Here is a 110,701-nt window from a genome sequence, read left to right as displayed (position 1 = left end):
AATAAAATATGCTATTAAATCCATACAAATAATTACAATAAAAATAGCAGGGCACCAGCCCTTTCATCAAAACCATTCCCCCAAACCTGTTTCATTATTATTATTCTTATTATATATATAATATAATATATATATTATATTATATATATATATGTTAATTATTATATTATTAACATCCTTCCGGATGTTTAGTTAGAATCTCCTTTCTTGTAACATGAAGCCATTGATTCGTCCCATCCTCCAGAGCAGGAGAAAACAGGCTCAGTGCCCCATTACAGGGGGTTGGACTTCACTAGATGACCCTGGAGATCCCTTCCAACTCTACTGGTTTTCTGATTCTCTGTCTTAGGCTGCAATCCTAACCCTGCTTACCAGAGAGTAAGTGGTTCCCTCACTGCAAGAAGCCAAGTTACAGGGAACCAGGCAGAGGGCCTTCTCGGTGGTGGCACCCGCCCTGTGGAACGCCCTCCCACCAGATGAATATTGAGAAGCAAAGCAGCTAGTAAGCCTGATCTTTATTGATCTGTTGCAACAGGGTGCTCCCTTCACACACCCTTATATATTTTAAATTGCCCGCCTTGGAGTCCAAGACCACCCCCCAGACACATCATACCTACATCACAGAAAGGGCGATCTACAGCAGAAATCTGAGTGCGTTGTTTATTTCCTGTCTGGCAGGTTACCTGTTAATGGTCACTTGATTGGATACCCTGGGGAGCCTGGCCAGTCTTTTGTAATGATAAATACTTAGTTCCTGAGCCAGGTCACAGGCTCACACCCTATTCAAACTCAGACATACCCTTAAGACAGGATTTGTGAAGGAAAAGACAATGGGGAGGCTTTTCCATTTCCCTTTGACCTTGCAGAGAAAACATTTGCTCAGTTTGGGAGCCAAAATGGCTTCATGGCTGTTTTCGAGTGCTGCTTCAGACATGTGGTTTATATATTTATGTACGTGTTTGCTTGGTACATTTATGAACATTTATTATATATCTAAGACCTTACAGTGGTGCCCCGCAAGACGAATGCCTCGCAAGACGAAAAACTCGCTAGACGAAAGGGTTTTCCGTCTTTTGAGGTGCTTCGCAAGACGAATTTCCCTATGGGCTTTCTTCGCAAGACGAAAACATCTTGCGAGTCTTGCGAGTTTTTTCCCTCCCCCCCCTTTTCTAAGCCGCTAATAGCCGCTAACCCACTAAGCCGCTAATAGCCGCTAATAGCCGCTAATAGCGCTAATCCACTAAGCCGCTAATAGGGGTGCTTCGCAAGATGAAAAAACCGCAAGACGAAGAGACTCGCGGAACGAATTAATTTCGTCTTGCGAGGCACCACTGTATTTTTTATATTTCACAAGGCTCCATTCGCCTTCTGAGGCAAGGTGTGGCAAGCAGCCTCCATTTCTTAGGAGAAAGAGACTGCTTGCTCGCCGCCGCCCCTTGCCAGACTCCACCGTCAGGGCTCCCTTCGCCTTCGCTGGCATGGCCCTCTCAGCTGGGGAGCACAAAGGCTCTCACCCCCTGCCAAGCAAGATCCCTGTCCATTTGCGGTACCCACATGCCGGAGAGACAAGGTTGTATTTGTGCATCTCTTTAAAAAAAAAAAAAAATTATTAGGTTTTTACATTTTATAACAACAAACACACACAAAAAGACAAAAACAAACGAGTACAATTTCATACCCTGATTTTCTTTACCCTCTTTCATTGACTTCCCCCCACCCCCTCTTCTTACATCCCAATTCCAATAATTAATTCAGCAAGTTCTTACCTAACCTCTTAAACATATTAATATTACTTTTAAAACTTCATTCTTTTTGTTTGTCTATATTCAACTTATCCGATTCTCTTATAATCATTAATTTCTTTTTTTTTTAAGGTCGATCTAACTTCCCTTCCACAAATTTTTCCCTTTATTATATTGATTATAGGTCACATTAACCAAATAAGCAAATCGTAACATTTTAAAATTCTATTCTCTCCCCCCTCCCTGCCCCGGTTTCTGTCCCTTCCCAAACAAATGTCCAAAAAAAAATTAAAAAATAGTTCTTAGCCCGGATTCCTCACGTCCGAGGCCTTTAATTCTCTGTTAGTCCCTCTCTGCCAATTATATTGGTAGTCCTTTTTGTTGATCCTGGGACCCCGAAGGAGTTCAGTCAGAGTCACATCAAAAAATCTTCCATCCAGAATGTTTGAAAGTGGTTGCTGCGAAAGGTCGGCTACTTTTCCATACTCAAGAGGGAAGTCCCAATCGTGTTGCTTTATTCTTTTTGGTTTTAATGTTCCAAGTACTCCAGGGACTTCCCTCTTCTTCTTTCTCATCTTTCGCAGATTTGTAATCCAAAGATCTTCTTGCTCATACTCTAACAGTGTGGACTCCTGATTGGTGTTTTCCACTTGTAGTGTCTGCACTCCTTCTTTCCTCTCTGTCAATTCCAAGAGCATCTCTTCCTGCTCAGCTGCAGGTTTTTTATCAGTCATATCCTTTATACATTCAGCAGAGTTGTTTGTTTTAGAATTCAAGGTCGTAAGTGCTTTGTTCATAGCCATACTCTGCTCTTGCAGGATTCCCACGAGAAAGAACATTTTTTCTATCTCCGCCAGTAATTTTCCCTCTGCAGCCATTGTAATGTCACTAATTCCCCCTAGGGGGCTTTCAGTTACTTGGTAGTCCTTTTCCAACAATCTGTTACTTTGTTGTTATCACTACTTTATTTCCAACCACCTCAGTTCAAATGTATCACCTTTAATTCAGAGAGTTATTAAATAGCAAGATTCTTAACTTTGTCCACCCGTTTGACAGCTCCTTTGACAGCTGTCAAACTCCTTTCACTTTTTCCTCCGGCACACAAACAGGACACTCCCGGGTTTTTTTTGGGGGGGGGGATTACACACAAAGTTCCAAAGTTCCTCCCTTTCTCTCCAGCACAAAAACTTCTTCTATCAAATTTATGAAAACTTTTAAGTCATAAAAATAGTAATCTTTCCGCCTTAATTCTCCGTTCCTTGCTTTAAATCGTCTGTAAGTAGAGGGGGTGCGGACTTCCCTTTAGCACATCCCCCGATCGTGCCGAATTCAAAAGGTAAAATTTTTTAAAGTCCAGATTCCACTACTCACGGGTTATTTGTTATCCAGTTCGAATTTTGGGAAGAAAGTCAGCGCTCTCCGGCCATGGCTCGCGGCTTCGCTCCACTGAAGTAGCGGTCTACTCTCAGCACCACGCCACTCTCCGTACCCTCTCCGTAGCCTTTAAAAAGGCTCTTCGTGGGTCGGGGAGGGCGCTTAAGGTGCCCACCGAGTCACCAAGTCTGCAGGCTTCCGCGCCTGCGGTTTCTGAGGGTCCCCGTGTCGCCGGCACGGCAAGACCCGTCTTCAGCGGAGCCGATTCCCTCCGGAGCTCGGAGGGAATCCGCCATTAGCCGTTCGCGCTGACCCGGAAGTCCGTATTTGTGCATCTCAGCTGGGGGGCACAAAGCCCCCTGCTCCCCAGCTGACGAAGCCCCGATCCTTCTCCCGTGTGCATGCTAACAAGAGATGGGGCCGTTCAGCTGGAGAGCGCAAAGCTCGCCCCCCCCCCAGCTGAGGAAGCCCGGATCTTCTTCCTGCTCTCTTGCAAGCAATTGAAATAAAAAATTTAAGGTCTTAGATATATAATAAATGTTCATAAATGTACCAAGCAAACACGTACATAAATATATAAACCACATGTCTGAAGCAGCACAGGAAAACAGCCCAGAAACCGTTTTGACTCCCACACTGACCAAATGTTTTCTCTGCAAGGTCAAGGAAAATGGAGGAGCCTCCCCATTCTCTTTTCCTTCACAAATCCTGTCTTAAGGGTGTTTGAACAGGGTGAGCCTGTGACCTGACTCAGGAACTAAGTACCGTATTTATCATTACAAAAGACTGGCCAGGCTCCCCAGGGTATCCAATCAAGTAAGCATTAACAGGTAACCTGCCAGACAGGAGATAAACCACGACAGGAGATAAACAACGCACTCAGATTTCTGTTGTAGACCGCCCCTTCTGTGATGTATGTATGATGTTTCTGGGGGTGGTCTTGGACTCCAGGGCGGGCAATTTAAAATGTCTATATAAGGGTGGACACACCTTTGTTTGGGGTCCTCCTCCTCCTGCGTGTGAAGGGGGCACCCCGTTGCAACTGTTCAATAAAGATCAGGCTTTGCTTCTCAGTATTCTCTGGTTGGCCTCTGTTATTTTCTCCTACCCATGGAGAACCTGCAAAGGACTCTATAAGGGCTCTTGTGTCCCCCATAAGGGAATAAGGGCAGATTTTCATTTATTACACAGGAGAAGGGTTGGGGCTTCCTCAGATGGGGAGTGGGAGCAGATTAACGGAGCCCCCACCCTGCCCATGGCTCTATGAGCTGGTGGCGGGTTGGGGGCTCCGTAAAACAGCTTGGCTGGGGTGAGGGCAGCCATACGCTCCTCAGCTAAGCAGTTTAAAGAAAAGGAGGGAGGAACAAGCTGTATCGACGACTGGCAAATGCAGCTTGATTCTCCCTCTGCCAGGGCAGAGTGCAATCGCGGTTTTGCCCAGCGGTATATCCCTGCTGAAACCGCAGTGGCTCTGAGTCCCTCTGCCTCCTGCTTCGTTGTTCCTCACTGCGCCAGGCGCTGGAGGGACTCAGGAGCGGCAGCGGTTTCACCAGTGATATAGCGTTTTTTCGCTTCATAAGACGCACCTTTTTCTTCCTAAAAAGTAAGGGGAAATGTCTGTGCCTCTTATGGAGCGAATGTGTGGTCCCTGGAGCTGAATTGCCCAGGGGTGAAAAGCAGATAGTGCTTTTTTTTTTTGAGAAAGAGGGAAGGGGATGTTGAAACAAAGCCGCTGAGCAGCTGCTTGGCAAGCGATCGGGAGGGAGATAAGGGACTCTAGAGATAAAGGAGGCTGCCTGGGAGGGGGGAGGTAAAAGCACATGGATCCTAAGGATTTTTGCATTGAGTCACCCCAAATTCACCATCAGATCACATAGCATGTCCATGGCTACAGCCTACACCAAAAAACCCACGCACCCACTGTTTCGTGGGGCCACAATGATGCAAAAACGTGGTTACAAAGCACGGATCCACATGGATTCTCAGGATTCTTGCATTGGGTCACCCCAAACTCACCGTCAAATCACATTTCATGTCTGTGGCCACAGCATGAACCACAAAAATCATACATCCACTGTTTCATTCAGAATATATTTTCTTACTTGTTTTCCTCCTCTAAAAACTAGGTGCGTCTTATGGACCGAAAAATACTGTACCACTGGGCGAAACCAGCATTGCACTCTGCCCCGGCAGATATACCAGTGAGTGAAAACAGCGTGGACTGCCCCTCGATATATCGATATATCGCCCAGGCCTACCTAGCCCCTAAAAGGTGATCTGGCCTTGATTCTGAAGGACAGCTGCTGTGTCTCAGTCCATGTACTGTTTCATAAAGAGCAAATGTGTTCTGAATGTCTCCAGCGCCCGTCCCTGTGGTTTCGATGCCTTGGGTTTTACAGTGAATTATAATTGAGGTTTTGGAAGAAGCCTGCTGTGTGAGCCCTTTGCTTCTCACACATGTCACAAGCTCCCCGTTCCCAGCCTCTGCATCAATATTAGCTGCGCATCAGAGGGTGGTGCGCACCAGCCAGCAGCGATTGTGCACACAGAATTGTCTGTGCGAGCCCAGATGTCCCCGTGTTTACGTACAGAGTGTGTGGGTGGGTGTTTGTGTCTCTGCAAAGCCCCCCCACCCGGGGATTCCCACGCTAGCTCAAAGCTGCTCTCAGCTCTGGGAGAGCTTCCAAAATCTCCCTGGGTTTGCACCACAGATTTCAATCATAAATGATTATTTAACAGTTCGTTGACAGCACTGGAAAGACTTGGCTTCCATGGATGGCAATGGCAACTGCAGACAAGACTCTGGGACTGCAGCCAGGAATCATAGGATCATAGAGATGGAAAGGATCCCGAGGGTCATCTAGACCAACCCCCTGCAGTGGAGGAGATGAAAGAGAAAGCAACAACCCCAGGCAACAGAATCATAGAATCATAGAATCATAGGGTTGGAAGAGACCACAAGGGCCATCGAGTCCAACCCCCTGCCAAGCAGGAAACACCATCAGAGCACTCCTGACATATGGTTGTCAAGCCTCTGCTTAAAGACCTCCAAAGAAGGAGACTCCACCACACTCCTTGGCAGCAAGTTCCACTGTCGAACAGCTCTTACTGTCAGGAAGTTCTTCCTAATGTTTAGGTGGAATCTTCTTTCTTGTAGTTTGGATCCATTGCTCCGTGTCCGCTTCTCTGGAGCAGCAGAAAACAACCTTTCTCCCTCCTCTATGTGACATCCTTTTATATATTTGAACATGGCTATCATATCACCCCTTAACCTCCTCTTCTCCAGGCTAAACATGCCCAGCTCCCTTAGCCGTTCCTCATAAGGCATCGGTTCCAGGCCTTTGACCTTTTGGTTGCCCTCCTCTGGACACGTTCCAGTTTGTCAGTGTCCTTCTTGAACTGTGGTGCCCAGAACTGGACACAGTACTCCAGGTGAGGTCTGAAATAAGATGACAGGAGAACTAGGGGCGAGGGGTGACCCCAAGAGCATCTGGGCCATATTGCACCAAACCCTTGGAGCTGTAAAAGGGATTTACTGAGAAGCAGTGTGGTATAGAAGTTAGAGTGCTGGACTAGCACCTGGTAGAGACCAGGGTTCAAATCCCCACTCGGACATGAATCATAGAATTATAGAGTTGGGAGGGATCCCAAGGGTCATTTAGTCCAACCCGCTGAAGTTCCCTGGGTGCCCTTGCCTCACAACATCACAGGGTTGTTGTAGGGATTAAGTGAGAGGGGAGGGAGAACCATTTATGCCACCTTTTGCTTTGAGGGTGGGGGGTGAAAGATGGGATACCGGTGCAAGAAATATATAATTAAATTGCAATAAGTTTTGAAAGACTGCTTTTAGATGCATTGGGCACCAAACAGCTGTAGAGTCCTTTTCTGTTTTTGGACTCTGGTTAAACAAAACCCCTGCTTCTCTCAGCCTGGGGCAAGCTGACCTGCATGAAGGACGCTCTGTTGTTGTTTTATGTTGTTCTGGTGTCTCAGTATTAGCCCACTGGGATCATGGAGAATTTCCCCTCCATCCCAGGGCCGCAGGGAGTTGGCTCCTAAGAGTGCATAAACGCAGAAGCAGCCAGATCGTTTCATCAGGCAAGCATAAATGCTTGTGAGGATGGAGCAGTCTGGTTGGCGCTGCATGGAAGCCCTCCCTGTGAGTTTGTGGGAGCGACAAGGCTCCAATTAGCCACGATCCCTGCATTGCAGAGGGCTGGACTAGATGACCCCTGCAGGTCCCTTCCAACTCTGCAATTCTATGATTAACTGCAGAGTCTGCACACCCAGAGAGTGCTGATTCTTTTCAGTACTGGCCCCGACTTGGTGGAACGCTCTGTCCCAAGAGACCAGGGCCCTGCGGGACTTGACATCTTTCCGCAGGGCCTGCAAGACAGAACCTTGGGTTTGGACTCAGTCTGACCCTTATGTTTCCCTCCCCTTACAGTTTTGATCTATGGGCTACTTTTAAAATGAGGCTGCATTTTAAATTGCATTTTAACCTGTATTTCAAATTGGGTCCCGTCCCCGTCCCCGTTATGTTTTTATTTTAATTTTACTGGTGTTAGCCACCCTGAGCCCAGCTCTGGCTGGGGAGGGCAGGGTATAAATAAATTTTATTATTATTATTATTATTATTATTATTATTATTATTATTCTCCTGCGACTCTTGCCTCCCTAATGCTCATCTTCAGAACCACCCCCACCTTGTTAGTCTCTGGTGAGCTAATGAGAAGCAGAAGACCGCTGGGGGGTGGGACATGCTTGTCAGGAATGTTCCCTGTTCCTTTTCCCCACAGATCATTTCCCTTCCAGACAACCCAGAGTTCCCAGAAGTTCTGATTCCCACCAGGACACATGCTGCAACTTTGTCCCATGTTCTGGGCTGTCAGTTGCCAACTCCTCTCCGTGATGAATGAGGAAGACGCTATCCTCATCCAAACAGTGCCCCCCGGGGGCTCTTTCTCTCTCGCTGCCTGCTCAGTCCGCATCTGCCTTCCCACCTCCTTCCCAGTAAGCACCAGTGCCTGCCACAGCTTCTCCCAGTCCAGGATGGCTTTTCTCCTTCCGCCTCTTGGCCATGCAGCCTGCAGGCAGAGGAGGACGCTGCCTGTTTTATGTGTAATGTGTGCCTGAATCTGATTTTAGATTATTGCTCCATTTATCTTTTGTATTGCTACAGAAAATCCTGGGGTGTGGATTTGCTCCGCTGCCCAGCTCTTTGGGGTCCACTCCCCACGGGTCCCTTCGGTCAGCAGAAGAAAGGAGTCTTCAGCAAAGAAAAGAAGCAAATCAGCGGTCGGTAGACCTGATTTTATTTGTTGCAACAAGGTTCACACACACAAAGAATAAGAACTCCCAGCATGGGTTTGCACCTGCCTTTAAGTCCTCTCTTCCAACAGCATCACATCACAAATATGTCACAAAGAGGGAGCGGTCCTCAGGAGGTCACCTGAGTCAACCACTGACCACTGTTAATGTAATAATAATAAATTTTATTTATACCCCGCCCTCCCCAGCCAGAGCCGGGCTCAGGGCGGCTAATACCAATAAAATAAAATCACAGTAGAAACATAATAGGGGGGAAAGAGAGGGGGGGCACAATTTAAAATACAGGTCAAAATGCAATTTAAAATGCAGCCTCATTTTAATAGTAGCCAATAGATCAAGACCATAAGGGGAGGGAAACATAAGGGTCAGACTGAGTCCAAGCCAAAGGCCAGGCGGAACAGCGCCATCTTGCAGGCCCTGCGGAAAGATGTCAAGTCCCGCAGGGCCCTGGTCTCTTGTGACACAGCGTTCCAACCACGTTGGGGCCAGTACTGAAAAGGCCCTGGCCCTAGCTGAGACCAATCTAACCTCCTTGAGGCTCGGGACCTCCAAAGTGTTGTCATTTGTGGACCTTAAGGTCCTCCGCAGGGCATACCAGGAGAGGCAGTCCCATAGGTACGAGGGTCCTAGGCTGCATAGGGCTCTGAAGGTCAAAAGCAGCACCTTAAACCTGACCCTGTACTCCACCGGGAGCCATGGCAGTTAGTAAAGCACTGGATGAATGTGATCCCGCGGCAAGGACTCCGTAAGGAGCCTCGTCACGGCATTCTGCATCCGCTGGAGTTTCTGGGTCAGCTTCAAGGGCAGCCCCACATAGAGCGAGTTACAATAATCAAGCCTGGAGGTGACCGTCACATGGATCACAGTGGCCAGATCAGGGCAAGAAAGGTTATCAACCGTGCTTCCTGTCACCTCCCAAGTACAGTGGTACCTCGCAAGACGAATGCTTCGTAAAACGAAAAACGCGCAAGATGAAAGGGTTTTTCGTTTTTTGAGTTGCTTCGCAAAATGATTTTCCCTATGGGCTTGCTTCGCAAGATGAAAACGTCTTGCAAGTTTGTTTCCTTTTTCTTACGTCCCAGGCACCAGGCGGCTGTGCGGATGGGTCGGCGCTGGCGGGAGCCTCGTTTGTGGGCGCCACCGCCACCTCGTCGCCTCTCCCTTCCAAATCCTGCGCGCAGCGCCCGTACAGGATAGCCAGCACCAGCAGCACCAAGAGCAGCGCGGCCAAGAGCAGCGCCAGCAGCGCGGCGGACATTTTGCCCATGTAGAAGCCCAAGCGCCACTTGACGGTCATGGTGGCCGGTTGAAAGCGAGGGGGGAACCTGAGCGACTGAGGAAGAAATTCAGCACAGGATCTGTGCTTCGCAAGACGCAAAAACTCGCAAGACGAAACAACTCGCGGAACGAATTAATTTCGTCTTGCGAGGCACCACTGTACCTGCTTCTCAAAGCACAAAGGAAACTATAGTTTAAAGTGCTGTCTCTACGGACAATTTTACCATTTCATTCTCTTTGTAAACCACTCTGAAGTTTATTTTGCAATCAAGCGCTGCATAAATTAGACCAATTCAGGGGAGTGGGGGCTCTCGGTGGCTCCTGGCCAGGACGGTTCAGTCCTGTCTCCATGGTCAAGGCAGGGATGCTTCTGAATACCAGAAAACTGCAGGAGGGGAGAGGGCTCTAGTGCTCAGCGTTTGCTTGCAGGCTCCCCTTTGGGGCACTGTGAGAACAGGATACTGGACTGGACGGGCCATTGGCCTCATCCAGGAGACTTATGTTCTGCCCCTTCTCTCTGCAGAGTTTTAAATATCCACTAGATGGTGCCACAGGCACGCTGGTGGTGCTGTGGGTTAAACCACAGAGCCTAGGACTTGACGATTAGAAGGTCGGCGGTTCGAATCCCCACGACTGGGTGAGCTCCCGTTGCTCGGTCCCAGCTCCAGCCAACCTAGCAGTTTGAAAGCACACCAGTGAAAGTAGATAAATAGGTACCTGTGATGGCCTGGGATTCCAATTCAGAGGCTGAACCAGAGGAATCCCAGCCTGCACAGGAGTCCCCGCCTCCAGGGCTGGCTGAACTGGGGCAGAAGCGCCTGCACCTGTGCCGGATCCTCAGGAGCAGGCACCAGGTGATTCCACTCTGGCTCCGGAGGTGGTTGAGGACTCAGTGCCTGCAGGTGAGTCTCCCCCTGGGCCCAGTAACCCTTCAGCCTCTCCTCAATTGCAGAGGCTCAGGGCAGAGAGGTGGAGGGAACTGGTTTCTCCCAGGAGGAGTGCTCGCCTTAAGGCCAGGAGAGGCGGGTCACCTGGGGGCCGGGACCGCCCCTGGCCTCAGAGAAGATAAAGGCCAGTCAGCCCGGTCCCAGGTTGCGGGAGCAACGTCAATGAAGAGCTGTTTTGGCCAGCATCCAGTCCTGTTCCTCCAGTATTCCTGTCCCCTCCCGGCTTCCTGCTTCGGACCTCGCCCCGCTTCTTCGGAACTGTTTCCAGGCTATTGACCCAGGACCGGACTTTGACTACGCCAACGGTAACCTTCCCCCCGGGACCAGCACAGTACCGCTCCGGTGAGAAGGTAAACGGTGTTTCCATGCGCTGCCCTGGTTCGCCAGAAGCGGCTTAGTCCTGCTGGCCACATGACCCGGAAGCTGTATGCCGGCTCCCTCGGCCAGTAAAGCGAGATGAGCACCACAACCCCAGAGTCAGGCACAACTGGACCTGATGGTCAGGGGTCCCTTTACCTTTACCTAGATGGTGCCACACATAGTACTCAGACAGGTGTGTGTTTAAACACACCTTGTACAGGACTTCCTGCCTTGCTGCACCCTCAGAGAAGCCACTGCCAGAAGGTAACCAGGACTGCTAAGAGCTTGTCTGCTGTATGTCTTGGCAACTGGCTTTCCTTTTTAAATAAATAAATAAATAAATAAATAAATAAATAAATAAATAAATAAATAATAATATTTATTAATTTAAATTACACACTTATACAAAAAATTTGCAATCTCATAATACAAAAAGTAAATTAAAGAAAAAAGAAAAAAAAAGAAAATACAGAAAAAAGAAAGAAGAAAAAGCAAATTTACGTACATAAAATAACACTTAATCTTCCTAATTAATACTTAATTAAACACTTAAATAAAAAAGGCTTCTGACAAAACGAGTCTTCCAATCATTCTCATTGTACTGTTTATACTGTCGGGGTTTTTTGCACAGTTTTATATTCTTTAATATTGTTCCCATCTACTCCACAAACGTTATTTGTTGTGTTTACAAGTATCAGTCAAGTTCTGCTAATATGGTGTGATTGGAGATCTCCATTCTCCAAATATTTTCTGGTTCAATCCTCCTCTAACTCTTCCCATCAGTTTTGCTAGTTGTAAATATTCTAACATGGGTACCTGGCTTTCCATGTGCTTTTCTTATGTTTGCACCTGCTACCTTCCATCGCATCCCTTCCCAGGTAGGCCTGGAGGAGACCCTGATATCTTGGAGGGAGCATCTGCCAGAAAGTGTAGGCGATGCGAGTTGCACTCCATACAAGGCAGCTTTCCGTGTTCCTATTCAAATCCTCATATCCCCAGAAAACAATGTTTCAAATGCACATTTCAGTACGTTTCAAAGCTGCCAAAAACATTGTCACAGCCTTTATAGAAGTGCAATTGAGACTGAAATATACTCGGAGTCGAGAGTGGATTTCATGCTCTTTATTCAGCTCATAGTGGTGAGGAGGAATGGAAGTTCCCCCAGAATGTCTGCTTTATATACATTATTTACACAATGGGCCCCACGTGATTGGCTAATTCTGGGATTCTCCTGTAGGCCAATCAGGTTGCGGATTCACTTCCACCTGGAGCTGGATTGGGTGGCTCCTGGGGACCAATCAGACTGCTGCATTCTGGATCCTATTGTTCTAGGACCAATCAGACTGCTGCCTTTTGGATCCAATTCAACTCAGTACATAACAAGGACGTTCCTCCAAAAGTTCTGAATTTAGATTATTTCGTATCTTCATTCTCAAAAAGGGAATCCCTGGAGGATCCTCACTTTTACTTTCCGTGTTGTGTTAATAACTTTCAGAAGTGACTTGTCAGAAGAGACAAAAATGTTTTCTTCACCCCCATTTCCACAATGACATAAAACTGCATTTGGCTGCCTAACGAGAGTTGTGCAAATTGAAATAAATGAGGAAGGAGACAGTTTCTGGAAAGTCAGGATAGCTGTTGCAGCTGCCCAGATTGGGGGGGGGGGACATATAGGAGGACCTCCTTTCTCCCCAGAAGTGATAGATTGTCCTGTGCTTGATTTAGGGTTCCTCCTTATGTGAAACTGCCAGGCATAGATTTGCTTCCTCCAGAGGAGATGGGATGTCAAAGGCAGAGCATAATAATTGTGGCTGTGGGGGCAGCGGGGGTCCCATTACCCAAATGGCTTTCCTAAATGGCTGCTTCCTCCTCTTTCAAAGCCTTCGCATTAGTGACCAATTACCTGTGACTTGTAAATGGATTTGTTCCTTGCTGGGATAATACGGAGGAACATAATTCAAGAAGGCAGAAATGGATCCAAATCGAGGACACACCAGTCAGTCCCTCAGTTTTATTGCACATAGCCAAAGGCTGCCGCAATGTACAGTACAACCATCCAGCAATTAAAAGAAAATATACTGGATTGATACAAAAAACTTAAAACATTTATATTATCAAGACATTACCTACTCTAAACAGAGCTATAAAAGTACCTTAATATACAAGTTAAGACATTAAACAATAAAATTTATAAGCTAAAATTATCACATGGCCACTAATATATTAAAAAATAATGTTAATTAATACAATGTGCAATTATATTCAGAGTTTGATGATAAAAATAGAATATAGCTTGATGTAATGTAACGGTAAAGAAGAAGAAGAGTTTGGATTTGATATCCCGCCTTTCACTCCCCTTCAGGAGTCTCAAAGCAGCTAACATTCTCCTTTCCCTTCCTCCCCCACAACAAACACTCTGTGAGGTGAGTGGGGCTGAGAGACTTCAGAGAAGTGTGACCGGCCCAAGGTCACCCAGCAGCTGCATGGGGAGGAGCGGGGAATCGAACCCGGTTCACCAGACTACGAGACTACCGCTCTTAACCACTACTCCACACTGGCTCTCTGATCTCTGATCCTGCCCAAGAATTGTTAGAGACCAATACTAAGAACTTGTCTAAAATGTATAACTTGTTGCTGAAATGGAATACACAGGATGAAACAGTTAAATCAGCTATGATTAAGTGGGCACAAGATGTTGGTCATGATATTATGTTTGCTGACTGGGAACAGTTATGGACCACAGGCCTTAAATTTACGGTATGTAGTGCCTTGAAAGAAAACATAATGAAAATGATCTATAGATGGTACATGACTCCAGTCAAGCTTGCAAAGATATATCATTTGCCCAGTAATAAATGCTGGAAATGTAACGAATGCGAAGGAACTTTTTATCATCTTTGGTGGACCTGCCCAAGGGTTAAAGCCTACTGGGAAATGATCTATAATGAAATTAAGAAAGTCCTTAAGTGGACATTTGCAAAGAAACCGGAGGCTTTTCTCTTGGGCATGGTCGGCCAATTGGTACCAAAGAAAGATAGGACCTTTTTCATGTACGCAACTACAGCAGCAAGAATTCTCCTGGCAAAGTATTGGAAGATGCAAGAATTACCTACTCTGGAAGAATGGCAGACGAAGGTGACTGAATTCATGGGACTGGCAGAGATGACCGGCAGAATCCGTGATCAGAGGAGGGAGACAGTGGAAGAGGACTGGGAAAAATTTAAATTATATCTTAAGAACTGTTGCAAAATCTCGGACTGATAAAATGTTAAGGGTTAAGAAACAGAGAACTATAGCTGTAAATATTTAAGTTAAGAAAATTTGGAGGGAAATCAAATTTTGAAAAGGAATGAAGGATTGCTAAAAAATTTTTGAAACAGGGGTGCAGTGAAGGGGAGGCATGGGGAAGTCATGTATTGTTTGTTTATTTGTGTGTTTTTTGTTTTATGAAAATTAATAAAAATTATTTTAAAAAAAAACAGATTACGAGTCCACCGCTCTTAACCACTACACCACACTGGGACCCCTGACCATTAGGTCCAGTCGTGGCCGACTCTGGGGTTGCGGTGCTCATCTTGCTTTACTGGCTGAGGGAGCCGGCATACAGCTTCCAGGTCATGTGGCCAGCATGCCTAAGCCGCTGGCAGGAGCAGGGACCGAGCAACGGGAGCTCACCCTGTCACAGGGATTCGAACCGCTGACCTTCTGATCGGCAAGCCCTTGAGGAGATTTCACCCCTCCCATATCCAAGAATCTGCTGATGTTCTCTGCTGATTCTCCAGAGAGGAGGGGCAGTTTTCTGCTCTCTACTTATTTCGCTCCATCCTCACATCAAAGAGAGAGAGACTGAGTGTTAGAGAGAGATCGTGTGTATAGATAAGGTTGCTGCTAAGAGCAGCTGCAGACACTCAGTGCAGCATTCATTTATGCTTAGACCTCATTTAGCTCTGTATATAGTTGTGTATTATAGTTACAGATAGGTAGCTGTGTTGGTCTGCCATAGTCAAAACAAAAAAAAATTCCTTCCAGTAGCACCTTAAAGACCAACTAAGTTAATTCTTGGTATGAGCTTTCGTGTGCATGCACACTTCTTCAGTTGTGTATTATAGTTGTAGATAGAATAAAAGAACATATTCTACAGAGCTTCTCTCCGAGTCGTTTATGCTCTGCTATACTCTGCTGTGCGACGACTGTCTTCTTGTTGGAGTGAATCTGGTGCTCACAACTCTAAGCTGTGAGTCCACAGCACTTTGACCTGTTCCTGTGCAGAAGGTGGTCTCTGGAAGTGCTACCCAGCACGGCTAGCCCAGTCGGGGCTGAAGTGGATGAGTCCAGTTCGTGGCACTGGCTCAAGGGCGATGCTGACAGCCCTAGGCTCTGGTTTAACCCACAACGCCACCCGCTTCCCACTTTGGCTATATAATTTGCTCTAATTTTCCTAGCAGCAGTTGCAAAGAGTGCTAGATGCCAGGTCACATACTTATCTGTGTCTGCGAGGAGATATAAAATCATGTCAGAGGGGTTCTGGCCAGAGAGTTTGCAGAGTAGCTTTTCCTTAGCATTAAGTAACCACAATTCACCCCCCTCCCTCTGGGATTAGGGACTGTGGATTGTAGGCCAAAGGATGTGGCTCAAATCTCTCCCAAAAAGAATTGTGGAGTCCTAGAGCTGGAAGGGGCTTCAATTGGGGCTTCTAGTGCAGCTCCCTGCAATGCATGACCCCATAAAGCAGTGTGCCTGTACAAGGAAGTCTGCAGGCAGACAATGGCTTTGTTTCCAGAGAGATTTCATTTGCCTCAGAAGAGGGATTTGCACAGCTTGGGTTGTGCCCTCCCCACACTTCACCTCTCAGAAACAGGCTTTTACGTGCTGGAGGCATTTTTCTTTCTGCTTCTCAGCTGGGGCAGCAGAACCAAGTGGACCACAGATCTTCCTTTCCATGGAGAGGGGGGCCTTTCTGCAGTTCACCTCAGCCCCCGTCCTCCACCCCAGGCAACCTTCAGCATTCTAATGAAATAAAACATTTTGAAATGGTAGACTGCCTTGAGTGACTTGGCAGAAGGGCGGCTACACATGGAATAATAATAATAATAATAATAATAATAATAATAATAATAATAATTTATTATTCATACGCCACCCATCTGGCTGGGTTTCCTCAGCCACTCTGGGCGGCTTCCAACAAAGTATCAAAATACAGTGGTCTGTTAAACATTAAAAGCTTCCCTGAACAGGCCTGCCACTACCAAGCTACCCTGAACAGGGCACCACCACCGAGAAGGCCCTCTGCCTGGTTCCCTGTAATTTGGCTTCCCGCAGGGAGGGAACCGCCAGAAGGCCCTCGGAGCTGGACCTCAATGTCTGGGTAGAACGATGGAGGTGGAGACGCTCCTTCAGGTATACTGGGCCTTTGAGGCCATTTAGGACTTTAAAGGTCAGCACCAACACTTTGAATTGTGCTCAGGAACATACTCGGAGCCAGTGTAGATCTTTCAATACCCATTGAAAATGTATTTTTACACACTAGCCCCATTTTCAAGCCGTGAGAGACTCAAGAGGTTCTAGGCAGTTAACCAGGTTCTGTTTCCTTGGGTTGAAGATCAGAGCAGACTGTAGTGTATATATACACATATATTCTTATTAGATACTTTTTTCCATTTCAGATCCCAACCATTCTGAGCACAGTTGGCTCACAGCACCAACACCCCGGCAAATCTTGCTTCTCGGTTAATCGCAGCTTTGGATCCAGTACAGAGCAAGCTGGCCTCTGTGTTTCTAGCTTCCAGCTCAGCTCCAACAAAGTGTCTCTGGCTCTTGTTTTCCTACCTAGCAGCCAGGAGAAGGTGGGTCGGTGGGTGGAGGAAGGCTCACCCACTAGCCTGCAGGGCCCAATCCCTTAGCTGTAGCTCTTGCAACCTGGCACATTGTGATGGCCTGGGAATTGGATTTAGAGGCTGAACCTGAGGAATCCCAGCCTGCACAGGAGTCCCCGCCTCCAGAACCAGCTGAGCCGGGGCTGGGGCTTGAGCCTGAAGGGTCCTCAGCTGTGCTGGATCCTCAGGTGCCGGCACCAGCTGAGTCTGCTCTGGCTCCTGAGGTGATGGAGGACCCATTGCCTGCAGGTGCTCCACTCTCAGCTCCGTCAGGGGAAGCTGAGGTTGCCTCTGGGTCCGGTAACCCTCCAGCCTCTCCTGAGCTGCAGAGGCTCAGGGCAGAGAGGCGGAGGGAACTAAGTTCCCGCAGGAGGAGTGCTAGTTCCTGCCTGAACCCTGTCCTGCTCTTCTGCCAGAGTTCCTGACCTCTCCCGACTCCCTGCCTTGGACCCCGCTTCAGCTTTGATGGACAGCCTCCATACCACACCCTCAACCTCAGACTGGACTTGGACCATGCCGCACAGTAACCCCCCGGGACCAGCACACTCATTCTTTTGGGATGCTGATCAGGACACATTCTTTTGGGATGCTGATCAGGAACCCCAGAGTCGGTCACGACTGGCCCTAATGGTCAGGGGTCCCTTTACCTTTAAGGTCTTACAAAAAAGGAACAACACCCTTATCTGTCCAGTTCAGCAAATTCCTGTTGGATTCTCACCCTGCCTATGTGCAGGACCCCAAGAATTGGAAGAGACTTGGGGCATCATCTGGATTGAACCCCCCACACTTGGAAAAATATGCGCACACAAACACACTTCAGTGGCATCTGCCAAGGTGAACAGGACCGGACTGGAACTTCTCGCCATCGCCGCACTAAGGACCAATTTACCTTCTCATTCCATCTTCCTGGGTGGAATAGCATCCCTCCTGCAGATGTTGCGAAGGGACCTATCCTTGCCTCGCGTTGAGCTCGCGTCTTGGGGCAGAGCCCATCTCTATTGACAGAAGCGGGGCTTTGCCAAAAGCGTCCAGGAGCAGCTTTTCTTCTGCTTCCAAAAACTGCCTGGAAAGTGGAAGGAATGAGAAGACGGATCATCTTTTTAAGAAGTGTTTGTTTCTTCTTCTGGGGAAGAGGCCGGAAGTTGGGGGGAGAGGGAGAGCAGGACCAGAGGGTTCCTTGCTCCATCCAGCAAGCCTCCAGAGAGCCCCTGTCCACCCCAAAGCCCTGGCCTGGGCTGCGTGGGAAGAGAACAAACGGATCCATTGCTCAAGAGCTGAGCCGCCGTTGTTTATAGCAGAAGGGTCAGCCATGGCACAGGAGGCGTCTCCTCTGAGCCATAAATCGCAAATGTGATCTGGGTGGGTGGGAATCATTCTCGGTTTGCAATCCCTGATTTAAAACAAATAATCCACTGAAAACTCTTGCAAAATGTGCATTTTGCACACCTCCCATGTCGTCCACAAGTTCTCTGTATTGCAGTAGGAGGGGCACCTTCTTGCCATCACTCCGGAAGGTTTTTAATTTGTGGGGTTTTAAATTTTGGTTCCTCTGTTGTTGTTTTTTATTGGGTTGGGGTTGGTTAAATGTTTAGTTGGGGTTGGCAGTTTTTAAAATTTGGGTATAACTGTAAACTGGTTGTTGTAGCTGTTTTCTATTGATTTATTGCTTTATTTATAGTCTGTATAAGATATTCTGTTCTTTAATGTTCGGTGTTTTATTATGTTTTTAACACTGTAAGCTACCCAGAGTAGCTGGGGAAACCCAGCCAGATGGGCGGGATGTAAAGAATAAAATTATTATCATCATGGAACAATCACTCCCCACACATCATCATCATTTTATTTGCACCCCACCCATCTGGCTGGTTTGCCCCAGCCACATAGCTAAAGAGACAGGGTTTTTTTTTGTCCTATGCAACATTGATTTTCTCTAGCTAAACTTCCCTTCGGTTTGCTCTGCAAAAATATGACAGACTTGGAGTCTGGCATTCAGTGGATGGGAATCTGTGAGAATCCCTTCCAGCTCTTGGGATCCTGTACCCTGGGACCCTACATTTCCCATGCCGATTAACTTGGGGGGAAAGGTGGCACGTTGGGCCGCTCTAGGACAAAATATGGTCTCTTTGGAGAAGCCCCTGTGCATGGCTGCCATACAGAGCCCCAAGGAGAGCAAGACACCAGTGTGTGTGTGTGGGGGGGGGAGAACAGCCCCCTTCCCCCATTTATGCCAAGGTCGGATGGACCCCCAGCTGTGCCCAGCTGCTGCCAGCTGTCCTTCTGCTGTCTGTATGAAAACACAGCAGGCCATGGACTATGCAGCACTGGATAAATTAACAGTAAGGATTCGAAACCTGCAGGATCAGAGATCAGAGAGCCAGTGTGGTGGAGTGGTTAAGAGCGGTGGACTCGTAATCTGGTGAACCGGGTTCGCTTCCCCGCTCCTCCACCTGCAGCTGCTGGGTGAGCTTGGGCCGGTCACACTTCTTTGAAGTCTCTCAGCCCAACTCACCTCACAGAGTGTTTGTTGTGGGTGAAGAAGGGAAAAGGAGATTGTTAGCCGCTTTGAGACTCCTCCGGGTAGTGATAAAGCGGGATATCAAATCCAAACTCTTCTTCTTTACATACCACCTTTTCTTCCAAGGAATTCAAGATAATGTAATCTCACTGTGTAATCTCACTGTATACAAGTTGTACAAGTGACAATAAAGTATTTCGATTTCAATTCAATTTCAAGATGCTTTACATTATTCTCCGCTCCTTGTTTTGTCCCCACAACAATCCTAGGAGGCAGGTCAGGCTGAAAGTGGCAGTGACTGGCCCAAGGTCATTCAGCGAGCTTCGTGGCTGAATAGGGAATTGAACCCTGGTCTACCAGGCCATAGTCCAGCACTCTCGCCACTATTTCACACTCCTTATCAGTCTAATTATTAGTGCATGGGATACATTCCCACTCTGTGCATGTGCAGGAACCGCAGAGCTGGTGCCTGGCTTGCAAGCCAAATCTTGAGCCACGTTTGCCCATCTTTTCTGACTCAAGTGAAGAGTTGAGATGAGGGTCTCTCCTGGCCACCCCTCCCTCATCCCCCACCCACTCTGCTCAGCCCCCACCCCATTGTTAGCCGCTTTGAGACTCCTTCAGGTAGTGATTAAGCGGGATATCAAATCCAAACTCTTCTTCTTCTTCTTCTTCTTCTTCTTAGAAGACTGGAGTAAATATACGAACTATTTGAAAAGCAATTGTAATGAACAGATTACGTTAGTAGGACTGCAAGAGGTTTTGTAAGGTGGATTATTTGAAATATTGCAAGAAAGACTATGAGGAGAACTATTAGTTAATGATAATTAAGAGTAATAGAGAAATTAAGAAATGCAGAGTAAGTGATAAAGAACGGAAAATCGTCAGAGGCGTTGATGGAAGTCTAAAATACTGTATAAGATGAGAAGATATGTTATATGATTGTTGGAGATGATATGTTTAAAAAACTAATAAAAATGTGTATGCATAAAAAAGAAGACACAGCAGGCCATGTGGAGGCCAAGGACGGCTGGGGAGGAGGTCAGGAGCACCTGCCTTGCTTCTGTTTTCCCAGCTGCAGCTTTGGGCTCTCCTCCCCCCAAGGCCAGCCTGACCCCAGAGCTCCGAGGGATGCCTGGGATGGCGTCCATGTGTCTGAAGGCGGAGCAAGCGTCAGCAGGCAGCTGGAACACGGAGAACAGGAAGCCCAAGCTGGACGGATGGGGAAACATGCCCAAATGAAGACAGAGAGCGCAGAAGGGCAAGGAGAAGACCGTCCTTTGCAGAGCAGCCCTCATCCAGACTTGCTGCTGGATCACAGTGTCAGGAGTGCATGCAGGAGCCAGGCCCTGTGACCAATAGGACTTTGCAGGACTGCGGCCTTCGTTAGTTTGTTCTGAGTATAGCATCTAGATCAAGGGAAGTAATAGTGCCACTGTATTCTGCTCTGGTCAGACCTCACCTGGAGTACTGTGTCCAGTTCTGGGCACCACAGTTCAAGAAGGACACTGACAAACTGGAACGTGTCCAGAGGAGGGCAACCAAAATGGTCAAAGGCCTGGAAATGATGCCTTATGAGGAACGGCTAAGGGAGCTGGGCATGTTTAGCCTGGAGAAGAGGAGGTTAAGGGGTGATATGATAGCCATGTTCAAATATATAAAAGGATGTCACATAGAGGAGGGAGAAAGGTTGTCCAAAGGTTGTGGGATTCAGCAGGGCTCAGCTTAGGGGCTTAGTAAAAGGTAAAGGGACCCCGGACCATTAGGTCCAGTCGTGGCCGACTCTGGGGTTGCGGCGCTCATCTTGCTTTATTGGCCAAGGGAGCCAGCGTACAGCTTCTGGGTCATGTGGCCAGCAGGACTAAGCCGCTTCTGGCGAACCAGAGCAGCGCACGGAAACGCCGTTTACCTTCCCGCCAGAGCGGTACCTATTTATCTACTTGCACTTTGACGTGCTTTCAAACTGCTAGGTGGGCAGGAGCAGGGACCGAGCAATGGGAGCTCACCCTGTGGCGGGGATTCGAAGTGCTGACCTTCTGATCAGCAAGTCCCAGGCTCTGTGGTTTAACCCACAATGCCACCCGCGTCCCACATGTGCTTAGTAGTATGGGATAAATCACTATTTTCAACAGAATGCAAGGTCCAAACCATCTCGGAACAGATGGCCCAGCTCAGGAAGCCCCCCACCTGTGTTTCAGAAATATCTTCCCCACTGAAAGGCATATTCAGAGGCTCTCCCCTTGCTTCGCGTCACACGCCCTGATGTCAGCCTCTCCCATAAAAACCTCCCTGTTCCCTCCTTGCCCACCAGCTCATCCCGAGACCCTCCTCTCCCCCTTGACCCCATCCAGCGCTTCCGCTCAGTGACATGATGTCTGGAGAGGCAACCTGAGATACAATGGATGCCCAGAGCGCAGGGGCAGGGGTGACTGGCAAAAAATAATAATAGAATAAGATATAAGAAAGGGGGTTGGTGACTTCTGAGGAGGCTCTCGGGACGGGGCCTCACAAGCTCCTCTGCATCTGTGAATGGGAACTCTGTGCCTCTCCAAAGAAGCTGAAAAGCCATGCAGAGGGTTGCCGTAGGCAGCTGTGCGGAGCAGCAGGGGTGGGGGCTGAGCAGAGTGGGTGGGGGATGAGGGAGGGGTGGCCAGGAGAGACCCTCATCTCAACTCTTCACTTGAGTCAGAAAAGATGGGCAAACGTGGCTCAAGATTTGGCTTGCAAGCCAGGCACCAGCTCTGCGGTTCCTGCACATGCACAGAGTGGGAATGTATCCCATGCACTAATAATTAGAGTGATAAGGAGTGTGGAATAGTGGCGAGAGTGCCTGGTAGACCAGGGTTCGATTCCCTACTCAGCCACGAAGCTCGCTGAATGACCTTGGGCCAGTCACTGCCACTTTCAGCCTGACCTGCCTCCTAGGATTGTTGTGGGGACAAAACAAGGAGCGGAGAATAATGTAAAGCATCTTGAAATTGAAATTGAAATACTTTATTGTCACTTGTACAACTTGTATACAGTGAGATTACACAGTGAGATTACATTATCTTGAGTTCCTTGGAAGAAAAGGTGGTATGTAAAGAAGAAGAGTTTGGATTTGATATCCCGCTTTATCACTACCCGGAGGAGTCTCAAAGCGGCTCACATTCTCCTTTCCCTTCCTCCCCCACAACAAACACTCTGTGAGGTGAGTGAGGCTGAGAGACTTCAGAGAAATGTGACTGGCCCCAGGTCACCCAGCAGCTGCATGTGGAGGAACGGGGAATCGAACCCGGTTCCCAGTGCAATCAAAAAATGAACAATTATGCTTGAGGGTCTTATTCTGGCCACACTTAGCCTGCACCTTCTGAAGTAATAAGTACTGAAATATACATGAACACACACACATGCACACACTTATGGCTAACATGTGTTCAAATGATTTAATGTGCACAAAATGTATTTTGTAAAAACAAAACACATGTGTGAACCTAATGCAAATTTTCATGCAGCTTTTTATTTAAAAAAAATGCTGACAAATGCAGAAAATGATGGAACGTATCTATGAATGAAGATGTAGGAAACTGAAATGAACCAAATATAGATTGATCCATCCATCTCTGCTACTAATGACAATTGCATCCTTATGTGGCCAAAATAACACTGTGCAGGAGAGAGAGAGAGAGAGAGAGAGAGAGAGAATGGGCCAGTTAGGGGAACCCATGGGGGGGGGGAATCTATATGGATATGTGTGTGTGTGTGTGTGTGTGTGTGATAGATAGATGCACACACACACACACACACACACACACACACACACACATACGGATTAACCCCAAAATAACTAAATGAAAACTGAAGCATACCACCCAACATTTCTCTGATGAAATAGGGACATCGCATTCCATAATGATAATTTTACTATTTCTACCCCACACATCTCACTGAGTTGCCCCAGCCACTGTGGGCAGCTTCCAACATATATAAAAACATAGTAAATCATTAAACATTAAAAAAAAACCCCTTCCCTATACAAGATTGCCTTCAGACAGCTCGGGGGTCGGATAACTCCATACCCTCCAACGTTTCTCCAGTGAAAACAGGGATATTCTAAGGAAAAGCGGGACATTCCGGGATCAGATCAGAAACAGGGACGGCTTTTCTAAATCAGGGACGTCCCTGGAAAATAGGGGCACTTGGAGGGTCTGCTGAAGTTTGGAATGAACATAAGAATGGCTTGCTGGATGAGGCCAATGGCCCGTCTAGTCCAGCATCCTGTTCTCACAGGGGCCAGCAGCCAGATGCGTGTCGGAAACCTGCAAACAGGATCCGAGAGCAAGAGCCTCTCCCCGACTCCAGAAGTTTCCAGCAATTGGGACTTGCTGCCTCTGACTGCGGAGTCCTGGCTAGGAGCCATCGACAGCCTCTCCTCCATGAATTCTACACAAGCCCAGTCTTAGAGGCGCAGAAACACCTCTGAGTGCGGCACGAAAGAGGCCTCCGTCTTGGGAAATGTGCATTTGGAAGCAGAAAATAAAATAATTGGGGTGTTGCGTATGGACCGGTGGAGATCTGCATCCTCCTTGATTCCCCATTTCCCACCCTGCTTATTTTGCTCCCCTGAGTTCTTCTGCCTCCAAGAGCTTGGGAAGGGGATGCCGTCACCTCCTTAGAAAGGAAACGGGGGGGGGGAGAGAGGGGGCCCCTTAAGCTTAGCTGCCCCATTGACAGGCCTCTGCGGCTGGCAGGCCCCTTTCAGAGCACAAGGAGAGAAAAGAAACTGCTGCGAGGATTTGGTGAGTGTGTGCGCGCGCGCGCAAAAGGACAGCTGGACAGAAACAAGCCTGGAAGGAGAGCGATGGTTTCGCTGGCCCGTTGACCTGGCGGCTTTGATCCCAGGTGCAAAGGGCCCGTGTGACATCAGGGCTGGATCCTGCACCCCCCAAGCCTTCCTGGGCACCCTGCAGCTGGTTCCAGGCCTGTCTGGCCACGGGGCAGGGCCTCTGCCGCTGGGCACAAAGAGGACCGCTGTTCGTTGGCTCTGGCATTGCTCTGCGAGAGCCTCTCCAGCAACGCCAGCCAGGAAAAGAGAGAGAGAGAGGCAGCTTTTTAAAGCTCAGATGAGCCTCCCCCTCTTTTCTCCTCCTTTCCACTCCTCAATCCCTCCCCCTCGCAGCTAGAGAGAGCGGGTTCCTTTTTCTTTTGCAAGACGCGAAGGATGGGAGAAGTTTGGAGAGGAGCAACCAGTGGCGCTGGACTCTGGCAGGGTTGAGGCTGGAGGGTTGGCAAGCTGGCCTGAGGCCTCCCCGCCGTCTCCTTGGGGGGTGTGGGGCACACCTGGTGGTGCCCCCAACGCAGAAGACAAGCCCAGCAGCCCAGATGGCTGGGAAGGAGCTTGATGCGAGACCCAGACGCAGCAGCAAGGAGTTTGCCAACAAGTGATCCAGGAGGTTTCTTTTGGAGGGGGCGGCGGCGGCGCTGGGACTTGGTGCCCCCCTCGCTTCTCTGCCCCTTCCAGCGTCGCTTCCGAGGGAACCATGGTAATCCGAAGGGCTTCGTTTGTGGCTGTTTAGTTTCTCCCTGGCTCGGCCACAACGCGAGACCACCCTCTTTCGGCTCTCTGTCTTGTGGGGCAGCTAAGATGGGGCAGCAGGGAGGGAGGAGAGGGCTTCTGTTCCAGGCTCTGGGTTTGCTTCTTTAAATAAGTGGGAGGGAGGAGGAATTGGGATCAGTGTAGGATACCGATTGTCCTTGTGGCTGTTCGGCTGTGGAATGGGCTTCCTGGGTAGTCTCTCCTTCAGAAAAGGTAAAGGTAAAGGGACCCCTGACCATTAGGTCCAGTCGTGGCCGACTCTGGGGTTGCGGCGCTCATCTCGCTTTATTGGCCGAGGGAGCCGGCGTACGGCTTCCGGGTCATGTGGCCAGCATGACTAAGCCGCTTATGGCAAACCAGAGCAGCGCACGGAAACACCGTTTACCTTCCCACCAGAGTGGTATCTATTGATCTACTTGCACTTTGACATGCTTTTCAACTGCTAGGATGGCAGGAGCAGGGACCAAACAATGGGAGCTCACCCCGTCGCGGGGATTCGAACCCCCAACCTTCTGATCGACAAGTCCTAGGCTCTGTGGTTTAACCCACAGCGCCACCCGCCTCCCTTTTCTCTCCTTCATAGGAGGTGTTTAAACTGGGGTCGGAGGGCCACCTGTCAGGGACTTTTTAGCTGTGATTCCTACATTCCAGGGGGTTGGGCTAGCTGACCCTTGGGACCCCTTCTGTGATTCTATGACTCGGCATTTGGAATGATCAAGAGGTCCCCTTTCTCTTGATAACCTTTGACTAGATGACCCTCAGGGTCCCTTCCAACTCTACAGTTCTCCGATTCTATGATTCTCTTCTTGTTCTGAGAGCTTTCCAGAGCTGCAGGTGCCTGTCCCATGGAACGAGGCTGCCCTAAATAAGGTTCCTGCAACCACCTGCTCCTTCAAAAGACAGCCGGTCTGGAGCGGTTGGAGGACCTTCTTAGTCAGACGGGGCATTTCATTGGTTTCCCAGCAGCTGTTGGGTGTAGACTTTGCAAAGCCTGTGGACCTTCCGTGGGAATTGACGGAGATGGGAAGCTGATGGTGAGGGAGTTTTTAAGTAGTTGTGTTCATGCTAGCGATGCCCCTGGTGGTTTGGGACAAGAGGTGAGGCCAGCAAGGTCACCTCTGCTCTGCTTCAGCAAAGTGGCATCTGAGATGGGGCCACAGTCAGTAGGTCTTTGGATCCAACACAATTCCTCATGGTTGCTGGGCTGAGTCAAAGCATCATTCCTGAAGCCGTTGGACATCTTTGGGCTTGGGGAGGGGCTCAGTGGCAGGAGGCCCCAGGATCGCTCTTCACCAGCATCTCTGGAAAGGGTTGGGAGATTTCGCTGCCTGAAACCCCGGACAGCTGCTGCCAGTCAGGGTAGACAATACTGAACTGGGTGGAGCAATGGCCTGCCTCAGGATAAGGCAGCCACCTGTCTTCCTTTGTACCTGTCAGGGGTGAAGTGTCAGGAATTCAATCAGTGCAGGAGAAAGTGTGTGATTCCTTGGAGAACCTCTAGTTGCTAGGAATGTCACCCTGGGCAAAGGGTTGGAGGTGCAGGGGTGTCTCACAATGTGCAAACTTTTGGGTGCTTTTGGCGGAGGATTGCCTGACCTCACTTGGCCAGGTAAAGAGACACCTTTGCCTGTTGCACATATTTATGTATTGGTTCAAAAATGTTGATTAGGACCGGGATCTTGCGGACGGAGGGCGTCGGGTATGTTTAGCCTGGACAAGACATGAGAGGTAATGTGACACCCGTCTTCAAATATCTGAAGGTCAGATGGAAGATGGAGCAAGCTTGCTTTCTGCTGCTCCAAGAGGGGAGGGCTCCAGCTAATGGATTCAAATGACAAGGAATGAGATTCTGACTCAGCATTTGGAAGAACATTCTGTTGGTGGGATCAGTCTGACAGTGAAAAGGACCACCTTGGAAGGGGGGTGGAATTTCCTCCATTGAAGGCTCTTAAAGAGAGCTGGCAGGGCCACTAGGTCAGGGATTCTGTGCCTGTGATCCTTGCATTGCAGGGGGTTGGTCTAGATGGCCCTTGGTGTCCCCTTCCGGCTCTACAATTCTATGATTCTCCTGCCCTCCACACATATTGTCCGGCCTCGGTTTGTACCAGTGGAGGTGCCGATGTAGCATTCCTTTGCCGGAGGTTTTTAAACAGAGTTTTGGTGGCGGTCATGTGTCTGGGATTCCTGCTTTGAAAGGGGTTTGACTAGATGAGGTTCCTTCTAGCTACCGTTCTATGAGCCTATGGGCTTATCCACACCTACCTTCCCTATGGGCTTCCCAGGCAGGTCAGTGCTTCAAAGTTCTCTATCCTAGCTCTCATTTTTCGCCCCGGAGCTTTCGCTTCAAAACCCACTCTTTACCATGGAATCGGAGCAAATGGCAATCCGTGGAGAAACGGAATTGTCTTGAGTTGTGCTTCAGCTTTAAAGAGCAGGTTTTTGCCGGGGGGGGGGGGAGGCGTGAAGAGCACTCAGACACAGAGCTTTAAAGCACAGGACCTTTGCCTAGAAAGCACGGGGCAAAATATAAGTGTGGATATTGATTTTATGAGTGCTGCAACCCAACTCTGTGGTACTACATCCTTGCAGACCCTCCCAAGTGCCCCTGTTTTCTAGGGTCAGCCCTGGATTTACAGAAGCTGCCCCAGTTTCTCATTTGATCCTGGAATGTCCCTCTTTTCCTTAAAGGTAAAGAGACCCCTGACCATTATGTCCAGTCGTGGCCAACTCTGGGGTTGCCGCGCTCATCTCGCTTTATTGGTCGAGGAAGCCGGCATACAGCTTCTGGGTCATGTGGCCAGCATGACTAAGCTGCTTCTGGCGAACCAGAGCAGCGCACGGAAAAGTCATTTACCTTCCCGCCGGAGCGGTACCTATTTATCTACTTGCACTTCGACGTGCTTTCAAACTGCTAGGTGGTCAGGAGCAGGGACTGAGCAATGGGAGCTCACCCTGTCGAGGGAATTCGAACCGCCGACCTTCCGATCGGCAAGTCCTAGGCTCTGTGGTTTAACCCACAGCGCCACCTGCGTCCCATCTCTTTTCCTTAGGACATCCCTATTTTCATCAAAGAAATGCTGGAGGGTAGGGAGTTATGCAACCCCCGAGCCAAGGAGATAAATACAAGCTTTAGAAGACATCTGAAGGCACACCTGTATGGGGAAGTTTTTAAATGTCCGATGTTCTTCTATATGTTGGAAGCTCCCTATTTTCATTGGAGAAATGCTGGAGCATATGGCCTTGTGGGCTGTTTCTTCTTTAACAGTTGCTCAGCTCAGTCACTATTGACAAAGCTGTAGCCATTGGAGTAGCTGGAATCTGCTGGAGGGAAAGCTGTTCTTGTGCTCAGGTCTTGCTTGTGGGCTTCCTGTAAGGGGCACCTGGTTGGCTCCTGTGAAAACAGGATTGTGGACTAGATGGGCCATGGGGCTGATCCAGCAGCCCGCTCTCCTTATGTTCTTAGGCCTGCCAACCAGGGCTCCCGCTTCTCAGTTTGCAAGATGAAGCAGGTTCCCTCCTCGTCCTCCTCCTCCTCTCCCTGCCTGGGAAGAGGATCCCCTTTCTCACGCACAGCTTGCCGCTCGGAACAAAAGTTTGGCACCGAGAGAGCGGCTGAGGGATGCAGAGATCATTAGCAGCTGTTTGGAAAGGGAGTGTGTGGGGCTGGGAAGCCGATGCGGTTAGGAAAACCGCCTGGCTCTGCCTCATTGCAGACAGAAGGGATCAGGTCCAGAAAACAGAGGAATTAATAGATCTGCTCTCCCTCAGCGCACCCACCCACCCAGCCAGCCCTTTCCCCTTTCGGCTCCATTGGCACAAGGCTGCCTCTGAGCGACAGTCTGAACACTTGGCTCGATCCTTGCAGCTGGGACCCCTCAGGCGGCCTTGCTCCCTCCCTCCCTCAGATTTAGAGGATTCTCTCTCCCCCTTGCAGAAGAGAAGGAGAGAGATTGGTTTTGATAAGTGGCTTCAGAGGCAGAGCGCAAAGAGAGATGAACTGTGATGACCACCAACCTAGATGGCTTTGAAAGAGGTTTGAGACAAATTCATGCAGAAGGGGGCTATCAGAAGGGGGCTAACCAGGATGGCTCTGCGCTGCCTCCACACTGGAGACAGTAAGTCTTCTGAAACCCAATTTCTGGAAACCTCAGGAGGAGAGAGGACTCTGCCCAGACACTGAGGTCCAGTTCCGAGGGCCTTCTGGCGGTTCCCTCATTGCGAGAAGCCAAGTTACAGGGAACCAGGTAGAGGGCCTTCTCGGTGGTGGCACCCGCCCTGTGGAAAGCCCTCCCATCAGATGTCAAAGAGATAAACAACTACCTGACATTCAGAAGACATCTGAAGGCAGCCCTGTTCAGGGAAGTTTTTAATGTGTGACATTTTAATGTATTTTTAATCTTTGTTGGAAGCCGCCCAGAGTGCCTGGGAAACCCAGCCAGATGAGCGGGGTACTAATAATAATAATAATAATAATAATAATATGCTCAGATCCTGCTTGCAGGCTTCCCTAAGGGGCACCTGGTGGGGCACTGTGACAACAGGAGGCTGGACTAGATGGGCCCTTGGCCTCATCCAGCAAACTCTTTTTAACAGAATAAATTTGGGGGAGAAGCAGGGAGGTTACAGGAGGCTTGCAGGGCCCACAAGTCTTTCTGAGGCAGTGGGAAGCCAAAGAGGAGGCAAAGTCTCAAATCTCTGTGAAATCACAGCAGTAATCCTCACCAAGCCATAAAATGCCTCAAACCGTGTGTTTGAAGTGATGGGGTGGGATCCGGAGCAGTGTTCTTCTCTGCCCCCCATGTCCCACTGCACCAGAAGGTTCTGGGGTTTTAATGGGAAAGGGAAGAGCTTTCAGGGAAGCCCACCTACCCCCAACCCAAGGTCAAAAGTGAGGAAGCAAAGTTCTCCTCTCAAAGACCTTCTAGAATACCTTGTGAGGAGAGAGCAGAATTTTCATTCCGTGAAATGCATGATTCACATTTTGCTTCAAGCGCAAACCTGGTTTGCGAAAATCAACGAGATTTAGCCGTTGAATTCAGTGGGACTCAGATGCACCCTCTGATTTTTCAGCTGTGGTTTTAATGAGACAAAATAATGAATCTAGGCTTATTTGTGGCCCCAAACAACTCGTCAAGTGTCTAAAATCTGAAACAGTTCTCACAGCAGAGATATATTTCTTCCACTCTCTGGCCCCCGCTCCGTCACCTTCTGAATCACATTCCGTTTACAGGTTTAACAGTTTAAACACAATGACCATAATTATAGCACATCGCAATGTAACACAACCACAGGGGTTTGGACAGGATGACACTTCGGGTCTCTTCCAGCTCTACAGATTTCTGGGTCCATGAACCTGACCAGCTCCACTGAAACCTCTGGTGTTTAGATGAGCGCAAAGCATTCCAGCAGGTCAGCTAACAAGACCCAGCCCCGGCAATACTATCCACCGGCACGAAGCATTCCTTCAGCTGCGCAAACGCTTCCCAGAACTTTTCCATAAACAGAACGGGACGGAGAGGAGGTGCAAGTTCCTTCCAATTTAAATCCAGCTCGTCGGCGCAGCTGGGATTTCCACTTGGCCGCCTGATTCCCGAAGCCAGAGCTTTTGGCAGGGAGCGCAGCAAGAGAGCATCACGAGGAGGGTGATAAAATTTCCAGGGCTGGCTGGCAGCGCTGCAGCTTTTGTGGGAGGCAGAGATGTTTTGGGGAGAGCAACAGGCCCCTCTCGCAAGATCTCCCTCTCATCACCCAGGAGCAGCTTCTCCTACTCCTCCTTCTCCTCCTCGGCCATCTGCCAGGAACGCCGAGTCTGGAAAGAGGTCTGGCTTGCAGGATAAATGGGGTGGTCCCTCCAGAGCGTGGGCTGCAAGAACAGAGCTCCGCAAACATCTTTCATGTCGGGCTGAGCGAGAGCAGTTCCCCAGAGGCCACCCCGGGAGCAAGAGGGAGGGTGCTCTTTGGGAGAGCCGACTCGGGTCCCCCAGGCCAGGGGCGTCAGGGTGGGCCAGCGCTCGACTTGCTTACATTGGACGGGTGATCGAGGCACCGCCAAGAGTCCTCTGTGCAAACACAGAGGCCAGGGAGAGATTTCCTGGTCAGAGGTTTCCATCTCAACACAAACAGAGGCTTGCCAGAGGTTGAGATCCAGAAGGGTTGATCTCACGCTGGAACCAGATGAGAGCTTTTCAGACTCTTGTGATTGGAGCCCTTGTTACCCAAGCTGTATACACTGGTACCTTGGGTTACAGACGCTTCGGGTTACGGATGCTTCAGGTTACAGACTCCGCTAACCCAGAAATAGTACCTCGGGTTAAGAACTTTGCTTCAGGATGAGAACAGAAGTCGTGCTCCGGCAGCGCGGCGACAGCAGGAGGCCCCATTAACTAAAGTGGTGCTTCAGGTACAGAACAGTTTCAGGTTAAGAAAGGACATCTGGAACGAATTAAGTACATAACCCGAGGTACCACTCTATTGTTGTTGTTGTTTAGTTGTTTAGTCGTGTCCGCCTCTTCATGACACAATGGACCAGAGCTCACCAGGCCCTCCTGTCTTCCACTGCCTCCTGCAGTTTGGTCAAACTCATGCTGGTAGCTTCGAGAACACTGTGCCACCATATCGTCCTCTGTCGTCCCCTTCTCCTTGTGCCCTCCATCTTTCCCAACATCAGGGTCTTTTCCAGGGAGTCTTCTCTTCTCATGAGGTGGCCAAAGTCTTGGAGCCTCAGCTTCAGGATCTGTCCTTCCAGTGAGCACTCAGGGCTGATTTCCTTAAGAATGGAGAGGTTTGATCTTCTTGCAGTCCATGGGACTCTCAAGAGTCTCCTCCAGCACCATAATTCAAAAGCATCTATTCTTTGATGATCAGCCTTCTTTATGGTCCAGCTCTCACTTCCATACATCACTGCTGGGAAAACCAGAGCTATAACTATACGGACCTTTGTTGGCAAGGTGATGTCTCTGCTTTTTAAGACGCTGTCTAGGTTTGCCATCGCCTTTCTCCCAAGAAGCAGGCGTTTTTTAATTTCGTGACTGCTGTCACCATCTGCAGTGATCATGGAGCCCAAGAAAGTAAAATCTCCCACTGCCTCCATTTCTTCCCCTTCTATTTGCCGGGAGGTGATGCTGTATATAGGTCTACTCATTTCGTCTCCCTTGCTATCACAGAATCATAGAGTTGGAAGGGACACCCCAGGGTCATCTAGTCCAACCCCGTGAAGTGCAGGTGGTTAAACAAGTGTAGAGAGCTAGTGGCAGAGCAGTGGTTGCTAGTTAGAGAGTTGGACAAAGATCTGGGAGAGACCAGGGTTCAAATCCTGCTGCTCACTGGGTGACCTTGTGGGCCGGCCACTGCCTCTCAGCCTCACCTACCTCCCAAGGCTGTTGTTGCATGGATAAAACAATGAGGAGGAGAATTATGGATGCCACCTTGAGCTCCTTGGAGGTAGTAAAAAAGGAAATAAATCAGTGCTGCAGGTTTTGGAGCACAGCAAAACCCTGCTAATGTGTTTGACCAGTGATGATAGTTGGAAATGTGTGTATTAACTGGGTTTTTAAAAAAAAGTTTTGAAAGCTGCCCAGAGAGTTCCAAGACTCAAGGCCTCCAGGCCGAAATATTTGTTGACCAGCACTGTTGTCCTTCATTGTTGTGGGACGTTGGTGGCCACAAGAGAAGCCTACTGAGACAGCCACTGGTGGCACTGGCTTGTAAGCCAGCCTTCGTCTTTGCTGAGGCCTCTGGCCCCCATCCCTGCCCGTCCGCGTCAAGGAGAGCTAAATACGGACTGTGACCTATGAGGCAAATTGCGTCTGCTGTAGGTCGAAGCTGGCAAGGGCAGAGATAAAGCTCTGTGGCCTGTTTGTGCCCTGAAAGCCTAAAGAGGAGTGAGAAACTCAGAGAACCATAGAACTGGAGGGTAGGAAGGGCCACCCAGAAATCATCCAGTCCAACCCTCTGCAATGCAGGAACCAGCACGCAAATGGTGAGATCTGAACTTGAGACTAGGGGGAAATCAAAACGGAGAGAAACCACAATGGACGAGATCTGGTTCTGAGCCAGATGACCCCATGGTCTGACTCAAAACAAGGTGAATTCATATGTGTGTCTGTGTATATGTAATTGATTGTGAACTGCTCTGACTGTTTCCTGTCCCCCTTCCCTTAAAGGACCCCCAATCCCTGGATGTTGCCGTGCAGAACACGCTCTCGGGCCTCTACCCCCCGTTTGACATCACGGCCCCCACTGTCCTCAGCCAGCTCTTCCGCGTCCTGGAGGCCAAATACCACAGCGATGGGCTGTGCTGCCTGCTGGACTTCCTTATCCCTTCCAAGCGCCTTCTGGAACACGTGCGGCAGGCGGCCTGCGTAAGTGCAAGAGGAATTGCCCGGGCTTTGGGTAGCTGCCCTTTAGAGCATCCTTCCCCAACCTGGTGCCCTCCAGGGGTCTTGGACTGCAACTGCCATCAGTCTCTGCCATGGGAGCTATAGTCTTAGAATTACAGAGGTGGAAGGGACCCCAGGGGTCATCTAGTCCAACCCTTGGCAATCCACCACCGTCCATTCCTCTGTCAAAGAGCTCTTACTCTCAGAAAGTCCTTCCTAATGTCGAGTCAGAATCTCCTTCCTTGTCATTTGAACCCACTGGTTCTGAAGCACCAGAAAACAAGCCTGCTCCATCTTCCTTTTTTAAAAAAAGGTTTTTATTTATACTTTTCAAATTTATACATTTCATTCCTTTCACAATCATTTTAACATTTCAGGGTTTGACTTCCTTCCCCCTCTTTCTGCGGTTGTTAATATCTTCTGCATATTCAGTTCATTTAATTTGCTACTTTAATTATCTTAAAGTATAATTTAATTATCTTAAATTTAATTATCATTTAATTTAATTATCTACTTTAAATATAAACTCTTATGAAGCTGCAGGTTATTACAATAATCCTGCCAATGTTTTTATCTGTGTGAAACTTATCTGTAAATATTCACTAAACCATTTCCATTATTTTATAAAAAGCTTGTTATCTTGATTTTTTATTCAAGCTTGCTCCATCTTCCCTGGGACCCAGACAGCCCTTCTGAAATTTGAAGGTGGCGATCATGTCACCTCTCAGCCTCTTCCTTTCCACAAAAGTCCAAAACATCCGTAGAGCACCAGGTTAGAATGGGAAGGGACCCCCTAAGTCAATCTAGTCCAACCCCCTTCAAATGCAGGAATCTCCATTAAAGCATGCATGGCAGATGGAGGTTGGTTGCATTAGAGACAGCGTAGAGAGGACCACATCCTCCCATCATGATCTTGTCTAATGCAGGCCCATGGAATAGTAATAATAATAATAATAATAATAATAATAATAATAATAATAATTTCTTATTTATACCCCACTCATCTGGCTGGGTTTCCCCAGCCACTCTGCGCGGCTTCCAACACAATATTAAAATACAATAGCCTATTAAACATCGAAAGCTTCCCTAAACAGGGCTGCCTTCAGATGTCTTCTAAAAGTCTGGTAGCTGTTCTTCTCTTTGACATCTGGTGGGAGGGCATTCCACAGGGCGGGCGCCACCACCGAGAAGGCCCTCTGCCTGGTTCCCTGTAACTTGGCTTCTCACAGGGAGGGAACCGTCAGAAGGCCCTCGGAGCTGGACCTCAGTGTCTGGGCAGAACGATGGGGGTGGAGACGCTCCTTCAGGTCTACTGGACAGGCTGAGGAAGCAAGGAGACGTTGCATCCCATAATTATAAATAAATAAATATATCCTTTATTAGGCATAGCAAACCACACATTATCAAATAGACACCGTATACAAATTGTGCGAAATATGAGCTCAACCTAACAAGGTTTGTCCCAGTCAGATCTTTAACTCCAGAGAAAATCAATTTGCATAAATAATCCAATACAACATCATCGCATCACCAATCAATTAAGAACCACTAAATCTCTTTATAATGGCCCAGCTTTTCTACATGGACAGCACTCAAAAATTCAGCCACTATTAAAGTAATTTGATCATTCCTGTCCGACAGCAGGTCCTGAACCATTTGTAGCATAGAATTGTGCCTATTGTGTTGTGAGGCCTCTAATAATTGTCTTCTGGCATAAATGCCAAAATCACAAGAAAAGAAAATATGAAAAGAATATAATATATTCTCCTTCTCTCCCCCTTTTTTGTGCCCATCTGCAGGCTCCTTACTCCGGCTGCGTCTTCCTCCACGAAGGGTGGCCCCTGTGCCTTCGCGAGAAAGTGGTCGTCCACCTCGGACCTCTCAACCCCCTTCTTCTTCGCCCGGGGGACTTCTACCTGCAAGCGGAGCCCTGTGGGGAGCAGTCGGCCTGCCTGGTGGTCAAGTGCCTCTCCAGAGACCTCACCACCGTGGAGAAGATCTCCGTCCCCGAAGCGTCCTGCTCCTTGCTGTTCACCAAAGAGTGGCTGGAGGAGGTCAACCGAGACCTGGACCGGCCAACGCTCCACACCTGCCTGGTGGCCACGGGGAATGGGATCGTCCCCCTCCCGTGGAATAAAATAGCCGTCCCGGAATTTGTTGGGGTGCCCAAAACGGAAGGTTTGGTGGAGCAAGAGTCCTCAACCCACCTAGCAAATCCGCGTCCGGACTGCAGTCCTGACTCAGGGAGCTTGCAGTCCTCTCCGGTTAAGTATCCTGGCCTCATCAAAGTTGTAGAAGGAACCTGGAAGAAATCCGCTCTCTTTGCTTTGCCGAGTCTGTGCGACATCATCGGTGACAACCTGGAAGGCGAATACGTGAATCTCCTGGGGTTTTCCGAAGAAGGGAAGCAGGATAATTCTCCTCCCGCCAAGGCAACAGGGTCAGCCCTTGGGGAGCAGCTGCACAGAGATGCACCGTCACCCAAGGTGGAGAAGGACCTCATTTTGGTGAACGGGGACGACGGGGAGATGGCGGGGGGCTGGAGCTGTGGGAAGGGGCAAAACTCAGAGGAAGGGCCCTGCACGCCTTGCCTGAGGCGGCGGCTGGGCCAAGACGCCAAGGTCCATGAGCCAAGGTGCAGGTACCGCGAGTCGTACGTGGCGGCCCTCAAGAACCCCGTCAGCTTCAGCTCTGGGTTGATGGCAGCTATTTTGGAAGAGATAGATACGTCAAAGCAGGTCTCCTCTTCTGCCTTGGAAAGCGCAGGCGTGCAGCCTCTGGAGGGATCGGGCCCGGGGGCTCCCCAAATCCTCTCGGAGCAGCCAAACAAGACTGAGAAAGCAGAGGACGACTCTTCCAAGCCAGGCCACTCGAGACTCCTGAAGCCTCCAGCCGACTGTCCCACTGCCAGCAATAAATTCTCATTCCTGAAAGGCCACCGTCAGCTGGGCTCCTCGGCGGGTGGCCTACTGGGGGCGGAGAAGGCCGGGAAGGGCCAGGAGGGGCACCGGAAAAGGACGTCGGCCGTGTGCTCTCCTCGCACGGCCAGAGCAAAGGCAGCAGCTGGGAAAGGTGAGAGTGGGAATAAAGGGAAGGGTTGGGAGGAAGCAGAGCAGAAGCGTTCTCAGAAGCCTGCGGGGGACGGGCACACTGAAGTCCGCATGATGCGCTGGCATCGCGGGCTCAGGGTTATGTGCAAAAGGTTGCAGCATTGGGGAGAAAGACGGCGCACGACACAGTTATGCACGGCTTGGAGAAAGGGGACAGAGGGAATTTGGAATACACACACCAATTGTAGCCACCAATTTGGAATACACACACACACCTGTATATATGCGCACTGCCAATCTGACTGGGTTCCCCCAGCCACTCTGGGAGGCTTTCAACAAATTAAAAAACAATATGCACAGACTGCCTTCCTGTTCAAATGGTTGTTGTTGTTGTTGTTGTTGTTGTTGTTGTTGTTGTTGTTGTTGTTGTTAATACCCCACCCATCTGGCTGAGTTTCCCCAGCCACTCTGGGCAGCTTAAAAAGGTAAAGCTAAAGGGACCCCTGACCATTGGGTCCAGTCGTGGCTGACTCTGGGGTTGCGGCGCTCATCTCGCTTTATTGGCTGAGGGAGCCGGCGTACAGCTTCCGGGTCATGTGGCCAGCATGACTAAGCCGCTTCTGGCGAACCAGAGCAGCGCACGGAAACGCCGTTTACCTTCCCGCCGGAGCGGTACCTATTTATCTACTTGCACTTTGACGTGCTTTCGAACGGCTAGGTTGGCAGGAGCAGGGACCAAGAAACGGGAGCTCACCCCGTCACGGAGATTTGAACCGCCGACCTTCTGATCTGCAAGTCCTAGGCTCTGTGGTTTAACCCACAGCGCCACCCGCATCCCTCTGGGCAGTTTACAACGTATCTAAAAACATTTTAAAAAATCAATCCTTTAAAATTTCCTTAAAATGGGCTGCATTCAGAAATCTTCTAAAAGTCAGATAGTTGTTTATTTCTTGACATATGATGGGAAGGAGTTCCACAGGGCGGGTGCCACTACCAAGAAGGCCCTCTGCCTGGTTCCCTGTAGCTTTGCTTCTCGCAGGGAGGGAACCACCAGAAGGCCCTCAGCGCTGGACCTCAGTGTCCAGGCAGAACGATGGGGGTGGAGACGCTCCTTCAGGTATACTGGACCAAGGCCATATAGGGCTTTAAAGGTCAGCACCACACTTTGAATTGTGCCTGGAAATGTTCTGGGAGCCAATGTAGGTCTTTCAGGGCAGGAGTTATATGGTCTCAGCGGCCGCTCCCAGTCACCAGTATAGCTGCCGCATTCTGGATTTCATGTAGTTTTTGGGTCACCTTCAAAGGTAGCCCCACGTAGAGCGCATTGCAGTAGTCCAAGCAAGAGATAACTAGAGCATGCACCACTCTGGCGAGACTGTCTGCGGGCAGGGAGGGTCTTAGCCTGCGTACCTGATGGAGCTGGTAAACAGCTGCCCTGGACACAGAATTAACCTGCGCCTCCATGGACAGCTGTGAGTCCAAAATGGGCACGGTTACCGTGTTCAAGACCAGGGAGTCCCCCACACCAACCCATACCCTGTCCCCCCAAAACAGTACAGTGGTACCTCGGGTTAAGTACTTAATTTGTCCCGGAGGTCTGTACTTAACCTGAAACTGTTCTTAACCTGAAGCACCACTTTAGCTAATGGGGCCTCCTGCTGCTGCCGCGCCGCCGGAGCCCGATTTCTGTTCTCATCCTGAAGCACTGTTTCTGGGTTAGGTCTGTAACCTGAAGCGAATGTAACCTGAAGTACCACTGTACTTCTGTCTTGTCAGGATTCAACCTCAATCTGTTAGCCGCCATCCATCCTCCAACTGCCTCCAGACACTCACACAGGACCTTCACCGCCTTCACTGGTTCTGATTTAAAAGAGAGGTAGAGCTGAGTATCATCCACATATTGATGGACACCCAGCCCAAACCCCCTGATGATCCCCTTAAAAGAGGATCAGAGAAATTCATGAAGGAGGGAAGGGCTATTGATGGCTCTGCTTCTGAATGCCCGAGAGCCCTCTCCCCAGCCCTCTCTCTCCCAGCAGCTGGGATTCAGGAGTACTGCTGCCTCCGACTGTGGACTAGACGGGCCTTTGGTCTGATCCAATATATGTCTCTCCCCTGCTCTACCTATGGGACAGCTCCTCTCTGCAATTCTCCAGCTCCAGATGGTAGGACTCGAACCAATGGCTTCAAGTTACAAGAAAGGAGATTCCGACTAAACATTTGAAAAAACTTTCTGACAGTTTGACGGTTGAACAGACTCCTTTGGGAAGTGGTGAACTCTCCTTCCTTGAAGGTTTTTAAGCAGAGGCTGGGTGGCCATCTGTCTATGGATGCTTTAACTGAGATTCCTGCAATGTAGGGGGTTGAACTAGATGACCGTTAGATCCCTTCCCAGTCTAGAATCATAGAATCATAGAATCATAGAATCATAGAGTTGGAAGAGACCACAAGGGCCATCGAGTCCAATCCCCTGCCAAGCAGGAAACACCATCAGAGCACTCCTGACATATGGTTGTCAAGCCTCTGCTTAAAGAAGGAGACTCCACCACACTCCTTGGCAGCAAATTCCACTGTCAAACAGCTCTTACTGTCAGGAAGTTCTTCCTAATGTTTAGGTGGAATCTTCTTTCTTGTAGTTTGGAACCATTGCTCCGTGTCCACTTCTCTGGAGCAGCAGAAAACAACCTTTCTCCCTCCTCTATGTGACATCCTTTTATATATTTGAACATGGCTATCATATCACCCCTTAACCTCCTCTTCTCCAGGCTAAACATGCCCAGCTCCCTTAGCCGTTCCTCATAAGGCATCGTTTCCAGGCCTTTGACCATTTTGGTTGCCCTCCTCTGGACACGTTCTAGTTTGTCAGTGTCCTTCTTGAACTGTGGTGCCCAGAACTGGACACAGTACTCCAGGTGAGGTCTGACCAGAGCAGAATACAGTGGCACTATATAGTCTAGATTCTCTGATTTCAGGGCACACTGTGACCTGATTTGTGGGGTCTTCTTAGGTAGTCCTGATTTGTGATGGGTGTGGGGGTGTCAGCATAGATTACAGCGTTTGGGGACAACTCATCTCTGCCACTCTCTAACTTTCACGTCTTTCTCCTGGCCAGGTGATGTTGTGCTTTCAGAACTTCCAGCTTCCAAGAACGCGGAGAGTGTCGCCATTCTTACGTCCCCCACAGATGTCCTGCTCAGAGAATCGCCTCCTCCGGGATCTGGCCCACAGGATCTGGCCCAGTGGGAGACGCTCAGTCCAGAGCTTTTATCTTCTGGGATTGTATGTCTGCCAGGTACTGCAACAGTGCCGTCACCGTCTTCGCACGCAGCTGACCTCTTGCACAGCTCCCATTTGCACCAAAGACCGCAATGTGCCACTTTAAAAACTAACACATCTCATGGTGATCTGGGCTTTGGGGGAACCACAGCACACTTTGTGCTGCAGCAGACTAATGCACCCCCCTTCAGGAAACTGTTGCATTGGTCTGGAAAGCCTTGCACCTGAGAACTTTCTGGCGGCTCCTGCCCCGAGGCTGCAACCTTTCTAGCTATCCCAAAAGAAAGCAGACCATAATGAATAAATCCACTTTTATGTTTTTCTTCTGTTGAATAAAATAATGGGTGCTGTTAGACCGGGAGGGTTTTGAAAAGCAGGTGTGGAAATGCGAGAGCCAGTGGGGGTTGCAGTGTTGGGAGAGTCCTGGGTTCAAATCCTCCCACTCAGCAACGAAGCTCACTGGGTTTGACCTTGGGGGCAGCCACTGCCTCTCGGCCTGACCCACCTCGCAGGGTTCTTGTGAGGATAAAATGGGGGAGAACCAAGTACACCACATTGAACTCCTTGGAGGAAAAGGTGGGGTATCAATGAACTAAGTCTCTCTCTCTCTCTCTCTCTCTCTCTCTCTCTCTCTCTCTCTCTCTCTCGGCATCTTGTCACATTTATGGTTGCACTGACTTTCCTTCGGCTCCAGGAAACGTGGATAAGCTTGGCAGACCCATCGTCCAGATCTGCAGCGGTGGCCCAGCGTGGCAAGCCCCGTGGTGTTCGGCCAGAGAAGTGGCACGCCTTCTCCTCTTCCTTTGCACCATGTCTAGGTCAGTCCCCCTCCTTCAGCGGCTGTTCCTGTGATGGTCAGGTCTCTTTCCTGTATTCATAGACAAATAACATCATGTTGGAAGGAGCCCCCAGGCTCACCTGCTCTGGTTGTCAGATACAGTGGCGTAGCGTGGGGGTGCAGGGGGGGCCGGCCGCACTGGGCGCAACATCTGGGGGTTAGTTCAGCCCAGTGGTCCACAACCTTTCCCAATCCTCAAACATAATGTTATGCCCAATGTCCTGCGCCCACTTTATCATAGCCGATTTAACCATTTCGTCTTGTGTATTCCATTTTAACAGCAAGTTATACATTCTAGATAGTACCTTAGTCTTTGGTTCTAACAATTCTGTTTCTAACTTCGATTTCTCCACCTGGAACCCTAACTTTTTGTCATTTTTAAAAACTTCTTTAATCTGAGCGTAATGTAACCAGTCTCGCACCTTATCCTTCATTTTCTCCAAACTCTGCAATTTCCAATTGTCTCCATCTTTTTCCAGTATTTCCCAATATTTTGGCCATTTGGCCTCCATATTGGGTCTTTTTCGGGCCTTAGCTTCCAGAGGTGAAAGCCACCTTGGAGTTTTATTCTCCAATAAGTCTTTATATTTTGTCCAGACATTGAACACTGCTTTCCTGACAATATGGTTCTTAAAGGCCTTATTGATCTTAACTTTGTCATACCATAAGTATGCATGCCAACCAAAAGCATTGTTAAAACCTTCCAGATCCAACACGTCAGTGTCTTCGAGAAGTAGCCAGTCTTTTAGCCAGCAGAAAGCTGCGGCTTCATAGTACAACTTTAAGTCTGGCATGGCAAAGCCCCCTCTTTCTTTCGCATCTGTTAATATCTTAAACTTAATTCTGGGCTTTTTGCCCTGCCAGACAAATTTAGATATATCTTTCTGCCACTTCCGGAAGCACTCCGTCTTGTCCACAATCTGTAGTGTTTGAAACAAAAACAACATTTTTGGCAATACATTCATCTTAATAGCAGCAATTCGGCCTAACAAAGAAAGCTTCAGTTTTGTCCAACTGTCCAAGTCTCTCTTAATTTCAGACCAACATTTTTCATAGTTATCCTTAAATAGACTCAGATTTTTTGCTGTTATGTTTACCCCTAGGTACTTTACCTTTTTAACCATAGTTAGTTCTGTTTCTCTCTGAAACCGTTCTGACTCTGTATCTGTCAAATTTTTTCCCAACACCTTGATTTTCTGTTTGTTTAATTTAAATCCCGCCACCCGACCAAAGTCCTGAATCAATTGTAATACTCTTTTCGTACTAGATTCTGGCTCCTGCAGAGTCAAAACTAGGTCATCTGCAAAAGCTTTAAGTTTGTATTGTTTCGCTCCGACCTGAATCCCTTCCACCAACCGGTCCCCTCTGATCATGTTCAAGAGCACCTCCAGAACCGAGATAAATAACAGAGGGGAGATCGGGCAGCCTTGTCGTGTTCCTTTTTCAATTTTGAACTCTTCTGTAACGACATTGTTAACTATCAATTTAGCCTTTTGTTCTGAATATATTGCATCAATCCCATCCCTGGGAATGGGATGTAGGTTTTATTTTATTGGTTTTTTATCTTATATTTTAGAAATGTACATCCAGTTGTTTTTTCCTTTAATTTTTTGGGGGCCCCCAAGAGAGTGGGGCCCTAAGCTAGAGCTTGTTGAACTTATATGTAAATCCGGCACTGCGCAGGCCGCAAAATAGAGGGGGGGTCTGGCCCACTCCTTGAAAAAAATTATTTTTGGGGGGTGGCCCCCTTGGCTCCCCCTCCATAGAGCCAGAATGTGCAACAATGTCTATCTCCCACCATGGAGTAAAAACCACCCTTTCCTCCAGACTCAGTTTTTCTGCATCTCTTTCCATCCTGCAGGAAGCAGTCGAAGGACTCGGGGCTGGCGCTTCTCATCGATGCCAGAAAGGAGATGCCATCGCCTGCCCTCTCTGCCGCCCTCGGATCCGTCCAGGTAATCTCAGGTGGGTGGGAAGAATCCAGGGGGGGGGGGGAGTTTGCAGGGAGCAGCTGGCTTTTTTCACCCTAAGTCACCCTAATGTCACAAACTGCAATGAACGGCTCCTCACGGCCCTCATGTGGTGAAACAGAGGTACAGCAGATATTTTTTTAAATACTATAATGTTAATAATAATGATTAAATGTATTTATATCCTGCCTTTTCCCCCAGACTCAAGGCGGCTTACACAAATTAAAACAGCACAAATAAAATGGAAAAAAGCTAAAAACAGATGAAGGATGATCATTAAAAAGTAATTAAATGGATAGAATTTAAGTAATATAAAAACAGGCATCCTACACAATTGAAAGCAGCACAAATAAAATGGAAAAAGCTAAAAACACATGAAGGACGATTGTTAAAAAGTTATTAAAAGGATATAATTAAAATAATATAAAAAACAGATCTGTTAAGTACAGATAATACAAGCATAACTTTCATGGGATGAGACCTGGGACTGAGTTTCTTCTTCCCTCTGTGAAGGATAATCATTTTGAAGCACTTTTTACGATGAACAATTTCTATAAAACCAGAATGTAAATGCTTGTTTTCCTTCTCCCACACACAAACTATAGGCAAATTGTAGGAGACTGAGGAAGACAATGCAAACCTAATTTTATTTTGGTTTTATTTATCACATTTATACCCCAGCTTTTCCTCCAAAGAGCTGAGTGTGGCCTACGGGGTTCTCTTCCTCCTCATTTAACCCCCACAACAACCCTGGGAGGTAGGCTGGGCTGAGAGGCTGAGCTCCCGGGCTGAGCTGGGATTTGAACTCTGGTCTCTCCCAAGTCCCAGCCCAGCTCTCTCACCGCTGTGCTGCCCTGCCTCTAGAGAAACCAGGGACCATATTCTGTGGGGATAACCGATAAAGGGCTGAATCAAGGTGGCTGGGAAACCCGGTTTGGGAAGCCAGCGAAAGGGAGGCTGGTGTTTGGTGAAATTTCATCCTGGATTCCCGTTTTCCTTGCAGAAGACCCTGCCTGGCTCCATCCACACTGTTTTCCTGCTGGCAGAGAAGGAGGCAGCCTCACATTTGGAGAAGCTACCTGGCGTGCAGGTGAGTCCCAGAGCATCGTGTTATTTCGATGCTGAAATATACTCAGAGTGTGAATTTCATGCTCTTTTCAGCTCCTAGTAGCAATGAATGAAACTTTCCCCAAACGTCTAGTTATTTACACAATGGGCCCTGCGTGATTGGCTAATTCCGGGCTGCTCCTGTAGGCCAATCAGGTTGCGGATCCACCTCCTCCAGAAGCCTGATTGGCTTTTCCTGCAGGCCAATCAGGTCGCTCATTCACTTCTACCTGGAGCTGGATTGGGTGGCTTCTGCAGACCAATCAGACTGCTGCATTCTGGATCCTATTGTTCTAGGATTCAGCTCAGTACATAACAGATGTGCTCTCCTCTCTCCTCCACCCCACACTCCTAACATCATTTCCCCCACAAGAGCGATGGACCTGATCTCCTGGGTTGCTCATTCTGCTTTCTCAGCTGTCCTCTCACACTTTCATGCAGTCAGCCTCATTCGCCGCCTGTTGTATGGCAAGCAAAATTCAAGCTTCACCTGTTCAACTTCTGCCCATCCAAGACTTTGCTGAGTGCACTCCGAGGTCCGTGTAGCCTAGCGTTCTGTCAGGCCCCTAAGGAACCAGATGCAGCCTATGCCTTAAATATTGACTTGTTTCCTGTGCTGTAAGCATCCTACCACTGCTTGTGCAATGGGACGTCCCCATGGCACCCCATTTCCCCCCACCCCAAATCCATCCAGTCTGTGCCCTCCGTTCCGCTCCTGCCCTCTTCCCTCTCCCAGCCCAGATAATGACTCCGATTCTGCTTTGCCCTAATGAGTTCCCGCAGCAAATCCATCTCTCTCTCTCCCAATTATAGCTCCGGAGGCCAGACTTGGGCATTAAAATAATAATTCAGCCCTGGGAGGGTTTCGCTGCTCTTTTATGAATGCTGCTTGGTTTAATTAATGGAATGGGAAATCTCAATGAGCTTGATAAACGGCCTCTGCTGCTAGTGATTGAAATACCCTCGGCTCCCCGTGTGTGTCTAGAAAGGACCCCAGGCAGGCTCCCGTTTCCAGCGTGGCACGGCGATGGATGGCGGGGGCCCCTCTCTGCTCCCTCCCCACCTCCCAGACTCTCACCTGTTTCACGCTAACTAACTGCACAGGCTTTGCCAACCGGCTGAGAATAATGGAAATCCCTTTTTAACGCAGCACATTGTTAAACTGTGGAACTCCCTCCCACCAGAGGCAGCCATGGCCAACAACTGGAGGGCTTTAAAGGAGGATTAGACAAATTTGTGGTGCAGAGGGCTACCAATGGCTACTAGCCAGAAGGGCTATGCTTTGCACATGGAGATGCAGGGCTCTCCTCACGTGCTTTGGGGCCCTCCAGATGTTTTTGAACCACAACTCCCATCAGCCCCTGCTCACTGTGGCTGATGGGAGTTGTAGTAAAAACATCTGGAGGGCGTCAGGTTGGTGAAGACTGAACTGGACCTAAAATGGGCTGGGGGGGAAATGAGCCGAGTATAAACACTGAAACTCTTGATTTTACACCAGCCCTCTCCTTCTCCAATTTTTATACTGCTGGGCCTCTTACTATTGTGCCTGAAAATAATTGATGTTGTTATTTTAAAAAATATTTTATTGGCAATTTCAGCTTAACATAATACCAAAACATATCATATTCATTATTGCCCCCTTTCCCCCCACCCCATCAAACCCTCCCCCCGAGACTTCCCTCAACTCCTCTCTCTGATTTCTCAGCACATATTATTCTCTGCATGTTATAAAATTATACATATCCTTACGTTATCTATCTATCTATCTATCTATCTATCTATCTATCTATCTATCTGTCTGTCTGTCTATCTATCTATCTATATCTATCTATCTATCTCTATTATATTATCAACCAATAAGTTTGTGTATGTTTATTCAAACCCTGCCAAGGAGTCCAGTTCATTTTGTTGTCTTGTTAGATAATTTGCAAAAAGCTCCCATTCTTCCTTAAAGTCCCAGTTGTCCTTGTTCCGCAGTTTGTATGTCAATTTAGCCAGTTCTGCATAACTCATCAATTTTTCTTGCCGCTGTTCTTTCGTTGGGATTTCCCCATTCTTCCATTCTTGTGCTAGCTGTTGTTGTTTTTAAAACAACTCTGCTCAGTCTTTTAAAAATGTGTATTTTATAAACCGTATTTTTCGCTCTATAGGACGCACTTTTCCCCTCCAAAAATGAAGGGGAAATGTGTGTGTATCCTATGGAGCGAATGCAGGCTCCTTGGCTTCAGCGATAGCAACGCGAAGCCTCCAAAGCGCAGAAGGAGCGCTCCCTCCGCGCTCCGGAGGCTACGTGTTACTTTTGCTGAAGCCTGGAGAGAGAGAGGGGTCGGTGCGCACCAACCCCCCTCGCTCTCCAGGCTTCAGGGATAGCAGCCTGAAGCCTTTGGAGCGCAGCGCGAATTCCCGCTGCATTCCGGAGGCTTCAGGTTCCTTTCGCTGAAGCCAGGAGAGCAAGACTCGCCTGGCTTCAGTAGAGAGGGAGAGCTGCACAGCGCCTCTTCAGCCAAGCGGGAGGAGAAATGGAAGGGGCTCCGTTTCTCCTGCCGCTTCGCTGAAGGGGCGCTGAGCAGAGAGGGGGAGATTTTTTTTTTCTTGTTCTCCCCCTCTAAAACAAGGTGCGTCCTATAGAGTGAAAAATACGGTACTTTGCTATTTTGAAATTTGTGTTAGCTGACTTGGTCTGTTAAACTGGATTCATAAAATAAAGAAATGCTGGGGGATATTGACGCTGTGGTCTCCCCCCTGCAGATGGAGGTGCTGAGCTCCCTGAAGGCCCTGGGGCGGCACGTTGACAGCAGCCAGCTGACCCCGGCCCTGGAGGGCCACTTTCCCTATTGCCACGGCGAGTGGGTCCAATACTTCCAGGTGCCTATTGTTGCAGTGGACGTTGCTGCTTTCCTCTTTCCTCTTTCCCCTTTCTCCATCTTCTCCTTTTGCATTGCTCAGGATTTCAGGGCTGCTTCTGCAGCTAGCAGGGAAACGCCCCACCTTTTAAATATCTGGAACAGTGGGAAAGGCTCTGGTGGATAGATATTAGGTTCACCACTTGCTACACCATAAAAGAGAATTTCAAGAAAATGTTTTTCAGGTGGTACCTAACACCATCAAAGCTTGCCAATATGTATAAACAGAAGTCTAATTTATGTTGGAAATACAGTGGTACCCCAGGATGCGAACGGGATCCGTTCCGGAGCCCCGTTCACATCCTGAAGCGAACGCAACCCACGACTGCGCATTTGCATGTGCATGGGTTGCGATTCGCCGCTTCTGCGCATGACGTCATTTTGAGCATCTGCGCATGCGTGAGTGGTGAAACCCAGAAGTAACGCGCTCCGTTACTTCCGGGTTGCCTTGGAGCGTAACCTGAAAATGCTCAACCTGAAGCACATTTAACTCGAGATACGACTGTATGGAAAAATGGAAGGAACATTGTTCCATATATGGTGGAGCCAAGACCTACTGGGGTATGATTCATGAAGAACTCAAAAAAATGTTTAAAACATCTTTACAAAAGAAACCAGAGGCATATTTATTAGGCTTATTGGGAAAACATATACCACAGAAAAAGAAAGGAATTTTCTTAGATAGATAGATAGATAGATAGATAGATAGATAGATTCTTTATTGTCATTACACAAGTGCAACATTGCACAAGTGCAACGAAATTGGATGCCATCCCTTAAAAACAACAAAAGCAAAACAACAACAACAACCAAACAAACCACATTCCAGCCACACCCACACCCACACCACATATGCTACAGCAGCTGGCAGGATAGTATCTGCCAGCAAATGGAAGAGCAAACCAACACCCACAAAAGAAGACTGGCTATACAAACTAAGTCAATTTATAGAAATGGCAAAGCTAACTGCATACATGAGAAGACAGACAAACCAAAAACTCAGATCAGAATGGCAATGTTTTGAAGAATACATGGACAAACACTGTTCAAGAAAGAATAGGTTGATATGCTTAGATTAAAGGAGTAAAGTAGAAAATATTAGTTAGGAATGTCAAAATGGGTGTCAAAGGGTGTGGTGCTGGGAAGATATGGGGATGGGAAGTATTTATGTGTTTATGTATATAAATAGTAGCCTTATTTTTGTATGTCTTTCTGGGGTGCATTTCTTTTTCTGTATTACTAAAATTTAATTTAAAAATTAATTGGGGGGGGGTAGAATACCCATCCTCCAGCCTGCAGGCCTCTACTGCATCATCAGAGTCGACTGTCAGTCCGCTCAGCTTCTGAGGTGATGGGCACCATTTTGTTCTTTTCTGCGGGCGCAAAGCCAGCTTTGGCCTCTCTGATCCCACCCTCCTCTATCTCCCTGCCTCAGTTTCCTGCTTCTTGCCCTCTCCTAACCATGTGTCACAACTTGTTATTTGGGGTTATTTTATCTGACGGCTGCCTGCCTGTGCTTCCTCCCCCTAGAAGATGCACCAGTTTGTGAGCGACCTCAAAAAAGCCTCCGAATTGCTGCAGAACACCACCCAAGAACTGGAAAAGGGGGGCAGACTGGAGACCCTGCAGGTAACCCCTCCTCCCCCTGTGTGTCTCTCCCCCCCCCCAAGACCTCAAGGAAGCATTGGGAGTGATTTTTTACACATGTTAGGACCTCAAAAAATGCAGCGCAATGATTTTTCCTTGCACAACAGATCGTTTCCCCTCCCTGCTGAGTGCTTCCGAAATCTGCTCCGGAGTTGAGTTTGGGGGACAGTGCAGGCGGGAGGGAAAAGGGAAACATTCCCATAGCATTAGCACTGACCCTTTTACTAGCGCAATAGGGAGAGTCAATGGTGTGATGCAGTCCTTTGCCATGAGAAAAGGACTGTGTTTTCCTCCAGGTGAGAGCTGTGATGGCTTCATTTGTGGTCTGTCCCAAAGGTGAGCTGCCTGTCGCACAGAGCTTACAACAGTGTGGAACATAGCTGTCAACCGTCCCTTATTTGGCGGTAAAGTCCCTTATCCCAGCGCCGTGTCCCACTTATTGATGATGTCCCTTAAATTTCCCGGGTTTCAAAGGAAGCAGCTCCTCTCCCTCCCTCCCTCCCTGCCGGCCAGGGAGGAGGGAGGCTCCAACTGTGTTGCTTGGCTGCATTGCTCACCCAATAAGGAGTCTAAGAACAACTGGGGGGGGTGGAGCTTGCATGCCTTGTGCCAATCAAATGGGCCGCATTGCCTGGGGACTCGCCTTTGCTCAGCGCTTCCCAGCGGAGAGGTGACGGTGGTTTCCCTTGCTGCATCCCCTTTGCTGGGTTGCTGCGCTGTGGGAACCACCGCTTTAGGCTTCGTTTGGCTTCTGGCTGGGCTTTCTGCCTTTGGCTCAGAGGGGCTCAGAAGTTGAACATACCTGTGCTTGGAAAATCCCTTATTCTGGCTGCTGATCCCTTATTTTCGAGGCTGCTGGTCCCTTATTTTCAAATCTGTAAGTTGACAGCTATGGTGTGGAATAATTTCATCAATGCCGTTTTATTTCATTCAGAATAATCTAAGAAGTGCTCGGCCTAGTTCAAGAATCGCCAACCCTTTTGCAGGCTGGCAGGATGGGAGATGCAAGCCAGAGGGCACCAGGTTGGCAAAGGGTCCCCCCAGTTCATTTCCATTTTGTTCTCAACAGCAGTAAACCAAAAGCTTCTGGGAAATTTACAAAGACAGCTTCTCCCCAGCCCCAATCTGTCTCCAGCATCTAGTATTCCAAGGTAGACTGCCTCTGCCCATGGAGGTTTTCTTGAGCTTTCAGGGCTAACGGCCATTGACAGACCTGAATGTGGCTAATGTGGGTCATTGTTCCGCAGGACGTTGAGCATCAAATGGAGAGGCACCAGCTGCTGATGCAGAAGGTCTTGCGCAATGTGCATCTGGTGAGCTTGCAGAGGGAAGGTGGGGCCACGCTGGCGAAACTGAGGAAGGAGGCAGCCCGGCTCAGCTTCTCCCCCAACGTCCGGTATGAAAGCAAGGGGGGAGCTCTGGCTTCCTCAAGGCCGTCTCTGGGTCTGGGGAGAAAAGTCACCTCCTTGCAACCCGATTTGGGTTACTGCAGTTCCTTTCACTTCCACATTTTTCCAATCTCAAATTCAATTTCTCTCTTTTTTTTTAATAAATTTTTATTAAGATTTTAAAGGTTACAGAAAAAAAAGAATAAAAAGAGAACAAAGAAAAAACAAAGAAAAAACAGTACATAGACAAAAAAGACATCATCAAAAAACCGAAAAAGAGGGGAAAAAAGAAATAAAAGAAATAAAAAAACAAGTCAAACCTTTAACTCAGTTACTTACATTCACTTATTTCCTTGACTTCCTCACGCCTCCCATTTTTGTATTCTAATTCAATTAGATATTCCAGCAAATCCTTCCAACTTTGTTTTTATCCCAATAATTTATCTTAGCATACTATAATTCCCCTCTTTATATTCTAATTCATATAAATATTTCAACAAATCCTTCATCCTATTTTTATCCTTATATCTTATCTTATTATACTATAATTTTCCATTCTTTCTTTCACCAAATAACCATCCACTTTTACTTTATCCAATATTAACTCTCATCAAAACTTATATATCTGTACTTATTCTTAAGACGCTTCCCCTAGGGTCAAAAAGGATTCCATTCCACGATTTTCCCATCTCTCATTAAAAAAAACAAGAAACAAATTATATTATATACACTTTAAATTCCCAATTTTCTTCCACCAGATCCCCTCCCCGGTTTCGGCCCCTAGCAAAAGTCCATCAATCTCGGAAAACCGTCAACCCGGAGATCTTAAATCCGAGGCTCTTAAGTCTCTTTCATGTCCCCTCTGCCGGTCTTTTTGATAGTCTTTGGTGTTGAAAACCAGATCTCGAGGAAGCTCCAACCCAACGGTAATCATATTCCTTCCTACCAAACTTCCATAGTTAAAAATAGGGCCTATAGGATATTCCAAATCTTGTTTCACACTCAAATTCAATTTCTCCACATTTCCTTTATTTAAAAGTTCTTGTTGAATTTTTTTTTAAAAATCACAATTTTTATTAAGTTTTCCATATTTCATTTTCATTACATAAATCCATTTTCACATTACCAAAGATTTCAGCTCAGACCTACAAACGTTTTCAAATGTTTAGAGTTTTCTTTCATATAAAATATAAATTTGCTGCAGTCCTTTTGAAACAGTTCATCACGCCGATTCGGGATCTTCCCCGTCAGCTTTGCCAACTCCACATATTCAACCATCTTTATCTGCCAATCTTCCAGTGTAGGAAGTTCCTGCTGCTTCCATTTCTGGGCCAGAAGTATTCTTGCAGCCGTTGTGGCATACATGAACAAATTTACATCTTTTTTTGAATTTCCTCACCAATTAACCCAGTTCTTGTTGAAATTCTTCAGCGCTTTTGTACAAATTGCACCTCTTTTTTAAAGCACCTTCCCTAATATGCCCCTCTCTTCGCTAGGAACAGCATCGGCCGGGCTCTGACCCTCTACAACCTGGTGGAGGAGAAAGTCCACATGCTGGTCACCAAATCCAACAGCTGCCTGGAGCACCTGGAATTTCTGCTGAAGATCCGACAGCTGGAGGTGGAGTTTGGCAAGGTCAGCAAGGACCCCCCGCCCCAGCCAAGTGGTACCCACCCAAGGTTGACCAACCACGGCTGTGCCTGCCTGACCCAAATGGCTGGGAACGGTCAGCAGTCGCAGAACTTCAGAGTTGGAAGGGGCCCAAAGAATCATTTACCCAACCCCCTGCAAGAGAATACCGTATTTTGCACTCCATAAGACGTACCTAGTTTTTAGAGGGGAAAGCAAGAAAGAAAAAAATTCTGCACAGAGCGTGTAAGCAGCTCTCACTTTTCTTGCTTTAAAGCAAGCAAAGCCAGAGCCGCTTACATGGCTTCTCTCTCACTTTGCTTGCCCATCCCTCCTCCCGCCTTGCTGTAAAGCGCGGCGACAGCGGAGCAAGAAGAGGGGGAGGAGACACCGGAACAGGTGCTTTGCTTGCTTTACAGTGAGGTGGGAGGAGGGATGGGCAAGCAACGTGAGAGCCGTGCAAAGCGGGACAGAAGTTGATGAGCTGTTTCGGCCAGCATCCAGTCCTGTTTCCCCCAGAGTTCCTGTCCTTGCCCGGCTTCCCACTGTGGAGCCCGCTTCGCCCGAGGAGGACTGTCTGCCGACCCTCAACTCAGGTCCTGGACCTCGCCCCACGGTAACCTCCCCCCTGGACCAGCACAGCCTCGCTGTGAAACCAGCAGAGCAAGAGCCGCTGACAGGCTCTGCGCAGCTCTCGCTTGCGCAGAGCGTGTCAGCAGCTCTTGCTCTGCTGGCTTCACAGTGAGTGACAGACGGGAGCCATGGGTCCGGTTGCGGAGGCATCCCTCAGCTCACGACTGCAGCGGCATCTGAGGGATCCCTCTGCCATCCAGTGCATTTGCTCCATAAGACACACAGACATTTCCCCTTACTTTTCAGGAGGAGAAAAGTGCATCTTATGGAGCGAAAAATACGGTATTTGGCAGGATTTGATTCTGCCTTCTGTCGCCTCTGCCTGGATGGTTGAGGGTGGAAGGATGAAGAGTAGCTCAGGATTGTGAGACCATTCCACCGTCAAACGGCTCTTACTGTCAGAAAGATCTTCCTTGCGTTCAGGGATCAGTTGCTGGCATCTCCCCTGCCTGAATCCCTGGAAAGCGGCTGTCAGCCAGAGCTGACAGCACACAGCTAGGTCGTCTCAAGTGAGTTTTCCTCTGTTCCTAAGATCTGGGCTCCTTGATTGGGGAGTCACAGGTTTTCCCTGGAGGAAGTTCCTTCCAAGAAGCCGCCTCTTGCGTCCTGCCGCTAAAACCTTGGCTTCTTCACACAGCTCAGTTTGTGGTTCGACGAAGAAGGCGAGGCGGCGCTCTGCGAGGCGGGGTCTGCAGCCGAGGGCAGCTGGGAGGCGGCCCAAGAGTCCCACCAGCGGTTCAAGGAATTCTTCAAAGAAGCCTCGGTACGTTGGCCGAATCTCCCTGCTGCCTGTTTTGCACCAGAAACGCACACTGGGAAAACTGGGCTTCACCCAAGTAATGTGCAGAAAATGCAGGTATTAGTGGAAATGATGCATAAACACGCATATAATAATGAAAATAAGGTGCAAAAATATGAACATAAGAATGTAAAAGGGGCTGGGCATTTTGGTGCGAAATTATTCAAATATGCATTGGTTTATATGCAATTTCTCCTTACATGCACATTTCCCCCCAATTTTTTTTTATTGATTTTCCACATTTATCACAAAATGACATAACAAAACACACAACAAAGAAAAACACACTACAATACAATAAAATTAAACACAGAGAAAATTTATTTCTTCAAATACCTAATTCTCATAACATTGATAACTGACTTCCTCGAATCCCCTCTATCTGAATTTCATTATATCACCTTTATAACAGTTCTCCAAGTTCATATTTCTAATAACATTAACTCCTTTTTTTTAAAAAAATAATTTTTATTAACAGACCAATCATATCAAATCACATTAATTACAAATTACAAAGCCAAATTTTAAATTTTTGTTGGGGGTACCCATATTTCAAGTTCCGAAAGGGATCCAATCATCTTGTTGCTGCTGCTTTGATGTCCACAAATCTGTCCAAATGATGTTCACAATTCTATCCAATCCTTCCTTGTTGTTTTCCACATCTCTTCTTGTTGTTTTCATATATTTTTCCTTTTTCTGTGTGACCTCTGATAGTCTCCACAAGCGAGTTGAAACCAACTGTAGTCCTGTGTGGGTTTTTCCATTCATCCAAGGGTCATATTCAGACTGCTGCCGCTTTTCATCACTTCCATAAATAAACACACTCTTGCCGTCTACTCGTTAATCTTCACAGGTCTTTCACTCCCTTTCTCAGTCTTCTGAGGAGGTTCTGCCAGAAATCCCATATAAAAACAGATCCCTAGCTTCCTCCTCCTCAGTCATCAGTCTTTCGACAGAACCTGCCAACATGGCGACTCCCTTTTTATTGCTGCGCCATTCCAAAAGCCCTTATTCTTTTCCGGATCTCCATACGCCAAACTTTTGGTTGATAATTCATTTCTACACAGTTTTTAATCGTCCCGCTTAGGTCAGTTATGCGATGGTTCTTTTTGGGGAGGGGTTCTTGGGTAATCACATAACATTAACTCCTTTCATTTACTAACCTCTTCTCCTTTATTAATATTCTAATTCTTAATATTTACTGCCACGTATCCTTATTCTACCCCTAAGCCTATTTGTTACTTCCAGTTACATGCACATTTTTGCAGACCATTTCCCCCCCGTTAGAATGCCCCCGCAGTTGGAGGCAGCGATGCTTCTGAATCCCAGTTGCTGGAAACTGCAGGAGGGATGAGATCCTGCACTCAGATGCTGCTTGCAGGTTGCCCCTAATGGGCACCTCGTCGGCCACTGTGAGAACAGGAGGTGGGACCAGATGGGCCACTAGCCTCATCCAGCACACTCTCCTTATGTTCTGTCCTTCCTTCCCCTGTTAGGTCCACTACAACCGGGGTCTGTCTCTGTCGAAGGAAGCCAGCAAGGTCCAGGGGTCCAGGTTCCCAGAGATGGAGGCCTTTGAGGCAGCGAAAAGGGCTTTCCAGGCCAAGCTGACCATGTTCTACATGGAGATGGAGATGAAAGGGGCAGAGCTGGAGACACTCCTGGACCTCTACAAGTTCTGCGACAAGGTGAATGTCCCAAAAGCTGAAGGATATGGTGGAGGGAGGCTGGGTGTGTGAAGGGAACTGGAACAAGGAAGTGGGAATCTTTGAGGCAGATGGGGCCTTTGACATGGGGTGTATCTGCTACCACCACATCCCTGGTGAGAAATTATAGCAAGGATGAGAAAATGGGCCAGCATGAAGCCCTGGAAGGAGCAAGTAAGAATGGTTGTCCTGTGTTTTTGCCCCCCAGGTCAAACAGTTTAACCTGGACTGCCAGCGCCACCAGGCCACCTGGATCTACAGAGAGGAGGAGCCCAAGAGCATCCAAGCCCAGCGAGATATGGAGGATGCCCTCCAGAAACTCTCCAGGGAGTTCTCCACTGAGACCTTCCAGCAGATGAAGGTGCAGGCCTCCAGTGTGCGCAGCAAGAGGGGTCTAGCCGTATGGAACGACGCCTTGGAGAGGTGCCAAGAAGCTAGGCAGCTCCTCGAAGATGCCCTTGCCAGGTCCAAGGAGGCTCGGCAAGGAGGTGCAGAAGATTCGGATCCCATCCCAGCTACCAAACTCTCAGGGGAAGATGTCTGCTTAGATGGAGCATCAACAGAAGCCGAGAAAACAGAGCATGTCAGAAGGACCCAAGATATGGGTGGAACTGGTGTCCATGACAAGGCTTCCCAAGAGGTCCCCTCATGTGGTGGTGGGATGCTGAAGGGTGTGAAGGCCAGCGAAGAGGCCTACCTTGCTTCGTTGGACGTTATTCTGGAATGTGGGGGCCCCGAAGCTCAGGCAGACCCAGGCGAAGAAGCCCCCAGAAGTGCCCACTTGACAAGACAGGACTGCCCTCCACCGACCCTTCCCTGTGCCTCTTCCCCCAACACCAAGAAGGTGCCAGCCCCCTACGAGAGCTTCCCTTCCACCAAGCAGCATGGCCTCTCCATGTCCGCGAGAGGCCAACACAGCAGGAAGAGAGAGGCGGCCCAGTACTTCCAGCTCTCCAGGCACGGGAGTTTTTCCTCCGAAGATGCAGATTCCCAAAGCTCCACTGAGGATGCTCTGAGCTCAAGTGCCACCTTGCCCATGGAATCGTCCAAAGGAGCCTGGACTCAGGAGAAGGCCCCGGGGATTCTCTATCTGGAGAATCACAGCACAGGAAGCCTGACGGACGCAATGGCCACCCAGTGAGACCGGGGGGCCATCCTGGGTCCTGCCACGCCGGGCCTTCTGCACCCATTTTTTTTTTATGCTGGATACATTCCTGGGTCTCCACTGCACCATGTCTCAAAGGGAAAGCCTTTATTGTTGCCGTTTGTTGTTGGACATCACTAAGAGTTCTTCTTGTTGCTGGTGTGCAGCTCTGTTTGGGCAGGAGACTACCCACCCCCAAAGCCAGCCATCATTGTGGTTTCCACTGAGCAGATGCGATGGAAGACGGTCGCTTTCAGGGCAGAGAGAGTCTGTCCTGTTCCCATCCCAGTCCACCAATCCCATTAGGAACCTGGTTAGTAACTGGCTAGCAAACCCTCCCCCTGCCCCGGGCAGGAGGCCACACTTCTGCATGGCAATACAATCCTACTGATGCTGCATGTCCCAAAGCCAGCGTGCATTTGAACCCTCAAGTATCTGAGGGCTCTGTCCTTGCACCCAAAGGATGAGGGGTCAAGTCCCTGCAATGACTATCGCTGAGAGTCTCACGGCGGCGTTCAGGGTTGATGTTTAATACCTTGGTCCTCTGCAGAAACAGAGAGCAGAATGGAAGTTCGTACCTGGAAACATCCACCCTGAAAATATTTCCCCTCCAGCTGATTCAGGAACTGACAGCTGTGCAAATGACTCTGCCCCTGGGACTCAGCAGCTCTCCCCAAATGTTTATTTTTGCCATTGTTAATCAAAGGACCCAAAGACCCTTTCTGCAATGCTTCCCCAGACGCTTGGGCTGGTTTCTGTGCCTCACAGAAATCCAGAGGCTGCAGAAGACCTGACAAGAAACTCCGCCTCCTCCTTCTCCCCCTCCCCTCCTCCTCCTTCTTCTTCTTCTTCTTCTTCTTCTTCTTCTTCTTCCTCTTCCTCTTCCTCTTCCTCTTCCTCCTCCTCCTCTTCCTCCTCCTCCTCCTCCTCCTCCTCCTGTTCCTCCTCTATCATCTCCATCTTCTAGTGGAAAGTCCCATATTTTTCACTCTACAAGACGCACCAGACTACAAGACGCACCTAGTTTTTGGAGCAGGAAAACAAGAAAAAAAAATTCTGAATCTCAGAAGCCAGAACAGCAAGAGGGATCGCTGCGCAGCGAAAGGAGCAATCCCTCTTGCTGTTCTGGCTTCTGGGATAGCTGCGCAGCCTGCATTCGCTCCATAAGACGCACACACATTTCCCTTTACTTTTTAGGAGTGGAAAAGTGAGTCTTATAGAGCGAAAAATACGGTAGCTTCAAAACCTGCAGCCAGGAACAGAAAAGTTAGCTGGGGTGAAGGACCTCATCATTTGCCGTGTGGCCTATTAGCCCCTCCACAAAATGCACCCCCACAAAGCTCCTTTTCTGTTCCCACATCTTCTTCCATGCAGGTAAAGAAATAAGAAACCGGGAGCTTGAGATGGGGAGGGGTGAATAGCCATCAGAACCAGAGCAAAGGAGGGGAGGACCTCCCTGCCGCCGCCCCCCCGGCCTTCTCCTGATTCCCTGATTCCCCCCTGCAGACCGGTTTCTGTGGGCCTGGCACACCTGGGCATCCCATGCTCACCAAGGTCTCCTAGAACGGAGCGGCTCCCAACATTGGAATCACGGACTCAAGTTCATCCGTTTTGTTGAATTGATTAAACTGAATACTTATAATTGGATTTTGAATAAATGTGCAATTAACAGTTTTGAATTTTATTGTGTTCTTATCTTCCTTAGTGAGTCGGGCAAACCGCTGTTCTGAACAATGCTTTCTGTAGTGTTGGGGGCTGGGGAGAGGCTTATAGAACTGAAGGGGCAGAGGCTCAGACAGGTTTGGGAACCACTGTCCGAATAAACATTCTTGCTTTGGGGGGATTTATCTCCCCTCCTTGATCTTTCAGAGAGCCTGCTTATTCAGCATTTATTCCTGATTTTTTTGAAGGGAGAGTCTAGATGACATTGAGCCAAGCAAATGCTATCGGACACTGCCCAGGGGTTTCCTCATCACTTCCCTTATCGGAGAAAAAAAATGCAAGATTTTGGAGAAACGGGCTTGTGCAACACGGCTAGATTAACTTTGATTGTGCAACCTGGGTTTGCCGGAATGTGACCGAATCTCTCCCCCCCCCCAAAGAGGAACAGTCTGGAAAGACCCAGAGCAAGGATGTCAGAAATCCCAGCTGCAAATACCCAAAAGCTTTAGACAGCAGCCTGCAGCTGGGCTGTCAGGGTAAAGAGGGATGGGAGGTGGGTGGCATTTTGCAGAAAAGGACGGGGAGCAGATCTATTAGATAATCTGTTTTTTTGGGATCTGATCCCTTCTGTCTGCAATGAGGCAGAGCTGGGCAGTTTTTCAAAGCATGGGGCCTTCCCACACCCTTGCTTTCCAAACAGCTGCAAGTGATCTCTGCATCCCTCAGCCGCTCTTTCTCGGTGCCAAATTTCCTTCCCACTTCTGGAGACAAGCAGGGCTCTTCGTGAGAAAGGAGATCCAGGCAGGGAAAGGCGCAGGAGACTTGATTTGTCCTTCAAGCTGAGAAGCAGGAGCCCGGGCAGGCAGGCTACAGCTCTGTCGCTCTGCCACACCTTGCAGGATCCAGACTGGGCCCAGGACCTCTGTACGCTTGTAGCTGTGCAAAAAGGGAAATTGCAGAGTGTGGGCGAAAGAGCGGAAAGGACAAAAGTAGGAAGGCTGTCTTGAAAACTCATGCTCTCTCTTAGGACTTCTTGTTGTTTAGTTGTTTAGTCGTGTCTGGCTCTTCGTGACCCCATGGACCAGAGCACGCCAGGCACTCCTGTCTTCCACTGCCTCCCACAGTTTGGCCAAACTCATGCTGGTAGCTTTGAGAACACTGTCCCACCATCTCGTCCTCTGCCGTCCCCTTCTCCTTGTACCTTCCATCTTTCCCAACATCAGGGTCTTTTCTAGGGAGTCTTCTCTTCTCATGAGGCGGCCAAAGTATTGGAGCCTCAGCTTCAGGATCTGTCCTTCCAGTGAGCACTCAGGGCTGACTTCCTTCAGAATGGAGAGGTTTGATCTTCTTGCAGTCCATGGGACTCTCAAGAGTCTCCTCCAGCACCAGAATTCAAAAGCATCAATTCTTCAGCAATCAGCCTTCTTTATGGTCCAGCTCTCACTTCCATACATCACTACTGGGAGAACCAGAGCTTGAACTATACGGACCTTTGTTGGCAAGGTGATGTCTCTGCTTTTTAAGATACTGTCTAGGTTTGTCATTGCTTTTCTCCCAAGAAGCAGGCATTTTAAGTGCATTATACAAATGTGACACTAGATGGCAATGGGAAGCTCATGGGAAATTCAATATATTTTTCAAAACTCTTTTAAAAAAGCATTTTCACAGGTGTTTTTTTTTATATGTATCTAGATTCCACCTTAGAGCAATAGAATTGTGGAGTTGGGACGGCCCACGGGGGTCACTGAGTCCATCCCCCTGCATAGCCGCCAACTCCAAGGGGCCCAGGTCCCTTCAGCCCCACAATGAAATATTTGGGGGGCTGCCCCCTGAATGTTGGGAACAATCAGTTGTGGAGGAGGCCAGACGTGGTTGCTGCCTCCTCCTCCCGTGAAGGGGAAAGTGGTGGTGGTGGGGAAAGCAGCTCTGGGCTGGTGGCAGTGAAGTTTGCATTGCAAAGGATAGCTGTTTTGTTTTGCATGTTGTTATATATTGAAATAAAAAAATTAAGGTTTTATATATATATATATATATATTTGCTTTCGTAGATTTTCACGGGTACAGGAATGCAGGTTTTGGTGTCCTCGGGTGTCTTCCCGTGTAAAAGTTGGGGTGTCTAGGCGACGTTTCGACGAGGTCTCACTCGTCATCTTCAGGCTGGTGCTTTCGGCTTCTTGTTACTGGAACAGAGCAGGATCTCAGTGTTTGAGTTCCTATAAATACTGTAGAGGGGGTGTGGTGTATAGCCTCCTATATATATATATGCAGGTTTTGGTGTCCTTGGGTGTCTTCCCGTGTAAAAGTTGGGGTGTCTAGGCGACGTTTCGACGAGGTCTCACTCGTCATCTTCGACCTCGTCGAAACGTCGCCTAGACACCCCAACTTTTACACGGGAAGACACCCGAGGACACCAAAACCTGCATTCCTGTACCCGTGAAAATCTACGAAAGCATATATATATATATATATATATATATATATATATATATATATATATTAAATGTTCATAAATGTATCAAGCAAACATGTATGTAAATTTATAAACCACATGTGTGAAGCAGCACTCGAAAACAGTCCTGGAACCATTTTGACTCCCAAACTGACCCAATGTTTTCTCTGCAAGGAGGGAGGGGGTGAGGGAACCTTCCCATTGTGTCAGGAACTGGGAAATCACCATCTCAAAGGAATGGGCAGACTACCAGGAAAGGCAATCAGATAACCTGGCAGACAGGAAAAACAACAGCATTCAAATTTCTGTTGTAGACCACCTTTTCTGTGATGTAGGTATGATGTATGGAGGGGCGGTTTTGAGCTCCAGGGCAGGGAATTTAAAATGTCTATATAAGGGCAGGCACACCTTGGTTCTGGGTCCTCCTCCTTTCCTGCGTGAGAGGGAAGCACCCTGTGGCAACAGATCAATAAAGATCAGGCTTACGAGCTGCTTTGCTTCTCAATATTCTCTGGTTGGCCTCTGTTATTTTTCTCCGACCAATGGAGAACCTGCAAAGGACTCTATAAGGGCTCTTGTGTCCCCCATAAGGGAATAAGGGCAGATTTTCATTTATTACCGTACTGAGCTTGGATCCTAGAACAATAGGCAGGTAGGATCCCTGAATGCAACAACCTGATTGGCCAGTAGGAGGGAAGCTGAATTAGCCAATCAGAGAGAACCCATTGTGTAAATAATGTACATAAAGCCTGAGGTATGTGGGGGGCGGGGATTTGACTCTCTCCCTGTTTTACGAACTGCAATAAAGAGCATGAAATCACTATGCGACTCCGAGTCTATTTCACATATTGGTTTTTTAAAATGTGAATTGGGTGGTTTCTCATTAAACTACACACAAAATTGAACCCCCCCATCCCTTGTGGGGTGGGGGTGTGGAAGGTGCACTTTCCACAATGTTGCTGCTATTTGTACTAAATCCGTGTGTGCAAAGAGACCCTCGTTTGCAAACATGAGAGTGGACTTGCAAGTGTTTGAAAGAGAAACACACTGTAAAATCTGCAGCCTTCGTGTTGCTCTGGTGTGGGGCAACCTCCGCATTCTTGTGCTCGGGGGGGGGGAGGGGGGAATGCATGTCAGGAAGGTGTGTCAGCTAGCATAGGCAAACTCCGGCCCTCCAGATGTTTTGGAACTACAATTCCCATCATCCTTTGCTAACAGGGTCAGTGGCCAGGGATGATGGGAATTGTAGTCTCAGAACATCTGGAGGGCCGAAGTTTGCCTATGCCTGAGCTACACTGTTGCTTTCCTGTCCATGGAATGCAGTAGAGGCTTCGCTTCCCCATCAAGTTCTGGCCTCCCACACCCCAAAGAAGAATTGAAAGTACTGTAAAAGGTGAAAGTTCTTCCCATTTTATTTTTTTATTTAGAGGAAAGGTGGTTTTGCAATCCCTTCCCACATGACGTAAAGCAGAAGCTGCGGAGTGGCTTTCGGAAGGCAGCAGTGACCGAGGTGAAAGGTGTTCAGAAATAGGTGTCTTTGAAACAGCAGCTGAAATCTGAGGAAGGGGGTTCCTCCAGTTCTCGGGGAAATCGACCCATGCCAGGGCCTTCTCGGTTGTGGCCCCCTCTCTATGGAATGCATCAACTTCAGTGCTGAAGGTTGCTAAAAGACCCACCTTTTCACCCTGGCTTTGGGGTGTTTGTGAGGGTGTGAACCATTTGTTTTGGGGAAGTATTTTCTGCTTACGGCTTAGCTTTATTTGTTAGGACATTTTTAATTTCCAATGCAAATGTATTAAGGAAAAAACAACAGGAAAACGCCACATTTGACAGCACATTTAACTACACAAGAAAAACCACCTGAGCTTCCATTGAAGGTCAACAGACGCCAGCCAAATATCCAAATACATATCTGGATGAAGCTGGTGTTTATATAATGTTTGCCCAAACGTAGCAAGGTCATTCAGGTCTTCAGAACATTGTATAATAGGCTCCAAGTTACTTATGTGACCCTAAGGACTCAAAGAGGCTGGTGGCGGCTGCTCACAACCTTGGGATGCCCTCCCCAGATGATGATAATAATAATAATAATAATAATAATAATAATAATAATAATAATAATAATTTATTTATTCCCCAGCCACTCTGGGCGGCTTCCAACAGAACACTAGACTGGCTCCTTCTTTGTTGTCCTTCCGCCCAGCAGGCATTGTGAACTGATTGGGGTGACGTTTTTTTAAAGGAAGGAGCTTTTAAACAACGCCGTGCTGTTTTTATTACCTGTATTTTAATAGATTTGTGTTTTTTTATATTGTTTTATTTCTGTCAGAGTTTGATTACCCTTTAACGATGATCTTTTACACGTTTTTATTATTTTATTTGAGGCTGCTTTAATTTGTGTAAGCTGCCCTGTGTCCTGATCTGGGGGAAAGGTAGGATATTAATGATAATTGTAAACATGACACGTAAATGGATCTTCTGAATGAGGAACCCTTGTAAGGGTTTTGGGGGGGCCAGTGATCACCTCCAACTTGGATGGATTTAAAAGATCCATGGAGGAGCAGAGAGCTATTGATGCCTATTAGCCACAATAGCTTTCTTCTTCTTCTTCTTCTTCCTCTTCTTCTTCTTCTTCTTCTTCTTCTTCTTCTTCTTCTTCTTCTCAACTTCCTCTTCCTCTTCCTCTTCCTCTTCTTCTTCTGCGATCACTCATAGCTGAGTAAGATTGTCTTCCATGAACACGGTTTTAACAATGAGTCCATAAGTGACTGTGGAGGCCAATTCTGGATCCACACATCCTTCCACAGTGGGCACATTGGTTTCCAGGTGGGAGTTGATCATGGTGTGGATTTGCCAAGTGTACCTTCCTCTTGGCATGTTTCTCCCTTGTGTCCTGAGTTCCAGTGTCTTCAAAGCCCAGGACACCTTTGATAAAGGCTATTCTCCAATTGGAGCAATGTTCTGCCCTCCGCAGCTGAACAAAGGCAGAAGTGCTTGCAAACACCAGTTGATGGAAACCATAGTTTCTGCTTGCAGGTTTCCCATCCTGGGCACCTAGTTGGCCACTGTGAGAACAGGATGCTGGACTAGATGGGCCTGATCCTGCAGACCCTCTTCTTACGTTCTTGAGGTCCAGGAGCAGCTCTGCTTTTGAAGCCAAACCCTGGAGCCTGGCATGCCCGTCACAAGCCAAACAGTGAGAGCACCCATGTGACGCAGGATCCGTCCCATGCTGCGTGAGTCACAGAGCATGCAGCCCTGAAGCCCCTGGAAGCCTCCGTGCATGCCCAGCCCACAAAATCCACAAACCCCACCCGGAACCTTGGCTGCAGATTGTGCAACAGGGGAAAAACCTTTTTGAGGAAATACAAATATAGCTTTCTGGTCCCTCTGCTTCTGTCTGCTCACTCTCACTTCCGTTTTCCTCTCAGCTAAATACAAAGGGGTTCGTAGCTGCAGACTCCCTGGGCAGAAGGATCTGAGGGGGTTCGGGGCTGCAGCAAGGATGTCCAAGGCGAGAAACCTCCTCCTGGCTTCTCTGCTGCTCTGTCTTCACTACAGTCCTCTCTCCGGGGCCACAGGACCGGGCTTTGTGGGCAGAATCACGGACAAAGGCCTGGACTATGGTGGGTGCATTTTATTCCCCATTATGACCCCCAGCCTGCAGGGTCATGTCATGGTTGAAGTGCCAGGAGGTCTGGAGTCTCTCAGCCTAACCTGCCTCTCAGGGTTGTTGTTGAGGATAAAACGGGGGGGGGGGGCTCCTGCCCCCCCCCACTCTGAGTGCCTGGAAGGAAAAGCGGGATTGAAACGTCATCAATAAAAATAAATAGTGTGTACAGTTCTGGTTGCCTCACGTCAAAATGGATATTGTAGGTTTGGAAAAGCTTCAGGAAAGGGCCACCGATATGACGAGGGGAAGGGAGGTGTTATGTACTGAGTTGAATAGGATCCAAACTGCAGCAGTCTGATTGGTCCTAGAACAATAGGCTCCAAAAGGCAGCAGTCTGATTGGTCCTAGAACAATAGGATTCAGAATGCAGCAGTCTGATTGGTCCTAGAACAATGCAGCAGTATGATTGGTTAGCAGGAACCACCCAATCATGCTCCAGATAGAAGTGAATCCACAACCTGATTGGCCTACAGTAGAATCCTGGAATTAGCCAATCATGTGCAGCCCATTGTGTAAATAATGTATATAAAGCAGATACTTTGAGGGGACATTCATTCATTCCTCCTCACCACTATGAGCTGAATAAAGAGCATGAAATCACTTTGCGACTCTGAGTATATTTCACTGGCGACGAAGGTGGGATCCCGCTGAGCTGACTGCCACACACAGCACCGCAGCATCGCCACCTGCCGCACCGCTGCCTCGCACCGTGTATCCAGGCTTCAGCTCCGGGACACAAGGAACTCAGAATGGCAACTGACAGCAGCTTCTCGCCATTCAACCCAGCATCTGGAGACTGGGAAGCGTACGCCTCCCGTTTCACCTTCCTCCTAGAAGCCAAAGGGGTCACCGATGAAGAAGACGCCAAGAAGAGGGCAATATTCTTCAGCGTCTGCGGAGAGGAGACATTTGAAATCGCCCGGGCTCTCCTTGCGCCTGAAGACGTCGCTACTGTTCCATACAAAACAATAATGGAACAGCTGAAGGGGCACTTTTCGCCACAGCCCTCAGTGGTGGCTCGTCGAAATGCCTTCTACGCAAAGCGGCAAGCCCCTGGGGAAACCATAACTGGGTTTGTGACCTCTCTCCGCCAAGCCGCCCGGTTCTGCAACTTCTCAGAGCTGGAGAACATGCTTCGTGACCGCCTCGTCGGTGGCCTGAAGGATGAGAAGCTGCAACGACGCCTCTACGCTAAGAAGAACCTAACGTTCCAGGTCGCTCTGGAGGAGGCCCTGGCAACGGAAGCTGCTGAGAGGTCGACGCAAGAGGCACGGCTGAGCCAGCCGTCCCAACCGAGGGTCCACCACGAAGACCTCACCAACGACTCGGGATCCGACAGGGAGGAGGTGCACCGAGTACAGCAGCGCACTCAAGCAGCCCACATACCACAGCTGCCTCGACGAGAAGGAGGGAACTGCGCAAGCTGTGGAGAAAGTCACGAGAGGAGGACCTGCCGTTTCCGCAACGCAGAGTGCAGGCAGTGCAGAAAATTGGGACACATCGCCCGGGTGTGTCGGGCTCGGCCCACCTGAAGCCAGGCATCAGATGACCAATCCAAGAGCCCCAGGTCCCGGGGCCCAACGCACCAAGGCAACTCGACGGAGCTCACAGACTTCCAGGTATACCAGTTGCCCCACCCCAACGTAGAGAAAATTTATGTAGAGGTACAGATAGAGGGGGCCCCATGCCGCATGGAGCTTGACACGGGTTCAACTCTATCCATAATCTCGGCAAGGACCTTAAGGAAACTGTGTCCTACTGGGGGTCCCAAACTCAGGCCGGCCCCATTCACCCTCCGGGACTTCCAGAAACGTAAGGTCCCCACAATGGGGGTGGGGACCTTCAGGGTGCAATACCGAGGGCGGACGCGGCAACTGGACTTGCTTGTGGTCAAGGGCCCCTACATTAGCTTACTGGGGTTGGCATGGTTTGGACCACTGGGACTAGCCATCACCGGGGTGAACCACATGAGCTTACAAGTGGACGTGGACGCCATATGCAAGGAGTTTCCGGGGGTTTTCGATGGGAAATTGGGACAGTATACGGGCCCCCCCATTGCTCTACAGCTTGACCCCGCAGTACGACCAGTCAGGCTCAAGGCCCGCCGGGTCCCATTCGCCCTGAAACCCCGTATAGACGAGGAATTGGACCGACTCGTGGAGCAAGGAGTGCTGGAGCCGGTGCCTAATGCCACCTGGGAAACCCCAATCGTCACACCCGTCAAGCCTAATGGTTCGGTCCGCATCTGCGCAGACTACAAATGTACCATAAACAAGGCCCTCATGGCCCATGCATACCCAGTGCCAGTGGTCAGCCATGTCCTTGCCACCCTGGCTGGGTCGAAAATTTTTGGCAAGCTGGACTTGGCCCAAGCATATCAACAGCTGCCAGTAGATGAGGCCACAGCAGAGGCACAGACGATTGTGACGCACAGAGGAGCGTTCAGGGTAAAGCGGCTGCAATTCGGGGTCAGCGTGGCACCAGGCATATTCCAGAATCTAATGGACTCTCTCCTTAAAGGGATTCCTGGTGTCACCCCCTTCTTTGATGATGTGTTGATTGCCGGGCCCACACCAGAGGAGTTTGAGGACCGCCTCCGCACTGTTCTGCACCGTTTCCAGATGGCGGGTCTCAAGGTGAAGCGGGAAAAATGTCTACTAGGAGTGCCTCAAGTGGACTTTCTGGGATTTATGGTGGATGCAGAAGGGGTTCACCCGACTGGGGACAAGGTACGGGCCATTTGTGATGCCCCAGCGCCCAAGAACAAGACTGAACTTCAGGCCTTCTTGGGATTATTGAACTTTTACCATTCCTTCCTTCCCCACAAGGCGGCGGTAGCGGAGCCCCTACACAGACTCCTGGACAAGCGGGCCCCTTGGGTGTGGGGCCAGCGCCAGGAGGCCGCATTCCAGGCAGTCAAGGACTTGCTTGTCTCAAACTCGGTCTTGGCACACTTCGACGAGAGGCTGCCGGTGGTGCTAGCATGCGACGCCTCGCCCTATGGCATCGGCGCTGTCCTGGGACACCAACTCCCGGATGGAAGAGAGGTACCGGTAGCATACTTTTCCCAGACACTCAACGAAACCGAGCGGAACTACTCGCAAATCGACAAGGAGGGTCTGGCAATCGTGAAGGGAGTAAAAAAATTCCATGATTTCTTGTACGGGCGGCCCTTCACCGTGGTGACTGACCACAAGCCGTTGCTTGGCTTGTTTGCCCCCGAAAAGCAGACCCCCCAAGTGCTGTCTCCTCGCGTCCTCAGGTGGTCAATTTTCCTTGCCAGCTACCAGTATGCACTGATTCACCGCCCTGGAAAGGCGATGGGCCATGCAGACGCCCTCAGCAGGCTACCACTACCGGAAACAGGCCCCGACCCAGCACCTGCACAAGAGGTTATGAGCCTGGAGCTGCTTCCTGACCGCCCCATTCAGGCACAAGAAGTTGCACACCATTCCAAGAAAGATAGGGTCATCTCCCGGGTCCTGGACTGGGTGTGGAGGGGATGGCCCAGCCGCAGCCCCGGGCCAGAATTCGCCGGCTACACAACCCGCAAACATGAACTGTCAGCCCACAAGGGGTGCCTGTTATGGGGAAGCAGGGTCGTTGTTCCCCAGCCCCTCCGCAAAAGGGTCCTCACAGCCCTACACGAGACACACCCAGGGGTAGTAAGAATGAAGGCCCTTGCCAGGAGTTATGTGTGGTGGCCGGGGATCGACGGAGAGATAGAGGCCTGGGTCAAACACTGCCAGGCCTGCCAGGAATCCCGCCCAGATCCCCCAAGGGCCCCAGTCCAGTCCTGGGAGTCCGCCCGAGCACCATGGTCACGCCTGCATGTGGACTTCGCTGGCCCCTTTCAGGGGAAAACATTCTTCATAGTGGTGGACTCCTACACCAAATGGCTGGAAGTCGCACTGGTACCGTCCACTTCTACGTCCGCAGCCATCCGGGTACTACGCAGGCTGTTTGCAACCCACGGGCTCCCTGACACTCTCGTCTCAGACAACGGGACTGCATTTACATCAGGAGAATTTCAAACCTTCACAGTGCAGAACGCCATCCGCCACATCCGTTCGGCGCCATTCCACCCTGCCACCAATGGCCAAGCAGAACGCATGGTGCGGACCACCAAGGACACCCTTCGCCGCATGACGCAAGGGGATTGGGAGTACCGCCTTGCCACATTCCTTCTAGCACAGCACAGCACCCCCAGCTCAACGACTGGCCGGAGCCCCGCTGAACTACTAATGGGTCGGCGCCTTGCAATCAGATTGGACCGCCTTCACCCCGATAGAGCTCAGGATGAGGTAGTGGTAGGGGAAGGCAGGAACCCCCGGACCTTCGAGGCCCAGGACCCAGTGTACGCAAAGAATTTTGGGGCAGGCCCTGCATGGGTACCTGCCACAGTCACCAGGGTCACGGGCCCCGTGTCGTACGAGGTGCTAACAGATGGGGGGCAATGCTGGCGCCGCCACTGCGACCAGATACGGCGACGATTCCCGGGAGAAAACCAGGAGGAGGAGGACAGGTCAGAGGAGTCCCAAGGGAACAGTGGGGCAGTGAGGCCCATAGAGCAGCAGGGGCAAGCAGGAGAGGCAGAATCAGTAAATACAGAGAGGACCCGCGAGGCCGAAAGGACACCGGAACCAGAACCACGACTGAGCGAGCCGGTTGCGCCAGACCAAACAGCCCCATCCTTGGAACACGAGCCAGAACCTGAACCCCGGACCAGGGAACACCCCAGGCCGCAACGCACACGTAGGCCACCGGCGTACCTTGAGGACTATGAATGCGACCTTCCGGGCAGGACTGGAACTTAGAGGGGAGGGGTGTTATGTACTGAGTTGAATAGGATCCAAACTGCAGCAGTCTGATTGGTCCTAGAACAATAGGCTCCAAAAGGCAGCAGTCTGATTGGTCCTAGAACAATAGGATTCAGAATGCAGCAGTCTGATTGGTCCTAGAACAATGCAGCAGTATGATTGGTTAGCAGGAACCACCCAATCATGCTCCAGATAGAAGTGAATCCACAACCTGATTGGCCTACAGTAGAATCCTGGAATTAGCCAATCATGTGCAGCCCATTGTGTAAATAATGTATATAAAGCAGATACTTTGAGGGGACATTCATTCATTCCTCCTCACCACTATGAGCTGAATAAAGAGCATGAAATCACTTTGCGACTCTGAGTATATTTCAGGAGGAAAGGCTGCAGTCGCTTGGGACTTTTCTCTAAACCGAAGGCAAGCAAGAGTTGACTTGATAGAAGTTTATACAACGATGCCTGACGCAGAGAAAGTGGAAAAAATTCTCTGTGTGTGTGTCTCTCTCATAACTCTAGAACCTGTGGACATCCCATGGAGCTGAAATGTTGGAAGATTCAGGACAGACAAATGAAAGCAATTCCATAGTTAACCTACGGAACTCCCTCCCACAGGACGGCTTTAAAAGAGGATTAGGCAAATTCCTACAGCGGGGGTTAATCGCGGGCTGCTGCCCTGGCGCCTCTGCTCTGCTTCCACGCTCAGAGGGACGAATGCTCCTGCAGGAGGGAGTTCCATAGTTTAACTGTGTGCCGTGAGCTGCGATTTAGAACATCAAGAGGGCACCTGGTTGGTGAAAGGTGGCAAGTTAAGTGGGTTTGAAACAATAAATCTGTTGCTTTCTCTATTTTGGGGAGCAGACCTACAGAAGGAGGAAGGGGCTGCTTTGCACCATCCTGGTCCCTGCCTGTTCTGCTCTCCCAGACAGCAAGAGGGCGTGGGCTGTCCGCCTGGGTCGCTGCTTGTCCTGCAAGATATTTGTCCTGCAAGATATTTCTGCTGCCAGTGTGGGGCTCCATTTGACTGCTGGCTGAGTGGATATAGCTGGGGGGGGGGTCCAGGGTCCACCTTTGGCCTGCCACACTTTCTTTCTTGGGTCCCTGCCCACCTGACTGCTTTGATCTGTGGAACTCATGTAGTTAAATGTGTCACATCACCCCCATCCCACATTTAATTTGTATTTAACCTTGTTTTTAAGTTGTATTTCAATCAACTTGTTTTTATTATTGGTTGTTAGCCGCCCTGAGCCTGGCCTTGGCTGGGGAGGGCAGGGTAAAAATAAATTATTATTATTATTATTATTATTATTATTAGTAGTAGTAGTAGTAGTAGTAATCAGGCAATTTTTCTGTGTGGCAGCACCTAACCTTTGGAACTCCCTACTTCATGACACCAGGCAGGCACTTTCACTGTACTCTTTTTGGTACTTTTTTACTGTATTCTTTTGGTACTGTACTCTTTTATCACTCTTTTTGGTGTGTGATAAAAATGTTTTGGTTTAGATAAGCCTGTCCAGGGATGTAGAATTTCTGATGTATGTTTTAATCTGATTTTAGTTTAGTGCTGATTTCCCTGTTCAAATGTTTGAAAGAGCTGTTTTCAATGATAACGGTATTGTTTTATTGTCACTCACTCCGAGATGTTTGGCCTTTTTACACTAAATAAAGCCATTGCTTTTGGCTTTGAATTTTTTTTTTCTAAGTAGGGAGAGAGGGCCCAAAAAAGGCAAATCGGTTCCTTCAAGAGGGATGCAAACGGTCTGACGCCAACCTTTTCTCTCCTTTGCTTCAGCTCGCCAGGAGGGGGTGGCAGTCTTGCAGCAGAAACTGGCACAGCTGACTCTGCCCGACTTCTCTGGATCCTTCAGAGTTAAAGTTATTGGAAGAGTGGACTACAAACTCTACAGGTGAGGCCACCACAGATTGGAAGAGACTACAATAATAGGTTCTGGAGAACATGGTTTCTGCCCCGGGCAAGGTGCAGTTGGGGTGTCTTGTGGAGACAACTCAAAGGAAGTTGGGAGGGATAAAATTCATTTGGGGGGGGCAGGCAGAGACTTAAATAAGTAGATCAATCATTTGAGAATGAGCAGGAGGGCTCATTTCTAAGATGGTTTAGTCCTTTCCACTCCAAAAAGCTCAAGGTCCACCACAGCTCCTCCTGCACAGCCTCTTTCAACAGCACATCACCCAGCTACGTAGATGCCAACTCCCTGGGGCCCTGGGTGCCCATGAAGGGACTGGGCACCCACAGATTTTGGTGCCAGGGTCATGCACATTCCATGGCACCCATGGCGCCGGGCACCCACGGTTGCAGGGCCAAGCTGGCACAGCCAGGGCCAAACTCATCTTGTGTGCCTCACAGGGTTGTTTTGGTGCTCACATTAAGATCTAGAGTTTGAAAGAAAAGGCCACTGGATCACAGTACTGTAGAGTTGGAGGGAACCCCAAAGGTCATCTAGGCCAACCCCCTGCAAGACAGGAATCTCAACTAAAGCATCCATGGCAGGTGGTCATCCAAACTCCAAGGAAGGAGAGTCTACTGTCAGGAGCTCGGCCTACACTTGAGTAGGACCCTGGCAGAGACACATGCCCAACTGGCATGTTCTCTCCCTCCTGGTCAATAATTCAGGAGCTTTGAAAGCTTTCTTCAGCCCAAACATCACAGCGAATGATGCCAAGAGCCATTGGCACACTTAGGGATCCGCAAAGTCTTCGCAGTTTGTGTAACAGACCTCAGCAACTCAGCATTTTGGCTAATCTACTTTATTTACATATAAACATACATGGAGCACTGCAACATGGCTCCCTCTCTCTCTAGCATCAGACAGCAAAGAGAAAAAGAACAAAGGACAATAGTCCCACTTCACGGAACACAGGAACACAAACATCCTGTCTCCGTCACTTCCCACTCTGTGGAGTCAAAACATATACCGTCATGTGATAGACAACAATCCCATGACTGCAATCACGGAGCAGGAATTCTAACATCTACAACCTCCTGAGGGAGATCATTCCACTGTCCAACTGCTCTTACTGCCAGAAAGCTTTTCCGAATGTTTAGTCGGAATCTCCCTTCTGGTAACTTGAAGACCTTGGTTCAGGTCCTCCCCTCCAGAGCAGGAGAAAACCAACTGGCTCCATCTTCCATGGGACAGCCCTTCAAATATTTAAAGATATCTCCACTCAGTAGCCTCTTTTCCAGGCTAATATATCCAACTCCCTCAGCCATTCCTCATAAGGCTTGGTTTCCAGACCCTTGGTTTTATGATAGTTACTGTATTTTTCGCTCTGTAAGACACACCAGACCACCAGAGGCACTTAGTTTTTGGAGGAGGAAAACAAGAAAAAACAGCGATCCCTCTTGCTGTTCTGGCCTCTGTGATAGCTGCGCAGCCTGCATTTGCTCCATAAGACGCACACACATTTCCCCTTACTTTTTAGGAGGGAAAAAGTGAGTCTTATAGAGCAAAAAAATACGGTATTTATTAAGTTTATATACCAACCTTCATCCACAGCTCTCAGGGTGGTTCACTACATAAAAATACAAGAACCCCCCTGCAAAATATATAATAAAAACAAGAACAAAGGCAAACTAATAGCCCCACTCTCCCCCATCTGCCACCCCCATCTTTGTTGCCCTCCTCTGCACACCTTCCAGCTTGTCAACATTTTGGGGCCCACAACTGGACACACTATTCCAGGTGTGGTCTGAGCAGGGCAGAATAGTGAGGGACTATGACTTCTTCCCATGATCTGGACTCTAGACTTCTGTTGGTGCAGCCTAGAATTGCATTCACGTTTTTTGCTACTGCAGCCAGCACACTGTTGACTCATGTGAAACTTGTAGTCTACTAAGACCCCTAGATCCTTTTCACACGTACTGCTGTCAAGAGCAAGCCCCTTATTTGAATCAGGCGAATCCACCCTCTCCATCACATTGCTGATTTCCCCAAACCAATGACCTTCTCCTCCCTTTTTCTCCTGCAGTTTGAACATTCGCAGTTTCCAGTTGCCAAGCTCCGCTATAGCACCAGTCCCAGGCATGGGCCTCAAGGTCTCCATCACCAATGCCTTTGCCGAAGTGACGGGCGACTGGTCGGTGAAGAAGCGCTGGTTGTGAGTCCATCATTGCCTCTTACCTTTGGGCCACTTAGAGGCAGTGGGGAGGAATTCGATTCAGTTCACGGGGAAGGCAAATTCACCAAATCTCGCTTTCTGAAACAATATGCAGAGCGAAACAGAGCCGCCCCTCGAAATTCTCCCTTTCCTGATTTGGTTATCCTGCTCCTCATTTAATCCCCACAAGAACCCCATAAGGTTGGCTAGACTGAGAGAAACAGTGAAAGGCAGCTCAAGGTTACCGGGTGAGGATTTGAACCCTGGTCTCCTGGGTTCAAATACTCTAACCACTGCACCAACCTGGTTCTCCACGGCACTGGTTATACCTTCTCCCCACCCAAGCACCTTTTTTTGTAAAATAGAAAGGGCAGGGTTTGTTGTTGCTCCTACTGCAAATCCTTTATTCTGTTGTCTTTCCAAATAGCAAGGACCATGGCTCATTTGACCTGAAGGTTGAGGGCATCTCCATCTCTGTAGGCTTGAAGCTGGGGGCAGATGCTGCTGGGAGGCCAACAGTGGGCACAGCAGATTGTGCCGCTCACATCTCTGACGTCAAAGTGCACTTTTCAGGCAGGTTGAGGTAGGTGGTTGTCCGTTGCCCTGCAGCTTGACCTGGAAGGCTGCCCTGCTTGCTCTTGACACAAGCCTCCCCTTTGCTACCAATAATAATAATAATAATAATAATAATAATAATAATAATTTATTATTTATTATTTATACCCTGCCCATCTGGTTGGGCTTCCCCAGCCACTCTGGGCGGCTTCCAACAATATATTAAAATACAGTAATGCATCAAACATTAAAAGCTTCCCTAAACAGGGCTGCCTTCAGATGTCTTCTAAAAGTCTGGTAGTTGTTCTTCTCTTTGACATCTGGTGGGAGGGCGCTCCACAGGGCGGGCGCCACTACTGAGAAGGCCCTCTGCCTGGTTCCCTGTAGCTTTGCTTCTTGCAAGGAGGGAACTGCCAGAAGGCCCTTGGAGCTGGACCTCAGTGTCCGGGATGAACGATGGGGGGGAGATGCTCCTTCAGGTCTACTGGACCGAGGCCGTTTAGGGCTTTCAAGGTTAGCACCAACCCTTTGAATTGTGCTCAGAAATGTACTCAGAAACGATGCCCAAACCAAGTGTCCCTGTGCTGAGGGCAGGCTCCCCTTTTCCATCTGTTGTTTTGAAAACTCATTGCATTCATCCATCTCGAAAAGGAACCAGCCCCTAACTTAACATCAGCACAGTATCTGTCATTGCATTGTGTGGTCTTTCATATCTGTTTAGCAGCCCTTCGAACTCCATTGGCAAGATCGCTGCGCATTCAGCAGCCACAAGCTTTGCAACTTCCAGTCAAGCATAGAATTGCAGAGCTGGAAGGGACCCCCTAAAGTCATCCAGTCCAGCCCCTGCAGTGCAGGAAGCACTTCCTCCCCTCTTGCTTCTTCAGAACACCTAAAGCTGCTCTTAGTTTCTGGGATCTTCAAGGGGGAAAGTAGTGCAAGCACTTTAGGAAATAAAAGCATTTTACCTTATTGACATTGATCCTCCCATTCTTCTCTCCCCATCGCAGCTGGCTGTACAACCTCTTCCACAAAAACATTGAGTCGTCATTCAGAAATACCATGGAAGGCAAGGTACTTTCCACAGTTTCTCGAATAAGTGGGACCCCTGCATGGGTGCACCTTTAAACCCTGCCTTCTGGCCCAGAAGTTGCTCCCTCTAAAAAGCCCGGTTTTGCAGGAGCTAGCTGCTCTACAAGAGGGAATGGCACTCTGCACATGCTCAGAAGCAGGAGTTCGCCCGGCAGTGCTCAGATTGGTATCCTAGGAGACCAACAGCAATAGCCAAAGCAAGCTTTTGGAAGTACATTGCTGTTGTTAGGAAACACACGGTGCATCTCCTGCTCTTGGGCCCTCAGCCCATGTTCTGGCTTGTTCCTAGCCTGGCTCTCTAGCCCTGCTCCTGTTTCTGAGTCAACGGCTCGCATGTGCCCTGGGGATGGTGGAGTGTGTGTGGGGGGGGGGGCAAATACTTGGAAGGAAAGGCTGAGCGTGCGGAATCTGCTGCGGTGGCTCCCAAGCACACTCCATGTTCGCTGCAAAATTCACATATGGCATTGCAAACCTCCTGTGACATCACTTGGACTTGAAGGAACTGCTTCCCCTTAAGGAAGGTTTTGTTTGCTTCTGAATACAGTAGCCCCATAAACAGACAGAATCACAGAATCACAGAATCATGGAGTTGGAAGAGACCACAAGGGCCATCGAGTCCAACCCCCTGCCAAGCAGGAAACACCATCAGAGCACTCCTGACATACGGTTGCCAAGCCTCTGCTTAAAGACCTCCAAAGAAGGAGACTCCACCACACTCCTTGGCAGCAAATTCCACTGTCGAACAGCTCTTACTGTCAGGAAGTTCTTCCTAATGTTTGGGTGGAATCTTTTTTTCTTGTAGTTTGGAACCATTGCTCCGTGTCCGCTTCTCTGGAGCAGCAGAAAACAACCTTTCTCCCTCCTCTATGTGACATCCTTTTATATATTTGAACATGGCTATCATATCACCCCTTAACCTCCTCTTCTCCAGGCTAAACATGCCCAGCTCCCTTAGCCGTTCCTCATAAGGATTGTTTCCAGGCCTTTGACCATTTTGGTTGCCCTCCTCTGGACACGTTCCAGTTTGTCCGTGTCCTTCTTGAACTGTGGTGCCCAGAACTGGACACAGTACTCCAGGTGAGGTCTGACCAGAGCAGAATACAGACCTAGGACTTCAGCATTCAAATGCACTTTGAGCAGAAAAGACGTGGGGTTTTTTGGTGCCTTGGGTGTTAGGAATTAGCTTCCTTTGATTTCACAGGCCTTTGCGAGCTTAATTTAGCCAAGCGTGCCCTCAGGAACAATGGGCTCTCCTGTTCTCCACAAAAGGCAGCAGGAGGGCAGCCCTGCGCCAAGCCTTGTAGACAAGCCGCTTTCAGTATTTGCTACATGGCTGCCTGGCACCATCTGCTGTGTCCAAGGGTGGAGAAAGGAATGACCGAGTCTCCCTGGAAAGTCCAGCCCCATCGCAGACACCTGAGTTTAGTTCAGAGTCCTGCATTGCAGAGGGTTGGACTAGATGACTCTTGCGGTCCCTTCTATGATTCTGTGTCAAAGGCCTATGGAGCAGAGCCTTTGTGGAATCATAGAATGGTAGAGCTGGTAGCGAAGTGTTTTCTTCTTCTTCTCATGGGAGCATAAGCAGAGCCTTCTGTACCCATCCCAAAAGGCCCAGCAATTCCTAGAACCATGGAATTTTCGAGTCGGAAGGGGTTCCCCAAAGGTCCTCAAGCTCAACTCTCTGCAGTGCAGAAGACAACCATACCCATAATATGCCTCTGGTGTGCATGGTCCAAAACTGCATTGATAAACCGCTGGGCCAGATGTGGGTAAACAATGGTAGGACCAGGGGCCGCAAGCGAGACTCAGTGAAGATCACCATTCAAAGTTGTTTGTGCCCCACATCTAGCACCAGTAATTCAACACAGACCACACCTGGGAATGGAGGTTCTGCTAGTTTCAGAGCCAAGCAACGAGCCCATGGACACCTGGGGCTCCTGCCAAGGAGTAAGTTGTCCTTATGGCCTTTCTTCTCTCCCTCCCAGGTCTGTGAAGAAGTGAGCAGTTCCATTGGCTCCAAACTGCAGCCTTTCTTGCAGACCTTGCCAGGTAAGAGCAATGATGGTGGAAGCTGGTGACAAGCTGGACCCCATCAGGTGGAAAGAGCTCCTTCTAAGCAATGCCTAGGGACACAGGTGGTGCTGTGGGTTAAACCACAGAGCCTAGGGCTTGCCAATCAGAAGGTCGGCGGTTCGAATCCCCGCGACGGAGTGAGCTCCCGTTGCTCTGCCCCAGCTCCTGCCAACCTAGCAGTTCGAAAGCACCACTTTTGCATCACTCAAGATTTCAGGGCTGCTTCTGCAGCTAGCAGGGAAACGCCCCACCCTTTAAATATTTGAAACAGTGGGAAAGGCTCTGGTGTATAGATAGTAGGTTCGCCACTTGCTACACCATAAAAGAGAATTTCAAGAAAATGTTTTTCAGGTGGTACCTAACACTATCAAAATAGGGACGCGGGTGACGCTCTGGGTTAAACCACAGAGCCTAGGACTTGCCGATCAGAAGGTCAGCGGTTTGAATCCTTGCGATGGGGTGAGCTCCTGTTGTTCAGTCCCTGCTCCTGCCAACCTAGCAGTTTGAAAACACCTCAAAGTGCAAGTAGAATAGGTAAAATAAATAGGTACCACTGTGGCAGGAAGGTAAACGGCATTTCCGTGCGCTGCTCTGGCTCACCAGAAGCGGCTTAGTCATGCTGGCCACATGACCCTAGGCCAATAAAGCGAGATGAGCGCCACAACCCCAGAGTCATCCACAACTGGACCTAACGGTCAGGGGTCCCTTTACCTTTAAGCAATGCCTGCTTTATTCCTGCTTTGCAGGAGGTCGGACTAAATTCCCCTCGTGGCCCCTTCCAACTCTACTATTTTATGATTCTATGAAGTGAGACCCCGACTTGGCCCAGCCTGCGTCTCTGGCCTTAAACAGAACCCACAATCTGGAGGATTTGGGAGACCAAAATGCTTTCAGCTAATATTTGGCTAATATTCATTCTGTAACACAAGTTGTCAGCAGGGCAATGGGAGATTTCTTTCTAAGCCAAACGTAGAGAATAGAGGAGGAGGAAGACTTACTTAAACCTCACATCTTTTATATGTACAGATGCAGATTAAATTTTCTAGAGATAATTACTCTAAACATAGCTGTCAACTTTTCCCTTTTCTTGTGAGGAATCCTATTCGGAATAAGGGAATTTCCCTTTAAAAAAGGGAAATGTTCACAGCTATGATCTAAATGTAAACAGATATACAATCCAGCTCAGTCTAGTAGGGAAGTCTGTGACCAGCTGATCCGTAGATTTGCTCAGTCTGCAGTCTAAAATGCTTCTGGGCCCCTGCATACCTTGGCATAATGTGGGCTTATTCATTAATGCACTGTTTGATTGTCAAAAAGCAAACAAACCTCAAAGCGGTTTGCAAAAAGAAAGATTTTTGAAAAATAGCAGCAATGATTTAAAATGGTTAAAAGTTAAAAATAGCAATAGGCTCAAACCAGTTTAAAACTCACATCCACTTTCTAAACATCCAGGTGGGCTTCTCTAAATAAATGTGTTTTTAGCAGGTGCCCAAAAAACAGAGGCGCCTGCCGGATGTCAAGTGGCAGGGAGTTCTTCATGCTTTAGACAAGTACATGCAGGAGGAGATGGCAGCCATGCTTCTGAAAAGCAGTTGCTGTAATGCTCACTTTCTGCTTGCTGGTTTCCTGTGGAGGAATCTAGTGGATCCCTCGGAGAACCGGATGCTGACTAGACGGGCCATTGGCCTGATTGTCCTGATCCACCAGCCCAAAGGTGGGCTCATGGGAGTGGTTTGATGAAGGTATACCCATGAAGGATTTCAATGACACCTGAGTGATCAGTTCTAGTGATTTATTGCATATGAAGAAAGGATAAGTTTATGGTAAGTCAGCCTGCTCTGCCTTGCTGCCATTACGGACATGGGACAGACCCCCCCAGTGGTGAGAGGCTGCCATGGCTTGTCCGCACCCAAGCAAACATTTAGGCATCCTTTATGCACAAAGCAGCAGAGCTCAGTTTGCTTCTGCCCTCTCTGGGCCCAGAGCCCAGCATCCCAAGGCCCTCAGATAAGCACAACCCATTAGCATAGATCAAAGCAAGGAAACATATCTGAGCTCATCCTCGCAACAACTACCAATTATTTTTTGGGTTACCTTGACTACCAAGATGGAGCTTGCTTTTTGCTTCAACACACCAATCCAGCAGGGTTCTGATTATGAGTACCTCAGGTTACAGACGGTTCAGGTTACAGACTCTGTAACCTGTACCTCAGGTTACAGACGGTTCAGGTTACAGACTCTGCTAACCCAGAAATAGTACCTCGGGTTAAGAACTTTGCTTCAGGATGAGAACAGAAATTGCACGGCAGCAGCGGGAGGCCCCATTAGCTAAAGTGGTACTTCAGGTTAAAAACAGTTTCAGGTTAAGAACGGACCTCCAGAACGAATTAAGTACTTAACCCAAGGTACCACTGTACTGTATTATAGAAATTGGCACAAAAATGCTGATGGGTTTTTCTTTCTTTCTGGGGGTACAACAAACAAAAACAAAAGCATAATCTGATGTGCAAATGCAGAGAACTGGATTCAAGATTGGGAAAATGAGAGACTGAAATGGACACCTTTGTCCAACGCTGCTTTGTTGTCATCTCGCCCCAGCTCCTCCATTTGTCCTGCTTTTTTCCTAGTCACGGCTACAATTGACAAGGTGTCTGGGATCGATTACTCTCTGGTTGCTCCTCCTGTGGCTTCACAGAATTCCCTAGACTTGGACCTGAAGGTAGGGGAAAGGAGGGAGGGAGGGAGGGGGAGGTTTATGGATCGTGGCCAGCTTTCCCTCCCGGAGGCCTCCTGTCCTGTGGACAGCTTCCTGGTGGGAAGACGCTTGCCTTCGTCTCTTCCTAAAACACTTACCTGAGATTCCTGCATTGGGGGGGGGGGGGTTGGACCAGAAGAAGCGAAGGGCTCCATCCAACCCTACAGTTCTGTGATTCTAGGAAGGAGAAAAGAAACAGGCTGAGTCCCCTTCATTAGCATTCTTTCCTAGGAATGACTTTCCATTTTTTGCATTTCCTCTCCCATCAGGGTGAATTCTTCTCCCTCGCCCATCGCTCTGCTCCTCCTTTTACACCACCAGCCCTCGCTTTCCCGGTGGATCACAACCGCATGCTTTATTTTGGGGTCTCCACTTACTTCTTCAACACCGCAGGCCTTGTATACTACGGAGCAGGGGAGATGAACTTCTTCATCACAGACGACATGGTAAGGAGGGCTGGGGAGCCCAAGTCTGCAGAGCTGGCTTTATCAGGGGGTGGATCATGATGCAGTCCCCTATGGGGGCTCTTGAGTAGATCCCTTTGATAGTGAGATCAGGATGTGGAACTAGATGGGCCATTGGCTTGGTGCAGCAGGCTTTTCTCATCTCTTCAATGCTGCCGACATGTTTTTCTACCAATAAGACGATAGGAGCCTGTTGATGGCCCACAATGGAAGCCTGGCTTTGATGGGAGGTTCTGGGCTGAGTTTCCAGCTAAAAGCCAGCAGGAGAACAAGACAAAGGTTTAAAGGGGCTGTTCTTTCTAACCTCTGCTTTTCCAAGTTGTTAAGTTGTGGGTGAACATATCAGACAACACAGCGATTCTTCAAACAGCTCTTCTTTATTCAGAGGCCAGAACAGAACTGAACTGAAGGGCTCAGTCAGCCTGCTTATATAGAGCTCCAGTACAACGTTACTGTAGCAACTTTCTAAAACTATCCAATCACTGAACGTCACTTTTGATCCTTCATTTGCATAACTATCTACAGTATCCCCCTGCTGGCCCAGGGTGAGAACTTCAGTACATAACACCCCTCCCCACCGAGATAAGGTGTTAGTTACAATCGTAATGGTTTCCTTATATACAGCACTACACGTAATGGTTCAATTAGGCACAAAAGCATATTGGTTACATTTCACATACTTCCACATACTTAGACCAACTGTGTTACATGTCCAACAACATAGTCCTTTAAATAAGTTGGGAGCTTGGAAACTCTGCCAGACTGCCGGGGAGTGGTACCCAGGTCCGGTGGGCTGCCCGATTCTTGCTGAGGCTGTGGCACGACCCTAGGTGGCGTTGAAACCAAGTCCCCTGGATCCGCTGCTGTGGGTGGAACCTCCATGAGTGGAGTTGGAGGAATGTCAGGCCCGGCAGTGGTCTAAGTCCGTGGGAAGTCTGGCAGACCCTCTGAAGTGGCTTGGTTCAGCTCCACGCTTGCAGTTTGCGAGAGAGGTGTAGGTGGAGCCTCACCATCTGTAAGTGTCTGTTCCGGAGCCACGAGCGTAGCTGGGGGCACCACGGTAGTGTCCAAGTCCCCAACCCTGCGCCTAAGCTGGTCTATGTGCCGGCGCCACAAGTGTCCGTCTTCGAGTGCCACCTGGTATGAGCGAGGTCCAGTGACTCCCACTACTGTGGCTGGCACCCAAGGAATGTCCCCCATAGCTAAAAGCCAGCAGGAGAACAAGAGGACGGTTTAAAGGGGCTGTTCTTTCTAACCTCTGTTTTTCCAAGTCATAGTATATTGTCCTATCTCTCCATCCCCAACTTGCCTCTTCTCCCCTGCTGCAGGTTCCGAAGGAGTTTAAAGTCCGGCTCAACACCACATGCTTCAAGGCCTTTGTTCCACAGGTGAGCAGCTGGGGCATCTGTTTGGTTACGGGAGAAGATGGGTCCACTTGGGCCTGATCCAGCAGCCAGGCTCCACTGAGATTCTCATGCTGCCTTTGCTCTCCACACCCAGTTGGCAAAGCTGTACCCCAACATGCTCATGAAGCTCCAAATCTCACCTTCTTCTGCCCCGTCTCTGACCATCACACCTGACGCCATTTCGCTGTCCCCGGAGGTCGACATCAGAGCATTTGCCATCCTCCCCAACGCTTCCTTGGCCTCGCTCTTTGTGATTGGTGCGGTAAGTTCAGGACACACCTTAAGTCTTGGTGCTGCCCATGATCAGGAGGGTAAGCATTTTGTGCCCCTTCCAGTCTGCCCATTGCCCTAAGCCTCCTCTTCCACCTTCATCAGAGTTTTTGTCAATTGTGGGTGCTCATTTCTGCCTCTTCCCTTCCTTAGTCCCAGATATTTTTCTTTCTGAATGTTATACATTCCCCTCAATTTTGCTAACAGATGCATTTTCTCCTTCCTTCCTTCCTTGTGTGGTGTTGTGGTTCAGAGCGGTAGTCTCGTAATCTGGTGAACCGGGTTCGCGTCCCTGCTCCTCCACATGCAGCTGCTGGGTGACCTTGGGCCAGTCACATTTCTCTGAAGTCTCTCAGCCCCACTCACCTCACAGAGTGTTTGTTGTGGGGGAGGAAGGGAAAAGAGATTGTTAGCCGCTTTGAGACTCCTTTGGGTAGTGATAAAGCGGGATATCAAATCCAAAACTCTTTCCTTCTCTTTTTGTTGTTGCAAATTTCCCCAATGATTAAAAGAATTCCAAATCTTAATGTGTATAGACTTCACATGATGTAAACTTTTTCTGATCTGTTTGCAAAGCACATTCAACCTGCTTCTCTTTGATTTCAGTCAACCACCATTTCAGCCAAAGTTGCTGTTAACTCCACCAAGATCTTTGGGTCCCTGAAGCTTGGCAAGTAAGAAACAACAAATGTGCTTTACCATTTTAATACCCCCCCAAAAAAAGTTTTTTGCTTGATTAGTAGCTACCACCAAATGTCCTAGAAGAGATAATTCGGCAGTCAGTCTTTGAGCACTTAGAAAAGTATGCTGTGATTACTAAGACCCAGCATGGTATTCTCAAACACAAGTCATGCCAGATGAATCTCATTTCCCTTTTTGACAGAGTTACAAGCTTGACGGATCAGGGGAATGCTTTGGATGTAGCATATCTTTGTTTCAGTAAGGGGGTTGGACTAGATGACCCTGGGATCCCTTCCAACTCTACGATTCTATAATTCAATTATCATTGTTTGGCTATTATCCAGGAAAAAAAACCATATTGACTTTATTTCGTAGAATCATAGAATTACAGAGTTGCAAGGGACCCTGAGGGTCATCCCCTGCAATGCATATTTACTTATTTCATAAAATTTATACAGTATACCACTTGATTGTAGGGAAAAAAACCCTCAAAGCAGTTTACAGAGAAGTTAAAACAATAAAAATATTTTTTTTAAAAACCCAACAACACTTTAAAATATACAGAAATTTAAAACCACAGTATAGATTTAAACCCATTCAAACTTTCTAAGCCCCTTGGAAGGCTTGTCTACACAAGAATGCTTTTAGCAGGCATTTCAAGTGGCAGGGAGTTCCAAAGGGTCACACCGAATGCTTGCTTACCTTGCACTGCAAACTGTGGGAGACGAGATCTGGGTTGTACTACACTTTCCAATTTATTTCTATCAGACGTTTCGGCCAAAAAGGTGCTCTCCTGCACCAAGGCAGCCACAAAGGGCATGCAGAAAGATGAGTGCAGAAAAGAATTATCAGCCATGACATTGTGGCTTGGTTCCACTGGCTTCCTGTAGCTCAGCAAGTCAATAAGCTATATTGTCGTCATAAGGCATAAAACCCCCATTGCTCTCTCTCTCTCCCCCCCCCCCCCCATATCCTCATATAGGTTGCAGCTGTCTCTGAAGCACTCGGACGTCGGGCCTTTCTCAGTAAGATCTTTTTCGTTCCCTAAATTGCTTGATCCCATGACTTTAAGTGACCCCCGAGGATTCCATGGTCACAGCTAGAGGTTCAAGTGCTCAACCTGCGCACTCAGTGGGCTCAGAGCCCATTCTTGCCAGTACCCTCTCTGAAAGATTTGGTGCCACTCTCAGTGGACAAACCTATCAATCTCAGCTTCTCACTCCTGCAGTCTTAAGTTTAGTTCTCCCCTTTTACACATCAGTTTTTGGCGTTTATTTTATTTGTCCTCATGAAGATTTGTCAATTTCTCATTGCATGTAACTCCTGATATACATATTACTGGCATTCACTTTTCTCAAACATAATGCACTTTTTCTATTTTATTTTTACTCAAGTACATGCAGACCTCTAAGCGTGTGGTTTCTTTGTGGACATTACTTGCCTGGAGAACACCGCTGCAAAATTTGGAATAGTCTGAATGTTGAAGGCCAGCTGAGCTTCGGTTTGTTTATTATTTCAGGAGGGGTGAATAAGGTTTGCACTAAATGTGAACCGACCCAAATTTCACCCCCATGCTGAGGTGTCACAGACACACACCTGCTTTGTCATTCCTCTCAGTGGTTCTGCCAAGTGTGCAGCAGCTGTGAAAAAGGCAACTTCCATGCTAGAGATAGTTAGGAAAGAGATTGAAGACTGCCAATAGCATAATGCCGTTTTGCAAATCTATGGTGCAACCATATTTGGAGTCCTGCATACGCTTCTGGTCGCCTTACCTCACAAAGTTGCTTTGGGTTGCTCTGGGCAAGATAAAACTACAGTGGTACCTCGGGTTAAGTACTTAATTCGTTCTGGAAGTCTGTTCTTAACCTGAAACTGTTCTTGACCTGAAGCACCACTTTAGCTAATGGGGCCTCCTGCTGCTGCTGCCGGAGCACAATTTCTGTTCTCATCCTGAAGCAAAGTTCTTAACCCAAGGTACTATTTCTGGGTTAGCGGAGTCTGTAACCTGAAGCGTCCGTAACCTGAAGCGTCTGTAACCCAAGGTACCACTGTACAGTGGTGCCTCGCAAGACGAAAAGAATCCGTTCCGCGAGTCTCTTCGTCTAGCGGTTTTTTCGTCTTGCGAAGCAAGCCCATTGACGGCTTAGCGGATTAGCAGCTATTAGCGGCTAAGCGGCTAAGCGACTTAGAAAAAGGGGGGAGGGGGAAAAAATCGCAAGACTCGCAAGACATTTTCATCTTGCGAAGCAAGCCCATAGGGAAATTCATCTTGCGAAGTGCCTCCAAAACGGAAAACCCTTTCGTCTAGCGGGTTTTTTGTCTTGCAAGGCATTCGTCTTACGGGTTACCACTGTACTAGCAAACCGAATAAATGGGAAAGATTCAGAAAAGGGTCATCAGAATGATTGAGGGGAATCCCCTGTGAGGGAAGAATGCAAGCGCTGAGGTCTTTCTAGTTTAGAAAAAAGACAAGAAAGAGTTGACACAATGGACGTTTATTAAATTATGCCTTGCATGGAGAAAGTGAAAAGAGAAAAGGTTCTACCTCCTTCTCATGACGCTAGAACTTGTTGATATTCAATTAAGCTGGTTGTTTGAAGGTTCAAGACAGATCACAGAATCATAGAATTGTAGAGCTGGAAGAGACCCTGAGATTCATCTAACCCAACCCCCTGAAATGCAAGAATCCTTTGCCCAACATGCAAATCTCAAGCCCACAACCCTGAGATTCATGGAAACAACAACAACCTGCCCATCTGGCTGGCTTTCACCAGCCACTCTGGGCTGCTCCCAACAGAGTATTAAAAACGCGATAAAACATCAAACATTAAAAACTTCCCCAAACAAGGTTGCCTTCAGATGTCTTCTAAAAGTCAGATAGTTGTTTAGTTCCTTGTCATCTGAAGGTAGGGTGTTCCACAGGGCGGGTGCCACCACCGAGAAGGCCCTCTGCCTGGTTCTCTGTAACCTTACTTCTCGCAGGAAGGGAACAGCCAGAAGGCCCTCAGTGCTGGACCTCAGTGTCCGGGCTGAACGATGGGGGTGGAGACGCTCCTTCAGATATACTGGAGCAAGGAGGAGAGGGCTATTAATGGCCACTAGGGATGATGGCTCTGCTCTGCTTCCATAGTTGGAGGTCTTAATGCTTCCAAATACAAGTTGCTGGAAACCAAAGAAAGGGAGAGAGCTCTTGTGCTCAGGTCTTGCTTGAGCTCCTCTGATTGGCCATGGAGATGGACCAGATGGACCACGGGCTTAATGTTCTTTCCAATTGTCTGGGTGTTGTTTGATTCACACACCCATTTATGTAACGGCCAAGGCAGATGTAGGACATCCAGGATGAAGCCAAAAGTCAGGGAGGGGAATTATAGGACACCTTGAGCCTCCTCCCCACTGCCCCATGCAGCAATAAAACTGCTAGTGCATTTGTAAAGCTAAGCATGGTCCAGTATGATTTCAAATTGGATGAATGACTGTGAGTTGAGATTCCTGCATTGCAGGGAGTTGGACTAGATGACCCTTGGACCCTTGACTCCTTTCCAACTTTACAGTTCTGTGATTCTATGAGCCCTTTCATCTTGATTTCCCTTTTATTGTCTCTGTCTCTCTCTTTCCAGGTACAATTAATGCAAGCCATCATGAACTACCTTGCTTCAAGCACCCTCCTGCCTGCAATGAACGGTAAATATCAGTCTAATTGTTGCACCATGTGCTTCCTTATAGCCTTGTTTCTCATCCACCATCCCAACAGAACCAGGCCTCTGACTCCCAGGACAGAGCAAAGACCCCTCCGGTTGTATCTCCAAGGAGGAGAGGAGACTGGCAGGAGGGCATCTGGCTGTGCCCCATGGAAAGTTACTAGGGGAGGAATGTCTAGCATCTCGTGTACAACATGGGGGAGCTCACAGAGCACTTCAGAGTGAGGAGACAACCAGGAACAGTGAGGGAAACTGCAGGGCAAATGCACACTTCCCCTGTTGCAGGCAAGAGGCCAGTCTGAGGGGCAGTGGTTGTGTAGTGGTTAGAGCACCTGGGAGAGACCAGGGTTCAGATCCCCACTGGGCCCTGAAACTCACTGGATGGTGACCTTGGGCCAGTCAGTCCCTTTTGGCTTAACCTACCCTGCAGGGTTGTTGAGGAGATGAAATTAAGAGCAGAATAACCTTGAGGTCCTTGGAGAAAAAGATGCACAGAAATGCAATAAACGAATAAATAAGAGGCTGTGCAAATGGTGCACCTCCACTACTGAGTGGAGGCCAGGTTTCTTTTTCATAGTTTAAAGCAAGTTTCTAGTTTTTATGGCTGCACACCTGAATAAGTTCAGATGGCAGAGCAGGACTCTCTAAGAGGTGAGTAGCTGCTGGCAGCTCCTCAGGTCTGGCGGGGGTGTGTGTGCGAAATCTCTTATATATCGTTTTGCAATTTGCAGAACATTTTTAGACTCTCTTCATAATTGGGAGGGATTCATATAGCTCTGGTGTGGGAAAGCACATAATACAAATCCAAAATGGAGGCTGTGTTCGCCCAATGCGCCACTCTGCTGCCATCTGTTTGGTGGTTGAACAGACTCCCTTGGAAAGTGCTGGACTGTCATTCGTTGGAGGCGTTTAAGCAGAGGTTGGGTGGGCATCTGCTATGGATGCTTTGGTTGCATTGCAGGGGGTTGGCCTAGAGCAGTGTTTCCCAACCTTGGATCTCCAGCTGTTTTTGGACTACAACTCCCATGATCCCTAGCTAGCAAGATCAATGGTCAGGGATGATGGGAATTGTAGTCTGAAAACAGCTGGAGACCAAAGGTTGGGAAACACTGGTCTAGAGGACACTTGGGTGTCCCTTGCAACTCTACAATTCTGTGATTCTACGACCTCTCTTAATTTTATCTCCCTTTTTTAGAAAAATAGTTTTTATTGATTTTTACAATTTTATATTCAACACAATCATTATTATCACAAGGAAAATCTATAAATCCCTATCCTCCCCCGATGACTTCTCTCAACTTCCTCTTCTTGTTCTTTAAATATTTGCTTCTCCTGCCCATCTTATTCTACCTTAATTTCACAATTTTTAAATTAAATATTGTTGTATTCTTTTTGTACCCTTTTCCCCCAAATTACATTTCCCCCTTTATTCATTCCCCATTATTACAACTTAACTTTTATACTTGTTTCCTTGTAATTGTAAATATTTGATCAAACCCTGCCAGTGAGTCTACTTCTTTACAATATTTTTGTAAGTGCAAGATCAATTTTACCTTCCAGCACGACTGGCTAAGGGGTTCCCCCTCCCTCTCCCGGACCACGTGGAGCTCTCCAGTGCCTTTCTGCAGCTTCATCAGGTGGGTCATGAATTTGCCCCATCGCAAAAGAAACTCTGGGTACTCAGGGATGCTTCCTGTATTTTGAGGCTAAAAATGAATTGCGGGGAAAGCTCCTTCAGGATGCAGGTGAAGCCCACATTGAGGCGGCCCTCACTTGGCCCAGCAGGCATCCCATAATACCCCTTCCACATTTGCAAGTACTCAGTTATTTCACTTTGGAATTCCCTGCCTCTTGACACCAGGCATGCGCCGTTACTTTGCTCTTTCTTGTGCCTGCTTAAAACATTCTTGCTTTGACAAGGCTACCCAGATGTTTAAGAAATCTGAGGTGAGTTCAGATCTGTTTTTAGTCTATTGTTCTTTTAACTTTTCAAAACTCTTGAATTGTGGTTGTGATAATTTTATTGCTTTATCTTATTTTGCAAACTGCTTGGAAGGTGGTTGTTGTTGTTGTTTTACACTCAAGCAGTGTATAAATTTTTAGGAAATTAAATAAAACAAATAGCCCTGCTTGCAGAGCACACGTCCCAGGAGGTAGGCATCCTGGACCGTTTGTGTTTGGATGCCAGGATTTTGTTGTCCTGCTGTTGGCCAGAGGAAGACTCAGCTGCAAGGGCCATAGCTCAGGGGTAGCGTGTCTGTCTCACAAGCAGAAGGTTGCAGGTTCAATCCTCCCTGGCGTCTCCAGGTGGGGGTGGGAGAGACTCCTGCCTGAAATCATGGAGAGCCATTGCTGGAGAGACACTGCTAAACTAGAGGCAGGCAGGCCAATTCTCTCTTTTTTTCCTAATAACCATCACTTTATTAATGCAGCAAAATGAGTACTCCCGACATGTGCAAATGGATCTGCGTTGTCTGAGAAAATAGTCCTCTCCGTTGAGGGCATGCACCTCTGTTTTGCAAGAGGAGCTCTGAAGAGAGGCAATAACCTTTCACCAAGGAGGAGACATGGGTTGTGGGTTTTGCAGATAGGACATCACTACAGCTGAGATAGACAACATGAAGCTGCTGGCAAAGCTGATGAATGAACAGTAGACAGCAATCCAGGCACACCACATTAGCTTCAGCATCAAGCCACACATACTAAAAATCATTCCCAGTAGATTCATGTAGTCTGGTGTGGGGTCTTCCAGGGTAGGGTTATTCTCTGTGGATGGAGGTTTGTATCTGAGAACGCGATTTGGCCGCCGCGGGTCCATTACGTTGTTACCGGCCATTGTGCACCGCCTCTGGCTAACTCCGAGCAGCGCCCCCCCTCGGTCGCCGCCACCACACCAACTTCCGCCGCAGGCAGGCCAATTCTAGGTGGCAGAGCTGTCTTCTGACCCCTCGATATTTCTTTGAAAGGGTTCCAGCCCTCCCAAAATTGAGGCGGCCCAGAGCAACGTCACAGGAGGCTTCACCAGCCTGCTTGGTGTCAGGGAAACGGGTGTGATGTCACATGATGTGCACATGACATCACACATGCTGCAGCCCCTGTTCTTGGGGGCAATCCGTGTTGGAGGGGGGTTTCCAGCTGGTGGCAGAGGACAGAGTGACTCCAGGAGACATAGGTGTAAAAACCCAAACTAAAAGGAAGACTTTATTACAAAAACAATAAACAAACTCTGGTGGGTGTTATTCCTGCAGGCAGGCTACAAAACTCAGCTTTTTCCTTTTATAGCAACGGCCAGCTGCAACCAATTAATCCCAGAAACTTCTTAAAGGTATACATGCATGTTTCTGTGCCAAATGTCCCCTAACAATCCGGCGGCACTGGCTAGAAGGACCAATGGCCTGACTCTGTATAAGGCAGCTTCCTCTGTTCCTAATTCTACCTTCTGATCTCTCCCCAGGATTTCTTGCTCTTTGGAGCAGACGTTCGCTACGGTTAATGGCGATGCAGAAAGAGAGAGAGGAGAGCCCAGACGCAATGCAGAATGTCGCACCCTCTTCTGCTTCTGCTGCTTGGTCTTCCAGGCAGCAGGGTGGGGGGTTCTTCCCCGGAAATGGGCCCCTCCCTGTTTTTGGCATAATTTTCACACTGGTAAACCCTAATGACTGTTCAGCAGTTCCATAGGTACTTATGTTGATTTCCACTGAGATGGGACTATAGATGCGATTGAGATTAAATCCGGGTTCAGAAATGGTCATGGTTGACAATGGAGGTTGTTTTACGCCAGTGTAGATCCTAGAGCCAGTAGGAGCATCAGAATGATAGCATAGGCAGAGATACATTTTGATAAACTGGTAGCCTGAGAAGTAACATTGCCTCACTCCAGAAATCCGTGTCCGGAAACTGCCCTCCTCAGATAGGGCACCACTGATAGTCCCACATGCCCCAGAGGCAGGCTTTGCTTTTAGTGTTGTAGCCCCTGCCCTCTGGAACCATTATAAGGAGAGACTGGACAGGCTTCTGCCATCTTGATGTTTGAGCACTTATTAAATACTTTTTTGTTTAAGGAGGCTTCCCTAATCCTTTTGTATAATCTTAACTGCACAATTGTAGGTATGATCAAATTGGCTTTTAGAGTCTACATTTTCTCCTCTGTTTTGTTTCTACTTCATTTTCTCTTTTATTGTACACAGCTTCAAGAACTCTACATTGTGAAGTGGTTTATAAATCTGTTGAATATAAATAAATAAGTATGCACAGGAAGCAAAAGGCTTATTAACGCAGAAAGAGGACTTTATTGCAGAAAACCTTCATGAGGGGGAAATAGCTATGCTGACATTTTGGGTAGGAAGAAAGTGAGGGGGAGACAAGATAGTCAGACAAGCAGTATATTTTGCTGGACACGATCCACAGGATGATGCTTGGAATAGAGGAGGAATGAGAGAGGTAAACCCATCAAAGGAACCCTGTGCTCAGTTCATCCATCAACAGAAGACATCAGAAGAATGTCAAAGAGAAAGCTGGATTAGGCCAATGGCCCATTTAGTCCAGCATCCTGCTCCCGCAGTGGCCAAACAGTTGCCTGTGGGAAACCAGGGAGCAGGATTGGAGCACAAGACCCCTCTTCCCTCCCGCTGTGAAGGCAGAGCATAGTCATCCTGGCTAGAAGCCATGCAGAGCCCTTGAAAGACAAGACTGGAAAGACACAAACCACTTGCAAGCTCTCTCACGCAAGCTTCCTTGAAATGAATGAGAGCTGTGCAAAGCCTGTTTAGGAATCCTGGTGTGGTTCCCGTCTGTTCCAAAGGGGTTTGCAAACACACACAAACACAAGTCCCACACATGGGTTGCACACATTGCCTTTTGCCACAACTCAGAAGTCTAAAGCAATTCTATTTCTTGCATGCTACTTGACTATGGGAATACTAGTCATTCCAAGGCTGGGAAAAGCATTTTCTGCCACCCTTCCCCCCCCCACCCCCGGTGCATGGTTGGTGCAACAGAAGGAGCTGGATCCACATTTAGAGGAAATAGTAAGACACAATTCCAGCCGCTTGGTTTTTCATGCAGGGCTCCAGAGGGCATCATTGGTTGGGGATGAGAGACATCAAAAGGTATTCCTAGGTTGAAGAAAAAGGAAGAGTTCAAAACGGGCTTCCCAATTCCTGAAGTGGGACCATTAAACTTTTTCTAATTCTGCTTTTTTTTTTTTTTTTATAAATATTTATTAAAGTTTTTAAATATAAATGCACAAATAATAAACAGTCTTACTTCTATCACAAACATAATTTCATCACTTCTTCTAATTCTGCTTTTTGACCCCTCCAAGCTGCTGCTCCCCCTCCGTCTCCCAAACCCAGTGCTAAGGGATTTCTCTGCAGCCTTCAGCACAGTTGATCCTCCTTGCTACCTTCACTCCTTTTACGCCGCCAAATTCCGTGACCTGACACTGGCTGGCTCTTTTCTGAGCTGCCGGATATCTTTTAGCCCCTTCACAGGGGAAACGCTTCCTTGGTTTCCTTCGGAGTCCCTCATAAACGTGTCCCTGGCTGTTCTATCTCTGCCTGTTGGCCTCAGGCAACATCCCTGAACCCCATGTGGACTTGGGTGCCACATTTCCCATTCCTGACTCTGGGTCAGTCCCCCCTCGTTTGGGGAATGAGTGGGAGAGGGAGTTTGTCCAGTTGTCCATATGAAACCAGGCGCTCTTGGGCAAGAAAAGCCCATTCTGCTAGCCCACCTCCAACCCAAGGGTGGCATGGAGCCCACCTCTGCCTCAAAGGGCTCAGCAGTCCTGGGAGAAGCACAGGCTTGTCGTTTCTCTGCAAATGACAGCTCTTCAAGCCAGCCAGGCTCCTTTCAATGCAGACACTCATCTCCGCGCAGGTGGAGCCAACAGCTACAGCGGAACTGCACCTCCCAACTTAAGGCTCAGTCTGAGGATGGCTGCCTCTGAAACAGCACCTGAGCCCTCTCTTACGGGGGTCTCCAGCTTGCCATTGCTTTTGACAGAGCACTACCTCTGTACCCCAAAACTCCCTTTCACTCTCTCCAGTAGCTCATCCGCCTCACTCTGAGTAGCTGATATAAAGACATGTTCCTCCTTTGGGTATCCCTTTCCATACCTGCCAGTGCGGGAGTTTAGACTGTAAGGTCCTTGGGGCACGAAGCTATCCTCTGAAAAACTGGCTCCACTTTTGAGCTTTGCCCCCTACACCCCAAGGCTACGTATTACTGCTTCTATGATATATGTATTTTATACCCCGCCTTTTCACCTGAGAGGACTCAAGTCAGCATACAGATAAAAATACGAACCACTAAAAACACAGAAAAAACATCGTTAAATAACAATTAAACATTGATAAAATTGAAACTATGTTTATACATAAGAAATTAATTAAAAACATACAGATCATTATCATAAAAACTGCACTGCACCCGCCCTTTCATTAAAAGGAGTCAGTTCCTAATAGCCTTTTGGAACAAGAAAGGTTTCACCTGCCGGCAGAAGGAGAATAAGGAGGGAGCCAGGATGGCTTCTTCAGGGAGGCGTCTCCAGGACTGGGAGCAGCCACCGAGAAGGCCCTGAGTAGCTCAAAACCTACATCTTGAAACATGGAAAAGCCCAAAAGGACTCACCTTTGTACAGCTGGTTTTGACTCTCACCACATCACCCACGCCTGGAGCCAGCGGCAACAGGAACTCCTGCTCCAGATTGTCTGAAGAAAAGAAGCACAATCTGCATTTGGGCAAACAAGGTTACCTGTCCAGATTGGCATGTGACCATCTAGAAACTCTGCAGCAGGGACCTTGTGTTGCTCTGCTGCCAACCCCTTCCTCTGTCTAATGTCATTTACTGTGCCTGCTGTTGGCTATTTGCAGTATGGTAGCGCTGCAGAGAGCTTGCTGGGGAGACCATGCATAACAAGGAACTCAAAAATAACTTAAACAAGGTTTTAATAACAAAACAAAAACTCCTTTTACACTAAAGATAATAACAACAAACGTGACCCAACCACCAACCCATCATCCCCCAGGGTAAAGAGAGAGCTAGGTGCTGCTCTTTATATACTATACCCAATTGCTGACACAGCTTAATTAACACAACTTAGCAGCACCTGCTATGTTTCACAGCTGTAACACTGGGTCTCATTATTTGCCCTGGCCCTTAAAGACATACACAACTTGTGAAACAATAATGAACCTTCACATTTTAAAGTGACCATTCAACACCTGCTGCCGCCTAATTTCAGGTTTGTCCCTAATGAAATGATCCATTGCATTTGGACTAACGCCCATGGAATCTGCCCTCCTAGAATTGGCTGATCTTGAAACTGCTCAGCTATATGCTATTGTTCAGACACACGCTATGTCACAGACACACACACACACACAGAGAGACATGACTAATTCAAATTGCCATTATAGATTACTTGAACAAGTTCTGTTCATAATGAGTGCTAATTTTAAAGTTAATACTTTTAGCATATTCAGAGGTGAGTCAAACTCCTTCTTCTAGCATTTAGGTTTTTATCATTTGTCTGTGCGACTTCTCTCTAGATATGCTTTTTAAAAATAATGATATTAGATGCTGCCAAAACTATTTTGCTTTAATGATCGTTAACTGCGTTGAATCAATGCATGGGTTTGGGGCATATAATTTATCAAATATTTTCCTGAAGATGTCTAACCTTCCTAAATTATCTCCCTCAAATGAAAATTTTCTGAGCACATATTTGAAGTGGTAGGTTTACTGTCCCTTTAACATGGCAGTTATAGAATGAACTTGGCTGAAAAAATTAGCTATTGGACTCAGTTTCTGCTACACAAAAATTAAACAATTAGATTTGTTCTTTGAACAGAGCAAAATTGTCACAACCCTAACAGATGTGGGACTGTCCCTAACACAACTGTACCCACTAACTGTCAAAGTTCCTCTGAAGCAAGTGCCGCCCCCCTCACAAAACTGGACAAATTCTTACCCAACAATGCAACAGGATCCTCAAATTCCAGTAGGGTTTCCAGCATGCCAACTACGTCGGATAGGTCCTGTTTTGGGATGAAGAAATGTCATTACCAAAGTCCAAGAAACAGCCCAGAAGCAAAAGCACCTGAAGCGAGGACCCTGCAGCAATGCAGTCAGGGTGGTTTGCATGGGGAGTCAGCACAAAGACTGTCCTGAGGTGGATTGTCTAATGGTTGTTTATTTCACACGCCCAGAAATTTAAATGGGAATACTGTGCAAACCCCACTGACTGGCGCAGTAGCATTCCAAGAAGATTGTGGAGAATTATTTCGGGTGAGTCGTGGCCCCGCAGATCAGAAGCCTCTGTCTCCTACTCCAGGGAAGTTCCACGGAAGGAGGGGAATGCAGGGGATCCTTCAAGGAATCCGCTGGAGGGGAGAGTGCTCTGCTGCTTGAATCCTGCTTGTGAGTTTCCCACAGGGATCTGGTTGGCCTCTGTGAGAGCAGGACTCTAAGGCAAACTCTCTTGAATTATTGCATTAGCTTCTTTTGCTGCTGCACCACACTACTGGCTCATGTTATGCTTGTGGTCTGTTAACAACCCAAGTACAGTGGTGCCTCACAAGACGAAATTAATTCGTTCCACGAGTCTCTTCGTCTTGCGGTTTTTTCGTCTTGCGAAGCACGGCCATTAGCGGATTAGCGCTATTAGCGGCTATTAGCGGCTTAGCGGCTATTAGCGGCTTAGAAAAAGAGGGGGGAAAGGGAAAAAACTCGCAAGACCTCGCAAGACGTTTTCGTCTTGCGAAGCAAGCCCATAGGGAAATTCGTCTTGCGAAGCACCTCAAAAACGGAAAACTCTTTCGTCTAGCGAGTTTTTCGTCTTGCGAGGCATTCGTCTTGCGGGGCACCACTGTATGCAAGCTTTCACACACTCCTCCTGTTGCCCCTGGTGGGGGGGGGCAGGAATGGCAAAATGCAAAGGGAGGGCAGGGGTGGCTGGGGGTGAGCTGTAAGGGGAAGGGGTTTGGGGGGTAAGGTGCAAAGAGAGAGGGGTTGCAAGCAGGTGGAGGCGGGATATGTGGGGGTGGCAAGCAATGCGAACAGGGATGCAGCCTCTAGTATGATCACATAAACTGAAACATATGGAAGAACTTACACCTCTCATATGTATTTGAAGAAATCCACTGAAAATAAGGAAACCACGTGTTAGACTTGGCATACCGTAAGGTTCCTGTGAACAACATCTGCCAAGAGCCCCCAAGAAGCTGTTTGCAGTGATATCAAGCTGAGATCCCAAGGCCTTAGGCAGTCCCTAAGGTGACTTGGAGCTAAGTTGTTCAGGGCTTTGTAAGCTAATACAAGGACCTTGAACCTAGCTCAGTAGTAGATGGGCAGCCAGTCAGTGGTGGAGGAAGGGGAGTGCGGGGGGGGGGGAGAGCGCGATCCCAGTGGGGTGTCATCACGGCTGCCCACCCTCCATCTGTGCTGGGCACCACAGCCCCAGGACGTGCGCCAGCCCTGCCCCCACCTGCTCTTCACCCCCCCCCCCCGGTGCCGGAGCATGAAGCTCCGCCACTGCAGCCAGTGCAGATGTTTTAACCGTGACACCACATGTTGTTGCTCAGATGCCCCCACCAGCAATCTGGCCACAGCATTCTGCACCCTCCCAAATCTACATTTCCTTGATGCTATGGTTCTGTAGTCAACTGGCTAGCCCTGTTCAGGAACAAAGTACAGTGGTACCTCGGGTAACATACGCTTCAGGTTACAGATTCCGCTAACCCAGAAATAGTACTCAGGTTAAGAACTTTGCTTCAGGATGAGAACAGAAATTGTGCAGCAGCAGCGCAGCGGCAGCAGGAGGCCCCATTAGCTAAAGTGGTGCTTCAGGTTAAGAACAGTTTAAGGTTAAGAACAGATCTCCAGAACGAATTAAGTGTTAAACCTGAGGTACCACTGTATTAGATCCACACTAACTGTTGCCGGTATAGTCCATATAGTTAAAGCCATGGTTTTCCCAGTAGTGATGTATGGAAGTGAGAGCTGGACCATAAAGAAGGCTGATCGCCGAAGAATTGATGCTTTTGAACTATGGTGCTGGAGGAGACTCTTGAGAATCCCATGGACTGCAAGAAGATCAAACTTCTCCATTCTGAAGGAAATCAGCCCAGAGTTCTCACTGGAAGGACAGATCCTGAAGCTGAGGCTCCAAGACTTTGGCCACCTCATGAGAAGAGAAGACTCCCTGGAAAAGACCCTGATGTGGGGAAAGATGGAGGGCACAAGGAGAAGGGGACGACAGAGGATGAGATGGTCAGACAATGTTCTCGAAGCTACCAGCTTGAGTTTGACGAAACTGCGGGAGGCAGTGGAAGACAGGAGTGCCTGGTGTGCTCTGGTCCAGGGGTGAAGAAGAGTTGGACAGGACTAAACGACTAAAAAACAACAACAAACTGTTGCCCTGCAGACTCTGCTGTATCTTACTTGCGAGCCATGTCTCTAGCTGCATTTGCACTTTACGGCAGATGACGAATAGAAAGAAAATATGAAACACAACATTAAACTATGTACTTAGCAAAAATGATGCATTGGCACTGCTAGCACCATCCTGCTTGTGACAGCAAGGCAAGTGGTCTGGTCTTACCTTTCTAGAGACAACGAGACCTTCAGCTTGTTGTCTGCAATCGAAGTATCAGCTGGTGCATAGTAAGTCTGCCATGAAAGGAAGCAAAAGAGGAGCCGTTCAGCAGAGAGAGATGGTGCTGGTGGACACCATCCCCTGGGAAGTTCTCCTGCACAAGGCACTGCAGAGAGAGCTGGGCCGAAACTTACTTCATCTAGTCTCCAGACGGAGATCCCCTCAGCATTAAACGTCTCCAGCTTCAATAGATGAATCACGTAAAGCCTGCCAAAGTTGCTATAGAATCGAGGTGGTTCATAAGCGGTTAAGTTCATCACATAGTTTTCTAACTCCTGCACAGATTTGGTTTAAATACCAGAATGAGGGCACAGATGATGAGTGTGTAGATAATAATTTAAAATGCAAAGCAAAGGAAACAACCTCCCTAAAACATCCAGGATGATGTTGGCACAGCCTGAAATAATTCAGAAATGCCTTCCTCATATATCTGGGCACCTGTGTTTCCACAGGGAAATAACAGAGCAGTTCCAACCATGTCCTCTGTGTAGATGTAACGCACTGCTTTGCGAAGGCAAACCTTGCACCAGACGTGCAACAATATGTCAAGGAGCGTTGAGCCTGCTTTCCCTGACCTTTTGCCTTCTGGCTAGAAAACAGGGGTTTTCCCCCTGACCTTTTGGACTCTGTCCTGTAATGCATTGCTGAATAAAGTCTGTCTGACTGGGAGTTTGGTGTGAGCCTCTATCCTTCAACTCCCAAGGGGAAATTTCTTCCATGCTGACTTCTGAGTAGACGTACTTACTATTATGCAAGTAAGACCAGGCAAGAGGGAAAGGAGGGTTCAGAAGCCGAGCAGATAAAAAGCCACTCACCTCATCAGAAACTTGCCCTGGAAGCAGAGGCTGAACACTTTCCAACATGCAAAAGCCCTGGGAGGTATATGAAATGACAAGTAATTATTATTATGATGTTCATTATTATATTTAATTATACAATGGTACCTCAGGTTAAAGGGACGCGGGTGGCACTGTGGGTTAAACCACAGAGCCTAGGACTTGCTGATCAGAAGGTTGGCAGTTTGAATCCCCGTGACAGGGTGAGCTCCCGTTGTGCGGTCCCAGCTCCTGCCAACCTAGCAGTTCGAAAGCACATCAAAGTGCAAGTAGATAAATAGGTACCGCTCCGGCAGGAAGGTAAACGGCATTTCCGTGCGCTGCTCTGGTTCGTCAGAAGCGGCTTAGTCATGCTGGCCACATGACCCGGAATCTGTATGCCGGTTCCCTCGGCCAGTAAAGTGAGATGAGTGCCACAACCCCAGAGTCGTCCACGACTGGACCTAATGGTCAGGGGTCCCTTTACCTTTACTTTACCTCAGGTTAAGAACTTAATTCGTTCTGGAGGTTCATTCTTAACCTGAAACTGTTCCACTGTATCCCGCCTTCTTCCCAGGCAAGGACTCAAAGTGGCTAACAGATAAAATAGAAACAACTAAAAACAGAGAAAAAACACTAATCATTAAAAAGGAATTAAACACTGATTAGAATTATATATGTGTCTGCCTGTGTGATCTATTAAAACCTACAGATAATTGCAATAAAAACATCACAGCACCCGTTCTTTCCTTCAAAACAGTTAGTTCCCAAAGGCCAATGGGAGGACAACAAGGACGGAGCCAGTCTGGCTTCTCTCGGGAGGGAGCAGCCAGGCAATGGAAAATCCCAACGGACAGCATTGGACCAGCATCTATTCATTCTTCTTCTCTCTGTCCCTGCCCTCCACACAGCTAGTCTCCATATGCCAGAGCCACACTCTGGCCTTGAGTCACAGCTCCTTGGGGCTCCAAATCACATGTGCAGCTTGATGTGACTCAACATGTGACCTAATATGCCAACTAGCGCTCCATGCCTGCCACTGGGCACTGCCAACATGACATGAGAGAGGGCACAGGTCTGGGGTACAGGTGAAGCACCCCCTGCACAGTTTCCACTTGGGCCAGGGTTTGGCCCCACTCACCATTTTGTGGTTCTTATCCAGAATGATGGGCTTTATAGGTTGTAGGAGTTGGGCAAAGTTCCGGTCCAGCTGCTTCATCGCCATGGCAATGTCAGTGACAGCTTCCTTGTGCATTTTAGGAAGAGAGTCCAAGAGGCTGGCAAGCCTCTCTTTTGCTCCACTGCCTGCTTCTTCTGCTCTGCCGTCCGCCTTTCCTTCTTCTTCCGAGACCTGGCAGCAGCATCAAAAGAAGTACATAGTTAAACTATGGAACTCACTCCTACAGGACGCAGTGGGAGCCACCAATCTAGAAGACTTTAGAAGAGGACTGGACAAAATTCACAGAGGAGAGGGCCGTGAATGACTATTAGCCACGATGGCTATGCCCTGCCTGCACAGCTGAAGGCAAGCAATAATTCTGAATCCCAGTTGCAGGGAAACACAGGAGAGGAGAGGAGGCTTATGTGCTTGAATCCTGCTTGCTGGTTTCCCATTGGGGTGTCTGGTCAGCCACTGCGCTGTATGATCTGTCCAGCTCAACAGTTGGGCAGCCGCATTCTGCAGGAACTGAAGCTTCCCAAATCATTTTCAAAGGCTGCCCCATGTATGAAGTTTCTGAATGGTTTCCAAAGGCCACTCATGTACAGCGCATTGCCACACGCCAAACTTGAAGTTACCAGAGCATAGATTACTGTAGCCAAGTTATTCCTGTCCAGATGGGGGTCATAGTTGAGCCACCACCATGGCCGCGGCGTGCCATTGCAAGTCCCTAACTACTTTTCGGGTTGAGATGGTGTTCCTCCTGATTGGGAACAAAAACTTTTGAAGCCTGATGAATAGTTTACCAGGGCAGAGAGTGTAGGCAAGCCCTTGGCCCCCTGAATCCCTTTTCAGAGAAGCAGGAGCGCATGGCGCTGGTTGGTACTTACACGCAGCTCGAGGATGAGAGTGTCATTTCTCAGAAGGAAGCTCTCGAGAAAGTACTGGATCCCAAGAGGTGACAAGTCAACTGCAGGGAAGCCAAGAATTTATATATTTATTTATTGCATTTGTATCGCCCCTTTTTGCCAAGGAACTCAAGGTGTCATCCGCGACCCTTCCTCTCCTCATTTAATCCCCACAACAACCCTGTGAGGTTGGTTAATCTGAGAGGCAGTGCCTGGCCCTCAGAGTCACTCAGTGAGAGCTTTGTGGCCGAGTTGGGATCTGAACCATGGTCTCCCAGTTCCTCCTCTGACACTCTACCCACTACACCACACTGCCTCTCAAGCAAGGAGACTCATTCAGTCTTGGTACTCTTTAACTAAGAAGCAAATGTCTTTACTCCATGGCCTCAGAGCTCCTGGAATATGCATTACCCACACCAACCTCCCTTGTCTTTTAGGAAATCTTCCCAATTGCCCATTCTATTGAAATAATCCTTGCTATGGACTTCCCCATTCATTTCAATGGGGAGACTCTTTCCTCCCGTGCAAAGGCATGCACACAAAGATCAGCGCCTTTGGCTGAATGAGTGGGGAAGTCCACAGGACCAGTTACAGCATCAAAGGAACAGTATCGGAATTTTGAAGTTTTGCAATTCTGGTCTTCAAACTTCATGTCTAATAAAAGCAGGGAGATATTTTGAAGGCACTGTTTCTCTCCCAAACCTAATGGCATCCATAGTCATTTAGCTCAAATTTGGGGAATGTGCATATTTCATTTACTCCCCCTCTGTGTGTTTAAAATATCAACCAAACCAGCATCAGAGGAATCTGCTTCAAGTAGCTTCTCCCTGATTTGCCTTAGCATTTCTTAAAGGAATGTGCAAAAGTAGGAAGCCGCTTACATAGACTCTGGCTCAGAAGGCAACCTCCAGGCCTGGACAGGGCAGACTGCAAGAGGCCACAGCTCTGAAATATAAAGCCAGAAAAGCAAAGCTACCTTTGAAGGTAACCCGGAAACTACAACTAATTCAGAATGTGGCAGCTAGACTGGTGACTGGGAGCGGCCGCCGAGACCACATAACACTGGTCTTGAAAGACCTACATTGGCTCCCAGTACGTTTCCGAGCACAATTCAAAGTGTTGGTGCTGACCTTTAAAGCCTAAACGGCCTCGGCCCAGTATACCTGAAGGAGCGTCTCCACCCCCATCATTCTTCCCGGACGCTGAGGTCCAGTGCTGAGGGCCTTCTGGCAGTACCCTTATTGCGAGAAGCAAAGCTGCAGGGAACCAGGCAAAGGGCCTTCTCGGTAGTGGTGCCCGCCCTGTGGAACGCCTTCCCGCCAGATGTCAAAGAGAAAAACAACTACCAGACTTTTAGAAGACATCTGAAGGCAGCCCTGTTTAGGGAAGCTTTTAATGTTTGATGTATTACAGTATTTTAATATTTTTTGGGAAGCCACCCAGAGTGGCTGGGGAGGCCCAGCCAGATGGGCGGGGTATAAATAAATTATTATTATTATTATTATTATTATTATTATTATTATTATTATGAGAGTGGAAAACACAAGCCTTGAAACCAAGCCTTATGAGGAACAGCTGGGAACAGCTGCAAGATTATAAAAAATTGGCCACCACTAAACTAGATTTGAACTCGATGATAAGTGAGATTAAAGAAAACATAATTTTTTTGGAGAATTGCTAGATTATATTTAAATGAGTGGATATAAGACCGTAAACAAGTTGATAATTTGCTTGGAAAAACCTTTTAACGATGTAAATGGGAGCGGGAGACGTGAGGGAGTCCAAAGAATTGATGAAACTATGTTGTGTTGGAAGTAAGATTGTTTATTATTCGTGTATTTGTATTCAAAAACTTTAATAAATATTTATTTAAAAAAAAAATATGAGGAACAGCTGGGTGAGTTGGGTCTGTTTGGCCTGGAGAAGACTGAGAGGTGATATAGCAGACAAGCTTGCTCTGGCGGGAAGGACTCAAACCAATGGTTGAGATTGCAGCTAAACATCAGGAAGAACTTTCTGATGGGAAGAGTTGTTTGACAGCGGAACGGACTCCCTTGGGAGGTGGTGGATTCAGAGGTTTTAAAGCAAAGGATGCATTGCAAGGGGGGGGGGTGGATTAGATGACCTTTGAGATTCCCCCCCCCACTCTACAATTCTATGAACACCAGTAGCACCAAGAACATCATCAAAATCAATTCACTTAACATCAGCAGTCAGAGCCCTATGTACATTTCAACCTCAACTCCAGCAGGATAAGACCAACCTTTTCCTCCAAAACAGGCATCAGTCTTTCCCCCAGAGCAATCCGTACCATTGGCGTGACACCCTCTATTGAAGTGCTGGAAGATCTGATGAGTGATAAAAATGGGAAAGAGATGCGAAAAGCTTGCAGACGTTAGAGCAGCTGCCTGCAATTTAAATGAAAAGGTGCATCCTAGCAGTGCCTGTTAGGGCGTCATCCTACTCTCGAGTAGGACTCTGGCAGAGACACATGCTCGACTGGCATGTTCTCTCCCTCCTGGTCAATCATTCGGGAGCTTCAAAAGCTTTCTTCTGCCCAAACATCACAGCGACTGATGCCAACAGACATCAGCACACTTAGGGATCCACAGAGTCTTCGCAGTTTGCGTAACAGACCTCAGCAACTCAGCATTTTGGCAAATCAACTTTATTTACATATAAACACACACGGAGCACTGCAACATGGCTCCCTCTCTCTCTCTAACGTCAGAAGGAAAGAGAAAGTACAAAGGACAATAGCCCCACTTCACGGAACAGAGTAACGCAAACATCCTTCCCACTCTGTGGAGTCAAAACATACACCGTCATGTGAAAGACAACAGTCCCATGACTGCAATCATGGAGCAGGAATTCTAACAGTGCCGTTCCAAGCCCTTGGAAGACAGGAAAACGAACAAAGCAGTGCATACAAACGCACACACTGCCGTACCATTAAAAATATACCACAGTGATCCACAACAATATAGAAGTGTAAAACTAGACAATGAAATCATAAAAAGTGAAAAACGAGTTAAAAGCAAATAGAAATTAAAAGCAAATATCAATAAACCCTTGGTTGGAGGTTTACCCTTAATTGCTTGCATAGGCTTGACAGAATAAAAAGATTTCCAGCAAGTCTTTAAAATCTGGCACAAAAGGCACCTGCTGAAAATCCCGTGGCAAAGAGTTCCAGAGGAACTATCAAAAAGACTATGAATTGTTATTTACAGTGCAATTCAATGAGGACGAGAGAAAGAGAGAGAGAGAGAGAGTATGTGCTAACAGAATGGCCAAAACCCAAGGCTTGTTTTTCTCATTCTGGTGAGGGCAGGAGGAGAAACACTTCGGTGAGATCCAGGGCTGGCAGACATTCATTCTCTCTCTCTCTCTCTCTCTCTCTAACACACACATACATCCCCCCCCCCAATCCTTGGAGCACATTGGCAGAGTGAAATGCTTCAGATCAAACAAAGAACAAGAAAACTCTGCTTTTAATTTGTTTTGATCAGGTAGGTTAAGCAGTAAACAAAACAAAACAAAAACCTGCTCAGATTGATGACTTGAAATCATTTGAAATCATTTGCCAACCATCAGGAATGCCGGAACACAACATTCATTTACATGGTCTAGCCTGCCATTCTTTGCCCTGAGTGAATTGCTTGGCTGTTTCTCTTCTTCCCCTGTCACCTGCCCACGGGAAATGTTCTGTCTGCTACTTACTTGTACCAGGTTTTGATATCTGACCAACCACCGCAGGAGCGGCAGGTCTTCATCTGAAATCCACTGCTGTTCATGGTCATGACAGTTGAGAAGTCCTTTGTGACTTGAATCTCCACCTCTCTGCCCAAAGGATCAAAGGAACTAGATGGAAGGAAAGGATACATTGCATTTGTATCACGCCCTGAAAACACAAAGTGCTGGTTTTAGCCTACCTAAGAACGTAAGAACAGCCTGCTGGATCAGGCCACTGGCCCCAGAATCCTGTTCTCACAGTGGCCAACCAGATGAGAGCGCCACAAGGAAGATCTGAACACAAGAGCTCTCTTGCCTTCTGGGGTTTCCAGCAACAGGTATTCAGAAGCATTGCTGCCTCCAACTGGGCAGGAGAGAATAGCCATCCTGGCTAGCCGTCATTGAGAGCTCTTGCTCCATGTACTTGTCTAATCTAATCTGTTTTTAAAGCCACCCAAGTTGGTGGTACTATAATAAGAATAAGAATAAGAATAAGAATAAGAATAAGAATAAGAATTTATTATTAATAACATTCACCTCATCTGTCTCCTGAGAAATCTCTATGTGGGACAAGAAGCTACAGTTAGAACTGGATATGGAACAACTGATTGGTTCAAAATTGGGAAAGGAGTACGACAAGGCTGTATATTGTCTCCCTGCTTATTTAACTTATATGCAGAATTCATCATGCGAAAGGCTGGGCTGGATGAATCCGAAGCCGGAATTAAGATTGCCGGAAGAAATATCAACAACCTCAGATATGCAGATGACACAACATTGATGGCAGAAAGTGAGGAGGAATTAAAGAACCTTTTATTGAGGGTGAAAGAGGAGAGCGCAAAATATGGTCTGAAGCTCAACATCAAAAAAACGAAGATCATGGCCACTGGTCCCATCACCTCCTGGCAAATAGAAGAAGAAGAAATGGAGGCAGTGAGAGATTTTACTTTCTTGGGCTCCATGATCACTGCAGATGGTGACAGCAGCCACGAAATTAAGAGACGCCTGCTTCTTGGGAGGAAAGCAATGACAAACCTAGACAGCATCTTAAAAAGTAGAGACATCACCTTGCCAACAAAGGTCCGTATAGTAAAAGCTATGGTTTTCCCAGTAGTGATGTATGGAAGTGAGAGCTGGACCATAAAGAAGGCAGATCGCCGAAGAATTGATTCTTTTGAATTATGGTGCTGGAGGAGACTCTGGAGAGTCCCATGGACTGCAAGAAGATCAAACCTCTCCATTCTGAAGGAAATCAGCCCTGAGTGCTCACTGGAAGGACAGATCCTGAAGCTGAGGCTCAATTACTTTGGCCACCTCATGATAAGAGAAGACTCCCTGGAAAAGACCCTGATGTTGGGAAAGATGGAGGGCACAAGGAGAAGGGGACAACAGAGGACGAGATGGTTGGATAGTGTCTTTGAAGCTACAAACATGAGTCTGACCAAACTGCAGGAGGCAGTAGAAGACAGAAGTGCCTGGCGTGCTCTGGTCCATGGGGTCACGAAGAGTCGGACACGACTAAACGACTAAACAACAACAACAACAATTAATAACATGCCCATCTGGATGGGTTTCCCCAGCCACTCTGGACAGCTCCCAACAGAGTATTAAAAACACGAGAAAACATCAAAAACTTCCCTAAACAGGATTGCCTCCAGATGTCTTCTAAAAGTCAGATAGTTGTTTATTTCCTTGACATCTGATGGGAAGGCTTTCCACAGGGCGGGTGCCACTACCAAGAAGGCTCTCTGCCTGGCTCCCTGTAACCTCATTTCTCTCAGTGAGGAAACAGCCAGAAGGCCCTCAAAGCTGGACCAACACTTTGAATTGGGCCCAGAAACATACTGGGAGCCAATGTTGGTCTTTCAGGACTGGTATTATGTGGTCTCGGTGGCCGCTCCCAGTCAGCAGTCTAGCTGCAGCATTCTGGATTAGTTGTAGTTTCCAGGTCACCTTCAAAGGGAGCCCCACATAGAGCGCATTGCAGTAATCCAAGCAGGAGATAACTAGAGCATGCACCACTCTAGTGAGACAGTCTGTAGGCAGGTAGGGTCTCAGCCTGCATACCAGATGGAACTGGTAGACACAGAATTGACCTGCACCTCCATGGACAGTTGTGAGTCCAAACTGACTCACAGGCTGTGCACCTGGTCTTTTAGGGGCACGGTTACCCCGTTCAGGACCAGGGAATCCTCCACACCTGCCCGCCTCCTGTCCCCCCAAAACAGTACTTCTGTCTTGTCAGAATTCAACCTCAGTCTATTAGCCGCCATCCATCCTCCAACTGCCTCCAGACACTCACACAGGACCTTCACCACTTTCACTGGTTCATACTCATGAACACCTAGCCCAAACCCCCTGATGATCTCTCCCAGCGGCTTCATATAGATGTTAAAAAGCATGGGGGAGAGGATGGTACCCTGAGGCACCCCACAAGTGAGGGCCCAGGGGTCTGAACACCCATCCCCCCCCCACTTTCTGAACACGGCCCAGGCTCCTGTGGGAGCAATAGGTTCCATGGAGTTTTCTCGATGGAGTTTTCTATCCTAATGGCATAATACTTCATCTATTTGTTTATCTGAAAATTTCCACCACCCTTTCCAGCCACAAAGGCATCCAAACTGGCTTAAAATGATCGATAAGAAGACACTTTGGATGCTCACACAGATTTGACCTCTTTGGGGGTCAACAGAGTTCATCTCTAACAGCAAGATTGCTTGGATGCTCCCAAATATCACAGACTTACAGAATTGCAGAGTTTTCACTGCTGGTCTTCAAGGCTATTTCCTGAAAAGAAGATGCTGAAAAAGAACTTACTATTCTAAATAGACGCCAAATACCACTATCCAATGGAGGTTCAGTGAATCGTCTGATCGCATTGTTATATCAATAGCTGGGCGATACGGGGTCTCCACCGTTATTCTGCAAAGACAACAAAAGGCAACTCAACTAGTGGGGGCTCTGAGTTAAATGGAGAGGGGCCTAAAACTGTGGGCTGGACATTTCTGGTACCCCACGAAGAAGGGTAAGGTAAAGGCAAAGGGACCCCTGACCATTAGGTCCAGTCGTGGCCGACTCTGGGGTCGCGGCGCTCATCTCGCTTTATTGGCCAAGGGAGCCAGCGTACAGCTTCCGGGTCGTGTGGCCACCAGGACTAATCTGCTTCTGGTGAACCAGAGCAGCACACAGAAATGCCGTTTACCTTCCTACCAGAGTGGTACCTATTGATCTACTTGCACTTTGACGTGCTTTCAAACTGCTAGGTTGGCAGGAACAGGGACCGAGCAACGGGAACTCACCCCGTCATGGGGATTTGAACCGCTGACCTTCTGATCAGCAAGTCCTAGGCTCTGTGGTTTAACTCACAGCGCCACCCACATCCCTCGCATGAAGAAGGGAGTCCTCCATAAAAGAGATTCTCTTGAACACACCCTATTAAATGGAATGGGACCTGCACATGAGCGTTACTGTGCTCTTCCAGAGTTCCTGTTTCAAAGGGGGCTCCCAATCTGCACAGATCCTACCTGGGTGGCAGATGTGGGATGTGTCCAAAGAAGGGCTTTCCAGAATCAGGGGGTGGTTGAGGGCTGAGTTCCCCTACCAAATGGGTTAACTCTTCTCCCATGTCAGAACTGACCAGACATTTCCCAAGCTCTGAAAGAGTTGTAGTTTGATCCATCAGTGATTGTGCTTTAGAGATAGTGAATAAAAAGTCAAAGAACTCAGGCATTTATTGACTGTGAAAAATGCTGAGATTTAGGACGATGTACTTCATTGCTTTTCTCATGCTACATTATTTTTTATTATTATTTAAAAATATATCAAAACAGTGATGTAATGGAGAGAAAACAAGGCCCCGTTTTTAGAATATGCTAGTCCTGATTTGTATTTATTTATTTGAATCATAGAAGGGGCCCGAAGAGCCATCTAGTCCACCCCCCCTCCCGTAATGCAGAAATCACAGCGAAGAGATGGATCACAGGCCAAAGAAGCTCAGCCTACCTAATTCAGGACATGCATGTATCTTGTGCAAAATGGGGAAGATGAGACCCAAGCACTTGCCTCACCCTGCTAACTGCAAGGATTGTGAGGTTACCTTCCTCCAGGTACTTCTTCCTGGTCCTCAAAAAGGCCCCTTGGCCTTCATGTCCCCAAGTCAGGCTCAGGAGACGGCAGAAGAAGAGAAATCCCCACGCCCGGATCATCTCCGCCTCGGATCGCAGCTGCAGAAAAATTCCCAGCATGACATTAAACCCATTATAAAATGTTTATTATGGAGATTATATATATATATATATATATATATATATATATTTCATTTTTTAAAATAAACATTTCAACAACAAAACAAAAACAAAATTCTCATCTATCAATCCTCAACTTCCCTCCCCTTCTTCCAGCAGTTCCATTAATTTACCCTCTTTTTTTCTTTTAGAAACTGGAATTTTTTACAATAGTCCTGCTAATGTCTTAATTTGTTTACAATTTGTTTGTAAATACTCAGTGTGTGTGTGTGTGTGTGTGTGTGTGTGTGTGTGTGTGTACCTAAGCTGTAACAACTATACAATTAAGCTTAAGAAACTGAAGTGAAATAACCGAAAAGAACCTAGTTTAGCAGCCTGTAACATCTACTAGGTTTAATAGATCTAAAAAAAGTTAACAGTTCCTTGAACGATTTCTATCTCCTGAAACACCTTTTGATTTACCAACTTTGTTCTGTAAAATAAATCATTTCATCTGTTAAACATCTCCCTAAGTCTCCAATATCAGAGAGTTTTTCTTCCTAAAATTAAGCAGCGGTTAAGACTGGGCTCGCTGCAATTGGTGGAGCATTTTGATAGGAAATAAAATCCCCAAAGTAGAAGAAAGTGTGTTATACTTTGGTGAGGGAAAATTCCTGTCAGGAAATGGCAGCTTCTCATAAACCTCCAAGGGAAGAGGAGGCAGTCAGGGGGAAGCTCAGTTTGAGGGAGCAATTTCTGAGGGAAATTCTGGTCAGTAGGTAACATTTGAAATGGAAAACAGAATAGAAGCAGAAAAACAGATTCAGTTAGCCAAAATACAAGGCAGAGGAGAAAGAAAGAGAGGTCAAAACACAAGCAGAACAAGAACAAGAGATTCAGTTAGCGAAAACACAGGCAGGTGACAGAGAAAGGGAGCGAGAGAAAGAGGCGGAACATGAAAAAGAAATGTATAATCTTAAAATGCAAAAAATACAGCTTAGAGCAGAATGACTGGTTCCACAGAGAAGTGGGGAAGTTACCTCAGTGGAACAAACAAAATTTCAAAAAGGAGATGATATAGAAGCATTTTTGTTCAGTTTTGAGAGAACCAAATTCAGAGGTTCTGGATGAGACCAGAATGAAGGATCTCCTGAGGGAGATTTGCTAAAAAATGAGGGATGAGGAAACCGCCGATTATGAGTGAATGAGGGAGAGTTTGGGGATCACGACTGAGCAGAGCAGGAAAAGATTTTGGAGAAATTAAGAGGAAACCTGGGGGAACTCATGCCCAGTTATGTTCTGGCCTCAAGAGCCTGGCTGAGGGAAGGAAGGGTCAGGCGCTGGAGGAACTGAAGCAACGGATAGTTTGGGAACAGCTCTTTAAAATGGTCTCCTCACATCTGGGATAAAAAGCTGAACACGGTGGGGGAAGCCGCCAGTTCCCTGGACGAGATGGAAGGAGATTGGGGAGGTTTGAGGTTCCCACCCGCCTTCCGGAAGAGCCAAGTTTGGGGCTGCTCAGAGAAGTTGGAGGCAGCCCAAAGCAGCCCTGCGAGGCAGGTCCCTGCCCTACAAAACAGAATGGGGGGATCTGTTTCCCCTCAGACTAAGCTCAGAGGCTTCCTTCTCTGGCCAGAGGAGAGCTAGAAGGGATCCCAAGGCAGGAATCCTCTCAGAGAGTCCAGAGAGAGGAGGAGAGAGGCCAGGATCAGGCGCTGCTGGGAAAAGGAGTCCCTTGGCAGCCCGGCTTGAGCAATGCTGTCCCTGAGGAGAAGGGTGCGCATTGGCCCTCATCTCGCACCTGAGCCCCAAGCCCAGTTATGGCTGCTTAGAATCGCAGGACTCGGAGCCGGAAGGAGGAAGGAGAGAACCTGCTGCCCATTTCTCTGTTTCTCATTTCCCAGCATTCGGGATCGGGGGGGGGGCAAATCCCCAGGGAAATCCATCAACAGTTCAGTGTACATTTCTCTGGATACACCCATGGTTGCGTGCAATTCTTCCTAACACGCACAGTTCGGCAAAGCAATTTCTCCTCCCATAATAGGCTTTTGTGCGTTATTTTCCCTTTATCTTAGTGTATATATATCAATACTTTATATCTATTTGTACAAATGTCTTGGCCAGAGGACTGCACAGCAAGAAGAGGGGTGTGGGTGTAAATTTCAAAGGACGGTTGTCTATTAATGTTTGCATATTCAGCCCCCCCTTAATTCTAGTCCTCCCTTCCTTGAAAAGAGGACTTTCTCCACATCTGTTGACTAGGTGACTCTTGGGGGTCCCAAGAAACCTGCAGGTGAGAAGGAGCCCTTGTCCAAGGGGGTCCCTCTGGCACAGGCAGAGACCCCCCCCCATTTCATGGGCAGTCCCTTCATCCCACCATTGGTAGGGAGTTCCTGAGAGATGCCCCCCATTTTGGTCTCCCCACAGCCAGCAGGTGGGAGGGCCCAGAGCCAAGGTGGAGATATTGGGCCAGACTGACTGATGGGTGGCTTTTCAAGGGACAGCAAGCAAGCAACTTTCCTCAAAAATGCAGCATTTGCAGATGCATTCGGCAAAGGAAGGAGTAACCTAGCAAACAAAACCAGCCAGCTTTTCCCTTCCTGCTGCTGCCAAGGTCTGGGTGGCACCTTCTGGGCACCCTGTGCTGCAGCGTCTGATGCAATGAAGAAAGGTGCTGCCACTCACCTTTGAAGCTGGAAAGGCTTCTGCAAATCCTGCCGGCCAGGAGACTGTCCAGGGAGCCTGCTCTCCTCCTCCCACTGGCTATGCAAGCCGGCTCTGCCCAGAAGCCCCCAGAGAAGACCCTTGCCCGAGATGCTGAGCTCTAGGCAAAGGGAGGCCAGACAGCTGCTCACACCTGTTGCTGACTCTCCAGGGGATCGGTGCCATCGCACAGCAACTGGGCACCTCCCTCTGGGCACCTTGGAGAAAAACTCTGCAGGGAATTTCAGAGAGCGGTGGCATCAGGTGAGTTGCCAAGGCCCGGGGCGAGGAAAGTATTGCAGCCCAGTATTGAACCCCCTGTGCCTCCGGCAGATGTACTTTAAGAAAGGACTGATGTTGGATAAGGCCCATCTAGTCCAGCATCCTGTTATTATAGGGGGGGGGCGGGGGGCGGGGAGACACACACATAAGGACTCTACCTGTTGCATGCCTGCCTGTTGCAAAGCTTTTAAAGGGACAGAGAGCCTTTTAATTAATGATAATGATAATGATAATAATAATAATAATAATAATAATAATAATAATAATAATAAATTATTTATACCCCGCCCTCCCCAGCCCAAGATTGGGCTCGGGATGGCTAACACCAGGTATAAAAACAATATAATACAACTTAAAAACAAGATTAAAATACAACATTAACATTGGCAGAACAAAAAGCCCAAGAAGTCATTGAAGGGCACAGCCAAAGGGATGCCACCATAGGCAGGGCTGCTCTGCTTAATAGGCCTCATGGATGCCCTCAGGGACACTGTCTGTCTATCTGTCCTCCCTCCCTCAGGGCCTCCCCCCCTTTACCTGTTACCTACATCTTTCAACTTCGCTATGGCATTGTTTAAATTAGGGGCTGCATGGCTCCTGCCAACCTAGCAGTTCGAAAGCACATCAAAGTGCAAGTAGATAAATAGGTACCACTCCGGCGGGAAGGTAAACGGCGTTTCTGTGCACTGCTCTGGTTCGCCAGAAGTGGCTTAGTCATGCTGGCTACATGACCCGGAAGCTGTACGCCGGCTCCCTCGGCCAGTAAAGCGAGATGAGCGCTGCAACTCCAGAGTCGGCCACGACTGGACCTAATGGTCAGGGGTCCCTTGACCTTTAATTTACATCAGTGCCATTTCTGCACCCCACATATATGCTCACTGCTGATGGAATAAAGGGGAAAGAGCCTGGCTGGCTGAACTGCTCTAGTGGGACTTACTTTAAAACAAGCAAACATGGCTCAAACTGTGAGCTCCACCAATCTCCAATACAAGGGTGTTCAAGTCTGAAATCTTATACACATGCTGTCCCACTCAAGGATTT

At 48.2% G+C, this 110,701-nt stretch overlaps 3 protein-coding genes and 1 pseudogene across 6 annotated transcripts; 2 read left to right on the top strand and 2 right to left on the bottom strand.

The window, feature by feature from the left end:
• The first annotated feature begins 24,561 nt into the window (after positions 1 to 24,561).
• Positions 24,562 to 56,200, top strand: KIAA1755. The gene is made up of 14 exons (XM_081867519.1): positions 24,562 to 24,942; positions 33,158 to 33,355; positions 35,173 to 36,445; positions 39,536 to 39,715; positions 40,394 to 40,517; positions 42,399 to 42,492; positions 43,511 to 43,597; positions 46,363 to 46,479; positions 48,048 to 48,146; positions 49,412 to 49,560; positions 51,049 to 51,187; positions 52,452 to 52,577; positions 54,110 to 54,301; positions 54,528 to 56,200. Exons 1-14 carry the CDS (start codon positions 24,940 to 24,942, stop codon positions 55,458 to 55,460), a joined length of 3,714 nt encoding a protein of 1,237 aa, XP_081723645.1. The 5' UTR covers positions 24,562 to 24,939; the 3' UTR covers positions 55,461 to 56,200.
• Positions 56,201 to 62,967: 6,767 nt separating this feature from the next.
• LOC309344934 (bactericidal permeability-increasing protein-like) lies at positions 62,968 to 88,844 on the top strand. The gene is made up of 15 exons (XM_081867863.1): positions 62,968 to 63,200; positions 69,860 to 69,974; positions 72,058 to 72,186; positions 72,614 to 72,769; positions 73,749 to 73,812; positions 75,816 to 75,879; positions 78,531 to 78,622; positions 78,928 to 79,104; positions 80,451 to 80,510; positions 80,623 to 80,790; positions 81,405 to 81,472; positions 82,462 to 82,504; positions 85,097 to 85,160; positions 86,738 to 86,814; positions 88,632 to 88,844. The coding sequence occupies exons 1-15, from the start codon at positions 63,080 to 63,082 to the stop codon at positions 88,668 to 88,670; spliced, it is 1,437 nt and encodes a 478-aa protein (XP_081723989.1). The 5' UTR covers positions 62,968 to 63,079; the 3' UTR covers positions 88,671 to 88,844.
• Positions 87,596 to 88,075, bottom strand: LOC309345141 (PAT complex subunit Asterix pseudogene; annotated as a pseudogene). The gene has a single exon. The product of its transcript is annotated as a PAT complex subunit Asterix pseudogene (transcript).
• A 545-nt stretch (positions 88,845 to 89,389) lies between the features above and the next one.
• LOC309344939 (uncharacterized protein) lies at positions 89,390 to 108,710 on the bottom strand. 3 transcript variants are annotated; one of them, XM_081867870.1, is made up of 16 exons: positions 108,074 to 108,710; positions 106,549 to 106,675; positions 105,977 to 106,106; positions 105,270 to 105,374; positions 102,441 to 102,581; positions 100,984 to 101,068; positions 99,602 to 99,665; positions 98,703 to 98,782; positions 97,795 to 98,004; positions 96,654 to 96,710; positions 95,973 to 96,113; positions 95,785 to 95,852; positions 94,297 to 94,324; positions 93,154 to 93,220; positions 91,811 to 91,890; positions 89,390 to 90,291 (listed from the first exon to the last, which is right to left on the bottom strand). In XM_081867870.1, exons 2-16 carry the CDS (start codon positions 106,655 to 106,657, stop codon positions 90,256 to 90,258), a joined length of 1,401 nt encoding a protein of 466 aa, XP_081723996.1. In that variant the 5' UTR covers positions 106,658 to 106,675; positions 108,074 to 108,710; the 3' UTR covers positions 89,390 to 90,255. The 3 variants fall into 3 exon arrangements, 2 of the variants coding, with proteins under 2 accessions (XP_081723996.1, XP_081723995.1); XM_081867869.1 differs by lacking the exon at positions 89,390 to 90,291 and having other exon boundaries at positions 90,473 to 91,890; XR_014157945.1 differs by lacking the exons at positions 89,390 to 90,291; positions 91,811 to 91,890; positions 93,154 to 93,220; positions 94,297 to 94,324 and adding an exon at positions 94,691 to 94,883 and having other exon boundaries at positions 95,588 to 95,852.
• Between the last annotated feature and the right edge of the window lie 1,991 nt (positions 108,711 to 110,701).

This window comes from Podarcis erhardii (genome assembly GCF_964252035.2).
Source record: "Podarcis erhardii genome assembly, chromosome: 6".
Taxonomy (NCBI): Eukaryota; Metazoa; Chordata; class Lepidosauria; order Squamata; family Lacertidae; genus Podarcis; species Podarcis erhardii.
Note: the sequence above shows the minus strand (reverse complement) of the source record. Positions and strands in the feature narration are given on the sequence as shown.

What these genes read in the sequence shown, in the direction of transcription:
- KIAA1755 (XM_081867519.1), top strand. An exon ending in AGTGGGTCCAATACTTCCAG is followed by an intron (nt 46,480 to 48,047) that starts GTGCCTATTGTT and finishes TCCTCCCCCTAG; the next exon opens with AAGATGCACCAGTTTGTGAG. An exon ending in TGGAGGTGGAGTTTGGCAAG is followed by an intron (nt 51,188 to 52,451) that starts GTCAGCAAGGAC and finishes TTCTTCACACAG; the next exon opens with CTCAGTTTGTGGTTCGACGA.
- LOC309344934 (XM_081867863.1), top strand. Translation starts at nt 63,080, where the DNA reads ATGTCCAAGGCGAGAAACCTCCTCCTGGCTTCTCTGCTGCTCTGTCTT. An exon ending in GGACAAAGGCCTGGACTATG is followed by an intron (nt 63,201 to 69,859) that starts GTGGGTGCATTT and finishes CCTTTGCTTCAG; the next exon opens with CTCGCCAGGAGGGGGTGGCA. An exon ending in GAAATACCATGGAAGGCAAG is followed by an intron (nt 73,813 to 75,815) that starts GTACTTTCCACA and finishes TCTCCCTCCCAG; the next exon opens with GTCTGTGAAGAAGTGAGCAG.
- LOC309344939 (XM_081867869.1), bottom strand. Translation starts at nt 106,657, where the DNA reads ATGATCCGGGCGTGGGGATTTCTCTTCTTCTGCCGTCTCCTGAGCCTG. An exon ending in TGCCTGTTTTGGAGGAAAAG is followed by an intron (nt 99,666 to 100,983) that starts GTTGGTCTTATC and finishes TTTATATTTCAG; the next exon opens with AGCTGTGGCCTCTTGCAGTC. An exon ending in CAGGGCAAGTTTCTGATGAG is followed by an intron (nt 96,114 to 96,653) that starts GTGAGTGGCTTT and finishes AAATCTGTGCAG; the next exon opens with GAGTTAGAAAACTATGTGAT.